Source organism: Acomys russatus, chromosome 22 (genome assembly GCF_903995435.1).
Source record: "Acomys russatus chromosome 22, mAcoRus1.1, whole genome shotgun sequence".
Classification (NCBI taxonomy): Eukaryota; Metazoa; Chordata; class Mammalia; order Rodentia; family Muridae; genus Acomys; species Acomys russatus.
In genome coordinates, this window is record NC_067158.1 from 41581425 (window position 1) to 41725603 (window position 144179).

The 144179-nt window shown below is 40.4% G+C and overlaps 1 protein-coding gene across 1 annotated transcript; it reads right to left on the minus strand.

Moving 5' to 3' along the window:
- Positions 1-9144: 9144 nt before the first annotated feature.
- On the minus strand, positions 9145-101339 carry Ppargc1a (PPARG coactivator 1 alpha). The gene is made up of 13 exons (XM_051165220.1): positions 101162-101339; positions 95416-95595; positions 46398-46592; positions 43601-43723; positions 42517-42721; positions 38679-38724; positions 38495-38568; positions 24419-25337; positions 23806-23910; positions 23512-23632; positions 15182-15303; positions 14685-14836; positions 9145-9920 (listed from the first exon to the last, which is right to left on the minus strand). Exons 1-13 carry the CDS (start codon positions 101207-101209, stop codon positions 9817-9819), a joined length of 2394 nt encoding a protein of 797 aa, XP_051021177.1. The 5' UTR covers positions 101210-101339; the 3' UTR covers positions 9145-9816.
- Between the last annotated feature and the right edge of the window lie 42840 nt (positions 101340-144179).

The window sequence follows — 144179 nt, forward strand, 5'->3', positions numbered from 1 at the left end:
TATAAAAATGCACAAGTTTGCATAGCTGAAAGAACTCTTAGGAAGGCAGCTCCAGTGAGCAGCTCTCATCAACATAATCACAGATGAGGAAACATCTGGTCAAAAGACGGCTTGGTGGTATGTCCACTCTTTGTCCAGAAGCTTTTAAAACTGCTTAAAAATCACAGAGAGCTGTGGCATATGAAATTTTTGTTATTTAATTCGTCAGCGGTAAAACAACAGCATCTTAAACCTCCAAATTCCCCTGGGCTTAGTTGTTGGATTAATAATGGCTATCACACAGACCTAGCGCCGATTTTTAATAAACCATTTAAAGTTTTAACTGAAAAAAAAGCATTGCAAATAGACATTGGTTCATGCAACTGTAACACCTCTACTGGAGGTTGTGTGCCATAACATCACAGCACAAGGTCCTTCCTCTCACAGAGCAGATCTGGCCTCATTCTTCATAAGCGTGGGTCATGCAGATAGTTCTGATTTACAATGTTCATTTTATTATGAGTTTCCTACACATGGACTTAAAATTACATTGTACATATTGATCTTCTCTTAGGTTGCTGTTGTTCAACACAGTGTAACCCTTGTGGCACGGGACCAGCAGGCCGACTGTAGTGATTCTTGAACTCAAGAGGGAGGTGACAGTGCTGTGTAGTTTCCCGTGCTCCTCAGCTATGAGGGCTCAGAGATTACATGTATCAGATGCTTTCTGATAAAATTACGTCTTCTACTTCTGTTATGTTTATTGGAGTATAATTTCCATTTCCCATTGCTGTACAACAACATACTTTTGAGAAAACATTGCAAGTAAGAAAATGTATGGCTACTCTTAGGAAATTTATATTTTCATATCTTTGCATTGGTAGCTAGATGTAGAGCGGGATTCCCATCTATTGCCTTCTGCTCCTCATATAGGCTGCAATCGTCTGCATGTTGGCACTTCATCAGTGTAGAATGGAAGGATATAAACTAGGAAGAGTTTGGATCCAACCAGATGGAAACAACAAAGCTACGCAAATCAAATGTTTAAAAATAGTCAATTGCCTCTGACAGATTTCTTTCCCTTTTAATCATCAATATATTATTCCTGGAGGCATTTTACATTGCATGATAGTTAGGGAACTAATTTTTTTTAGGGCAATTCAACTTTGCCCTGTTCTAGAATGTAATTGTCCCAAACCTCCATTTCCTCATCTATAAAATGGGAAGGGTTATGTTTCTCCCTTATGCTTTGGTTATAGAGACTGATTAAGAAAGTGCACTGTAATCAGCTAGGCAAAGTGACTGCCGAGATGGTAAATCCATAATAAATGCTGATACCATCGCTGTAATTTTCATTATCTTCATGTTCTCATAGCCCTCTTATCTGCTGGAGTTTCAACTTGAAGGTAGCTTTTTATGTGTGCCTTCTTTCAGTGAAATGTGTATCTTAGTTTGAAAGGAGGGTATTTAAGGAAAAGTTTCAGGTCCAGTCACACCATTAGGTGTGGTCAAATTTCTGGGAAATAGCAACAACCAGGAATATCTTATAATGGGCCCTAGGAAAAGAAGTCTCTTACATTCATCATGTTTCTAACTGAAATTTACAGAGCAAAGAGGACAAAATGCCTTTCAATATCCCCAATGCCACAAATTTGCACATACCCATGGTAACAGATATGCCTTTTAGAGGAGGTTACTGTTAGCCTCTAATGCTGAAACCCTGCCAACATCCCTTGTTGCAAACAGCTCCTCGGAGATGGCAAAAAAATAAATCATTCTGGAGAAAAAAAAAAGGAATCCTCCTGAAGCATAAATGAAATATGGACTACCCTTTGTGTTATATGTGGGGTGGACCTTATATTTTATAACTGCACAAAATCAATGCTTAAATGTTGTATCTAAAATCCTACCTATGTTCCCATCAATCTAACTACAAGGCAGTAAACAGGACTTCAGTCAGACGCTCTAAAGACGCAGTCAAGCCCATACAGGAAAGAACCTTACAATGTTCATTCTCTCCTTCATAGATCAGCTACCTACCTGTATTATCTCTTCTTTTGTTGATGTACTCTGAAGGAATGGGTAGACAAAAAAGGCAAATCAGATTCGTGGGATATATTTGTCTACCCTGCTTTGTACATAATGTTCAAAGGTGTTTGATTAACCTTCTATTTACTCCTTCTCTTTCCTTCAGATGACTTTTCCACTTAGTCTATGCAATGGTGTGATACACTGGCACAATGCGACAAAGAAACTCTTGTGATGTGTCTATGAATTACTTCATTCATTGGGTGCATGCACTTGTGTCTCCCTTTATGTGCTACAACGCACCTGCTATTTGAAGTGGGAAAGACCAGCACAGAGTAGGCACCTCCAAAACTGCAGACACTGAAGCCAAATATGGAGGAGTGAATTTGATGCTTTCCTTCCAGTGATTTTCCAATTGGAAGTCTACGTTGTATTACAGATTATTGACCCTGGGAATAGTCATGCAGTGTTAATACCAGGACGCTTTTACCATCTTAGTACATGGAAGAAAATTTGACCATATGTTGCATTTGGTCACAGAATTACACCAAAGAAAGGCAGCCATTTCACATGATATATGTGCAGATTACTCACTTCCCCTCTCTGCGTTGTAGAGTAACTAGTCATCATTCTGTGATAGTGGGCACACAGTCCTGCCCATGAATAGGGACAGGGTTCCAAAGGGTGGCTATCTGTAAGCAGTATGGAACATTTAATGAGAAGGTACCCTTATCAAAGGAAAACCTGCTAAGTGGTTAAGTGAGGCAGAAGAATGGTTTTACTTTCTAAGTATTAAGAAAGACTTTCAAGTGTTGTGTGATACCACTGTAAGAATGAGCAGGCTACCTCATTGGAAGCGAAGTGAGAAAGTGGTAATATGGATGAAGAGAGGACCAAGTCATCAGGTCAATCAAGGTGAAAACCCTGCAAATTTCCTTAGATGGCTTGCTGGAGGGTACTCTAAGGTACCCACATAACTATCGCGCATACTTCTCTCATCAATTAGGATCATTACAAAGAAAGTTGAGTATAGAGTGCCTAACAGCCACAAAAATAAATCTCTCCCAATTAAGTAGTCTAATAAACTATTTAGGATTTTACCACTTAACATTCTTTTCTTCCCATTTAATTTCAGCTTTCACTCAGATGTCATCTTGTTAAAAGCTATCCGAACTATGTATGTGAGTGTGAGGGATAATGTTCCTAAGTGCCTTGATGCTCAAAGCCCAGCCAAAGCGCAATAGCTTTTCTCAAGCACCCTAGGATTTTCACTAATAATTCAGTTTCTTCCTACTGTAAGTTAATGTATGAAAATATATGAAAATGGTCAGTATGCAAATTCAAGTATCACACGAGCTAGTTGCCTTCAGTAAGTGCTATATGCATAAATTTGAAACAATACAATATTTTAAGATTCCTGATTATAATAATGCCTTGCTGTGCATATGTGCATGTATAATTATGTTCATTTAATTTAATCATCATGAAAATATTATAGGATCATTTGATTTTTCTCCTCTGAAAGTTTTGTTGCTTCTTTTCAACTAATTAATTCCACTTTGACTCATCCATAAGTTTCCCAGTTCTATTCAAGGAATGTCAAGCTAACAGGGACATTGCTGTGTTACTATGGAACTGCGGACATAGAGAAGGCACTGGGAGGGTGGCAGCCTCTTGCCCTTAGTCAGGGTGCCCTGTTAGGCTTTTTAGTGGAGCCTGGTCTTGGAAATATTCTACTTTTATGTCCATTCCTTCCTGAAAGTTCTTGGTGTCCTTGAAGGCTGAGAATTTGCCCTGGGGTAATCACCTGATTACATGGAAGAGACCTGGAAATCAGCCCATGTGAGCCACACATTCCACACGCTTCACTGGAGTGCAGCTTTGGGGACGCTGTGAAGTTAGAGTCACATGGGATAGCTGAGAACAAGAGAAGAGAGGACTTTCCATTTTATGCAGTAGAAACACTGATGGTGTCCCCATAAGTAGGATGAAACAACAACCGTGAAAGAGATAGTGGCTGACCTGAAGGGGACTGAATGTTAGCTTCTCCTACCAAGGAATCTGTGTCCCTCCTCACAGAAAAGCTGCTTCTTCCCTCAGCATGTTACTAGAGACCAGTAGGGAAAAATAGGTTGTTCTGTTCCCATCGATGGAATCTATACAACATCTTTTCCTCGGGGATTAATTCAGCTTTTGATTAAATCTTTCTGAGATTTAAATCATGATGTTGCAAACCTCCACGGAACTTCTCTCTACGTTGTGACCTTCTTTATTACTCTCTGTTGTTTGATGAAGCACAAAGATTGGTTTGTAATAGTGTACAGTGTACTGAAAGGGAGCCAAGAAGAAATTGCACAATATGAGGTTAATAGAAAGTAAATACTTCAAAAAGTAGGCTTTGTTTTAAAAAATTCCATAATTAATTCTGAGTTCAAACTGTGTATCCCATACACTTGTGTCAAATGAATATAATAGTGTTACCAAGGCTACAAATTGCATACGGTGATTCACTAAATAACCCCGCAAATAAGAGAAAAGTGGTGATGTTGGAGGAGACTTTCAATTCAGTGTCACATTGTGTATAGTTTAGACGGTTTTAATTTGGAAGACTTTTTAAGTGAGACAAACTCTTCTAAATAAAATGTTCCTATCAAGTATTCACTTGCTTTCAGTTTTGACAATGCTTTTTGCCAATAGTGTCATCAAAGATGGATGTGGTTTAATATCATAAAGGTATGAACCAAGTCCTTTATCTCTCACCATGATGTTCCAGTAACGAGCCAACAGTTAAAACTGCTTAAAATCCTCTTTATCTCTCTGCTCACCCTCCTCAAAAGGTCTACTGGCATGAATAGCTAACCCCTTCAGAAGCTTTTGCACTATTTTAATATCCCGGCTGCACCTATCCAGACAGATACAACATGAGCGAGAATAGAAGGTGAGTCTGGGCCGGGTCTCAGAAAAACATAAGCGCTATACTTATAAGTATATGTAGTGTTTGCACAACTTAACATAACAGACTTTTTAAAATCTCACATGTTGACAAAGTAAATAAGGAGTTTTGTTATTAATATAGAATGGAAGTAGTGCCACAGTGCTTCATGTATTGTTTGGCAGATTTTCATGCACCCTACTGATCCTTCCATCCCTTTCAATATTCACAAGCATTCTTTTCCCTAGGAGATCTGGCGGGGTGGGAGAGAGAGGGTGTAGTTGGTGGTAAGTCTCTCAGTGCTGGATTTATACTGGTTTGGAAAAGCAAATACATGAATGCAGAGAAACACAGAAAGCCTAGTGAGGCTTCTGACATTAAGACCACCACCAGCAACCAGACAGGACAGATGACAGCCTGACAGCAAGCCACCTCTGCAGCTACCAGCCCATTCCATACACAACCTGGTAACATGCATAGGACAAAAATCATTTCTCCTGATGCAAACCATTTAAAAGTATCTGACCTGTCTCTAATAGAATCATTTTCCATTCTGAATATCTACCTGATAACCTTCTAGGCAATGACTTATCCTTAAGAGTACATATGTTCCAGGGCTACAATGCACAAATAGAGTCAAGCCATTTGATAAAGTCCCGTGTCACTTTTCACCTTTCAACCTTCACTATAGCAATCACCACACCTCCCTTTAACACTTTAAAAAAGACTAGGTGAAACCCGGGAAGTGCACATGTCCTCGGAGCTAAAGAGCATTCATTAATACAGAAAAGCCAGGGTAACAGGAGAGAGCTGAGAGGAAATCGAATAGTAAGCAGCGATGTGTACTGATCTGAGAAACATGCCAACAATTTGGTTCCGATAAATAAGAAAAGCAGAAGGAGATTTGAAACATTCGTTTCCCTTTATTAGCTCAGTGAGGCTGATGTGTACTGCACATTAAAAAAAAATCACAGGAATTTCCATACAATGAATAAACCACAACAATACATGTAGAATTGGCAGGTGGAAAAGAGCCAGCAAGGGCTCAAGCTAATCGCTCACTTTCCCTCTTCAGCATAGTTCAACCAACAGTATTACACTTTCACCTACAAATCTTAAAGTAGCTCCATCAAATCAGCAGTTTTCACATTATTGAAAATGTCTGTCACATAGGTACAAATTTAGAATCATCACATTATATTACATGGCTATTCTAGGTCATCTATAGATCAGATCTTAGACTACAGTGATTGAAGTTCTCGGTACAGCCATCAAAAAAGGACACATGATCATTACCTACTGTCAGTTCACATCTAAAGGCATGAAAAGGTTTCCTTTTTTCAACTGACCCAAACACTTTACCTCAATAGTGCCAAGTTCCCTCTCTTGCTGTTTTGAGTGTTGACAGCCCAACCATTGTTCTCAGAGTCCTTTACAAAAACTGATTTTGTTGCACTAAAAGAATTATTCTGCTACATTTCTTTTTTTTTTTTTTTTTTTAATAAAAACCCCACATTTCTAAAGCACCAGTTCGGGTACCAAAATTGTAGATGTAGTACTTACCACAGCATAAAGGCAGTGGCCCATGGTCATCTGAAAGTCTTATAGATCTATGCTGATATTTGTCTCCCATGATGGTGGGGTGCACATGTTTGTTGGAAATATTCTCTCCCAAAAGAAGTAAAAAAAGAAAAAGAAAAAGAAAAGAACACAGCTTACAGCTTATATTTTGATGGGCTACCCACAGTGTCTGCATAAGATACAAAAGCATCACTAATTTTAGATGCAATTTGAAGTCCATGGAGGAAACCTATCTTCGTGGTAACAAGATTTGTCAGGCCAGAGGGTGAGGGAGATCAATGAATCCTCAACATGAAATCTGTAGTGTTGTCTTTTGATACATAAGAAAAGAAACCACGTGTTTCAGTCATGTCCATGATCCAGGGCAAACGAGAGAACGTATTTAAAGTTGGATCACAAAAATTTAAAGGCAAAATAGAGAACGCATCTGGTCCTTAAACACATAACAGGATTTACTAAATATTGATTTCTTAAAAATAATTTATTGCTCTTAATAGTCTTTTTATTATTATTCTACAACAGAAGATACTCAAAATTCAGAAAGAAAGACTGTAAACTTTAGTTTGGCGTTCACAAAGAGTTAAAATACCTGCATTTAACCTACAGAACAAGAATTAGGCGGATTAAAGATGTGGTTACTGTTGTAACGCAGAACCTGTGAACACATTTCTTTTATTTCATAGTTATTTATTGCTTTCTATCTACTTAGAAATAATAAGCCAAACACTTGAGCAAGCATCCAACAGGACAGACAGTGGATTCACTCGGAACACAATATGCTGGTGATAAATGAATATGCAGCTGTCAAAATTAGCTGCATTGGCCTGGGGGTGAAACCCATTTGTAAGATCATGTTGGGTGAGAGAAAGGAAAAGAACGATTAAGTAGTATCACATCTTCCAGAAAAGTCATGTCAGCCAAACCGTAAACGCATCTCAATTTGGAAATCAAATACACCCTTGAAACTTTAGTGACTTCCAAGGCAGGGACTCCACACTCAGATGAAATCCTGATGCTCAAAATGGAGAGGTTTTTTTTTTCTGACATTTATTATTATTATTAAACTTAGCAGAAGCAATGTCACCAAGAACAACATCATGGTCATATCAGAGGCCATGCTAGCGAGAGAAGGAACACTGCTTCTGCACAAGCTGAGTTTCCCACAGAAAGAACTTAGACTCCAACCTGACAATCGCCATGCACCCTGGGTAGCAAGTCTCCACTGGCCTTATTATTTTCATCATCTCATAATTTATAATAAATAGGCTATCTGCAACTGATAAATATGTCTCTTTAGTAAACAAAGGAATGAAATATCAGTATTTATACAGGATGTATAACTGTAAAAAATACAGATTAAATACCATCATCGTACTCTGCCAAGGGAAAGAGATACTGGCTTCAAAGATAGTCTTCAGACACACATTAATTATTGTAAAAATCATACTGTAATTATTACCTCAGCATTTTGTATCAAATTAAAATCACAAAAATTAAAACAAAACAGCATTTTAAAAAGATTTTTTTTTGACCTCTAGTTTCAAAACTACTGTTGATAGAGAAAATAAAAACATTTCTTAATGGTTCCCCATTGAGAGACTTTACATAAAATCATGATATCGTCTAGAAAAATTTTTAGATGAGAAAATTTCATTCCCCTAACAAATCCAGTGTATAAAACTTCAAAGAAAAACAAGCAACAAGAAAATGTGGAAAAATATCGCAGAAGTGGTTAATACCTTGAGGGGCCTAGGATTTAGGATTTCTGTTGTTGTTGTTGACAAGATGCTTAGATCAAAGCTCACGTAAGAAGGGATGAATGTGTGTGAAGCGTCATTTTTGTTGTAGTTGCACTCGACACACACACACACACACACACACACTGTCTTTTGTTTTGTTTTGTTTTGTTGTTTTTTTTTTACAATCAAATATATATAAGCAGTAAGTTTAGCTTCTAAATATGTTAGTGTACAATAATTGTTTCACCTCATAATTACATTTGAATAGTCTTGATTAAGAAAAATTTAGCAGTTTTGAAAAGAAGGCTGCATTTACAGTGCATAGCTGTAACAAAAAAGAACAGAGTTGTAGAGTATGTACATAAAATAAAAATACTCCATTTAACATCTGTAAATACTTAACTACATCAGAGAATGTAGCAATTACACTATCTGAACACATCCAGAGAGTTGTACTCAACCCTCAGAAGTCATGGAACACCACCTCTGCTCCTCAGAAGGAACCGCTAAACACACTCCCCACTTGACCAATGACAAGGCTTTTCAAAATTTGCAGTGGAAGATCAACATTTTGGACATATACATAGGTGTCAGGACAAAGGACGAACTACAGAAACTTCAAAATGTTAGGAAAGTTTAGCATCTGGTGATTGAAGTATCCTCTCCCACCCAGATCCCATGGCAAAAGGAGAGAGGGATAAAGAGAGGACAGAGAGAGAGAGAGGAGAGGAGAGGAGAGGAGAGGAGAGGAGAGGACAGGAGAGGAGAGGACATTAGTTCTATGGAACCTGTAGTGTCTTCAGGATTGTCATGTAATCATTACATTGAAACAGAGAGAGAGAGAGAGAGAAAGAGAGAGAGAGAGAGAGAGAGAGAGAGGAGAGAGAGAGAGAGAGAGAGAGAGAGAGAGAGAGAGAGAGAGAGAGAGAGAGAGAGCTTGCTTCAAGTTGGCTGTGCACTTTCTGAAAAGACAGTACCGGAGGCTGACGGCAGACATCAGCAGTTTCATTTTAGGGCGGTTAGTGAGTTTTCTTTCCTTTGAATTTATATATATATTTATTTTTCTTTTGTATAGATTATGAACATTTTGAAGGTGTAGGTTTTAAGTGTGTCTTCATGGAAATGCTGCCATTTGAAGGGGTTTGCCCTTGTTCATTCTGGTAAGATGCCCCCAAGTCATCACATGTACACACGTGTACTTCCCATACGAGTACACACACACACACACACACACACACACACACACACACACACACACACACTGTCACCAAGAGCCTCCAGGGAAAGCAAAGCTGACACCCGTGAATAAACATATGCTTACTGGACTATCACTTCATCTCTCGCCTCTTCAGCAGCTGTGTTCATGTAAACCGTTGTTGTTGCTGTTCTTGTTCTGGTATGGTTGTTGTTGTTGTTGTTGCTGTTTTGCTTTATTTTTGTACAGAGAGTGTAAAGTAGGAGAGATTCCTAAGTATGACTTGCAAGAGTCTTGGGAAAGGACGCACCGTCCCGTGAGGTATTGACCAATCTCTCTGTCATCCTCAGTCAGGGAACTTGTTACCTGCGCAAGCTTCTCTGAGCTTCCTTTAGTAAACTATCAAAATCCAGAGAGTCATACTTGCTCTTGGTGGAAGCAGGATCAAAGTCATCTGAGTTTGAATCTGAAAGAAACCCAAACCAGGTTAGATGCATCATCCTTTGCAGCTGAAAGTTAATACAGTTCAAGATCTCTGGCTCAACTGCAGTGCAGCTAGTCAGTGTACTTAAAAACAATGCCTGAATTCTATTCAATGTGTACATGTAAACACAGAAAGGAATAGCTAGCTAACTTTCAAAACAAAAACCTATGGATTCACTGTATACCTAAAAACTCAAAGTACACAGAAAGAGTGGACCAATATTTCTTTAATGTTTAATATCTTATTAGTGACTTATTAGTTTCTCTTATTGGCATTTAAGTGATTTGCCAATAGTTCCCCAATAACTTAGATGCAAACGTACAGTTGAAGCTGGAAATAATTTTCCCATTCAATAAATTTAACTTTATTGAGCATAAAATTCAGCTGAATAGGAGAGACAAAGATCATTCTAGAAAGCCTTAAATTTTTCAGCTAGGTCAAATCAGATTTTATGGAAAATCCTGCATGTTACTTCAAATAACTCTTTTTAAATAGTTGTGTTTAGTAACGTGTGTAAAGTAAAATTCTTTTAAGCACATATAACTATTCTCTATTTATATCCACCAAAAAAGGGTAGATAGTTCATGCTGCTCTTACAAGTGAGAAAGAATTGCTTGAAAATATAACAAAAGCCTCCTGTGAATGAATTACTTTCTTGGAAAGTATTTATTTGAAGGGAAATAAAATGTGTTCCTTTCAGAAACACCCTTAACAATTCTACTGAGCCTAGAAGAATTTTACATTTTCCTAAGCTAAGCCTCAGTACAGAAACAGGAATGCAAGACTAGAGAATATGGAAACATACATCTCAACATGAAGACACACTTCGCTGAGGTTGGGAGTGTAGCTCTTGGCAACTCTGTAGGACATAACGCATTAGGGGACCAGGAAGGGCATTTTGCCTTTTGTAGAGAGGGAATTTAGAGAATTCAATTGCCTACTGTTGGACTATCCCAAGGGTAATCCAAAATTTAATGCTCTATACTTCTATTGATGACTATTCAGAATAATGTTAGACAATATTTATTAAGAGTTTCTGTACTGGGATGAACTTCAGTTAAATACACACATTGTGCCTCTTAACAGGCATCCAAAAGAGGCCCTGTCTGTTGGATGAGTCAGGCTATGTGGGAGACAACAGCAGGAACTCCACCATGCCCTCCACACTCTGTGTTGGAGCACAGTAAGATGTGGTGGAAAAAAAACGGAAATAAACTAAAAGCCATTCTCACTGCTTAAAAAAGAAATTGTTATAAATAATGATCCGATATTAATAGAATTTTTTTTTAAAAGACCACATTTGCTTTCTTAGTACCTGAAAACCTGTTGGCAGTGGGCAGGTACTCAAATTAATGTTGTTCAGTAGATGCATTAATCTCAGGAAGCACATACTATAAAAACAATAGCCCAAAACAAATATTCATATTGCAGTCTGGAAATTATTTACCAATAAATGGCAAGGAAGCAGATATTCAACATCTGATATTGTAATATACTGCTTTAGTAATTAAAGAAGTGATGATGAATGTAGTATTTCATTTTTATATGCCTGAAGATGATTTCTGTATATAACTAATATTTAATTAAAGCTATTGTATTCTTAATACAAATTCACCCTGTTCTAATCTCATATTTCATGTTTAACATTTAAAATAAACTTAGAATTTTTTACTTTATTTTACATGCATGAGTGTTTCTCCTGCAGATATGGCCTCATCCCGTAGAAGCCAGAAGAGGGTGTTAGATCCCCTTAAACTGGAGTCATAGATAGTTGTGAGCCACCATGCGAGTGTAGGCAGTCAGACCCAGGCCCTTTGAAAGAGCAATAAGTATTAGGAACTGCTGGTGTGTATCTCCAGCCCTGTTAAACATGTTTTATTGAAGGTATTTTGTTAGTAAGAGTCCTTTGATTGTATGACAGTAGACAGAGCCGATAGAGAGAAAGTCCTAGGTAAGAGACATCAAATCTTGGCTTCATCCTTACAGCCCAATCTAGTCATATTAAATTTTCACTCTCATTTATAAAACTGGCTAATAAATAGTAATTGGAATCACTATATTTTCCTCTGTTGGTGTTGTAGTCATCAATAACCAGTTTCTGTGGTAGACAAATAGGATGTCTGTGCTGGGATAACTTCATTTGGCAAAGCAAATAAAAGAGGGGAAAATGGTAGAATCTGTCTAAAATGATAGCACAGTTTCCAACCTCAGTAACAGTAATATGTATGGTGTTGGTTTTGTTTAATTTTAACATGAGCTTCCAATCTCTTTACATAAACAGTGCATTATTATGTTCCTTTTATTTAGGGATCACACATAGCTTGAAACATTTAATCTAAATTCTTAGCAGAAACAAAGATAAGACACTTTAAATTTTCACTGAGCTCCAAAGCTAGTCTCTAACATTAATTCTTCCACTTAAAAGCAATCCAAAATTTCTAATTTCTTATTGCTCACATTTTTAATTATAACCTACTTATATTATACCAGGCATTGGGATGTCAGCTCCCCCACAGACATTTAATATGCCCCCACACACATCATATGAGCTATTTTATATAGAAATGATCAGAACTTAATGGAGCTGAAACACTTATCCAAGATCAGCAATGATCCAGGTCTCCAGCACAGGGTGACAAGATTCTGGTGCTGGGGATCTTTTGGCTGCCGCAGGAATATATTCGGAACAACCGTACCTTGATAGCCTTGATATGCTTTAGGGAGCTTGAATACTCATGGTGTTGCAATGTGCATCAAGCATGATTTAAAAAAAAAAAAAAAAAAAAAAAAATATATATATATATATATATATATATATATATATATATATATATATATATATATATATATATATATATATATATACATGTAGTGAGTGAGCCTAGCAATGGCAATGTTTCCATGGCTGCTGGCTAGGCAGGGAGATAACGAGCCGAGAAGGAGCATTCTTCTTAGAAATATTGCAGGGAGGTGCCAGTTCAATTTGGAAATAGCATCTAGTGCTCCCTCTGCCATGATGAATCGTGATCTAAAGACCCCTCTAGGTAGCTTGTTTTAAGATCTAGATGTTGTGAGAGAGTGGAAACACCCTAGCCTTCATCACTAAAGAAAATAAGTCAAATCAACTCAAGGTTTCAATCTGTCTTGACTGTTTTTATCAGCCACCATTTGAACAAATGACTGGCTGGGTTTTGTATTCCCATCCCTAGGCCTCTATCTCTCTAGCAGTCAGCTGCCGCTCCCCTGGTTCCCTCTATCTACTTAGCTAGTGAAGTGAATTATAGCATATTACCCCTGAACAATGCATAGCACCTATATCAATTACTCCAAGAAGACACAACTGTGCTGGAAGGGAAAAAGAAATCCCAGTAGTTGGTAATCATTTTTTGTCTTTATACTTCACCAGAGCAATCGTGAATGGATAGCTAATAATGCTGAGGAATAGATGTGTATGCTAATTTTATCCTTATTATGCATTAATTTAAAATAATCATGATATGTACATTTGCCACTTTTCTTCATTCCTTCCTCAAAGAATTAAAAGGCATATAATGCACATGTTAGATAGGAAATGGCATGCAAAGCAACAAAATTAAAATTAGAAAGAAAATTAAGATGTCCATTGTAGCATTATTTATAATATCAAAAAATAAAAATTGAATGGAAATAGAGTTACAATGAATTATCCAGGATAATGATACTACCTGCTCAGCAAAATAGTAGGCAATCATTAAAATGCATACATGAGTTATTTTTAGTCCTGTGAATCACATTAGGGAACTAATATATGTACTATTGCTTTAAAAAATAGGTAGGACTTTAACTATATGTACAGGTATAAGCACACACATGCACGTACATAAAATGATCTCACCTACAGAAAAGGGGACACTCTAAGACGAAATTCTTAAGTCACTTGGCAATAGTGTCTCCTGATTGGAATTTTACTTTTCATCTAAAGTGCCTCCTTTGACCAGGAAAAAGTAAATAGTTATATTGATTTTATTTTAACCATATGTACAATGGGCACGGTGACAACCTATACCTTTTATTGTGAGTTTGCTTTCAAATTATAGGTGGTTGAAGAGATTCCTATGTGACATGTAGGATCTGCAAATGCTCCACAAATGTCTTTTTGTTGTTGTTGTTGTTGTTATATTTTATTCTCAAGAAAGAAAATATGTGGTCATGTAGCTAATGAACTTCAGTTTTCTCTTCTCTGGTATAATTAATAGATGAGAGTATTTCCAAGTGCTTGTGACATAATAAGGAAGGAAGAGCAGGTCCTTGGCATACCTTATTTAACAAAACAATGACAGTGCTTAAGTTTACAGGAAAGGATTGAGTGGGGGCATGGGGTGCAAACACAATCTACAACCACAGATGTGTGCAAAACTTGAATAAATGTAGATACAGATGTATAAAACACATTTATACTCAAGTAAGACAGTAACACACACATACACACACACAGACACACACATACACACACACCACAAATGGTGACAGTTTAGCATCTATACCAGCGTCAAGAACATCTGTCATTTATAGCTCAGACTTAAGCTCCTACCTTCTGAAATAGCCTACAGAAACACAACAACAACAACAACAAAAACTGCATTCAAATATTCCCTTCAGGAGAGGCAAGTACAGCCTAACCGAAGGGGTTCACGGAGCATGCTCACTTTCATTTTGACCTTTACGCTATGGATCCATCCTTCCATGTATAATAGTTCTATAACATACCTAGGTCTGCATAGTTAGACTTGAAAAATTGCTTCCGTCCACAAAAGTACAGCTCAAAGTCAGTTTCATTTGACCTGCGTAAGGTATATCCATTCTCAAGAGCCGCAAAAGCGTCACAGGTGTAACGGTAGGTGATGAAACCATAGCTGTCTCTGCGATGGGCAGGGAAGAGACATCGAGAGCCAGTTAGGCAGTGTCAGCACAGAGGACCTGCCACCCCTTCTACTTTGGGAGACATCAGTGGTGCCAGTGTCTCTGTCAACACATCCATTTATCAGTGGGATTGTCCTGTCAGGCAGCTAAATACTTATTCTGAGACAGGAAATCTCAACTAGAAAGATTAATAAATAGGGATGAAAGAAAATAAATAAGGTTCTGAACTCAACTTGTCATCTGTCAAAGCACTTACATTGGCAACTCCCATCCCAGTAATATTAGGGTCATAATTTTTTACATACGTCAGCTTCTAAACAAGAAATAATTTTGAAGATTCTCACCCATCATCCTGAAGATTTACTGTGCATTCCTCAATTTCACCAAAAACCTCAAAGCGGTCTCTCAGTTCTGTCCGCGTTGTGTCAGATCTGATTTTACCGACGTAAATCACACGGTGTTCTTCCTAAAGGCAAAAAGCAAGGACAGACTTTCTCTAGCTCTGGAGATAAAATGAAGATGTGGCACTAGATGCGTCCACGGACACATAATTGTGTGCAGGAACTCACACAGCAGTCTCATTAGTACTAAACAGACAACACATCTAAGGAAAAGCCACTTAGGAAGCAAGTTTGACTTCCCATGCCTTAAGGTTAGGAACTTGGTTCACACTTTCTTCTCCACAGATCTGTTTTCTGCTTCTTCTGCCCCACTCTTGTCTTTCTTCACATGGACTTGTCTGGATGGATTTTTTTTCCTACAACTCATCTTTTCCTCCACTCAAGTTTTTATGCTGCCCTTCCACAGGGCCCTAGCTACACCGCGTTCTTTCCGTCCCAAAGCCTTTGCACATGGTATTTCCCCATAATGTGGAATATATGCTCTAAACTGCACTCCAAGCCCCTCACATATACTCTCTCGAATTAAATTAAGCTCCACAGCTGTCTCATTGGAGACGTTAGGTGAAGTGCTATTAGCTGGCCTTATGAAATCTGTGTTTCCTCTGTAGCCCTCTGTTTACGTACAATTAAATCATTACCGCTTTATTCATTGCTCACTGCCTCTCTCCCCAGCCCAAGGAAGGATTCATGAAATTGGATGCCGTATCTTTCCTTTGTCCCACTTTATGGTAAGTATAAAAGAGAATCTCAATGAATATTAAAATCGATTAAAAATTTTATTTTATTTTTATATGCATGACTCTTTTGCCTGCATATATGTTGGTGTGCCACATTTGTGCCTGATACCCATGGAGTTCAGAAGAGGACATTGGATTCCCTGGAACTGGAGTTATAGGGGTTGTAGGCTACCATACAGTTGTTGCAAAGCAATCCTGTATCCTCCTCAAGAGCTAAACGTATTCTTAGTCCTAACCATTCTCTCCAGGCCTCAATTAATACTTTCTAACACTATCTCATGCGTGAGTGGTCTTTGTCCTCCTAGATGTTCCAACATGATGTTGGTATTCTGTGAGTGGGGTCCCCTATTAAGGGGAAAGGCCAACTAAGGCAGCTCAGCTGAGTGCCTTACAAGAGGAAGTTACAGGTTACAAGGCAAGAAGGATACAATAGATGCATGTTTGCAGGCTACTATATGAGCAGACTCACTTAAAAAGGAACTCTGGAAATCAGAGGGCAGACTCCACTCAAGCACTCGGTACATACAGTTCCTCTGACCACTGCTCTCATGCCTACTAACTGGCCCGATGAAGTAAAGCAAGCAGACACATGATTCGCTTCCATGTAGATTGTATGTCGCAGCTGAAGGCTGACACCGTATTTCCAGGGCACACAACACAGCTGGACAGTCAGTAGAGAGACATGGCTGGTGAGGCTGGGGCCTCAGCAAGGCTTCACACACATTATCAAGGGAATCATAACACGACATTCCATTCTATTTACGCACCCAGTTTTAGCCCAACAGCCAAATGTGATGGGGCTGTTATCTAAACTTAAACTTCCTGGCGCCTGCTTGCATGGTGTTATGGATTTTTTTTAATGAGCCTTTTAGGAAAGTTACTACTGTGTAAAGAAAGGAGATGGAACTGCAGAAGAGAAAGGAAGAAATTGAGCCATAGCACAGAAATTGCTCAGCTACCATTATGGGAATACGCACAGCCCATGTATTCAAGGAAATGTGAGGTTACAGCTAAAATCGACCATATGTGCAGACATATTGGGACACTTTCTGAATTGCAGCTTTATACAAAGCTGTATGCAACAACGATCTTCACAAAAAGACATAACTCAGAGGACCTTTTCTAGGACTGAGAGAGAGTCTGCAGTGAAAGACGACACAGCTCGAAAGAGTTGTTCCTCCATCACTCAAATTACATTTTAATCTAGCAGCTCTTTTTATGAAATGCAAGGACGGGCCAATGCCCTGCTTCCTTACAAAGACCAGAAGATTGAAGATGAGTTGAAAGGGTCTAAACAATGTTCAAGTCCCTTGTTTTCCACAAGCTAAACATGAAAGCAGAAGAAAGACACCTTAAGGTCTAAACGGCAAAGACAAAAAAATCTGTCCACCATGGGCCAAGATTTCCAGCAAAGAATCAGCCTTTTAGACAGCAGGTTACCAAGAAGAGACTTGATACCCTATGAGCATATACAGGGGGAGGTAATCCCCCTCAGTCACAGTCATAGGGGAGGGGAATAAGGGGAAAAGGGGAGGGAGGGAAGAATGGGAGGACACAAGGGATGGGATAACCATTGAGATGTAACAAGAATAAATTAATAATAAAAATTTTTAAAAAAGAATCAGCCTTTTAACACATTGAAGTTGAATTCGAAGGATGAATACAGTTCATATGTTAAAAAAAAATAACATTTGCATCCAATTTTTCAAGACATTAATTTCTAAACAGGAGATGAAAGGAGAAGAAATCAAAATGCTTAATAACATTTCCAACTTCTTTAGTGCTGGAAGGAGCTCAGAACCTTTGGAAAAAGCTGGTTGAAAAATTATTTTCAGACCAGTTTTCACTATTGAGGAGGATGGAACATTTATCAAATAACTTTTAGCTTCAATTTTCACAAAGGCTAGTTTGCTGATGGGGTGGGTAATAAAATTGGAGATTTATGTTGCATTAACCGCTGCAGTAAATTCTCATTACACTAAAATACAGGAGATAAATAATGAAAAAAGTATGATGGAATTAACTGACTTTCTATTACTAAAATCTTTATCAGGAAGAGCATAGAGCATGCTGGTTAGCTGAGAAAAGCAAACGATGGCAGCTTCTCATGAAGTAACGTTGAGTTTTGGGTGACTGTTCAGGCAGCAAACTGTCATTGTTTTCATTTTGGAAGATGCTAGCCTGTACTTCATGTTTACTCAAGTAATTAATTTTATTCCTTCTCAAGTCTCTGATTGGGTTGAAATCCAGATAGCTTAGTTTTACAATTAAGCTTAGTTGTTTAGGGGTTAAGATTTTTTAGGTCTAGATGCATGTTTTAAGTTCATAGAGATGAGATATGATAGATATTGACTTACATGCAGAATTTTAGACTCACCAAAATAGAAAATATGTTTTCTTCAAGGTTGGCAAATACAAATAGCCAAAACACTATGAATGTAACATTTATATAATTCCTGATTATTTTGTGGTTCTTCTTGCTGTATATAGTTTATTGTATATATGTGTAATAATATAAAAAGGTACGTAAAAAAAGAAAAAGCAATGAAAAGAAAAAATAAAGAAAAATGTAACAGAAAAAGAAAAGAAATAATGTGACTTTCAGTAAGTGGGGTTTGACTAAGGAGAGATAGGAAGCAGTGTGATTCGATGTTTTCTGAGAACTATATAGGCCAAGTGAAGTGTTAGATCTTTTTGAATGGATCAGCTCAGTAAATTGTCCTGTGTTCCTAGATACCTATGTGTTTAGTATAATTTCAATTTGGTTCCCAGTACTTGCTTGTATTCTGCATTTTTAATTCAGGGCAGCATAAAAATTGCTAACACTTCTTTCTCTGCAAAGGGTATTCCATTTTAACCACCAGAACATAAGAATGTTGTTTTCAATTCCAAAGCAGTTGCAAAGTAACTTCAGCACAAATTCTCTCAAGGTACTTCTGGAGAAATAGCTCAGGGGTAGGTCAGCATGCAATGTCCCAGTGCTTCAGACTCAGCACCCCCACACATCACATGGGTCTGGTGAATATTATGCATAACTGAACAGTCTAGTAAAATAATTTTATTTCTAAAAAAAATAAGGCAACAGTTGACAGCCAGCTAAATATACAGAAAGAAAGAAAGATCACCTAAAAAATGATTGAAAAAAAATTTGTTGTCCTTTCTCTTAATATTGAATACCCTTATATAGTGGAGAAGACATTTACTATGTTTCCTAGTAAAGGGTCTTTTGGGGACAGTGTTCAGATTTCCAGAATTAACTCTGGGAAAATACTAAAAAGAATCTCCCAGGTTTGAAACACAGGCTACCCTGTGTCAGTCCAGGAGCTGGCAATCAAGGCACAGGTGAGATGTACCCATCTCTAGAGACCAATAATAATGCCTTTAAATTTTTTTACTTGAATATCATGAGAATATAAAGGTCACACCATTCATTGTAAATATTTTGATGACACTGGGCATATACTTGCACTTGCCAAACCTTGACTATAATAAAGGCATTGCTTTCCTTGTGTTTCTGTGGTCTTTCCCCACACTCCATCGCTGTGTGTACTCATATGAGATGTAAATAGTCCTCTAGCATTTCTTTCTCTTACAAAACTGAAAATTTCCAAATAAAACATATATTTCCCTGTAATGAAAATTCCCTGAAACAGCTAAATACTCCAAGGCAATTTTTAAAAAATGCTTATATAGGAAACTGAACCCTTTTCTCTAAGAAGAAGAACTGACATTTCTACATTTGGAGAGAGAGACATTTGTAATCAGCATCACTAATGTATTGTTTGTGGTTCCTCACCTGTATAGATACCAATAGAGGAGAGATTTGTGAGAGCCTAGCCATTTCTCAGCATCTGGGTTTGGTTCTAAGCTCTGAGCCATATCATAATACTTAGATTTGTTCTTTAAATTAACACCCTATTATCATGTTTCTGGCAGAATCTGTACAGATTGCAAATGGAGTTGGAGTTGAATTTTAACCAAAACTTAAAACAGTGACAGCTCAGACACTAAGTCCTAAACTCCAATGTTCATAGCACCAGTGTTATCTCAATTATTTTAAACTTAGGGACAGAGAAAGGCAGAGAGTCACTTGGATTTTTGAGATCGGATTTGGATGGAAGTTACATGAAAGCACACCCTGATGTCACAGCAAGGTCCAGTCATGGTGGAGACTTCTGTATTTGTCATTTCTAATTGTTAGTGTTCTCTTAGCTTCATGAGGGTTTGCTCAAATTGGGTTCTACTAAGACTTGTAGAATCTTGACAAATTTATAGACCTCCTAGACCACTTTCCCTGAAAATTAAACATAAATGCAAGACCACATTTTAAGGCTTTTTACATTTTCTTTTGGAACCTCTGAGTTGCTGGTTCCCTAGACACATGATTGCTCTGTGTAGTAGTTAATGCAGCGTTGCATCCAAGACATGACAAATTGAAGTGGCCATGCATTCCATCACTTTAAGAGCACCTCAAATTCTGGATGGGAGTCGCCTATCTAGCTAACCTATCTTGGCTTTCATAGCTGCCTACTGAATGGAATTTAAAGCCAATGCGTAAAAGTCATTGTCGGCATGCTGTGCTCAAGTCCATAAAAGTAGTTGGTTTTTTTTTCTTTCAAATGCATGATGCCACCTAAAAGAAAACCTTTATGATGTGAAGAAGGGAATCAATTACAAAAATCTTCCAGTGGGTTAAACCATTATATAGTGCCATTGTGTTTCAAAACAGAGTTCAAAATCTTTAGCATGAGTTACAAGAGTCCAAACTCTGCCTGCTGCTGAGACCTCCTGGCAGATGTCCAATCCATCCTACCCCAGTGTTATACTAAAATCACTAAAGGTTCCCAGTATATTGAGCTGCTTTCCAGAGATGCTTCCTAGGCAGAGCTTCAACCTTGAATAGCAATGTTCAATAAAAGCATAGCACAATATAAGTTATGTAAGATTTTCTAAGAGCTGCATTAATATAGAAAAAAACAAAATAATGCTAATGATACACACTATTTATCACAAAATATCATGTGACTCATGATAGATACAAAAACAAACATTTAGAAAATTCCCACTATTCTTTGTACTAAGTCTTAAAAATCTATTCATATAGTTCATCTTGCCATATTGGACCTATTAGTTGTTTTAAAAAAACTTTATCCTCCTTAATTTTAAATTGTTGATCACTTTTAATATGCCCATGTTTGTTCTCACTCATCCACAAGTCTGGGTGACCACTTTTAGCCATGTATCTTAGACGAACCTACTATCATGACACTAATCACATTTATTTCCAGCTTGTACATCTTTAGTTGCAAGCCTATTTCAAATCTCTTTGGAATCAGGTACCAGGTCTTACCTAAATTTCTATCTTAATCACCTGGCCATTACTTGTCATGGTATTCTAAGACTTCATGTGTGCCGAACAGAAATAGCATATAACTTTCAAAGTGTGAATTTATTAAACAGAAAGTCTCAAACATGTATGAAGTACTTGCTACCCATATATCACTGTCTTGGTGAACAGTTTCTGTTACCTGTTTTGTTTTGCTTTTTCAAATGTTTTTCTAAATCTAAATAAATACAAATGCCAAACATCTCACTGGTGTCTAGTTAATGCATACTGTTTTCGTATATCCAAGTTGACATTTGGATTACTCCAATTCCTCATCCAAAGAGTACTGATAGAGACTGTCTTTGTCAGAGAATTTTGTCAACATTTGAGAGACGAATGGAAGAGAGGAAGAGCTTAAGAGTAATGGCAAATTACTAGATATTTTTAGAGCCAAGTTAAACCAGCAAAAAGCTTGTCACCCTCCCCATCTTTATTCTAATTAAGTATCTAGACCTAAATTATCTGGTAGGCATAAATTAAATACATGTCATTTATCTACATATTTTTTATTAAAATGTTCATCTTGCTTTGATTAGAACTGCAATGTATTTTGCCCAAGTGAGCAAATAATACCCCAAATTTAAGAAAAAATTAAGAACTTTATAAGATATGAATTTACAAATAGTAGATGCAATGAGTCAGCAAACACTACGTCAATGCATGTTCTCTCAATGTGATTCTCCTTTGTAATGAGTAACTGCTTTGTGTGCTGTGAAAAGGCTTTGTAAACTACACAACACTAATAATGTTAGTTATGATGTTTATTGAGTAGGCCACTAATTAAATACAGCAATATTAGAAAAGTTGAAATGTTCATTTTCATTAGTCTTCCTAAGTATGAACTAATGACATCCTGGCAAATCTTAACATCACAGCTTATTTGAAAGTTGAGGGGAAAAATGGGGTAAAGTGTTATAATTTTCAGAATGCCTTTGACTCGATCCGTAGCAGACCCAGAGTTAAATGGCAGCGAATACCCAGAACTTCAATATAACTATTCAATTATGTGTCATTTCTGTTTCTTTAAATGTCTGTGATCAACAGATTTCTCATTTAACCTTTCTACTCTAGCCAGTGACTGTCAATTAAGATGATTTCACCCCATCAGTGTGGTGTTTTATGCAGTGAGTTTTTCGGGGGGGGGTTGTTTGTTTTTATTTTTGGTGTGTGTGTGTGTGTGTGTGTGTGTGTGTGTGTGTGTGTGCTTTATCAACTTTTGCTATTATTTCCTGTGTTTTCTTGGAGGTACCACAGGAAACCAGCTTTAATAGTTAGAGTCTATTTCTTTAATGCTTAGTTAGCTTATATGCAAGCTATGTCAAGTGCTGCCTGGTACTGCAGTGACTTGGAGCGGCTAGCACAGACAGGCAGCAGGTGCAATGAACCAAAACAGTGCCATAGCTCATTGATTAGCCACAGTGTCCAGGAGCACTATGTTGGGAAAGACCCCAAGGCTCTGTGGGACCTCAGAGGGACAGAGCTCCGTGATTGATTAAGAATGTCTGTCATGGGTGTGTACTGGATTTTGACCACCTGAGTGCCACTTTTTTTTTTCCTTGCCATCCAAGGTCTATGATGGTTAGTAATAGCAGGAGAGAGCTGGGTCTAGAGTATGTGTTAGCAGCTAGTTAAGGACAGAATTGGATTTCAGAGAGCAAGCAAGGTTCAGCATAACCTATGCATCTTTACGCATCGGCTTTGCCCATATGAAAGTTGAAGGCATCAATTGCCAGCACCGTCAGATGCTGGCCCATCAGAGGAAGGAATGCTGACTTCCTTAGGCACACTCCCCCTGTGACTTTAAATGGAATGTGGACTCTCCTTACGCTCCACTCAGAGAAAGAGGCAAGGCAAAGATGACTGTAAAACACATGTTCTCCAATTCCTATCAAACCAAAGAAACCACCCCTTCCTCCATTTTTCGAAACAAATCTTAAGAAAACTGAATATGAGAAATATACTTGACACTGTTTTGTTTTCCCAGATAAGAGGGTCTTAAGACTCTGGTACTTTAAAGCCAAAAAGTTGAGTAGTCTCCATGTTAACAAAGCACTAACTTTTGATTGTTGTTTAATCTGCGGGGGGGGGGGGGGGAGTCACAGAGGAAAAGAAAAGAAAACAAATTGGCTCGAGGGGGGGGGGAGGCTTACAATTGCTTTCTGCTTCTGCCTCTCCCTCTGCTTGGCCCTCTCAGATTCCCGCTTCTCATACTCTTTACGGTGCTCGTCCCTCTTCAGCCTTTCATGCTGATATGCTTCGTAGCTGTCATACCTGAGAAACATAGCCTCATTATTAAGTCGACCACGTCCAGGTGCGTGGAAAAAAAAAAAAAAAAGAAACATTTGAAACATTTAGGGAGGGGTGGAGAAGAGTTTGGCGTGATTAGTCTTGCCGCCTAAAGGAGGGGTTGGGGGAGCTGAAGGAAGAAGAACAGGCCTCATTACCTGGGCCGACGGCTGTAGGGTGACCTTGAACGTGATCTCACATACAAGGGAGAATTTCGGTGTGTGCGGTGCCTGTAGTGGCTTGAGTCATAGTAGAAGCAGGATCTGGGAGAGAGGAGAAAACCAAAAGGACGTTTTCAACTGCCTCTTAGCACAAGTTTACTGGGACCGCTGAACACCTCTGGGTTGCCTTTTCTTTCCTAGCAAGATCATCCAGTGACAGCTTGCCATCAGCTAGTCAGCCTGGAGACCAAGGCGTGATAGATTCCTTCTCCGCGTGTCTGACTGATGTTGCTGTGGCTCAAGGGAAGGGTACGCTGTCAGGCTTATCTTACATGGATCTCAACTCTCCCGGCACAGGGCTGCATTTCGGGTAATGGAAAAAGTTACACAAGCAAGGTCCTTACAAATGGCTTTCTCTGTCCTGATTGGCCAAGGCAGAGTGCTCAGAGCTGGGCGTGTAAGAAAACAAGAAGAAAGGGGGCGGGGAAGAGTGATGTACAAAACTTGGTTCATTAGCTGATTGGCTCCGGAAGGGCAACCTTGAGGTTGGATATTTTCTATGACTTCCGGGGAAACACTTTAGCACTGGGTGGGTTTTGACATGCCGTACCTTGAAGAGGATCTACTGCCTGGGGACCTTGATCTTGACCTGGAATATGGTGATCGGGAACACGACCTGTGTCGGGAAAAGGATCTTGAACGAGAGTGCATCCTTTGGGGTCTTTGAGAAAATAAGGATTTGGGTGGTGACACTGAATCCCGACAAGGAGAGTTAAAAGAAGAGCAGGAAGGCGACACATCGAACAATGAATAGGACTGTGTGCCATCCCAAGGGTAGCTCAGTTTATCACTTTCATCTTCACTGTCATCGAATAGGCCATCCATGGCTAGTCCTGAATTTATAAACACAGGTAGTTTGGAGAATTGTTCATTACTGAAGTCGCCATCCTTTAGTTCACTGGTCTTGTCTGCTTCGACATCAAAAACAGCTTGACTGGGATGGCCGAAGTGCTTGTTGAGCTCAGCTCGGATTTCCTGGTCTTGGAGCTGTTTTCTGGTGCTGCAAGGAGAGACCTGCTTGCTGGCCTCCAAGGTCTCTCTCAGGTAGCACTGGCCTGAATCTACGGAAGAACAAAAGTGCCCCTGCCAGTCACAGGAGGCATCTTTGTAGTCTAGTTGTCTAGAGTCTTGGAGCTCCTGTGATATGTTAATGAGTATATCCGTTTTGGAATTGACAGACTGACAATAGTCATGGTCACCGAACAGCCGCAGACTGGGCCGTTTGGTCTTCCTTTCGTCGTGTCCCCGGCTGAGCACGGTGGACTTGCTGAGTTGGGCGTACAACTCGGATTGCTCTGGCCCTTTCTTGGTGGAGTGGCTGCCTTCGGTACCGGAACAATCGCTGTACCGGGCCCTCTTTGTTGGCGGTGGCACCCCCACGGTCTTGCAAGAGGGCTTCAGCTTTGGAGAAGCCTTGAAAGGATTATCTTGATTGGCCTTATGAGGAGGAGTCGTGGGTGGAGTTAGGCCTAGGACAAAAGAGAAACACAAAAGAAATGTGGGGGAATAAAGAGAGAAAGACAGAGATAATGGTCTTCAAGGGTAAACACTGTTCCCAACTTTTCTTAGACTTCAAACCAAGGTTGAAACAGAATGAGGAAAAAGGGAACTAAATTCACGGCAAGGTCTGAAAAAAACACTCTTCTAGGTCACTGTCACCCAACAAAGACTGATGGGCAGTGCCAGGCAGCAGGGAAGGCTGTGATATTTTGTATTTCAAACATCTATGCTTCCAGATCCTGCTGCCTAGAAAACAGGAATGTGTCACTGCCAGTTGCTTCAGAAGCAGGTGTCACCAACACTGGCATCTTCAAGGGTGTTGCTAGAGTCACTTAAAAGGAATCAATGTGTTGGGATCTGAGAATCATGGGACAGCCTTGGTGGCGTTTTTTTTTTTTCCCCTGCAAGGAATGCTGCAGGGAATAAAAAGTGGCCCAAGGCTCTTAAAACAATCAAGAGTCTGCCCACAGGGCAATATTTAAAAAAAAAAAAAAAGTGGCACGATAGCAAATTTTGTCCAGGGTGGGAATTAGGTTCATGGGCATGTCTGAAATAGCTTCAGCGAAATAGGATGGCCCTGCTGAACACAAGGTGCCAGGTCCCCTCCACGGCGTGACAGCAGTGAGCCCCCGTCTCCACAGTTCATTAACTTAGTAAACCATGGCTAATGTAGGTAAAATACATTCTTGTAAGCATAACTAATACATTCTGTCTAAAATACGATTCTGCAACAGAAAGCCAACTGCAAAGTGACTCTAACTATCGCCATGCCAGGCGACCATTTTTATTTAGAGCCCATTGTCACTGAGGGTGACAGGACAGAAGGACTGAAACAAATCCAAGCTTCAGCAGCTAATTCCATGAAGAACAAATGTAGGAAGATGGGTGCCTATGGGTCAGTGCTTCATCTGCCTTCCTACAAAGACTTCAAAAGCCAGGGTACCGGAGTCTGAGGTCTAGTAGTTACTGCTAAGTCTCACGGATGTGTAAAGTCTGTTGATTCCATGCTGCCCAGGAAGAAGCACTGTGAAGCTGCACTGCCCCGCCCCCCAGCGTGCCCCATCCTGCCCAGGAAGAATCACTGTGAAGCTCACCCTCCCCCCCCCCGCCCCCCCCCCCCGTGTCCCATCCTGCCCAGGAAGAATCACTGTGAAGCTGCACACACCCCCCTCCCCTCGTGTCCTATCCTGCCCAGGAAGAAGCACTGTGAAGCTACACCCCCTCCCCCAGGGAACTCTGGAGGAGGGCAGACTTCATGCAGTTCAAATAGCTTTATGCTTACACGGGAACATTTTAGCTTACAATAGACTTTCTACGTAGAAGGATGGGTGAATGCCATTCAGAGGGGCGGGGGGGGGGGGGGGGAAGGCTTCATATCAGTTAACAAGCCTGGGGTGAGACTCAAGGCACTGTGTATTTCAAGGAGGAAAATTCCTACCTTGCTGGGGGAAAAAATGTAAATATGTCAAGAATCAAGTAGGTCACAGAGAGGTACTTTGCAATTTTGATATAAACAGGATGGTGCAGTCTTGCTCTCCTACTCAATGATAAAGATGTGGAAGAAATTAATATTTTCTCTTTAAAAAAAGATTTTGTACCAATCTTTGGCAATTTTCAGTATGCTGAGCTAATTATCTCAGTGAAGAATATGAGGGAGGAACTACAGAGAGACAAACGCAGGCATGGGCACACTTCCTTTGGGCAGACCTGAGTTGTACATGAGTGGACTTTGTCCATGTGCCCACTCTTTGCTGCAGCAACAAAGCAGGTAACATTTTCCTGCATGAAACTTCTGTGCCATCAAGGCATGTGTTCCTTTTGTTCTCTCTGTTACAGATGAGCACAAGATGACTTGTTCTCATACTGAGAGGCTCCCATGCCATTTTTTCTTGTTTTGTTTATGCTTTGAATGGTTCTGTTCTTATGTAGAGGTTTCTACTACAGGTTATCCTCGGTGACCAACATAATACATTTTAAGGTACTCATGCTCAAAAAAAAAAAAAAAAAAATGAGATGTCAGGTTCTTGAGTGGTCCCCATCAAGGTCAAAGATACTCATAAACTGATGATGAGGGACTGGGAAGAGGACTCAGGCAGTGAGGCGCCTAGTACACAAACACGAGGACCTGTGTTGAAATCACCAGCACCCATGTGAAAAGCCTGGTGTGGCAGAAGGTACCAGTCACTCTAAGTGATGGGAGGCAGAATCCAGTGAAGCCTTGAAGCTCATTGGTTGGAGAGCCTAAGCCTAACCCATGAGCTTCAGGGTCAGTGAGAGATTTTGCCTCAAACACAATAAATAATGGTGAAGAGTGACTAACCGAAGCTGTATGATTCTGACCCCTGGCTTCCGCATGCACCTGCGTCAGTGTTTACCACACATGCACATGCCAACTCCAACACATATCTATCACACACACACACACACACACACACAAATTAATGATGAGTAAGCTGAGCGAGTGCTAACAAGTGCAGCCAAATAGAGAGAAAGAAAAAGTGACCCTTGTCCTAGAGAGAATGCCATTCAACAGGCAGAATCTACCTGTGTAAATCTCCTTATGCTCATCCCGTTTAAAGTAAATTTTACTTTTCTAATGACTCAAGCTGGGGTGGCTCATGCTGTGTGTGTGTTGCACCTTCCCTGAATCTCTGTCTTTTGCTGCTGCTGCTGTTGTTGTTGCTAACAAGACTCTCATCACTTTTGGCCACGGGGATCATGAGTGCATTGAAGGAAGCTGCCTGGACTTAACTGTCTACAATTTAGTTTGCTAATTTTATTTATTTATTTATTTATTTATTTATTTATTTATTTATTTTGCACTTTCTCTCTGAGTAGTTGATCTTACATGTCAGTGGCCTAAGAGTCACTTAGGAAGCTGATTACACATTTCTAATGAGATGGTTCCCAGGCCACATGCTGAGAGAAGTGAGGTCTTTGAACATCTGTGTAGCACACGGCCTTTACTCCAGATATCTGTGTTTTGACTGACAGTCCAGATGTATAAAAAGAAACCCTGAACTTCAGAAATGCCAAATTAGGCCACTATAAAAGAGAGACTAGCTCTAAAAATACCTTGACTATCTAGGGATTTTAAATATAGAAATATTTTACTCTTGAAAATTTGAAACCCTTGTCCTGGTATCTAAGCTCATTATTGTTAAAATAAATGGTTTTCTAGTTGTTCTTGGCTGTACTGATTCCTCGATGATCGTACTTCATTTAAGTTAAAGACAGAGCTTTTCATGGCCTTCCAATAGCAGAACCTCTTTGCATTGAATAGACACCCACAGCACACCTACTGTGTGCCAGATGCTACATGGCTGCCTAGTACTTTAAACACTCCACCCTCGGGGACATCACAGTTCCTTTTAATAAAGAGGCAATTCTTCCAATTTTGACATCATTACTTTTTTGTTGTGGGTATGCTTTAAATGGATGGAAATGCTTTGGGGGAAACCAAATGTGAGCTGTGAGTGAAAGCCTCAGGGCTGTGAATTTCTGCTCCCATCAACTGCTGCCTCAAATCCTACTTGGCATCAGATGGGAAACAGTTCACTAGGAGGGTAGGAGAAAGATTGGAAGTAATTCACTATTTTCTTTAGTTGTTTTTTTTTTAACCAAACCCCCATAATCAGAGAATATCTCTACACAAGACTGAGAAATTTCATGGATGACAGACTTTGTATCACCCAATGCTTAATTGAAAATCTATTTCTAGATATAGTGGAGACCTAAGGCAAAATAAGGGAAAACAAAATCAAGCACAAGGAACTTTTTTTCTTTTAGTGTTGTGGCAAACTTTTAAGCATTGCTGATGGGACAGGTTACCCCTTGTGGCCCTTGGATCAGCTATATTTCTCTAACCTGACTTGCTCTTCCCCTGTGGCTCAGGGGAGGTCAACACTCAATTCCTTAATGCTCAATTCCTTTGCTCATCTTTCCACTAATGGCTGGACTCTCAATTTCATGCCACAAGCCTAAATCAACAGCGCTAATGCCTCCCATAACCTCTGGCTCCTTTCCTGTGTGTTGATTTTTCTGGGGAATGTGTACATTTTGGTGTTGACAGTACAAGGTATATTCCATGCTCTCTCTTGAACTTAGCAGGTTTTGACAGATTTATGTGAGGACAGATGGCCATTACAGGCTGAAGGCTGACAAGAGGCAGTTCAGAGCATTGTTAAGACACTTGCACAAACTCTCAGCAGTGCAGCTCCGTGCAGAATGTAATTCAGACTATAGCTTTTTTATTGCTGCCTATTTTCTTTTGTCAAAAGAGCCCGCTGTGCAGAGCAACAAATGGCTGCTATTACCCAGAATGTAATGGGTGTCAGACAAATCACGTAACACAAACAATCAAGAGTATGTAGGTCATATTTCAACAGAGCACAACCTTAGCAATATTTATGATTACTGCATTGAAATGTGCTCTATAATAAACAAGTACCTCTACATCACTCACACTTCTGCACTTCTGCACAGTCGATCTGGGAGAAGTGGCACACACTCTACAAGTCATTGTTTTAAACAACCCTTTTATTTAAAGAAAAAAAAAGTCAAAGACAAGTTTGGTTTAGTTTTGTTTTGTTTAGTTTTGTTTTGTTTCTCGTTGTGTTCCATGAAGTGATTTTCTTTGAGGAGCTCTCTTCGGACTTTGCTTGTGTAATTGAATGAATCTAAAAAATGGTGACACCTCTGTCCTGTTTCTTGAGCCCCAGTGTCCACCGAAATTGTGTGGGACTTTTTTTTTTTACCTTTTTTGTGTGTGTCTGCATGTGCACAGTTTATAACCTGTCTCAGAATGTCCTGCTAACTCTGCAGTTTTCTTCAGAGTGAACTTAGCAAGATTTTGCTTGGATGGTGTGACAATTTAAGTTTGAAAGAAAGATAATAAGGGGTTAAGTTAGCATAGAAGTTAACCAAGTTAAGAAGGTAAGGCAAAGACAAGTATATCTTATCTTTCTTGTATATCCTAGAGCTTCATTATGTGGAGGGCATGTCACTAAAGTGGAGATACGGCCAAAACAGTGGAACAGTAGCTATTGCTACAACAGGTGCTGAAGTCATTGGCTGATCCTGGCTCCTCTGGTGTCCTCCATCCCTTGCACACTTCCAAGAGTCACTGAAGCACCACAAAGCCCAAGCACTAAAGTGTTAACACTTGGCACAGTAAGGCCTCCCATGCATTGCCCTGGGTCTCTCTGGCTAGCATCTGTCCACACTGAAAAGGAATCCCCTACCTGTCATCATGAATTATTTTGCATATCATGACTAATCATTGGGGATGAAACTGACTTTGCAGAAACGATTCAAGACTTTCCTACAAAAAGTACCTAATACCCAACTTCAAAGTAGAAGTTATTATTTATTGTCCCTTAGGTACTCTCCCACTGATCTGGGGCAGGGAACTTGGAAATGCAGTTATCTACCACCAAATCCCAAAGCTGATGTGAGGTTGAAAATTACTTTGTTATCCTTGGCTGAAATAGCCAATGGGATGCTATCATTTCCAAACAAGTAAACAGAGAAGAAAGAGTGAACATTACAGACATGGAGCGAAGATGAATGAGGCTGAAAATAGAAGAAAAAGGAGAATATTCATGACAGTCAGGGTGGCCAATGTTCGCTGGGTCTGCCTTTCATGGATTTTCCTAAATAGGAGTGGATTAAATAACCTATCAAAGTCAGTTTGCACTTTCCTTTTTAAAAATTACATTTATTTATTTTTAGTGCATGTGTGTGGTAACATGTAGGTGTGTGCATTTGAGGGCATGTATACATTGCATGCACGTATATGTGTATGAGTGCTTTAGAATATGAAAGTCAGAGAAAAACCCACAACATTTGGTTTTCTCCCTGCAAAATGGAAATCTGAGCAATCAAATTCTGGTTGTCAAGCTTAGCAATAAGTGCATTAGCCAGTGAACCATCTCACTGGCCCACTTCCCAATTTTCTATAGCTGTTTTTTTTTTTTTTTCATGTAAAACTACTGGCTACTCTTTAATGTTTGCATATCAAATACAGAAGAAATAGATACCAAAATGACTTGGTGCATGTAGACTGTCAATGCTTCCTTTAGAAAAATGAAGATCTTCTCTTAAATGAGAAATTCAAAATAGAAAAAAAAAAAGAAATTAATTGGTGAATGTATCTTTGTTTTAGTCACAAATTCACTAAAATGTACTCTGAGTGATTGGTTATTGAAATGAAGGGAAAATACTCAGTTAAAAATAAATGACATCACAAAATGCAGATGGAGGGCCCAGCCCCAAATAGGACACCTATGACAGAACAGCTACAGCTAAAATTAGGGATCATCACAGAAGTGGCACAAAGACTGTAAGAGCCTGAAGACCAGGATGACTGTCCCAGAATCGTATCTTCTGGATATTGCATAGATGAACCCATGAACTAAAAAACAATATGGCTGCCTACACAAGATGTGAATAGACAACACCCGTCAACGTGCCAACAGTAGCAGAGGAGTTTCACAGGTGTCACCAATAAAAAGAGAGCTAGAGGCACTGAATGGCTGCTGGGGAAGTAGGTGCAGTGGTTTTTGCTTTTCTTCTTCTTCTTTATTTTTCGGAATTGAGACCTTAATCCTAAGTGGTTAACCCTAAATAAGGGCAACACTAATTGCACTGTGTGTGTGTGTGTGTGTGTGTGTGTGTGTGTGTGTGTGTGTGTGTGTGTGCTATATGACAAAAGTAATTATAGAAGAAAAGGACATGAATTTGAGAGGGTTCTTGGGGGAGGAGTTGGGGGTGGAAATGATGCAAATATGAAATACTCAAACAAATCAAATAACAACAAATCAAATTAGCCACATGTCCACTCCATTTTAAAACAACGTAGCCAAAGATTGTAAATGGAGGGAAATGGGGACAACTCAGTGGTGCCAGAGTGAAAAGATAGCTGATTGTTTTGTTCTGCTCATTTTTTTTTTTTTTTATCAGTTATAAAACAGCTCTGTTGTTTTCACAACGTTTAAAGTGATAACCAAAACATGTATACATATACATAAAAGTTGGGGGCCAGCCACGTTGGTCCCTAACCAAGTTCCTTCATGTCTTGTGTTTCAAACCATCACCTGGTTAAGCTGACATTGCTTTGCCATTTCCATTCCAGACACAAAAACGTGTTGGTAGTGTCTGAAAAAAATCTCCATATGCAATAGATTTAAATGCCTTCTGCCACAAGAGCATTCTCTTTTCTCTCAGCTTGCTTTACTAACAACAGCTATTTTGAAATCAAATTAGTTTTTACACCTGTAAAAGAGAAGAGTTTTTCTTATCAGCCACAACGAGCTAGCTTAGGACAATCACAAGGAAGTCAGAGCAGCTGGCAATACCTAATAAAACAAACTCCCTATCTCATCCCTCCTGCCTCCCAAAGATGCTGCAGATGGGGCACACACATTATTCTGGAGGTCTTAGAATTCTGTTGAGTCTTTACATTTCCACTTAAACATTTGGGGAAATTCACTAAAAAAAAAAAAAAATTTGGAGTAAAGTAAAAGAAGACACTAGGATGGTGCATACCGCAACTTCATATACCTTCTCTGTCTCAACCAAACAGAATAAGCTTGGAGATCAAAGTTCAACAAATCAACTGTATGGATGTTGTTTCTACTCCATTCACCCCCTGCTGTACCTGCGGCAGACATCACTAATTGATCATGACATTCCCACTGAGTACAAACTTGGCCTTAGAATCTCTCCCAGCACAGTGCTTCTGGCAGCCAATACCAATCAATGGCACTTGGCAAGGGGAAAGAAAACTATTTAACATAACAGATGCCAACTCCTATCTTTAAAATTCAGAAGAAGAATCTACTGTAGCCGAACGAGAGGTACTTTGAACCCAGAGTTCACCAGGAAACTACTGTCAACATATAGCCGTTTTCTTAGATAATGGAATGGGCAGAGACTCAAAAAGATATTATGTTTAAAGTGCCAGTGAAGAGTCACCGGCAGTAGAAGTGCTTGTTGACAGAACCTGAGAGCTCTGTTGCTTGTACCTCCATATGTAGGTCCTACATCTGTACCAAAAGCATTACTTATTCAGTGCTCGCCAGAGTAGGAGTGTGTGCCACAAAACGAAATAGAAAGCATGATACGTGGATTTGCTAAAAAGGATGTCGCAGAGAGACCAGCAATGACAGAGACAGGTGAGACTTGAGAGCTTGAGAAGCGAGGTGAGTTGGCCTCAGTGGATGCGAAAAGAAACTGAATGCCTACACAATGTGCTGACCGTCACGTTCAGTCTCATTGAACACTCGCAGGAACACAGTCACTGAGTTGAACTTGAGGTTGTCTAACATTAAAGCCAGGTTCTGTGTGACTCCACTAACACAGGTTGCCTCTTCTATCCTAATAGTGTGCTTTTATTTTTATCTTTGTTCCTTATAAAGTGTTTAAACTCAAGGTGAGTTCTATGCACTTGCCTTTTTTTGTAGGACAAAAAAAAGTTAATATAGTTCTACTTATATTCTGTTGCTTTGAGCACAAAAGTATCTCATTTAGTAGTTCTGAATATTGCCTTAAAACCAATGGATGGCCAGGGGCACAGCACACTCTTAGCAATCAAAAGGTAAAGAGGAGGAAGTGTGTGTTCCTTCTGTGTGGTTTCCTGCTGATTTCAACTCAGTGATAAACTTGCACAGCCATCTGACCATCTTTGACTCTTTCCCTTTTTTACCTCTCTCCTTCTACCCTGTTTCAAACTCCAGTGTAAATATTTTTCTTCCTCGAGACTTGCCAAGTCTGCTGAGTCTACCGAAAGCCCAACTTCCTTCTGCCTTCTTCCGTGGATCACCTGTACTTGTCAGTGGTGTGATGGCACTGCTTTGACACACCTTTCAGCCTTTAACAGTCTGCAAAGTTCTAAATCTTCTGCGTGAACACTTCCTGGAACTGGGAGGGCGTGTCACAGGGGTTCTTTGATGACTCCTTTTCTCCTTTCCAGTCCCTGACGCACAGTGTTTGCCATGAAGCAATGTACTCTACTGACATCCACTGAGAGGATATTATGGGCATCACTTACTGCACAGAATTCTGTCCGTACCCAGGAAGAGTGGATGTCGATGTCACTGTGAGATCCTTCTGCCTACCCAATCTCCTCCTTTACACTAACTCCGAAACTTCACCCTCCATGTCTTTCAGCTCCTCCATGCGTCTTTCCATCCCAGTTCTCTCTACTGTATAATGCAATCTGGCTCCAACTTAGCTTCCCTGCATAGTTACTGACATCATGCTTAGCAAACAAAAAGTACCCTTTAGGCTCATCTTTCTTAAAGGTGCCAAAACATTACATATAATAAGATATTTTCTTTTTCTGCCACTTATCAGTGCACATTCTTTTCTCAGTAAGCTATTAGACCATACCTCAAACTTGAGAACCTCCCACGGCCAGGCCCTGTTCTCGGTACTAGACATGGAACTTTGGCTAAGCCACATACTGATTGTCTTCTCATCAAGACCCTCACACCCTGCCAACAATGAGCAGAGAGAAAACCTATCCTGGTAAATTGGTTTTCATTGTACCAAATAATCTTTCAATGATACAAAGAATGAAGGATTTTGTGTAATAATATGAATATAAAATTCCTGACAGAAACCAGTGTTCTAAATAAAATGTTGAGCAGGTCGAACATCCATAAACTAGTTTTCACCTCCCTTTCCATATAGAGTAAACTACTGAAGCCTCAAACTTGTAAGTAATTTAAAACTAATAGTTCCACAGCCTAGTAAGTCTAAGGACTTCCATTCCTTCCAAATATTACAAAAATAAATAAATAGGTATTGGAGAGATGACTTGGTAGTTAAGGGCACAGATTCTCCCGGAGGACCCAGGCACTATTCCTAGCACCCCACATGGTGGCTCACAATTGCTTGTAACTCCAGTCCCAGGGATCCAACACTCTCTTCTGGCCTCTACTGGCACTGCATGCATCGAATCCACAGACATACATGCAAGCAAAACATTCACCAATAAAAATAAATAAAATGTAAAAAACCTAGAAAATTAAAACAAAAATGAAAGACGAAAATAAAAATAAGCGTTCATAATATATCTCTAATGGAATGAGTACACATTGTGTGATGTGTTCATATTTATAAATTGGGAAGACACCTTGGCATAAAGACATCCAATATCAACCTAGAAGTAATGAGGCATGGATGTCCCCTTGGCACCAGTAGAGTTATAAATAGAAATATCCTTTTGCAAATCAATGTAGCAATGTAGGTGTCAGAATGTCCTAAGATAATTAAATGCTTATTTTTGGCATTAACAGCTATTACAAATCTGTTTTGATAAAATAAAATTTTAAAATGTATGCACAAAGATTTCTTCCATAGTGCTATTTCAAACCCTGAGTAGGAACAATATAAAACAACCTCAACATGTAAAAGTAAGCTTTTGAACAAAAAATATATTTACCTACTCAAATGAACATTATATATTACGGGTATATCCTAATAATAAACTTTGAGGTGGTACCAAAAAACCCCAGCTTTTGTTAGGTGAAAATTTAGGCTTAAAATGATTTAAGCATTCACTGACATACATGATGGTCACAATCACGTGCATATAATTATTGAAAACAATGCTATGAATTTTTTTTTAGAACTATGGAGAATTTTTCAATTGGCTTCTATCTGTGTCATTTCTAGTTACCTGACATTATTTATACTCATAATAAATATTTCTTTAATGGAAAGTCAGGCTTTTATGCATAACTAGGGAAGCTCTCTTGCCCCTTGCAGAAACAGAGAGACTAACTCCATAAGTCTAGACACTCCAACTAATAGATAACTTTCAGCTGAACATTTATTGAGGGGTCTAGTCATGTATCTTTGTAAGCCTGCTAATATCTGTTCGCCCAGTGACTGGGACTAACTATGATGACAATGTTTTATATAAGTGAATGGACTATGAACTCAAAAATTTGTTTCTATTAAAAGAAAGTTAACGTAAAGTTTTAGAACAGATACTGTCAAATTAGGTGTGTGTGTGTGTGTGTGTGTGTGTGTGTGTGTGTGTGTGTATGTGTGTGCGCGCGCGCAGGAACGAGGAATATCACAAAAATCCAGAAAAAAAAAATGCACTCAGATCATCATCCCTCAAAAGACATGAAGTAAGAAGCGGAGAACTTTATGCTATCGCTAGTGTGATCTGTGCAAGGAAAGATGAGTGGACACAGTGAGAACACTGAAGCTCACTCAACACCATTGTCTCTGTCACCTAACAAAAGTGTGATATTTGAATGGGTGTTTACAGGTTTGAAACAAATGTAAACTAAAGAACTGTGTATCAACTTTTCATACAAACTCACCAATTATTTGCCTTTGCTGGTCAACTAAGAAGGCCTCTCATAGAGATGCGTGCACGCAAAAGTTCTTTCTACTGATCTGCGTAAGTTACAATTTATTTAAGAAATCAAGATGCTAGCTAGAAGGATGGTTCAGCAGTTGAACACATGTAGGTCTCCTCCAGAACACCTGACATTCATTCCCAGCACCCAAGTCTGGCAGCTCAGAACAACCTATAAGTCCAGCTCCACATGGATCTAATGCTCTCTTCTGCACACCTTGTGTGCAAAGATCCACACTCATACACAAAAAAAACATAATTCGAAAAACTAAAATAAAATGTTATGAAAAGAAGCAAAGTTATGCACATGCTTACAAGTGAATGCATGCATGAATGAATATAAACCTGTGTGTATATGTGTGTGTGTGTGTGTGTGTGTGTGTGTGTGTGATCTACATACACACACTATTTATAGGCCATGAAATTAACTACTCTGCTGCTTGGCCAGACCATGCAATCATGCAGTAGACCTTTGATAAGAAGGTAATTTAGTAAACTCAAAGTGTGAAATTAAACTTAGCAACAATGACCGTGGTGTGTGTAGGCACCACAGTTCTGGTTGAAAGCATCTTGTCTAACGTAGCCTTCCTTTATCCTTATCAGCAATGGCCAGAGCCAAGGACTTTCTGATTTGGACACCCTAAGGCTCACTCTTAAAGCACCATTTACACTCAGAAGTTTGCTTGGAACTCTTTAGTTAGTCCAAGAATTTGTCATTAGCTACTTTGTCTCCCGTGATACAAAGACTAGATAGAGCAGTTCAAGATTGGGATACAAAGTCAATAAATAAATAAATTAGTTAATTAAAATCTTTACCTAACCTGGTTAAAAAAATTGTCTCAAATGATGGAGACAAGGACTCTTGTTGGAAAATATGCAAGAATATCTTGGCTTGCTGAAAGGCCATATTTAAATTTTTCTCTTTGCTGGAAAGATAAAAATAGTATATAAATAAATATTATATATATATTTATATACAAATATGTAGATGTATATGATAGATACACAGATAGATAGATAGATAGATAGATAGATAGATAGATAGATAGATAGATAGACATATATGATAGCATTATACTGCTAAGTATGACAAAGAGTGAGAAAATACTATACATGAAGTACTGGTAATTAATAAATCTGAATCCAAGCATCGCCTGGATTGTTTTCTATCTTGATATCATTTTACATATTATTTAATATCACTAACTCCTCTTCTCATCCCAAAATTGAAAAAATTATCCCTACCCTCATGATGTCAGTGTAGACTTGACTGAAACCATTTGGATGTCTACCACATACATTGGTTAGGATATTAAAGATGTCGAGTTCAAAACACATTGAATAAATTCTCAAAGAATTTCTTAAAATATTGTTAATTTAAAAAATAAGAATCTGGTAAAAAAAAAAAGTTCAGTTCTCCTTTTTCTAATGTTTGGGTGTCTTATCCTAACGTAATGTTCTTTGAGAAGCCGTAACAAAACCACGTATCAGAAGGACTGGGCTAGACTGTGAGCAAACAAACGCTGCCTCTGTAAAAGTTTTCAATTCAAGGATTCTTTTGGTGTTGGTTTGATTTTGGTTTTGGTTTTGGTTGTTTTGGTTTAATAGGCAGTTGAAGACACTTTGCAGGTAACTTCTTATTCAATTCCATGTGTCCTCTGTTTCTGTGATCTCACCCAAAATATAGCCTAGCATCGAGCACGTATTTCACACAGAGAAGTTCCAACTGAAATAAAAGCTTACCTGCAGTTCCAGAGAGTTCCACACTTAAGGTTCGCTCAATAGTCTTGTTCTCAAATGGGGAACCCTTGGGGTCACTGGAAGATATGGCACATTTATAAAAACAAACTGAAATGGAGTTGCTGTAGCCAAATGTGCTAGAACCCCCTTCCCTTTCTGAAAAATGCCTGCGTTTCTTAATACTTACTTTGGTGACTCTGGGGTCAGAGGAAGAGATAAAGTTGTTGGTTTGGCTAAAGGAAAGAAGAAGAAATGAATTAAAATACTGAGTCTTTTTCAGATTGACTTTCTGCTATACTCCAGTTGGAAACAACCAGACAAACGGGAGAATAAACTCAGGAAACCTCTGAACATTGGCTCAAATTCAGACTACAGTCCATTATGCTAAAACAAACTCCAAACAACATTTGAATCAGTACAATAGCATTAGAAAACACATACAAATACAGAATTTTCCAACAAATGTACCATCTCGTTAAGGACGCAAAAATTTGCATCATACCGTCAAAGAGAAATATTGCTTTCTGTTTTTAATTTGGAAACACTACACAGTTTGTTTAGACAAGGAAACAGCAGAGTAACTACAAGGTGACAGATCGTAATGAATATTCAGTTGATTTTACTCCTAAAATGTATGGTTTCATATCTAGCCCTGAGATTAGGAAATTTCTGTGAGATGACTGAGGCTCAAGCAATAACCATCCTATTCACTGAAAATTAGTTGAACGATGATGATAAAGTGTGGACATTGACCCAGAAGGCTTAAATGGAGTTTTTGCCTGCCAAATATGATAGACAATTAAAGACATCACATTTGTCAGTTAAAAGACGAATAGATAGTTTTCTAAAGCTCACTACTCCTTTCCCTCCTTGAGTGTGAGAGTCTTGCTTTCTTGGGTGTCTTTTCTCAACAAGAAATGCAGGAGTAAAAGTCTTCCTGCTCTCTATGTTAACTGCTTGTCCATGTCAATCTTGTACTCTGAGTGGGAAGAAAAGAGATGATAAGAAATATATTATGTATATATATGGAGATGTATGCATGTAAGCTTTTGTCCATTTTTTTTTTTTTTTTTTTTTTTTTGGTTAACTGCTTTCAGAAGGTAAAAGCGTAGTTACATTTGTAATAAAGATCATATACTTGAATCAAAAAGGGTCTCTGGGTTAGTTTCTTACTCTATGGTTGAATACTCTGAGGCACAATGGTGCTAGATGATGCCTACATGGCCATAACACTGATTCTTGCCATAGTTGGACACTATGATGTTTCCTTCCTCCTATTATCAAAAGGAATTGAATTTAATACACTTTGAAGTAAGTTAATCAACCCTAGTAATTAAGGTCTTTTGAAATGTAAAAATATTATTTATATCCAAATTAGTCTGGAATAAGGTACTTTACGTGAAAGATAGTATTTACATATTTAATTTGTAGATTGGGGCTTAGTTTTTAAACAATTGAATAGTAAGAATATCATCTATCCAATGTGCATCCAGAAATATGAAGCTCATGCTGTCTTCTACAAATTAGGTACATTGATTAATTGGCTTTTACATATATACAGAGAGATGAGCTGATTGTACATTAATTTTTGAGTATGCCTAATTTAATCAGCCTTTCAAAAAGAATGAATTTATGAACAGATTTTACTCACTTTTATGGTATTTCGCTAATAGCCAGGATAATTTACACAGGTTCTATAGAAAATACTACCCAATAAGAAACAGTGAGCTAAATCGCACAATAAGTGTACATGGAATATCAGAAACAAGGAGGTAAAAAAGTCACGGCTAATGCTCATATAAATGTCTCCAAAATTCAAATAGCAAGGTACAGGGAATCTGAAGAATAACAGGGGGAAACCTGGCCTCAGCCAGGCTCAGGGCCAGCAGAGGCAAGCAGGAAAGGAAAGGCCTGCAAACAGTGACATCCTCCAGCCACCCTCAGACTGGAACCCTGAGTAGATGTTGGCTCTCACGGTATCTCATGAGGACCCCTGGCTTCATGTACAGTCAGTTTCACTGGCACTATTCCAAGGACTGCCTGCTCACAGGCTGCTAGGACCCTCGCGTTACTCTTCACGTGAATGCTACTTTTGACTAAGTAGTATGTGAGTGAATGAAAGAATGAGACCCAGCACACACTATAAACCAGGCAATTAATCCTTAGGAACCAAAAAGTGCATGACACCACAACGTAACCTAGAAAAGACCAAAAGCCCAGTCAGAAACACACCAACACAGAAAGAAAGTCACCTTACTGTCCACTGCAAAGTGATCTCTGACTCTTCGTGTGATTTCTACTTAGCAATGTTGAACAACTTAACTAATCTTGGAGGGTAAGCACCTATTGGTTCTTCAGAGCAGGCCAAGCTTCTAATAACCATGAGATTTGTTTTTCTTTTGAATCAGCTGGCTTTGTTCTGGCATGAGCCTTTTAGCCCTTAGCACAGATCTATACTTTTAAAATTCTATATATAGCTGGAATCCATCTTCCAGGGACCTGTTTAATTGTTCAATGCCATGGTTTATAAACGTTTACAGGAATATTAAATGGTAAGTGAACTTTAAAAAAATCTCGAAATCCAAAAAGATACAAGAGAGAAAGGAAAGACAGAGACAGAGAGAGAGGGAAGAGGGGGGGGGGAGCTTTGATCTACATGCTAATTGACCAGGTTTCTGAATACCCTATTTCAAAGAACCTGAGACTCTTGACTGAGCTCAAGGAACTGAACGTCTGACCCGGAGTTGGTGAGGAGGAGCCCAGTGGATTCTTCACTGACTACATCACAAGTTCAGTGGGCTCCTTTTCCTAGGTCTCCAACATCATCAATTCCTCTGCTAAAACAAAACCAACACAACAATGCTAGAGCTTGTGGTTAGGGGCCAGTCCTGGCAGAGGCAGCTCTAAGGGCATCCAGCCCATTTAGTTACCTTCAGTTCCCCAAAGTGACACCTCCAGCAGAGAAACAATAAAACTAATGGAGAGCCAACTTAAAATACTAAAGGGATATTCCTAAAAGTTCTGTAAGGTAGGAAGGCAGAGGAATTACAAATCTGAAGAAAGACAGCCTTATTAAAATCAGCAGCAGCAGCAGCAGCAGCAGCAACAACAACAACAACAAACCTGTTTGAAATGCTCACGGTTCAAACCAGCCAGGGACTACCACCACCCAGTAGCTGTAACTTGGAGAACCAGAAAACACAAAGATGTTTCTAGTTACTACAGAACACGCCTGCTTCTATGAAAGGTTTCCAAGTAGGGAGCAGAAGCTGGCATGTTTAAAAGCAACAATTGCTTCCCGCAAACTCTCTTTCTGCTTCCTGAATTCAACATTTGGAAGGGGAAGGGGAGAGAGAGAAAACTGTATCTCTGCCAAGAGAGATTTTCCCCAAATCAACGAAGTTGCCTCGGAAGCATCAGCCTCCTGGTTACATGTGGGACTAATAAAGATCAACCCAGATGTTTTGTTTAATCTAGGTGATATTTTTTTCAAATACAAAGGGCAGAGGAAATCGAGACTCTCTAAACTCCTCCGTGCAAAGTAAGATCGGTGAGCGTAGCAGGTGGTCTCAGAAAGTAAAACAAGAATGCACTTAATCAGAAAGACTACATAAATGCTATTTACTGCTTCTCAAGGTAGAGAGGCGATCTCCAACGTCTCTTTTGTTTCCATGACTGGAAAGGGAAAAATCAAAGAGCCCCGTAAAGAATTGCCGAGCAATTGCGTGTAACAGTCAAAGATCTCAAAATCCAGCCCTGTATAAACCTCAAAGGTGTTGTAATCCCCCAAGGCCCCACTCCACCCAGCTAACATGCAGGTGTCTTTCCGGGCCTTATTTTTCATACTGCCAAGCAGTTGAATAGGATACATTCTATCTGTGTCCGTGGAAGACCCTCACCCGCCCCCCGCCCCTTGCCCGGGACAAACACAGATAAGGCAGAGGGCAGGGACCACGTGCTCGCACTTCATGGGTGCATACAGCGCCCCTGCTGGCTGCTCTCTGTCCCTGGCCTGGCTGGCCTACCTTGAGCATGTTGCGACTGCGACTGTGTATGGGACTTCTTTTTGGAAGCGCATTTGTCTCTGCTGCTGTTCCTGTTCTCTGTGGGTTTGGTGTGAGGAGGGTCATCGTTTGTGGTCAGATACTTGAGAAGCTCTGAGCAGGGACGTCTTTGTGGCTTTTGCTGTTGACAAATGCTCTTTGCTTTATTGCCCCATGAATTCTCGGTCTTAAAAACAAGGCATAGAGAAAGCTAAAATTAGTGAAGTGAACCTTATCAGAATGGATATAGGTTTCTGAAGAGATGAGATTTTCGGTGAAGTGCTCAGTCTAAGTGTACTGGATCTATGAACTGTGAATAATTGTTTGCAGAACAAGAAAGAAAATTACATTTAAAATTCCTAAATGCCATTTATGCAGCTTTTTATTTCATTTCTCCTACATCCTGATGTTCCTACTCAGCAACATGTAACTAACAAGACCCTACAGCGCCTTTACTGTGAGTAAAGAAAAAAAAAAAAACCGCTGCTTTAAACCTTAATTTACCGCTGATTGCTGAGGCCCAGTATTCACAACTCTCTTAAGTACCCCTTAACGCTCTGCTTTCGCTCACAGCGAATGGCAAGACAAACATTGTTTAATACAGCCCGCTAACTGAATTATGTCATTGCCAGCATTTTCTCCAATTAATGGCAGAGACGGATCTTTCACAGTGAATCCGAAACAATCTTTCTCAGGTTAAACAGCTGACAAAACAGCCATCCTGCATCTTAAAGTCATCCACTGACCGCAGCTACCAGCCTTCCAGTAAATCGTGGTGTAGTGCAGACTGCTGCATGTATTAGCTGAGTGGAAAAGGAATTACACGTTCTGATCATCAGAAAAAATGGTGCATAAGGGAATTCATCCTAGTTTTTCAACCCCCACCCTCAGTACAGTGTTTGGAGACCCACTGTTTCCACTCTAGAGGCAGCTGCTGAATCCTGGCTAGATTACTACATACAAACTTTATGTCTGTTGCACAGATTCATGCAATGTCACCCCCACCTCCATGCAGCCCTGCCCCTACCGCCCCTACCCGTAATAAAATGTTTGCATGCATGCAAACCTTAACAACTGCAGAGTTGGTTCTGATCCTGTGATTGTGGTTTGCATGGTTCTGAGTGCTAAGACCGCTGCATTCATTGTAGCTGAGCTGAGTGTTGGCCGGTGCCAGCAAGAGCTTCTTAAGCTAGACACCAGGAAAAGGGAAAGGGGAGAAAGTTATACATCTATGATCCAAATTAGTAACTGAATTTTGAATATATCTAACTTTAGCAAAAAGAATGGCAAAGGAAACGGTTTTATTTAAAAGGAAAGAGTTTACCATCACAGTGCTACCTAGGAAAATATTTCCTTTTCCTCTATTTGAATCTTGACGTTGTTGTGCACAATTTTAAAACGATTTTTATGTAGAATAATGATGCAACAATTCCTAAAAAGATTTCCAAAGCACTACCACCTTTGGTAAGGAAGGCTGCCTTGCCCACCAAAGCTGTCGAGGACACAGGTTATACCTCTCTATTCCCATGCAACTTACATGATAATCAATGAAAACACTTTCTGAACCATGTTTCATGACTAAATATATAAACCGATGAATTAAAAAATATGGGGATTAGAGTAGTGGTTATCACTGGAGGGAGAAAGGAAAGAAAGGATTTGTACACAGAATGCTGTTCAAAGGCCTAGGTGTGGGTTATAACACAAGCTGAGTATTTATTGGTTTTCTTTGTTTGTGTCTTTGCCTTTTGCCTTCTCACTCAGCCCTGACAAGACTCCAACTGGCCATCCTCCTCCCTCGGCCTCCAAAGCAACTGGATCATAGGTGTGCTCTCTAGTGCCCCACTTCAGCACTTACTGTTTTGCCGCCCCCCCCCCAGTTTCTTCCTTTGGATGGATGACTCTCCAGAGCCTCCCTGCTCTGACATGCCTGATGTCCTCGACTCAACAACACTTCCCATCTGAACAAACTGTACAAATGTAAATCCTTGTTAAGGAACTAGGATGCTAGACGACAGAGCCAGTGGCACAGGGAAAGCATGGTGAGTGAGGAATAATTTATATGTGTAATATTCTCCTCAAGAGCAGGAATCTTAGACTACAAGGAGGAAGCAAGCAGATCTCCATGTATTCACGTAGAGTTCCTTCAGCCTTAACGATCTGAGAGAATCAACCTCCAAATAGCATGCCAGAGTATTTTATAAATGTTAGAACAATAGCATTCCATAATTTACACAGCATTGCTCTTCCATGAGATTTATGGCAAATGATAAATGGCCATCATAGATGAGGAGGCAGACTGCACTCAGAACTGGGCAAGCATTTTGTTGAAAAGAAACGTCAGTCCTCATGGCCAACGAATTTACTCTCCATTGCCTACCACAACTTTCAGTAACTTGGGCTGCAAAAGAGCTCTTATTTTTCCATCTTCATAAGAAATGCTGATCTAAAGTCTTAAACAATAGTATAATGCCTGACTTTGCAATTCTATTTTTAAAATCCTATGCAAAGACAGGTAAACATTATTATACAATCTGTAGCAGCAAAAACGTGGGAAGAAAAAAAGTAAATATCTCACAATACTGGATTTCCTATTAAGTCATAACATCTCCATACCAAAACAAAAAACAAAAAACCCACTATGCAACCACCAAAAGTTCTGCATATGCTGAAACCATATACACAATAAAAACAGAGTAGGCATATTGTAGTTACAAATTTATACATACATTTATATATATATATATATATATATATATATATATATATATATATATATATATATATATGCATGTAACAATAATAATGGAAAAAATAGACTATTAACTTGAGAGTGGTGAACGTGGAAAGCTTAAGAGGGAGGTGCCTAAGAGAGGCTGGAGGAATAACAGAAAAAAAGGGAAGAGATAAAATTCTATTTTAACTTAAAATGCATAAAAATAAATAAATTTTTAAAAATCAAAATTTCAATGGCATACCCATCTTTAATCTTGAATTCAGAAAATTTCAATCATTTTGATATGATAAGATTTTAAAACTCACAGGTGAATTGTCATGGAAATTTTGGTTCATGACATGTAAAAATGTTTTTGTTTTAGTCCCAGGTATAGGATATGGGGGCTGCTCCAGTCAGTTTGTCTGCAGCTGATAACTGCCTGGTGAGAGGGTGTGTGATCATTGCCAGGCAGGAACTGCCCGGTGAAGGGGGCGGGATGGTCTTTCTCAGTGGGAATAGATGCCAGACTCATAGAGACTGGGGGCTCCAAGAAAGAAGAATCCTAGTGTTCCCCCTGCTGTTCCTGATTGCTGTTGATACAGTTTGATGAGAAGAAGTTGGGAATATCCTAAAATGAGGATGGGATGGGCCCCAAGGAGCCAAACATCCCCAACACCAGGACGTAGCTAAGGAAAACTAGGACCCCTTTCCCTACTAACCTTCTTTCTCTCCTACCTGCTCTTGTAGTGTTGGAAGAGATTGGGGTGGAGAAAGGAGAAACATATACAGGAAATCAAGATAAAAATACATTCTAAAAGTACGCCTGTAGTGAATGTTTAGTCCTTTCTTTCCAGAGCTCTAGTCTAAGCTTTTACCATGAACTGTAATAATTCTGGCACACAATCACATACATAAGAATAGTAAAAAGATAGTTTTTATAAATAACTTCCATTATACCATGTAAGAAACATAACAGTAACCCATTTAATAGAGAAGCACAGAACTGGCACATCAAGGCTGGCTTATGGATTCCTTTTCACTTTGGTCTGAATTAAAAACCCAAAGCTGATTGTTGCAGGGCAATAGTGATGCATTACGCAGCCAGAAGCAACTCTGACCACTGCTCAACAGTAGGAAGGGCTCTTACTAGAGACGGCTCTTCTGCCTCCTGAGGTGGAGGGGTGCCGTCAGGCATGGAGGAAGGACTGGCCTCGTTGTCGGTGGTCACGTCTCCATCTGTCAGTGCATCAAATGAGGGCAATCCATCTTCATCCACAGGGAGACTGTCCAGTGTCTCAGTGAGGACCGCTAACAGGTTTGCTTCATTCTCTTCATCTATCTTCTGCAGAAGCAGAAAAAAACAAAACAAAAAACAAAAAAGAAAAAAAAGAAGAAGACATGAGTGTGCTGACATGAAGAAGTTGGCATCATGGTTAATGAGCATAGGCTAAACCTATCTGGGCAAATGAGCAAACTGTATGAGAAACCTTCAGTGCCCACAACAAAGATTGTGTCTTCCTCAAACTCCTAACTCACTTTTAGTTTGAGTCATATGATTGCCAAACACATCTACTGATTTTAGAGCTGTCTGTTTTGGCAACCTGCTAGGTCAGTCCTTAATACTGCTGCATCCATAGTCATTCTCACATCTTTATGTCTTCTACCTCTGACTTAGGAAGTCTCAGGCCTTGAGAGAATTTCAAGCATCGTCTTATCTTCATACACAGTTCATTCTGAGACCTCTCACACAGTATGCCACCCCAAATATTTAGATAACTGTCCACTTAAGCACCATCAGAAACTTGAACTAAGGGAATCCGCACACTTTTGTGATTTCAATTATAACCTCCCCACTGCACAGTCCCAAATCATCTATTTCTCTCCCTGACATCTCTCCCAACTTAAGTCATAAATCTCCACCTACTGGATGCTTCTACCATATAATGGCTCTCTTGACTCCAAAAACCCAAACTTGGGATCTTTCATAGCAAAATTGCCCTTTCTCTTAACTTCTTTAGCTCTTCAGATCTGTGCTCTAAGATACCCAGGCTCTTTATTTTGAAGTCAGTTGCTAAGAAGGAACCTTCTTTTGCAATGTGTCTTGGCCAGACTCATCTTGTGTGCCAGAGGTATAACTCCAGTATGATATGATTTTTTAATAGGGGCTGTCCTTCTGCCTGAGCTCAGTCTCACTCACCCTAACACAAAGCTAATCCCCAATCGTGCCATCCACAGACAGTATTGAGGACAGTATTTGAGGACTAACGATAGAAAAATGAGAGTGAATCCTTCCCTCTCCTGGAAACGAAAACAGTCTATGAATACATTATATAACAGATGACACAAGTTTGGGGTCTCTGTACAAAACCTGGAATGTCTGTATGTTAATATGACAATGTGATCTTGCCTACGTATGTAATCAATCAGCTCCAGTGCTTGGCACATGGAATAGATGGTCATTGTTTGGTTAGAATTATTCACTGACGGCATCTATTGGCACCCAGAGAGACTGTGTACATCACTTCTTTACTTTCTTTTGGAATTCTACATTGTTTGTCCAATTTGACCTGTCTCTATTTTTTGTCAAGTTCTGTAAGCTATGACATGAACAATATGGCTAAATTATCCCACACAATTGTATTACAAAACGCACCTCAGTTGCTGACATCTAACGAAACTGGCAATGCTCACACTTCCTTTCTCACTAGCACTGAACTCCAGTTAATTGACCTGACAAAATTACAAGAATCAGAAAAAGACAGCTAATCAGAAAATCAAATTGTATTACTAGAGAAATTAGGCAGGGCCTTATCACATAGACATTCTATTTTCACATGGAAAAAAAAATGTTTTTCCTCATTACTGATCGCTCTCTATCTGGGAGTCAAACTATAGACTTTGTTTTCTTTTGAATTCAAGAGGCCAAGAAGAGCCATTTTCTTCTTGTGGATGCTAATAGAGCTGTTTTACATTTGCATGTGGCATTTCCCTACTGCCCCCTGATTTGAGACTATAGTCATGTACTTTGGGCACATTGCAGTGTGACAAATGGATTGAATCTCAAATTCTAATGAAGACAAGAAAGCCAACCAGAGGTTCACAGTCCTTTTCAAATGGCACATTTACTGCCATCAACTAAATCTCCATCAAAATCTGAACTCTACAACAGCAACAATAAATAAATAAATAAATAAATAAATAAATAAATAAATAAATAAAATAAAACTCTCAGTTTCCCCAGTTTTTCTGTTTCTCCCCATATACTCTCAATATTAAAAACAGTGAAATACTTTTCTTTTTCTGCTTTATATAATAATCTAGTATCCAAAAATTTTAATGAGTTCATTTTTAGTATCCCACAATTCTAACTACCACTACACGCCAAAGAAACAAAAGAAAATGCAAGGCATAAAACTTCTCTCAGTAAAATTATATTTAAATAAAATATACTACCATAAATTGTATCAAAATAATGAGATTTGCATTACTAAAAGTAACTAACTGTGTTTTCTAATAAAATAATAAATGACATCTCAAATACATATTCTTACCAGGTTACAGATGCACTTTAATTAAACTGAACATTTTTTCATGAATACCTAACCCTTTTCAAAAGGGTTCAGCTCACTGAAGTCAAAAAAGAACTCAAGAAAATTTGTTAAGAGTGTTTACCAACAACTGAGTGATTTTGTTTGCCCTGATTTAAATTTTGTGCTTGGCTTTCCAGTGAGACTGGGAGCTGCTGTTTGTTTTCAATCACAGAATACAACATCGCCTCGGCTCTATCCCTTGTGTAAACAAACTCTGATAACTCCAATCAAGTCAAAATGACAAAGAACACTTAAATTAACTAGTTTTCACCAATTCCTTTAATAAGCATGAGTGAATGTATACCACACAGTCGCGGAAATTGTGGCGCTTGATAATGCCGTAATTAATTTACAAGATCTGATTAAGCCAACTATTTTCATTCTCCTCTTTCCTGAAAGCACAATGGGAGGGGCGGGCTTGTGAAAGGGAGATTGTCACAGTAAATAGGTATATAGGGCTGAGATGCTTGGGTGTGAGGGCTACTACTCAACCAGTGCATACCACTTAGAGCAGCCATTTTTATACTGTGTCAATCAAAAATGAGTATTAGGTATGTTTATTATGCCTGTATCCTTCAAAACCATTTATTTTGGTAATGTTCATCCTGAAATTTGGAGGAATAAGTGCTATAACTTCAAACTTTTTTTTTCCTTAATTATGAGATCCTCTGTGTCAAAGATCAAAAAATATGCCTACATGTAAAGTTGAGTGGATGCTGTCTCTCATTGTGGCAATTTCAATTACTTTTTTTGTGACTTTCAATAGTCATCGTTGCAGAGAAGGCAATGGAAGCGACAAAGAGGACTCTGTTAAACAATTAGTGTCACTTTCCATGATTGCTCTGGTCCCAATTTACCAAGCAACTAAATCAAAGTCTCCGCAGATGAAGCACAGTGCCCTATGAACACAGACCTGTTCACAAGTGACAGGGAATGGAAGTGTATGAGTGAGCCAGGTGACACTGCATGTGTGACACTTTTTATAGGCCTTGGCCTTTGTGCTGCTTTCTAGTCCCTTGAAATTACAATTTTTTTTTTAATGGAGTACTTCTTGTCTCCATCTAAAAAGCAGATCTCAACCTGTGAGGCAAGACCCATTTGGATATGCTGCATATCAGATTTTACATTATGATTCCAAACAGTAGCAAAATTACAGTTGCATAGTAGCAAGGAAAGAATTTTATGCCTCGGGGATGTTTACCACAACACAAGGAGCTGTATTAAATGGTTGCAGCATTATGGAGGTTGGGAAGCACTGATCTAAAACAATGGAATGTAGGGAATGAAGGGGCAGATGGCCACCAGCTGTGTGGAGAGCACGAGCTCCATTGGATTCCTTGCAGCAGAAGAGACAGGAAAGCCCAGGTCAACAGGCAGCTCCATAGTTGCTCTGCAGCTACCAAGGGCATTTCCTGTGGGGGCCTTTCAACCTTGGCTTCTCCTTACACGGGTACAATTCTGTTCCTATTCTTCTGACCTAAATAAAGGACCGTGTGTCTGTAAAACTGTACTCTCCAAGGGCTCTCCAGGAAGAAAGAGGCACAGCAACAAAACCTCACTCCAGGTGTAAGGAATTTCCAGGGACAGATGATACGCTTGGCTTTTACACTGACAAGCCAAAATCTAGATCTGCAACAATTCCTACGCCATGCCTCATCATGAATAAATAATGGTTTTGAACAGTCAACAAGATTCAAAGGCTCATCGCCACTCTTTGAGACTTCAGTGTCCTGAAATGACTTGTGCACTGAGTTTGACATAATCCCAAAGGGCACCGCTGAAGAAGGCAGACCATGGTCCTCTGTGTCCTCCTGATCACCTGAAGATTTAAAATCCCAGACTCCAGGCCTGACCTGGGATGTCTGGCTTTGTGCACAGGAGCAAAAGGACCTTCCAACTTATAAAGAAGACATGTGGCTGGGCACAGGGTGCATTCACCTCAACCAGCCACATGCCCTAGTGAGCGAATAAATCCACCCAATCAACAAGAAGATGAAGGACTCAGTCGCTAATGGACACCTGGAGGGAGAAACACAAAGGAAAACTGCATGTGGCATCCCAAAGTTTTCTAAATGCTGCCTATTATGGAAGGACCATGCTCTGCTTATGATAGTAATTTTTTCTGCATCTTGTAGAATTGCAATTACACTCTGCATCCCCAGATTCTCACACTCGCTTGATCTCTGTTTGATAAAAATAGTTTAATAGTCATTTAATCACAGCTTCATTATCTTAGCTCTCTTAATGTGAATTAGGCCACGAGAATTCTAGCTTCCTCATTATTCAAATCATCAATAGGAAGGAAACGGGGGGGGGGGGGTCTTCTTATCACTCATTAATCAATTTCAGTTTCTTAGGAACTGTTGACTCAGAGATCAATCTGTGTGAGAGGTCACTTAACCTTACGGTGTCTCTAGTTCTCCTGTGCAAAATTTTCAGGTTTTCTGCCTCGTTCCTGTTATAGGAAACCTTTTTCTCCTTCTGAATTTATGATTAACAGGATAAAAAGTGTCAATGCATCTTGAGAATGCTTCAAGATGGTTTTCAGAAACATTTCCAGGGTACATGCCCATCGTCTTGATTACCCACAGTTGAATTGCCTTCTAGGTGCACAATCTACCAGTGACTTTCCACTCTGGGCCAGCTTCCCCCAAGTACCCAGCATGCCCTGGGCCTCTTTCTTGCCCTATCCTGCTGATTTGGAAACAGCTAATGAAGACGAAATTAACTTCTACTTTAAGTGAGGCCTAATTAGGGAGGGAAATCTGCTAGAGTAACATCTGGTAGTGTATTCCAAAGCCAAATATAAATGACATTTTTGGATTATCCACTATTTTGGATTGTTCATTTCACTACATCCTACCAAGAGTTCAAATAACTAAATAGAGAAGTGACTTTTATGATGGATTTGAAAGCTCAAATGAGGAATCCGATCGATCACCGGCACCCTCGTCTGGATCTCTCCCCATGAACAGAGTTCAAGTATGAATTGGCTGACAGCAATAACACCATTGTCTGCACATAGGAATTTTGGATTTGATGCATAGCATTCCAGGATTTGAAAGAAGCGTCATTTAAAGTAAAGGGGCAGGAGGTTTTGTTGTTGTTTGTTATAAAAATGAAATAAAAAAATAGCAATCTAGACTAGGCCCCTGAAATCAAGCTGAGTGCTTTTTGTTTTTTAATTTTAGTCCTGTCTTTGGATGATCATACTCAGGGCAGATGCCCCTTCTCTTTTTACTGCTTGTGTGAGCTCTGAGAGGCCACTTTGTGTAGAGGGGAGTGAGGTGTGTTGAATATCTTTAAACAACTCTTTCCCACCCTCTTTTCTCTTTCCCCACCTGTATTGTCACAATCCTCTGTGGTACTTCTTGCTTCTCCAAGCAGGGACACCAATCACTACTTTGCCTCCTCTCTCCCACAGTCAACAAGAAACAGGTAAGAGCTCCACATAGCCCACATAGAGAATCATAGACCTTTCCCTATGTTGTAAGCAGAGTCCCTAAACTATCCCACTAACTTTTGTTTACCATGTGGAATATAGGACCTGGAACAAGGCACTGATGCTTGAAGGCAGAAAGAAAATCATGACACAAAAACCCACAAGCTTATGTAAATAACAGACAGTGATCCAATAGACTGCCTTAGCTTACAGCATACATTATAAAACACTAGAGTGTGTTTTCATCTCGTTTTCTCTCTTTTTAAAAACTTGATTATTTTTATTTTATGTACACTGATGTTTTTGTCAGGTCCCCTTGAACTGGAGTTACAGACAGTTGTGAGCTGCCATGTGAGTGCTGGAATGGAACCCAAGTCCTCTGGAGGAGCAGCCTGGGCTCTTAACTGCTGAGCCATCCCAAGCCATGTTTTCATTTCTTACAGAGACCCCAAGGGTTTGATTTTTGCCATTTATCCTTAGAACCAACACCTTCTTCTGAATGCTAACAGTGCTAAAGTTTAGGGGCCAAGACAGAGAATATAAATTTTAAATTCATTATCTGGGTGCTTCATCATGGATATACAACCATTTGAACTATTACACATTTATAATATTCCTCTTACATATAAACATATATTATAAACACACATTTTTAAAACAGTATCTAGTCATATAAGATGATATACTGCATGTACATATATTTATATACATGTGTTTATATTTTTAACATATACATAAATACATGACTATATACTATTTATATTTATTTATATGTAATAAAATGTATATTGTTTATATTTATGCTATATATATTAGTCTCTAGTCTTTTGTTGCATAGTTCATTGTAGTTGGCTAGATAACAATATATAATCAAAACTCTATATTCTTTGTCTCAGTTATTCATTTCAACCAAGGAAAGCAATGATCAAGAACTAAGGTTAATTTTACAAAGATGAAATAAAATTCAAGTGGAAATAAAATACAGGCAAATCTGAAGAATTTTTTTTCTGCATGGGTATATTTAGATCTGTAGGAATCCATTTAATTCCCATGAATACATATGGCCCTATTTAAGCAGGCATAAAATTCATATTCACATCTGTACTGAGACTCCATTCTAACTTATTAACTTATATCACAATATTCATGAGTTAATAAGCACGTACAGAACATGTGGAATCCATTATTCTGAGGCTGTTGTAGGAACCAAAGTGTAAATACAGAAGTTCAATAGAATGGTTGGCATGGGCAAAATGTGCTAATTCAGGGGAGAAACAGAAAAAGTGATGTTTCATATCTATTTCTCACAGGAGGAAGAAGGCATTGAGTGGTAGCATCGAGCAGGAAGCTCAAAAGAGAAGAGGCAGCAAGGCTCTTCTTTTGACCTTGGATGTGAATGAAGAGAAGCATCTTCCTGAAAGTTCAAGGACAGCAGACAGCAGGCTAAGAGAACAGACGCTTCCATGCTCAGTGCTAGCAGCTACAGAGAGCCCAGTGAAGACATTCAAACCTGGCTGCTCGGCACGATCGAGAATGACTGTCCTCCATTGCTAACACCGAAGGGTAACTCTGATGAAAATTGGTCAAGTTTCTCACCCCTCTCCTTGTCAGTCCTCATCCATGGCCCTTCATATCTCCAAAAACAAAATCAAAAACCCAAAGGATTACATACTAGCTAGGTGGCTATCAGATGATTTATTATCCAAACCAGGTGACACAGGATTGGCCTACACTATCACAGGTTAAATGAGAAACGTGGTTGTCCCTTTCTAAGTCAACATTATCTTATCATCAATGCCACCATTTCCCTGCCTGAATTCTTGCCCACTGGTCCAGCAAGCACCAGGCATTTGCTCCTGAAGGCGTTGCATTTGATGTTTCCTATCCTGTCAGGTGGCCTCATATTTCACCCTTTTCCCCCTTCATTCACTAAAATATACCCTCTCAATGAAGTCTTCACAATGATTCTAGACACTGTCTCGACACCTTCCCTGGCCTATTACTCCTTTGACACCTATTTCACTAGGCCATTGTGTATCTTAGTCATTTTCCTTGTTCATATGTTATCTAAAACAACATCTCTGAAAGGCCTATTTGATACTTGGCATATAAATCTGGGAGTGCCGCTGAGTGGTAGCAAACTTGACTAGCATGTAGGAGGCTGCGGGGTTTAGCACAGGAAATAGAGACACTTGGCATATTGGCTATGGCTAATTTAAATGAATCAGAACTTTTCAGAACACCCAGGATATCTTGGGACATTTCATCTTTCTTTTGTTTTTGGTTTTCTCTGTAATTTCCACCTCCACCCACCCCCAGCATATTTATCGTCTTAATAATGTTTATCTTAGACTATGATTTAAAATTACTTTGCATTCATCTCACACATACCAGATGATAGCCCAGGCAAACAGCCAATATATTAGTGGTGGGAAAGAAGGAAATATGAATCATTAGCAATACAGAGGGCCTACTTCTGTAATTGCCCCCATGGACTCTGAATCCATAGGAATAAATGTAATACCTATGGATGATTTAAAAAAAAATCTGATGACCTCTTTAAATACAGCGATGACTCTATCCTAACTCTGTTTGGGAGTGGAACTTGGAACGCATCACCAAGCAGCCAATTTGCAAGCGTCTTAGAAGAAACCTAATGGTTTTATGAAATCTAAGTCACACAATATATGCTTATGATCTACCCATTTCAGAATCCTAGGTGACCAAAAGAGAAGAAACAACTGGTAAATTCTATCTGGATCAGAATCACCCATGTCACTGCATGACAAGGTCTTCTATAAGCAGTAGCCATAGATTCATCTTAGCAAGGGATTGTAAATTGGTGATCTGTGGAAGAGTGGATGCTATTACAGTCACTGTGAGTGTCAATACTGAACGTCAATTTGATGTATGTTTGGCACGTATGTCACTGGATTCAAATATGTGTTTTATAAAGCAACAACTCTGGTGAGTTACTTAATTTATAATGAACAGAAGAGACATTGCCACGGCAGGAACCATACAACTGAATCATGTTGGGTTTTTCACAGGATTAAAAACAGAAACATGAAAAGTGAAAGAGAGCAGTGTGAACCTGGAAACATAAACATCTAAGATTTAGCAATCCGCTTCTGTTAAACCAAAATACACACTAACCTGTTGCTAAAAGTAATTATAAGATATAGATCAATTGTCTTGAAGCTAACTTTTTTCCTGTTCATTTAGTATTGTAATTCTCTTAGATAGACACTATTTTAATTTAAAACATCAAGAATATACAGCTTATTTTTAAATACAGTATTTTTATTTATCCTTTTAGAATTTCACCTCTATATGCAAAATGTTTTCATCACACCCACACTCAACCTCTTTCCTATAACTGTTCTAACTCTCTCCTAAGTCTTTTTCCCAACTTCATGAGCTCTTCTTATTTATATTTTAATAACCCTCTTAGTCCAGTCAGTGCTCTCTGTATGTAAAGCCATACAATGGGGCATGGGCAACCTACCAAGTATCACACTCCAACAAAACCCCACTGTAGTCATCAACTGCCTATGGGTCCTCAGGTACTTCAGCATTGTGAGTCCCTCCACATCCATTCATCATTGCTGGCTGGCTTGGTCTAGTGTTGGTCTTGTGCTGGCAACTATAGCTATAGCAGCTGATTTTACTGAATTCGCTCTACCTGACTAATGCCAAGTTAACTAGCATATGTGCATTATTTCATTTAAATTATCCACTTAGCATTGTTACTAGTTTAAAATCATGTGCCTACTAAGAGGCAAAGTTGGATATCAAGCTAAATGTATTTGATAAAATATGGCTCTCACGTTCTTTATTGAAACTTTACAGGAGAGAATTTTTTATAGGAAAAGGGAGTAATTTGGGTTATTCTAATCTATCTCCATGTCAGATGGCGTATCTATACTTATCAACAAATAAAAACCAACATATCTACCAGTTAGATCCCAGGACACAGTGCAATCCTCCATGTGCAAAGAGAGGATCACTTTTAAAATTGCTTCTCACTGTCTTTGCTCATGTCACATCATAATCCAGCTTTACTCCTACTAAATTTGAGTGGTTCTTTTGCTCAAATGTCCCTTCCCTTTCCTTCATTTGTTCCTACTATGCCTATATCAAACCTGGCATTGAACATTCTCTCCTCTGTAATGTAGTTTTGCACAAACCTAGATTTTCTGGACCTCTCAAAGCTACTGGCTTCTTTGTTTGAATAACTGAGGCCTTGAGAAGAGAAGCATAGAGTTCTGAACCCTAGTGCGGATGACTAAATCCAAATCTCTAGATCAAGTTTTCCCAACTTGAGCAGTGTGACAGCATTGAAAATAATGAGTGGACAAAACCAATCTGGACAAGAATTCAATAATTAACAAAACAACAAAAGGAGAAATCAAGTAATTTAATCGGTCATCCCTTAATGGCTTCCATCATAGCAAGATGTAACAACACAGGCAACAGAGAGTAGACTATAGTGTCAGCTCGTGCAATGTTATTGAATAGGAAAAGTGTTGGGGGAAAAAACTTTTTCAAGATCAATTCCCAATTGATCTAAGTCTGCTGCATAAGAGTGAGAAAAGAGAAAGAGACAGGGAGTAAAAGAAAGAGAAAGAAGGAGGGAGGGAGGGAGGGAGAGAAAGAGAGCGAGAACAGTTGAAGCAAAATGCATTGATAAATTTATAAACCCTAAGATGAGAACTTCAGTGAATAAGAAATTAAGTTTATAAAGTTTGCATTTCAGTAGTCAAAAACTGTAACCAACCATCACCCATGAGCCCTAATTAGTCCGGACATCAGCACCAGATCTTCAGATAAGAAGTGGCTGGAAATAACTTACAACGTTTTATTGTGGCAAATTAGCAGACTCTATGAATCAAGGACAGAGACAGTACTTTTTTGGAGTGACGATGTAAGCAATCTTTATTCTATATATGATGGTACATTTTCTGCCTAAAAGAAATGCTTAGACAGCATCATCAAAAAGGTCAATGTTACTTGTTCACAAAGACTTAGCACCACGAGATATGTGTGAGATTATGCAGCTGCAGATCGCCGGCACCTGGATCTATGTGGCATTTCAGGTTGGGCACGCTAAGAAGCAGACGGTGTCAAATGATCTGATTACTGTGCTATCCCAGCAATAGCACAGAACGAGTGAAAATTGTCTCAGGGTAGCTGCAAGCTATTCAGAGGCAAGCCTGTCCTCTGTGGGGCCATCTAGGGTAAAGGAAATCAAAGTGTGCTTCCTGGTAATCCTCTGTGCTGTCCCTGGCCCTTCCCCAGGAGAGCAGAACCCATTAGAGCTGAGATTGGCTCTGAGACTCCTTGAGCAACTTTCCTATCCCTCTAAAGTGCTCTGCGCAGAGGAGTGGGGTTGTCGATAAATAGTTGCCAAATAAATACAATATGAGAGCTTCATTTTCTCAATGATTTCACATCTAACAACTCTACATGGGGTTTGCTTTCCAAAGCTTCTAAATAAGTTTGCAATCTCCCAGGATTTTGATATTGAGCTTCTTTTTAATGCCGCCCTGAGTGCACCTTTCATGAAGAATCTTTAAACACTTTTCCCTGAGTTAGTTCTAAATGCAGGCTCCTTGGTGGCTATTGGTGATTGAGATGCATATGCAGGGAGCATACATAATGAGGTAGCATGAGGCATGCTTTATTCGAGGTGGCCTATAACATCCATGACAGTTTTTAAAAGTGAGTTGGATATCAGGGCCTTAGAAAGAACACTCCCCAGTGGCAGCGTGGGAAATAACAAGAATGGGCCAGGCTGATCTGGATCTGAGAATTTAAGGGCTACCAAACAACAAAAGGAGAAACTGTGTCATTTAACCATTTATCCATTAGTCAACTCCATAATGCCAGGATTTAGCAACATGCAAGCAACAGAGAGTGAGTATGCAGAGCCAAATTGCCCAATACTAGTATTACCTAGGAAGTGAGAAGGAAGACTTTCAAAGTGTTAAACAAACTTCCTCAAAATCGACTCTCAACTGGCTCAAGTCTGCATTTGTTCTGATATAAGCTGGTGTGATCGTTACTTTTGCCACTGGACCCTGTTGCTTCCCATAAAAAATAAAAGAACAATATGATAGGCAGATTTGGGCCCAGGGGTCCCGCTCAAACTAAGGCACCAGCCAAGGACAATACAGGAGGTAAACTTTAAACCCCTTCCCTGATCTAGCCAATGGTCAGAATATTCTCCACAGTTGAGTGGAGAGTGTGATATGACTTTCTCATGTACTATGGTGCCTCACATTTGACCATGTCCCCTGGAGGGGGAGACCTGGTGGCACTCAGAGGAAGGACAGCAGGTAGCCAAGAAGAGATTTGATACCCTATGAGAATATAGAGGGGGAGGTAATCCCCCTCAGGAACAGTCATAGGGGAGGGGAATAATGGGAAAATGGGGGGGGGGGGAGGAATGGGAGGATACAAGGGATGGGATAAACATTGAGATGTAACAAGAATAAATTAATAAAAAAAATAATAAAAAAAAATAAAAGAAAATAACACTGAAGAACTATCTTTTTCTCATAATGCTATTTTCCTTCCTTAAGACTCAACATCATTTAAAATATCATAACTGGAGCATCTCAATATATTGACTTCCAAAGAAATAGTGGACAATAATCTCCAAGTTATTCATCTAAGTCTGTGTTTACCAATAGATAATATGCATGCTAGAATTCAGTATTATGATTTGCACATCGACATGGCTGTGCACAACATTAATAATTACTGATTGAGACTTCACTGTATACCAGGCATTCTTGATACTGGAAACATAGCAATGAACCAAATACATAAAATCCTTTCCCTCAGAGAGCTTATTTTGAACAAGACAGGAGACTGGTGACTGACAACATAAATTGCTATAAACCTGATAAACAACTGTGAAGAATAAAAGAATGGCTACAGCAATATGAACACTACTTGCGGTTTAAAAAAGTCAAACATATTTAAAAATCAGATTTAATTATAAAAGCAGAGCATGAATAGTTTTCTTAAGAAAGACTTCACACTGAGATAACTTAGAAGCACTTAAAGTTGAAAATATAATTGGTTCTACAAGAACTTGACTCACAGAACAGTTTGCTACTATCTTTTATATGAAATGAAAGGTAGCTGGAGAACAGTAATTCTCAAGCCTGGCTATTCAATAGAATCATATATGCACTTTAAAAATATTTATGCTTTAGCCTTTACTCCAGAGCAATTAAATCAGTACCTTTGCAAATGGGAGTTAGTATTTTTTCAAGCTTCCCAGGTGGGATTCTAATGGAAGCCAGGACTGAGAATCTCTCCTATAAAAGACTAAGTGGGAGAGCCTTTAAGAAAAGAGGAAAATGAGTGTTCCCATCATGAGCTCAAGCAAACAAAGCTTGCCAATGGATAAGGTCCACCTATACTGCTTCAGTATGCCCAGAATCATGTCCAAGGAATACAGAGACCACAACCTATCCTGGAGCCTGGATTAGTAGAGCTCAGTTGCCTGTCCCAATCTTATTTCAAGACTTACAACCCTTTTAAGTAGATCTCTAGTGTAGGACAGGGACACCCATCAACCAAGACCTATAGCTAATGTCAAATTAAATGGTGTGTTTAAAAAGAAAAATCAGGTCCCAGAGATCAGACAGCCTACTTAAGCCTGGGTATAAAGATAAAAGAACACCCGTGGGAATCCGTAAGAGAAGTTGTTTTACAACTACAAATGTGTTTCAGATTAAATCACTCAAAATATTTACTGAATTTGGATTATACTTACAGTTCAATTGAATTTATTTCTTGCTCATAAACCATTGCGACAGCAAGTGGAAAGTAACAGCCAGTATAAAAACAGTAATATAATGTGTATGAGAGTCTAGCAAAGGCCCAGCAGCAGCAGAATCCCCGCAGCGCCTGCGTCTAAACAGCTCTGACTCCTCAGTGGCCCAGCTGGTGGCAATAGGGATAGACAAACTTCCCAATATCCTTGGGATAGTGCCAGCCAGCAGCTGTAATCTGTTCACTCAGGGCTCAAAGATCTGATGCTATCAGCTAGAGTTGGCTGGCCCTGGAGTGGATCCTTTCACCTCCAGGCACTGTGTGAAAACATCAGGCTTTAGCAACTGATAGCAAAATAGTTAGATGCCACTAAAGCATCAATTGCTGCTCAATGTGTCCCTGAAAGAGCATTCAATACTCTCCAAACATTAACCCAAAGCCTCTCGTTTCACTGCTCTCCTCATCAATATCACGTCCACTGTGAATAATTACAAGACATGGATTGGGAATCTTATGGGATTTTTGCCTTATAAGAAGGAGATTAAGTTCTAATTTTATCACGTAGAGGCTTGTGCCGTTTGGGAAGTCATTTGGGGCCACTGAGCTCAGCACTGTCAACTGAAGACAGTCGCTTGGTAACAGCATGCGATGCTGCGCACAAAGCATGCCACAGACCCCCATAGAAATAGTTCCTACTCAGAAGTGTTACATCATCAACAAAGAACAAACATTCTAAAGAAACCACAGGAAGCTATGTAGCGTAAGGACTTAACCTATTACCGAAGATGAACCACCACCTACTCTTTACCAGTGTTTCTGAAAGCAGCACATAAAAGGCCCACAGACACTGCCTTCAGTTCAGAACACCCCACCTCAAGTAAAAGTATCATCTTTCAAACAAAGCAGGAACCAATGATTCATAGGAAATTTAACAGAAAAAAATATATATATATGGAAAATTGTTTTTGAGCATAATAGAGGATGATATAAACTAATTTGTCATATTTAAGTATATGACCGGAGGAAATATTCTTCAATAAATATAGTAGATATTTTATTTAAATTCTTTAACAAAAGGTCTATTTTATAGGCACAGCACACTGTCATACTTAACCCTTAAATATGTGTATATATTATGTCTCACTCCGAATAAAAGAGCCACAGTATGCAGCAAAGCTCTCCTGAGGCGAATACCGTGCTTTATCTGTCCTTATTCTTTTCTTTTCTCTTTTGTGCACTGAGCTGAGGAAATGCTTTTTTTGGAAGGCAGGTATCTCAAGCAAGTAGTAATGCAAAAGTAGATTTGGAAAGCAGTATCCCCAACTATACAACCAACAGTATCTTACCTAGCTTACTCATTAACTCACAAGCTAATGAATTTATTTGTTTAATTAAGGTGAAATAGGCTAAGTAATGATTGTATGGTGGAAAAGAAAAATGAAAATTAGAAGGGGAAACTGGGAGACTAGAAGGGCACCTGATACTATTCTGCCTTTCAGTTAGCAATGAAGTACTCTTCCCATAGTCTGCTGTTCTTTGGAGCTGTGGATTTTGGGAAATAATTCCCGCCTTTAAAATATAATTAAAGTTTTAACCACCACTCAGGACATTTTAACCGCACTTTATTCTTAACATTATCAAGATTTTCTTTGGTAGCAATAGTGATAATAAGGTATAAAAGGAACACACAGATTCAGCTTTGAGCTTCTGGTGCAGTTCATCGGAGTAAACTGCCATGGAAGTCAAGTAGCAACAATCACCATTTACAAGGAACCTGAGGGTAAACTCCTGACTTGCAGAAACAGCCCATATATACCATCAAGATACAACCCCCTTAAGTATGACAGATCATACACGGTCAACTGTGCTTATTAATAATACCTTAATCTTCAAAAATAAAGTCTAAGTTATCTCAAGATAGAGACAAAGAGCATGTGACATACGATTAGACGACTGTTATCTGCCCTGTGTCTACTCAATAATCGCTTTGATAATCACAATTTTGCTGTTGTCCAAATGGGACAGAGGCTCGAAGAGACTATGCCATCAACACAGGTGACAAAACAAGCACACGACAGAGTGGGAATTGGAACCCAGCCTCATTTTTGTGAATGAACTTAACCTTTTCAGATCATTCTTTCAGAGGAGGAATTTAAATCTCTGCCTGCTTCGAAGATTTTATATATATATATATATATATATATATATATATATATATATATATATATATACATACACACACATACACTTAATTGTTCATTTTATTTTCAAGATGTCTTTGGGGAAAAAAACAGCTCACTGAATATTCTAGAAAAAGAAAAGTCACATGTTTCATTGCTTCTAATGAGTTGTTGCAGTTCAGAAGTTTCATTACATTCTGACAATTAAGTTGCTAATAAACTGAGGAGCAACTAATTGACTTATCCATCTCACAAGCTCAAGATCCAGCAACCTAGAACACAGTTTCCATCATTGGGCCCCAAATCACTCAACATTCTGCAATCAACTTCGTGATTCGATTTGCTTTGGGTAATTTACACATAGTTCTTATACTTGCCATGAAGCCCTGATTGGGAACAGAAATGCCCATAGTCATATACCCATTAGTAACATGGTGTACTGCTGCAGACAGTGTCATCAGAAACAGTGACATGAGAGCGTTATGCTGGAACCCACACAATGGCTGTGGACCGAATATCAAAAAATTTATGGTAATTGAAACCAAAGAATCTTAGGGAATGCAGTCAATTTCACAGAGTACCAAAAGGTCACTCTATTCAATTTATACTAGAAGCTCAGCACAATATTGAGGAAAAAAAAAAAAAAACCACGAGAAAGCAAATGATATTATCAGCTGTCCAGGATTTAACAATTTACTGACTATATAAGGCAATTTACTCATTACCAAATGAATGTCTTGCCTGTGCATTGCTCATACTTAGCTCATAGGGTTCTCGTACAGAAGTTAGCAGTCTGGATGCTAAATACGTCACCATTACCATATTAACTGCCCTGCTCAGCTTGAGTGAGAGTAAACCTTTATGTTGCTGCTGTGCCTTGGTTCAACAGATGATGCTGAAGGCTCTTTGAAACCGTCTAACCAAAGTGTTGCTATCAGCATTGTCTACTGAGGCTGCTGGAGACGAAAACATGAAGCACACTGGAACTGGTGCTTCTCAAGCATTGATGTGCACACAAAACACCTAAAGACAGGGAAATGCAGTGTGTGTGTGTGTGTGTGTGTGTGTGTGTGTGTGTGTGTACAACATTTGTGCTTGCATGGCATACCTGTGGAGCTCAGGTAACAACCTGAGGGAGTCAGTTCCCTTCTTCTAATATGAGTTTGAGTTTGAGACGGAATTCAGCTCGTCCGGCTTGTCAGCAAGTACCTTAGTCTACCGAGCCATCTCTCTGGGCCCTCATTATGAGATTTTCACTCAGGTATATAATGTGCTTCAATTGCTCTCTACTTTCTTTCCTCAAGTCAGCACATACTTCTATTACTTTCCCGTATCTTACAGAACAGAAAACAAAAATGAGTTGGATTACACCTGAATCCCCTCGCGAGGCCCCTTGTCCCTCCTGTCTTGTGGAGGCATGCTACCCCAGTCTGAGTGAAAACGCAAATGTTTACGCCTTTTAATTCATGCCAGTTCATGTTCCAAAATGAAGGTTTCTCTCCACAGTAAGCCCAGTCACAGCTTCTACTTAGCTAAAAGGGTTTTGTTCACAACGGGTTTTTTAAACATTACTTGATTAGTTGATAACACTTGCTGGATTTAAATTTTCATCTGAAGGTTTTATATTTTAGAAATGGATCAGAAAACGGGAGTTGAAGACCACATCAGAAAGGAGATACTTTTATGTGGCCACCCTCCACCCTTACAGGCCTGACACTGACTTCTGTGGCCATCCCCGTGTCCACTTATCCCTCAACAATATTATCCCATACCCCGCCTATATGCCCAGTATGGAGCCACTCTGATTTCTCTTTGCCAATTATTTCCCACTTTCATATTTCCTTATTTTGGCATATCTCATGTCAAATATTTTTGCCCATTTTTCTTTCCTCATAGAAGCTGTATGTGTTTATCTCCTTGAGTTCTTCTGTCTCATGAAATATTGATGAAGATTACCAGCTTCATTCTGGAAAGTGGTTTGATACACCATGACAGGTTTCATACTTCTTGTGTGATGTCTACTTTTACCCAAGGCTCAAAAACCATCACAGAAGTGGGAGTAAGAAAGAAGGCAGGAGGCAGAAGATGAGAGGGAGAGCAGAGAAGTGCTGTCTTCTAGACATGGCATGGCTGATACTAAGAAGATCTCACAACAGGAAGGGGCTGCCAGCACAGCTCCACTGGGATTACTCTATGACCTACAACAAAAGTCTGCAGCGTGTTAAGCATCGGGGTCTGTTTTAAAAGGGTGTATTTAGGAGCTGCACAAGAATGGGCCCATTGATAAATTATCAGTGTAGAGCAGGGACCTCACCCTCCATTAAGAGTCAAACTGTTAATACTTTTGGGGGGAGGAAGAGCCATATTCTTCAGAATGCAGCGGCAGGCAAGTTGCCCCTGTCAAAGTAAGTAACATCCATTTATGGTCAAGCAAGAAACTATAATTTTATTCAAGGCTTTATAAAGAAGATGGAGAACTTGGAAGGAGGAAGAGGCCGATAAAAGACAATGGGGGAAAATATGATCAAATTTGTGTGGGGGTGAGGGTGTGTGGATATACGTATATGTGTGTGCACAATTATAAAAAGTAAATATATTTAAGCAAAAAAATGAAGTATTTAAGTTATAGTCATTATATTGTATATACTCTATTAGACACCACTACAATAAGCCTTCGGATTATTATTTATTAAACAGGTGAAAGAAATATTAAGTTATATTTACCATGTTGCTTCAGATAAATGAGGCATATTTCAGAGAACAGAAAATACATTCGATTAATCTCACATTCAGGGTTTAACAAGTTTGCATATCTGTTTCTAAGAAACCCTTAGCCTCAGGAAAAGGTTGATGGTTGATGGTTATGGTAAAAAGGAATCCCACATACACATCCTCCTTGTGCCTGAAATGCCTCCCCACATTATTTACATTCTCACTGAGATACTCAGACAACTGCCTTCCATGTCCTACCCAGAAGGGCAGTGAAAGACTTGATAAAATTTAGCATTTAGCATTTAGAAAATGACTTTACAAATCAACGGTTTAGTATTTTTGGAGCATCCTCAGGTGCAATTCAGCCTGTGGGTTACTGTGTAAGATCTCTAGCAGAGTTAGGCACTGATTGCCGAGGGCTTTGGGAACGGCAGTCAGATTGCTGGGCACGAGGCTCTACCACCAAGGAATGGCACCTCCGGGAACTACTAGACTCCTCTGGTATTCTATTTCCCACCCATAGTTAAGACAATGATTAAATAGCTAACACGTGCCTTGATGCAAGGACTGACTGAATTAAAACATGTTAAATGCTCAGAATGCTGGCAGACACGTACAGGCCGTCCATAAATTTTAACCATCATCAATGTTCATTTTATTATCCTCAAAGGCCTTATAGTCTAGTCAAGCAAGTGAGACAGGAATAGTAAAAATATAACTAACTCCACAAAGCTATGTGTACATGACAAGTGGCAGATAAGTCACTCAGATATGGAGTGTGTGTTCTGAGGAGAAACATTTTGAGTTTTAAATAATGTTGCCAAGAATCCAGGCAAGGAATTTCTTATCAGGTCACAGGACTTTTAGAATAGTTATGTTATTTTGGTCATGGAAATCTTTTCAACAACTTGTTCAGAACAGAATTCTCCGCCCATCTGGACAAAAGAGGCCATACTGCTTTTTCCACTGATGGGTGGGGGGGGGGGCGGGTAAAAGAGGGGGCAAGGAAGCAGCATCAGATAGCAAGACTACACTTCAAATAAGTCTCATTAGAGACCTAGTTGATCAGTGGACTCTGTACACATTTCAGATGTGCTGCTGTGTTTAGCCAGACCAAGAGGCCTCATAAGCAAACAGCTCTACGGGTTTAGCATAGCAACCTAGCTTGAGAAAAAGAAATTCAAAGTCTATAAACGAGACTGGCCTTGCCTTAGCAAGGTGAAATTTTACATGATGATAAACATTGTACTGAAATGTTTCACTCAAAGGCAGATAGATTAAACTTCTAAAAAATGTTTATCAATGTGCATTTCCTGGGGAGCATGTGCCATTTATCTTTGTATCCCAGGCATCTAATAAGATGGTGCAAGCCAGGAATGAATGACCCTCAGATGGATGGATGAGCAGATATGAAGGAAAAGCTGGGAAGGGGAAGACAGAAAGGTCTTTTTCAACAGAAAACAGGCTGCAACATTTTATCCACCCCTGTAAATCACCTTTCCATCCAGATCATTCTAAACCCAGATTGTCTTACAAATCTACATTTTATCACTAATGGCAAATATGTCAAATATTAGTTATATTTTTAAAAGTCTAATCTTTAGTTCTGAAAAACCTTAATAACCAGAAACAGGACTGATGTTCAAAAACCACATTTTAAATGAACAAGGACAGATGAGTTAACAAGAAGTTCCTTCCATTCAGCACAAGCCAAGGACGTAGGCAGTGTGGGGGCTTCCTGAAACATTTAATGCTATATACTTTGCCTAACATACTCCACGAATAATTTCAGGTTATTTAATTTCTTATTTTGTATTTTCAGTATAGATCTGAACTAGTGTTAACATAGTTAAATAATGGATGTGGGAGTGGAAGGAATGCCACAGCACAGATTCTCCTACCCAGTTAAATAGGAAGAAAGGACTATGAACAGAGATCTTGGGCAGAGGCTATAGGACACACAGGTACAGCAGACTGGCTATCTCAGGGTACCAGTGGATACTAGTAGTATAGGAAGGGAATACTGGTTGATAATAAAATTCAGTATATAAGAGTAATATAAAAGAGGCCTTACATCAGAATAAATCAGTGCGCTATACACCCAGAAAATATCTGGTCACCAGGTTTAGTATTCATTTCCCAGATATAAAATAAATGAATAATTGCACTCATGTTATATTATGAAAACCAGTTGACATTTATGAAAACCAGGCCCTCCTACCCTGAACCAAAATAAAATGTGGTACATAGGAATGTGTTACCACAGTTATAATATGAGACAAAACATTTATATCTCCATATCAAACTGGCAGAGCTGGCACTAGAAACATCAGAGCTTGCTGTGTTTCCAGAATGTGCCATCACAAACATAAAGCAAATCAAATGGCAGTTGTTGAAAATGCCAAATGCTAAATGTCTGTAGCCAACATTCTGAGCAAAGTTCTCTGTGTTGATATTTTCTGTCGTGTAGACCACAGCTTCCTGGTTTCTGCTTACGAGGACCCATTAGTCACTGCAAACATCTCTGACTCTGAAGTGTACTTTCATGTACAAAATATCTTTGCTTGCTGACCTTTGTTGGCCACATAAGAGTGAAGCTCAGAGTTTCAAGTCATTCAAGGAGTAACATTTGATTGTCTTCCATTCCTCCAAAGGTGACATTTTATGGCAAAGATTAAATAGACACTATATCCATCCTAGGATTTTTTTTTTTAACAATGATCCTTGTTACTCAAGCAAACAGCTTACTCATTTCTGTGTGAAGTTTCCCAGTTAGGCTGTTTCTCCAAACAATATTTTTTAAGTCATTTCTATGTTCTAGGAACTGTACTGTGTGTGAGGTTGAATGATACAAGTCAGAGCCCTGGAATTTGTCTTGGATACAAGCATACAATAGATCCATACTGGAGAGCCAGCAAGCAGAAGCCCCATTCTCATTAAAGGGCACTTTCAGAGGCCAGGGACAAGTAGTTGGATGCTTTCTCCCTTGATTGAATCGTCCCCAGAATTTTCATGCACTTTGTTCCCAAGGACATTTTTGGTTTTATAGAGCTATCCAAGAAATCCAGTCTATTGGATATTCTTGCTAATAGCCATTTATTGACTAAATGTTAAGAACAAATATCAAACTAGGCATTTTCCTAATGCTATTTCTACATATATTATTAGAAAACTTAAATAAATCTTAAAAATGGCCAGTGGGCTGGGTCAGCAGGTAGAGGTTCTTACCACCAACCCTGATGACTGGAGTTCAACCTCCAAAACCCACATAGGAAAAGGAGAGAACTGACTCCTTCAAGTTGTCCTGTGACCTCAAAATACGCCATGGCTACCCACAAACAAATTAAGAAAACAAACAAATAAAATCATGGCTGAAAAGTTTCTAGGCAGAATCACAGCCGATTTCTCAGTAACAGCAGATGATACCAAAGATCCCTGCCTACTTCCAAAGTTAGCACGATACTGAGCTCAAAACAGTGCTCACCACATATGCGCTGTACTCTTAAAGCTGTTATGACCATAAAAGAAGCTATAAGCATCGAATTCCAAGAAGCTTCAGAGATCGCAAGAAACAGGGAAGGAGCACTTATCTGTGATGAGGAATATGAGAAATAGAGTTATAGAAAACATGTTTAAGGTCCATATGTCTGTACACACATGTGTATGCCAATAAATAAGTATATAAGAAGCATGTTTAAAGGCAAAGAAAATAACTTGAACATGCACACACTTAATTTGTGGGATTTCAGGGGATAGCCACTTGGTGGTAGAATTCCTGCTGTTTCACTGGGAACAAGAACCCCTGTTCTTTCCCTAATGGCAAGCATTTTCTGCTTTTACAATCTCCTACCCATTTTAGATGGCCATCTAAAATCAACTAATTCATATCTAAGTATGCTACTATTTCCTTTTACGTAATAAGATTCCCCTGGACTCACATGGGGAGCCAGTGGTCAAATCCTTTACTCTTTACTTTCTCCTCTCCTCCCAGGGGCTGTCCCAAACCCAGGCCAAACCTACCGAAATAAGAATCTGATCAGAACTATGTGTTCCAGATAATAAAATTGCCAAGCCCAACTCAACACCCTCTCATCAATTCTGTCCACTACAGATGCCCTTCTGTGTGAGGATGCTGGAGTTGGTGATGATGATGATGATGATGATGATGATGGTGATGATGATGGTGATGGTGATGGTGGTGGTGGTGGTGGTGGTGATTTTGTTTGCAACTGAAGAACTATAAATTATAAGCCTTCTTTATTGTGACTAATTATTAATAGTTTCCAAGGAATTTGTTAATAATATCTTGGCTTTCCTTGTTGATGTATTCATGTATGAGTGGTAATTGCCATTACCTCCAGGTGTTCATGGACTTTGTATGCATTCTGTCAATAGCATTTTATTGTATGTCCTTGTGTTCAGGCCCAGAGAAGTGCCACTAACATAGCCTCTCACTCAACGTAGCCCAATCACCTACACAAGAAGCTCAAGGAAGGCAGGAAACCCTACTCATTTACTACAATGTCCCTAGACTCTCACATGTGACACCTTGGTTTGTAAATGTTCATTGAATGAATAAATAACTTTATAAAGCCACTAACAGTTTGAAAGAAAGAAATGAATTCATGGTCTCACTTGAAACAAATGACAGACCCAGGATAAGAAAAGCAGTTTTTTCTGACTCTACCTCTCTTCTTTCCCATCTTACAATAGTGCTTCAAAGTGGTGGAGTATAAAAAAGAAAGAGATGTCTGGTGGCCTCAAAAGTCTTGAGAATTCTGGGTGAATCCTTGGAAATGGAGACATGGTCACTCTGTGGCTTTTGCGCACATAAAATACTGTGTCAGTAAAAGAAGTCTCGGCACATATAAAATACTGCAACCCGGTATTAATTTCTTGAAACTTGGAATCTGTTTAATGTTCAGGAAGTTAGTTTAAGGTCAATGCTCATCTTTGTTATTCTTACTTTATAGACTGGCAGGGCTCTTAACTGAGACTTGGTTCCACAGCAAAACATTTGCCTTGTAGTTTAGTTTCATTAGAGAAACAAAGAGAATCTGTGGAATTTGTATGTGTTGTCTCTATGAAATGATTTATAAAGCTAAATTAAGGTATACAACTATATAGCTTGTGTTGTACAAGATAGATTAAATACTAACATAAATTAAGATACCATACAAGTTGAAGTTTATATCATGCAAGAGAACTTACTTATAAATATAAGTTAAAGTGGTAATTATAAATTATCTTTTGTATTAGGACACTCTAGTACACTGGTCAAGATGAATTATCAACTTTACAGACTCCCTAAGGAGTGATAGTCAAAGTCCACTTGAGCATCATCGCACAGACCATTCTTCCTTGGATTGTCCCTGTTAATTAAGGGAAGAAGGCATTGCTTACAATGCCAGTGTAAAGTCAAGCCAAGACAAGATTCTTAGGCCAGTGGTGCCAACACAATCAGACACTGAGGCCCCAGGGAGCCATTTCAAACATAGTTTTTGGCTTGCCCAGTTAGCCCTAGTCCACCTGAATACTAAATGTGTAAGAAAGGTACCTTCAGTATAGTCTAGCAGAAAGAAAAAAACAAAAAGAAAAAGGATGTTCATTCAAGAAAAAAAAAGTGCTAGATTATAAAGAACAGTCACAAAACTCAATTATTTATGTTAAATACCAGTAAAGACAACTTTTCACTACAACATGGCCAATGGGTAATATTCAAATACCACAGAAAATTCAGGAAAAGTGGGGACCTGACAAACGACTTTTGTTAAACAACGAAGAGAGTATTAGGAAGACTACAGGGGGTGGAAGAAATGAAAAGCATGTCAAAGGTTACAAACTTGCAATTGTGTAGGATAATAAGGTGTATTGTCCTACACTAGAGCTGAGTTTACAATATTGTAATGTATTCTGACATTTCCCTAAGAACAGAATTTAGAGGTTCTTACAGCAAAAGACGAAAGTATGTGAGGTGATTGTTACGGTACCTTGCTGGATGGTAGAAATCATTTCATCATGAATGTGCTTACCAGTATATCATGCTGTACAGCTTAAACATGTGCAACAGAAATAATGTCCAAAAAGACATTTGAGGACATCAGAAGAAGGACCATTACACCCAAGAGCAAAAGGATTATAGGCAACTGTAGTGCTTGCTCATCACCTTTCAAAAATCTCCTTAGAAAGCATTTAAAAGAAAAGAATGGGAAACAAGGGGAAAAAATCTAACAAGTCAAGAAAACAATAAAATAGTAAAGGTGAAAAGATGGATGTAGACAGGGGTAAGTGAGGAATTAGACAACATAAGTTTTTCCTCTTCTATAACCCAGTTTACAATGTGCACCTAGTGAACATTTCTACAAAACCTCTTAGGATGACCGAGCTCCCAGGAAAACACAATCATGTCAGGAAATACCAGTTGCATTCTTAGATATTTGTCTTTATCCAACTAGCAGTACAAATGTTACCATAACACCTGGATCAATAATTTGCTACCCAAACCAGAAGTGCAAAGACACACAACAACCCTTTCTTGGGTGCAGCAATGGGAGTAGTTGTGAGTACTCAAGTGTTTAGACAGCAATAAGACACTGTTTTGTCAACATAGCCAGAAATGCAGAATGGGTGCCACCTTATCTTACACAGCAAGGCCTAGGAAGGAACCTATGCTATTTGAAACAGAGAATGAACAAGCTGAAGCAGAATTACTGACCTATCTGCAGATTTTGATGCAGTCACCAGACCCGGCCCGGCAGCTATTCAACAGATCCAATTACTCAAGTAATTTTCCAAGTCCCCTAAAAACACTTCCAGAATGGTTTAGAAAATCATAAGTTAAATGTCATTTGTTCATTCATTGATTCACCAGCTAGCTACTTAGTACTGTTTATATACATAATTTTGAATCAGAAACCCAGAGAGCTAGGAGAACACAGGAACGAAAAGAAATTTTAAAAAAATTTTCTCTCTGCTTATAATATAGTTGATAAATGACACTACCTCTTATGGCATGTATCAATTGCAAGCTTTTCATGTAAGATAAAGATGAAAAGAAACAATTGCTCACCTTTACATCCTTAAAGAAGCCAAAATATTAAGAAAAATATGTAATCACTAGTACAAAATGATTTGGTGCTTATTAAAGAAAGGAAAATGAACAGATCTAAGTGCAGTTTAAAATAAATTGTTTATTTGGAGGAACATTTATATTTTGAATTGTTTGATATTGGAGTGAGGTAAGAGAAAAACTGGCTGTAGGTTTGTGTTTGGGTATTTTGGATGGCCACCATCACTTAATGAAAATAAGAGAATCGTATGAGGGGGAATTGTAGTTCCCACTCATCTTACCTTTCAGGAGAACTTACAATTTGCCTGAATATAACTTACAAAGACGTTTCCAAGGGTCCATTGAATGAATTTAGAGCCAAGTTTAGGATGGATTCTTAGTACTTCATAATTGCCTTCCTTTTCATGAAATGTAACAACAAGGATCGTAGTCAATCACTTAACACGTGCCACATTAGAGATGAAGAAGTAAGCCTCACAGGCTCATTGGGGTGGTAGCTCATGAAGAGAAAATGTGTGTTCTTATGCAGATAGAAGCATCCATAGCTCTTTGAGCTGAAGGACATGCCTGCTCATCTGCTGCGTGGTAGAGAAGGATGGGCTCCCATGCGGCTCCTTCCGTTACACACTAATATGAAAGGAGCCATGACTACACTGGCTCTTCAGGGGGAGGTAGAATTAAGCAGGCAGCAATTCCTGAACTTCAGAGTTTCCTGTGTTTTTTAAATTAGGATTGAAAATAAGGAGGCAGAAATAATCTTAGGTATTTGGAAAGTTTGAAAGAGGTTGGGAGTAAAGAGGATGAGAAAAACCCATTAACTGCAGGTAGAAGTGCTAATTAGGAGGCGGCATAGGGAACGGTTGAAAATCTAAGTTTTGTAGTTGTAGTTCAGAAATGCTTATCTATCCTGGTATCTGCTCTGAGACTTGACCCTGGACAACTATCTTACTCAATCTCAATTTCCAAACTGTAAAATAAGCAAAGACTTCCTATACATTTATGGCGATTATGAGAACTAACCGAGAGCAGTATTTTTAAGCAAGCAATTTGACAGAACGAAAGTTTTCTTTTTACATTAGAACATTGTTTGACTATGTGCAGCCTAAGCACCTGACGTACAGAAACATATACCCACTACCCCCCGTACCCCCCCACATGCTTCCCCCGCCCAACACATCAAATTTCTACTTCAGTTAAAAGAAATCTGGTCAATCAGTTGTGGACCTCAAAGCAAAAGTGCAACATCTCTGGTACACAGGACAAAGGAAAACCCCTTTATCTCTTGACACCAAGAGATCTACCAAATGATATTTCCTTGAGGACAAGCTTCTTCACACAGCCTTCCATGACTGCCCCACATTTTGTGAGCATTACTTCCAACAGCCACCAGAGTATACACCTGATAATATACTCAGGCTGTGTTCTGGATCCTTCTTCTTTGCGCCATCCTTGAGCCATACACTTCCCTTCACCACATAATTCTCATATTCTTATTAATGAATCACTAGTTCCTCAAATCACTCACCCTGTTTAACTCCTGTCAATTTAACTCCTGTAAGGCTCCAACATCAAACCTCTCATTTTCCGTAATGAGCATCTCCATCAAGAGTTTTTTCCCCAACATCTGCAACATCCATCCTTTCCATGTCCCCATCACCCTCCTAATTCCAACCATATGACTCAAGCTTCCTAACTGGACACCGCTCACCCCCTCTCAGCCACTTGCCTCCCAAATTATCTTCTGTATGGTCTGTAAGAAGCTATGATGACTTCATGCTACAAGCTACTTAACATTCTTGGACCCCAGTTTCCCCACTTGAAAAGAGCATACAAGACTCAATATGACCTGATAGCAACATTCAACAATTCAAAATTTCCATCTCATTGTAGCTACTGTCCCTTCCACCTAACTAGGTTAACTCCATCTCCTGCTCATCTCAGAGCTTCCTTCACCACAGCTTTCCTGCCATTGGCCTATTACTATTTAATTCTAACACATAATTTATATCCTTGCACACAGAAGGTACTAAATCTGTAGTAAAGGGATACTGCAATGAAAGTTGATGCCTGAAAAACCTACCTTCCATTCTACCAATGGAAACCCTTCCAATAGAGAAGATGTGTCCCCTGCATAGCTGCTTTCCTTTCTTTCCACACAAGTTTAAAGAATCTCCTCCCACTTCTAAGGATCGGAGTAGTCAGCTCATCCATTACCAATGACTACGGGCTCCTTTATGCAATGATTAGCTTCTCACGAGCCCTGAATGAAGGAGCTAGCTGATATATTTATACATTCCATATGAGGCCTAGGACAAGGCTCCAGCAAGCAATAATTTACCATGTAGCTATAGCTGTTGGTTGTGTCGTATGTGTAAATCTGGTATACTTCTCATGTTCCAAGGAAAAAAATACTTGAATCTCAGATCATTCTTTTTTATGTACTATAGTTTTTGGCCAAGTTCAAGGATCATAGCAGGAGCTGCAAAGTACAGCCTTTGGATTCATAGGAATATATGCATAGGATATTATCTGTTTAGGAGAAAGAGGGAACAGGGCTGAGTAAGCAGTGGGGGTGCAAGAACAGGCATGATAAGTTTAATACCAGCTAGAGAAGGTTCAAAGAGATAAAGATTGTGAACATTCATCAAAGAGCAGAAAGGAAGTCTTCAGCAGCAGACTTTGAATAGAATATGAAGGAGGTAGGAAGACAACAGTGTGAGAGTGAGAGAGCAATAGAGATCGAAGGCTTGAGATTTAGGGGAAACAACACTCTGGCTTCTGATCCCTAGGAACACACAAACAAGAAGTTAGGCAACCTTGTGTGCCCTGTGCTGCAGTGTCAGCCCTGTGCTAAAGATTAACAGCCAGACTCAAAGGGGACTAAAGATCAGGCAGGGCCAGCAAAGCACCACCAAACATCTCGTGTCAGCCTGCCCTGCAGGACCCTGACTGTCAGAAGATCCCAGGTCCCATCTGATCAGTTAACAGTCAAAAGACCACCTTGCTAAGGCAAGCACCCCCTTGGAGACAGCCATGTGGCTAGCCAGTGCTCCTAGATGTTATGAGAAAAAAATGACAATCTCACCTCACTGCCAGTGTAGAAAAGCAGTGGGAAGCAGGAATGGGCCCTGGTTAAATACTAACTTCTAAATTCCTAATCTGTGGGAAGACAGAAGCATGCATAACCAAGGGTAGTGCCTGGCCCTTACTAAGTCCCCATAAAACGTTTATGAGAAGACTGTTGTTTCAGGTAGTGTTGTACTCTGGAAGAGCATTGGAAAACGCAGGTATGGTGTCTCGGACACGGGGACATTTCTCGAAGTGTCCTCAGTCTCCTTGACTGATGTTCTACGGGCAAAGGCACATCAGTTTTGCAGCTGTGAAACATGACCCCTGGAAGACTGAGGCCCTGGGTTACAAATATGCCTTTCCCATTACACCTACCTAACGTGCTGTACAGTGCATGAGCTCAGAGAGCATCTGGGGACCGATGCCTCATGCTTAGCATCTGTAGCTGAGCTCAGCTTCATCCTGAAGTAGCTACTGCAGTCTTCCAACTCGGGTAGACCAGGCAACCTGGGATTAATCTGGAACTTGAATAATTGGAATCACTGTTTCTGATGAACTGAGCAGAAGCTAACATGTTGTGCAGTGCTGTGACCCACAGACGGGCTTCTGTCCAGAGGGCCTGCATCTATACACACGTGTGGACAAGCATCACCTTCCCTCTCATTGATGAAATTAGTGAATGCTAAGAGGTGATAAAGTTGTTGGAATACACTGTGTAGAGACAGACAGACAGACAGACAGATAGACAAGAGCTGGCAGAGCTAGAGTCTCACAAAAAGCTCTAGAATATGTAAGAAAGAGATACCAGGAACAGCCAGTCTACTGTTTTAAACTGCTTTCTGCTTTTAAATTACATACTGCAAAGTCACTGAGGAGAAAGCTTTAAGAAAACTTTCATTTGCTTTGGTACAGCTTGCCGGTCTTTCTTTGCCTAAAAAATAAAAAGAAATTAAATAAATAAATAAATAAAACCCTGGAAACGTTTCTTTCTCCTCATAGCCATTAATAATGATAGCTTGAACTGTAAAGATTTGCTTCTACTGAAGGTAATGGGGTAATGTTTATTTCCATTAGATTGGGCCTATAAAATCCTCTTTTCATAGCTGTGAGTCTACAATTTCCAAACAGCAAAGCTTGACATTTTGGTCCCTGACAGGCAACACTCAATAGTGGGATATTTTAAAAATCTATATGAAGGAAGCCGTTAATACAAGATAGGCTGAGCGTTCTCCCTGCAAATGGTTTGTTTTAGCCATTGCTCTTCCTCCTGGATGGACGAGGCAAAGCAGACAGCTTATTGGCTTAGTTTGTTGGGCCAGGTTAAAGAGATGCAGCTTGGAGAGGCTCTTAAGGGAGATTACCCTCGGGCTAAAAATAGCAGGCACTAGAGAATTATCTTAAATATGACCAAACTTGCTCTATACGGTGTATGCAGATAACTGTAATATGTTTCCATTTTTGGTCATTTCAGGGCTTTTTTTTTTTTTTTTTTTTTTTTTTCCTTCTTCTTAGTTTGGCTTGCTGTAGCTGACTATTTAATTCATTTCTGATTCTATTTGTCACATTTGCTCTCAGAGATATCGCCCAGGGGTGTTTGACGAAGGAACCCTTTTTATTTAGCTAGACTGCTTTTGTTACAATCTAATGAGCTATTGGATGGCCAAGCACAGTCACAGAGCAGACAGAACTGGTTAGAAGGTAAATTCATTAAAATATGCCATTAAAAACCTACTATGTGGGGCTGGGACTGTAGTTCAGCCCATAGAGATCTTGCTTAACATGCACAAAACCTTAGAGTTGATCCTCAGCACTGTGGGTAACATTTGCCTGGAAATCCCAGTGTTTGGGAGATGGAGGCAAGAGAATCCTAAGTGCAGGGCCATCCTAGGCCACATAGTGAATTCAAGGCCAGCCTGGCCTACAGGATACCCTGTCTCAAAAAAAAAAAAAAATCACAACTGTAACATTTCTTCTCTACTTTCTGGAAATGTAATTTATAGGCAAGTAAAAATTTGTGTTTCCTCTGATTGGTTCACATCTCAGGAGTAAATGTATGACACACCAGGAACCAATTTTCTGCTCGTTCCCTCTCAGCAGACGTTTGCAGTCTTTGCTAAAGTTTCCTTGATGCTCATTTCTCCTTTGGCTGCAGGATTCATCTTCTGTCTTTCAAGTCAGGACTGTGCTCAGTAGACAAGCAATGCCTGAGGGGAGTCCCTGTATCCTATGTCTCTCCTACACAGTGCATTGCAGTGGAATGAGCAGGGGGCCTCCTGCACACCAGATGCTCCTTAAATGGCTGATAACTCTATCCATTGACGAACGAGGGAGCTCAAGCCCGCACTAGGACATCCAAAATAGGGACAGGCTGCACGACAACACGTAAGTCACCCCCATGTCCTCAATTTGCACAGAGCACATCTACAGAAGGTTCATCACGGTCTTCACAAAAACAACCAAGGTGATCACAAGGCAGCTTCACAGGAGAAACCAGGAAAAGCCAGGGATCTGCCTTTGTCCCTTCTGCATCCTGGACTCCATCACAGCCCACAAAGGAAAACAAGAACAGGACCATTCACATCTGTCCGGAACCCATAGCCCTTGAGAACTAGCCATCCTCCTCCACTCCAGGTTTCCTTATTAGGTCCTGGGCTTGATTATTCCCAGAGTCCATATGGCACGGTGAACTATGTGGTCTTGCAATCACTTTTACACAAGAAGCAAAGTCTTTTTTTTCCCACTGTGTTGTTGACAAGAAAGCAAGAACAATGAAAAGATGTTTGCACAATATTGAAGCTTGCAGCTGCTCAGACAGTCAAAAGAGACCTGGAGAGAGGAAAACAGTGCTGGGAATGGTGTGTCAGAATACCACCGCAGAGATTTATTTTTATGAACCCAGGCAATTGTTAGCTAGTTTCTTACTCACAGAGGTACCCAGGTGATCATCAAGCCTAGAACAGTACCAGATCTTCAGCACTTCACTGAATATGGAAAATCCTCCCCAGCTTGTTCTTGGGCTATACAGGTGAAAAGTGAACGCCACGTGCTCTTAGCAGTGCATTGTGTACACACACGTGGCCCAATCCAGCTGCCTATCTCCTCACCAGCAGTAAAGTCTCCCTCATATCTTAATCTGAACAACAAATCTGCTCAATGAGGTAGAAGGCAAGTTCCCAGCCATGTTGGCAGGCATACAGCATGCCGCTGTCACTGTTGGCTCTGCGTATAAACCATCTCTTGGAGAGCATGTTCTCAGATCTTTGACATGTCTTATTTTTAGCCTGATTGGTCAGAATGGCTGGGAAGGTCATTTTATTCCCTCTCCCTTTCTGAATTCACCAGAAGCACTGTAAAGCCATCCGTTAAGAAGCACTGGAGATGGTCCCAATGTGCATGACATTGTCCTGGGTACTGAGGAGGCAATGAAGCAAACAGAGAGCCAGCTTTCTTTCACGGGACGCACGATATATTGAGACATGGAAGCACACAGCTGGACGACTGCGTCATAAACAACAAACGAACAAAAAAACTATAGAAAAAGAAAAAGACATTGTTTTTGCCTGTGTGACAACAACTCACTGTATGCCAAAGAGGGCCACAAACACCCTTCCTAAATTTGGGGGATGAAGAGTTCGTCCTGTGCCCGGTAAAGCCTCTAGCTAAAAAGAGACCAAACAGCTCATCTTTAAAATAGCACATTGTTGCAGGACCGTTTATGGCAACGATGGCCACGGAAAACTCTGAGATCCTCCCTCCTGAAGACTCACTTCCAGCGGCCCTTCCGTGGAGGGCTGATATGACTTCCGGCAGCCTGCAATGGCACACCTTCCTCCACCCCTGCTTCTGCAGTTCATTTGCATTGAAGCTGCCCTCACCACTGAGTGGTTCCTCAGGAGAGCACAGGGATGGCAGGGCAGCCTGCCTCCCACACAGCCTGGAATCGGCTTTTATGCCACTAGACAAAAAGGTCGGGTGGAAAGGGCTAGCATTGGCACAATTAATCTGGTCACTCAGGGACCATCTACTAGCTTAAGAATAGCTTGCAGGTGAGTGATGGACAGGGTCGTGGCTGCCTGACGGCATTAGGGGCCATTATGACAGCCATAAAGAGAAAGGGAAAAATTGGACAAGAGGAAGAATGGCTCCTGAAAGGGACATGAAGAACGACACAAATGCCTCTCTATAAAGAATAAACTCGAGAAGAGGCCGGGGATGGGGGGTGAGGGGCAGGGCCACTTACAGTGGTAGCGAAGACACCACTCTTTGATATTGCCAAAGTCTGAATATTAATAAGGGGGTCATGGCCTAACCAAGGCTGAGGGTCCACACAGGGGAAACCCAGGCTGTTCGCTTTTAGGTACAGGGTATGGGAGCTAATCTGAAAAATCTAGATGAAGATGCAGCTGGAGGAGAGTCCCTGGGTCTCTAAGTGCAAATTAGACTTAAAGAACTTTGTCTTATACATTAACTGGAATCCTTTGCCCAAAGCCAAGTAGAGAGTTTTAATAATTGCCTTGCAAGCCCTAAGTCCGGTGATTTACTTACAGGAGTCTCCAAGCAAAATGGGGGGGGGGTGTAGGGGGACATGAAAAGAGAGGGATTGTTGTCAGTGCTGATATTTTAACTGAACATGCTCTAGGTGAAACTATGTGGGAGACACGTGCTCATGGTGTGGCTGTGGGTTGTTGGGGTCTGTATAAATATCAAAGCAGTGAAAGGGGGCATTTCATTCTCATGTGAGGAATATCAGAGCAGTAAACAGGCTGAGTTGTATTTGCATTCAACAAAGACAAGCTTGTCTATATCCAAAGAATTTTATAATTAACAAATAAAATAACCAGAGGGGTCATTATTGTCGAAAATCTAAGTAGATGTGTTTATTAAATTGAGAAGTATTCCGACAAATGAATAGTAATAAGAATAGTCATGCAAAGTTTCAAAGAATGATCCAGAATTAACACAATAAGCCCCAGTGCGGTGAATCAAAGAACTTGACGTGTATAAACAACAAATTTTTTTTCAAATTAAGTTACTTACTTGGGAGTGGGTACACATGCACCTGCACATATCTGGAGGTTTTAAAAAATAAGTTACATATTTCATCCATGCTAAACATTACGAGAACTGAGTTTTGTAGCACCATTTGCTCTTTCAAAATGACAAAATGATGGTTGCCGTCATTCCCGGGACAGTAAGTGGCCCCCAGATAATTTTGTTCTAGGTGTTGAGTTTTGTAATGTTTAGTTTCATCTTTTAGTCAGCCTTTAAAAAAATCTCATTATGATATCCTTGCCTCCATCACCTCCTGTTTTTTTTAACACCGTTGCTATCCCCGTGCCTCATGTGCTCAGAACAACGAGGAACTAAGACTCATTTTGACTGCACATTCAACAGAAGAAAGCAAGTGTGGAGGGAGGACCGGAGAAGCTTATCGGGGAATAAAAACGTGTTAAATATGAGAAAATGTATCTGAATCTAGTTTGGCTTCTCAAAGACAACTCTACAAAATAGTGTGTGTTTCTCAGCTCTGTTTCAGACAATTAATCACATTAAGTTAATAATGGGCAGAGAAATGAGCTCTTCTAGTGCAAATTATAAAAATAGCCACTGTGATTGAGTTAGACATGCATCTTCTATATAAAACACAACCTCTCTTTCTGCCATAGGCTATGCAGCCAGGAATCCCAATGAGCCAGGCACTAGAGGTACAACATGAGACTAATATTTTGCTCCTCTACACCCTAAAGCAGCTGGGAGGTCACACAGTCCCGGTAGAAGGGATCATCACTTGTGCTGAGTCAGAGAAGAAACGCATTTGCCATTCAAAGACAAATTAAACAGGGCAGGGCACACGCTATATGCAGTCACAGGCTTGGTTATCTGCCAAGACCAGGCAACATTTAGTCACCTCCAAATACATCTAAACACAGAAAATTCTTCAGCACTGTGTGGACAGGATGTCTTTGTCAAAATTTGTCAGTTTGAACAAATATTGCCTAGCAGTCCAGGGTAGATGTATCCTAGGAGACATTGACACAGATTCCTCTAGGACGGGCACAGCCACATAACTGGGGTTGAGGGTGATACAATTAAAGGGGCTAGGCAGTAGCACTGTGACCTAATGGAACTCTCAAATCTGTGGCAGGCAGGGCCCTGGAATTGGGAACCAGCAGGAAAAAGAAGCCACTTATCTTCTGGAGAATCACCGTGTTCTGCGTCCCAGGCATTTGCCAGGTTGTCCTCCAATAAGAATTAAAGAGTGAGCCTACCATTAGACAGCACTAACACACACACACACACACACACACACACACACACACACACACACACACACATACACACACAGACACACATACACACAGAGCTAGGTGGAGACATATACAGATTAGAGGAGAGCAGGGTGTCCCTGCTAAGCATTGGCTGGCAAGACACAAGAGGATCCTGACATGAGAACCTCTCTGGCCAGAATCTGAGCTGGCTAGGTTCCTTGGACACCCAGGAGAACTATGTCTGGAATACAGAGGCTCCAAGTTCACATCTGAGCAGATGAGATGGCACCCAGGGAAGCTAATATCCTTAGGCAAAGAGGCCATGGAAAAATCAAGGGCATTCCTATAATAAAGGGGTTCCCCAACCTAGGAAAGAGCTGTTCAACAGGAGAAGGATCCTTCTCAAAGGGGACCAGGGAGAAGAGATTGAAGTCAGAGAATTATAGAAATCTGAATGGGATCTAATTGAATAAAGTTGTTGGAGACATGATGTTTTGTTCCTCCAGAGAGAAGAGCAGAGGAACTGAAGGACATTCTTTCTGTGGTGCCTCTCCAAAGGGGACAGGACAGTCCCTGGGTTGAACTACCAAAGGGGGCAATGGAACACCAGTTAGAGACAGGGGGCCAGAGACAGTTTGCTCAGAGAGAGCAACGCCACACATACAGGGTGTTTCTTACCAGCCAGAAGCATGTTAGCCTTTCCAATTGGATTGAAATATCATTCTCAGAGAGAAAGGTCACCAAGCCTAAAATGGTACAAAATGGTTCTGGTCCATGGAAGCCCCAATACACACTGCCAGAGAGACACCATTTGGGTCATGTCAGATGCGCACGCTGGTGTAACAGCTCTCTGTCTTCCTTTAGACTGACTTTTTTGGGGGGGTTTCCCTCAGTAAGCCCAGTGAGCGAGCTCTCATTTTACTCAATGAGTTTCCTGTAGCCAATCTCAAGTCTCCAAATTTCAGATTCTATCTCTGGGCCCCTAAATGAAAAGGGAAAGATCCTGTAGCTGGGGATAGCAGTCCCCAGAAAAACAACAACAAACTCTTCAAGGTGAAGGTATTTTTGAAAGAAGGGAGCAGAATTTATATATAAATTATATTAAATTTAATATAAACAATATAACTGGAACAATGTAATGAGGTGAAGGACACCCCTGCTGGGTTGCCTTTATCACAGTGCTTGCCTCCTTCAGCAATAGAGGCCTGTGTTCATCACCAACCCTGAGCTTCCTGGAGTTAGGGAACATGTCTCCTCTACGCTGTTGTGTTCCTAGAAATTGACAAGCAGCTAAACATGCTACTCTACGACAATAATTATTTTTCTGGCGAGTGGACATATAAATCAGTAAAAGAATGGATGAACTTTTAAACCCAAAAGCACAAAGAAATGCAAAAATGAGACAAAGAGCTTTGACCAGCAAATCGTTTCTCCTACTGCAGGATGCGACCATCCATCTCACAGGCGACCCCGGATGAAGAGAGCAGGGTTAGCCGTAAGCCTCGATAATATCTGCATAGTGTTTGATTTAAGGCAAGACAGTGTCCTGAGGTCTTCAAGTTAGCAACTTAACCGGCTAAGTCAAAATGATTGCAGACACGGGCTGCAATGCTTTCTTGTCTTCGGGCCATTTGAAGAAAGATGGGGGAGAATTGAACACATCTAAGAATTTCTCAGAAGCAGAAAAAGACTCTCTTGCTGGTTTCTCCTCAGGCCTCTGGTGCAGAAATTTTAACCACTGTGGAAATGGTTCTCTGAGTTGCTCCCTGGCTGCCAGCAAGTACATTTCATTCCTCTCTTTCTTTCTCTGTCTCTCTCTCTGTCTCTGTCTCTCTCTGTCTCTGTCTGTCTGTCTCTGTCTCTGTCTCTGTCTCTACCTCTCTCTCTCTCTCTCTCTCTCTCTCTCTCTCTCTCTCTCTCTCTCTCTCTCTGTCTCTCTCTCTCCTCCTTTCCGCAAGTTGCAAGTTTGGTACAATCATTTCTTTTCTGCCTCTCTCTATATATTTTCTGACTCAGAAGAGTTTGAACAAAGTGTCTTCCTGTGGCTATTTCCTACCGCTCTGATAATGAATTAAGAGTTAACTGGGGTGCAAAGGGAAGGAGGAAGCTTGACAGCATAGAGTTGGAGGATTTTTTTTTGTAACAATTAGCACTGATTTTTCACCCAAGAATAGAATTTTTCAAAATCTTCTTTTGAAGGAGAACCACAACCTGAAACAGCTACTCACACATGCGCAACCCAGTGAGACCCTCTAAGGTCTGGGCAGAAACAGGCTCACTGGCTGACAGAGAAAACCCATCCAATTAACCAATTAGCATAACCTCAAGAAAAGATAGCTTCTTGGGAGGGCAGGAGGGAGAACCAGGCAGGTACCAGCAAGAATTTCAGTCTTACAATAGCTACCCAAAGGAAGTACCACCACTTTTGCTTCTTTTCTTTTTTTCTTTTCTTTTTTTTAATTCTAATTTTAATTTTTATTGTGACCCTCTCGACAATTCTGGGGGAAATAATGTTAGTTCAACATTATCAGAAGCCAGAATACGACTCTATTTATGTGACAAGTTGACAACATACAATTTCATGCTTGTTGGACTGATAGCTGTTATATATTCAGTGCGACTATTATGAAGCCTCACCATTATAAATATGAAACAGTATACACTTATTCAAAATAACTCCAGCAGTGGCAATTTATAGCTCGCTTGTTTGTGCTCTTATGAAGTCCAAATGCCACCTTAAGAAGCTGTAGCTCGCAGAAACAGATGTGCAGTGTGACTGTGACCAAAATGGATTGACGATGACCTATGTGGAAGCAGGCTGTTATGCTTCAGTCAGTATAACAGCTGACACCGTTTGTATTTAGATATGTGAGTGTTGGGAACACTGTGTCCTTAAAGCTCTGTTTAAACATGGTCCAAGACATTTGTCTCCTGGGCTAATTATTTTACCACCCTTCAGTGGCAAAGAGCCCAACCCCCCCCCCCAACCCCCCACCGACACCCCTGGCCCAGTCTCATCTTTATAAAATAAGAGAATGCAAGTCTGTAGGTACCCATATCCAAAAGCAGAGTATCCCATCCTGTTTCATAAAGTTACCTCAAGGACTTTAAACCCTGGTCATGTCAGGTGAATGTTGGCAAGATTTCCAGAATGCCTGCATAACAGGATTGTACTACTTTCTTTCTTGATCAGGTGCCTGGGAACAGGGCAAGGCCACACACCATCAAATCATAAGCTGTCAACTGTTTTAAGACAGGTTTTTTTTCTTTCTTTCCCTCCCTTCTTCTCCTTGCTTTCTTTCTCTTAGGAAGCTTCGAGCAATTTGCAAGTGTTCACTTCCACAAGGACAAATTTGGAATAGCGAAGAACAACACAATTTATCCAAATGTGGAAGGAAATGAAGGAGCCAGGCACCTTGCTAAAGCTAGATATCAAAAATTTGCATAAGTAGTTTCCCAACAACAACGGCGGTGCTATTTGGAACAAAATAAATTACACAAACCGTGGCCAACTTTGTGATGGCTTCCCTGCCTGTACATCCCCCAAGTACACTTAGCTCTTGTACCTCAGAAGGTCGGGTTAGTAATCTCAGCAGTTAAACCCGAGCAGGTAATTGTCTGTAGACTCTGATGTCATCCTCGTCTTTAATGAGTGAGGAAACAAATTCAAAATACTTAAAATGTGAATTGAGTAATTCCTTGTGTCTCTTGTGATACCCTACCCTCTTTTTATGAGACCTACCAGGGGATCCTGACACTAGAATCCTGGGTCTCTCTTGAGCCATGTTTCTTCAAAACAAGGTATTTTAGAGTCATTTTTTAATATAAATTTTCATTACATATAATCCACTGCATTTGGTGTTGAATTGTAGAAGGACATGTCATACAAACAACAACTGATATTGTTTTAGTAATTTAAACCCATCCCAACAAAGTTTACTCTCCAAAATCTGTACTTCTCCCTACTGTTCCTGTGGGGCTAAAGTGAAGGTGCTGTCGGTCCATCTAGTAAATCCGAAGTGAGAGATAACATAATCACACACATTCATTTCTCAGGGACCTTGGCGGCTCTTATCTGCTGGCTTTTATGATCTCTCATGAACAGCTAGGAATAGCAATTTGCAGCCTGTTTGTAAAGCCATCTTAGTCCGAAGCTAGCCTTTTCCTCCTTTATCACACGGGGATGGTGATAGTTGGCAGCTAAGTCCCAGTCGCCAAAGCAAATGGGCTCTGAGCTCCATTTTAGAATAATGTAAGTATTCTCTGGGAGTGTGGAACATATCAGACATGGAACAGAGGGCAATTATCATTTCAATGAGACACTTTTTAATAGAAGATGTTTTGTGTGCTTTACCAAGATGTATCGATATGCTGCCCACTGTATATTGGAGCCTGAAGCTATTTTGGTTTTGCTCATAAACATCCCAAGCAAACATTTCTACCATGCACACAATGGTGCTCTTTCTAAAGCCTTTGCTCAACTTGATTTTACTATCATATCACCTAGAACATTAAACACCAGGCTCCGGTTGTGGTGTGTGGTGTTAAATCACAATTGTTTCTGGTTAAGTGTTCCAGGCTACCCATTTTTATTAACAGTTACTTTATTAAATCCTTAATAACACAGATAGAATAGTTAGTTAATTTGTGTGTTGAGCCATGGATGTTAATTTGTAAACATAATAACATACTGCAATCATTTGCATAATAGCATTTTAATCTTTTTAGTAAAAGCTGTAATTCCCTACAAAGTACACTGCAGTAGAAACTAAGCGACTATTGGTAATAATACAAAAGGCCTTAAAATTCTGATCCTATTATGGTGTTGGAACATACCCAAACTGCTTGCATAATCTCTGAAATGTTACTGTTCTCTGATTTAGGTGTCTGTGTCAAGAATAAAAATGAAGTGTAACTGGTATTGTAGACTATTTCCTACTTGTAATTTAGTATTCACCAAGCACCAGCACTTTTCAAATAGCTCGAAGGGTTTCCTGCGAAGTTCAGAGTTCCAGCTATACACACTGATCAAGGAACCCAACAGAACTCATCCCCAAGGCAGAGCAGAGGAGAGGAAACCAAGTATGCACACTTGGCATCAGGAAGGTCATTGGGTACCAAAGATTTGGTCACTGAACCTCCTGCCCCATCCCTGCCTTAACCACTTGTCTCTACTATGCTTCTTTGAACAGCTGCCCGTGAACAGAAGCTGAGAAGCAACAGGGAAGTGGAGGAGGCACTTAAGAGATCTCTGAGAGAAATTCTACAGAAGTTCAGGTTGCAAAAGCGATAACACCAATCACAAGACTCAAGGGAGAGGAAAAGAGAAAGCTGTGTATAAAAGGCCGGCCAAGATATTTTCCCCAAGATCTGGTAACTCATTAATCCATCTGGTCGTGAACCTTGAATGAATAATTTGCAGTAGCAATGAAGAAGGGCAGGTGCATGCAACGCTAAGCTTTAGGACACAAAACTGTGTGATTCCTCTAACATTTGGGGAGAGAAGAGGCATGGAAGGATCGCCTAACGTCATTTCAGGACATATGGTTTCATGCTTTGAAAAACTGTGCCCTTGCCTAGAGTAAGCCCTGTATATCTCATAGTGGCTTTTGCTCAGTTTTCCCCTTGTGTTCATCCTGGCTACTTATAACTTAGCATCTTTGACAGCAAAACGAGGGCTCCTGTTTTGCCTTCCCTCTGAACCTCACAGGGCACAATCTTAAAAGGAGGCTTGGGAGGTTAAGGAAGAAGATTAAAAAACCAAGCCTTCCAGAATTGTTTCATATCACGGGCAATTCATTATATTAAACCCACAATAAAAATTTTCATTGCTAAAAGAATAGGCACATAATTATAGGGACAAATTAACCTTGTTTAAAAAATGTGAAGTCTGGGACAAGGGACTGTGCAGGAACAATTTGACTCTAACAATGTGATAATGTTCATCTTTGTATCAGCGTTGTGGGCTCCTCTCATTCTGAGGTGAGCCATCTGCTGGGCTGTACTTCTATGACAGCACATGTAGCTAGACATCCATGGACAAATAAACACAGCCTATGTCTGAGGTTACCGCACGGCACCCAGGTGATGTACACAAAGACTGTTTGCCCAATGCAGAACCCAGAATACTGTTTGCTTTATCCTAGACGGACAGCTTTGAAGTAACCAAAGAGTCAGCTAGTTGTTCCTTTCCGGATTCAACTTAAGGATTTTCTTCCTGGGAAACTGGGTTTCTTTCTTTCTTTCTTTCTTTCTTTCTTTCTTTTCTTTCTTTCTTTCTTTCTTTTTAAAAAATCTCTAAACATATCCAAGCAAAAGCACATTTCTTTTTTAATAGTTCACTTGAGATTCTGGGAAACCAGAAACCACTAAGACAAACAAATGCCTCAGGCACATAGAGTGTCTGACATGAAATGTCTTCTAACCCCTCCCCAAATCACAAAATAACCACGGCACTCTCAAGTGAACTCTGGGGAGTGGAGCTCAGTGGGCAAAGTGTATGTGCTGCCTTGTGTGCAAGAAACCCTGCATTCAATCTCAAGCTCTGCCAAAGACAATGAGTAAATTTAAAAAAAAAAATCAGTGTGCCTAATTAAACATATAGATTCTTGATTTCTACACTACAAAGGCTAGCCACTGGATCAGCTCCCATGATGAAGAGAAGCCAACCTCATCCCTGGTAACTACCACTTCCATTAACAAGACCCACGACTGAGGAAGTATGTGCTAGTGACCCCTGGCCATGCAACTGCATCCTGTGACTTGCTATTTATTAGCAAGGGTGGATGCCAAAAGACACAGCCCTGTGGGGCAGAACTCCTAAGCCATATTTTTCCAGTGGTCAGCATAATGGCAAGGAGAAAATAGGGTGATAAACCAGATGTTCCCAAGATAAGCCAGATGTTATCAAGCCAAGAAGTCTAAAATAGTGTTTACCTAAGGTGCATAAATGGACACACACACACACAGGCACACACACACACACACACAGGCACACACACACACACACACACACACACACACACACACACACACACACTCAGGCACACACAAGCACAACCCCAGTTGGTCTCTCTGCATTATAAGCTGATGATAGTAGCTGCAAATGCAACAGCAACAGCACACAGACTGGATCACATTGTTGGTTTCTGATTTGTGAGTTCTCCAAGATGAACATCTAACTGATTTATGCTCAGAATTTGGAATTTTGTGGTAGACTACAAATGCAAAGATAAGTACAACATAAATTTTTAAAATACTCCATAAGTCTCCCTGAGCTTCAACATTCTTCAGTGTTCTTATGTTACAGCCAATTATCTACCCACTTAAATGGCTATTATTTTCTTACTTGAAGTCTATGCTCTCAGAATGTGTCATTACCAAGTGTGGCAAAAAATCTGGTTGTGGGTTGTAAATTTAATTTAAATGGCACACATTTATTGATTGCAAATTGGGAATCCTAGAATCTTTAAAAAGGGATTATTGAAAATGAATTCACTTTCTCTGCACAACAAAGGAGAATTTATTCTTTTGATGATTAAATAAGTGTAAGTATTTTTTAAAAACACACTTTATTTTCTTGCCTGTTTTGTTAAAATTCCAAAAGGTTTGCCATTCACAGAATAGTCTTCCTGGCCACTGGCAGCATCAGAGGCAGGAACTCATTACCATGGGAGGCTGCAAAATGTCTTCCAAGAAGACAAAAGAGGAAAAGCAGACATCATGTAAATTTGTGGATTCGAAATGCTTGAGGCCATAGAGAGATGAAACACTGTAAAATGGTTTACAAGCTGAAGGAAGTATTTCAGTTTGCAACACTGAGCAGTCATGTGACCAGGAAAAGTAGCCATGAAGACCTGATTCCCTTTGGAATGTATTTGCGTCAACATTACTAGTCACCTCCCTCTCTATATAACTCGTATTATCAGGGCTGATGGAATTTTCCTTCAAGGTTCTTTGAGTCTTTCCCTGGATCACTCTTCCCTCACCTGCCCTGGCACTACAGACATACTTTCTGGCTTCCCCTACTTCCTATTTGCCTCTACTTCAGATCTACTAGCATGACCTCTCTTGGTACCACCTCATCGCATTGGCCTCCTGTGGGAGTCTGTCCCACAAACTCACGAATACTTCCCAATACAAAGTGGCCTTGCCATAACAGTGTAACTGCTTTACATCTAAGCCCACACCACATTTTCCCATGAGTCTATATTTTCCATTGAGTGAGCCAAATTCTTCACCTCCAGGCATCCTTTCTGAAAACCTGTCTTTCATTCTCTCACCAGCCTTGGTGAATCTGCCCTACTGTTTGTTTCCTTACCTAGAAATACACACATACACGTGCACTTGTAAACATGATCATATAATGTTTGCTAGTTGGCAATGTATATAATTATATATATATATATATATATATATATATATATATATATATATGCCTATATGTGCTAGACAATCCTATTATGTACATATATGCATATACTTGGCTGTACAGTTCTGCATTATTTTTCATTTGTTATTATATGAAAGTATGCATACACTTGCACACATAAATGCACATATAGCCTTGCTTTGTTAGCTGATTGTTTTTACAATTCTACATTTCGCATCCCAAACTAGATTCAAAGTTCCCTGGGAAATGAAGACTGATCTCATTTGGAGCTGTGTAGGTGCTAACTTAACTTTGTTCTAAGCTGGGGAAGCTTCAGGGAAGACAAGCAGCAGATCCCTTTGTAATGTTATGGGTCTGCAGAGTTGGCCACGATTGGTTATTTTAACTGTTTTTAAAGTGTTTATTATATATACCCATTATATATTATGATGTTAGAATTTTCAATATTCTAACCACACACCTGAAATAAAGCCACAGGAAAAAAATAATAAAGCCACCTATACTCCTACAAGGATGATCAAGAGTTTTGAGAGCTTCCATCACCCACTTCCTAGGCAACACCCAGGAGAACACCTCCCGCACAGACAACAAGGAGCCGCCGCTCACCCTTCACCTACACAAGTCCAGAATCTCAAACCTCACTGTGAGTTGCAGTCATCACCAAACATGAGTGCTGGCTAAAACTAGTGAGTCTCCTTCCATTAGCATAGGCTATCCTCTATACACTTTGTAAGAAATGACCTCCAGACAATTAACTGCATTCCAACATACCAGCGTTCTAAGGAATCCCAAGTAGCTACATTCAGAAGTCCTAGAGGAATGAATGAAAGATGTCCATTGACTCTTATCATGGAAGCATTCAAGCAGGTGTTAAAATTAAAAAAAACAAAAAATAAAAAAGCACAGACAAGGTGGCTCACAGTGACCTAGAAAGGCCTGGTGCTATTTAAATGAACCCTGTGCCACCCATCTTTACACAATCCTGTGTGTAAAAGCACTCCTTTATTCCTCACCAAACAATGCACAAAGGCAACTGGGAAAGGAAGTCATGTTGCAATTTTCTAAAACATAAATCTTGCTACCAGTTTGTTCAGAGACAGCCTCCTGTTTTCCTTGCACATAGATCAGGCACTGCAGGAGGCTGTCCTTGTAGGTTCCATACCCTGTTCCTCAGTGGTTTGTGAATTATAGTCACTTACATTTACACATAAAAGTATAGGTATCACAAGCACAGGTTAAGCTGTGTCCAGTGAGTGACTCAACCTACTGCACGCTGGCTCAGCTTTGTCACACTTAGAATTTATTCTTTCGTAAACTGTGAGATTGAACTGAATGTGTGCAGAAATCTTTAAGTTTTTATAGGGGATTTATGTAGTGTGTGTGTGTGTGTGTGTGTGTGTGTGTGTGTGTGTGTGTGTGTGTGTGTGCAAGTGCCCATGCACACTAATATGGAAGCTAATATGACATTAGGATGTTGTGATATAAGGCATTGTCCTTAATCACTTTCTATCTCAGTTTTGTCCCAAGATCTCTCACCAAACCTGGAGCTGACCAGTTGACTACATTGACTGGCCAGAGGGATCCTCATCTCTCTGTGTACCAAGCACTGCTGAAGGCAAGTACTGCATGCTTGCCTTCGGATAAGGTGCTGAGGTTCCACACTCGTGTTCTCACACTTGTGCAGCTAGCACTTTATCTACTAAGCGATCTCCCCAGCCTGCCCACTCCTGTCTTTTGTTACCATTCCTTATTTTATGTTTGTGACATTGAGTAAAAACTAAACTTAAGATTTACCCCATGAATGTCTTCACTTATCAGGAAAGTGGGACAGAAGGGAGGACATCCTATTGGGACTCTAGGTGAAAGAAGCATGGGAGAATGGGGAAATAGAAGTATCCAGAGGGTCCTAGAAACCTACAAGAAAAACATTATGATGGGCAGATCTTGGCCCAGGGGTCCTGCTCAAACTATGGCACCAGTCAAGGACAATACATGCAGTAAACTTTGAACCCTTACCCAGATCTACCCAATGGACAGGTCATTCTTCACAGTTGAGTGGAGAGTGGGATCTGACTTTCACATGAACTCTGGTACCCCATATTTGACCACGTCCCCTGGATGGGGAGGCCTGGTGGCACTCAGAGGAAGAATAACAGGCTACCAAGAAGAGACTTGATACCCTATGAGCATATACAGGGGGAAGAGGTCCCCCTCAGTCACAGTCATAGGGGAAGGGAGTAAGGGGAAAATGGGAGGGAGAGGGGAATGGGAGGATACAAGGGATGGGATAAGAATTGAAATGTAATATGAATAAATTAATAAAATATATTAAAAATAAAGATTTACATGTATGCTAGAGACTGAAGGAAGCAGATACTCCATACCCAAACACTCAGCATCACATGATGGCTCTGCTTTACCCTCATGCCAGCCTAAATCTCACTCTCTGTTCTGATTATGATTCAGAACGCCATGGCCAGTTTCCAGCAATGTCATCAATGTGCAACTTGAGTCAGGGAAAAATGATTAACTCCTCAATAGCTTATTTTATCCTGGGAGGCAGAAGTACATAAGAATACTTATAATTGACAGATCACTGTGGGCAAAGCCGTGACTGTTTGGCTTGCTCAAGGCCAAGGCCTTCTCAAATGTGATGAGGCAGGGCTTTGAGGATCAGGAAAAGGGGAGCACGGGAGGAAAGTCCATGGGAGTGGGTGGCCCTGAGAAACAGCTCCTGTGAGAAGCTACGTTAGCAGAGGGCACACAAGGCTATGGCCAGGCAAAGACTGTGTCCCTGAATATAGAATGACTCGGTTTTAGACTTTCACTGATGCTCACTTTTGCTTCCTATCTTGGGAGAGATGTGTGTGAGTTTAACACTAAAGGGCAAAGAGTGAGGGAGTCAACACAATGTGAAAGAGCTAATGACGTTGTTACCAATGGTGACACTGTTGCCACATATGACCTTACCTTTTGCCTAAACAAAGAAAAACAGATCCTGTGACATCAGAGAGGACTGCTATGAGCTTTTGTCAAAACAGTCACTCTTGTCATCTGTTGCTAAGAGAATACCTAACACATGAATCCTGAGGCCCAAGCATGTCTATAAATGTATATGCAGTCTCATTCGTCACATATCCAACCCTGTACTACACACATCCCACTTCAGTAATAATAAAATAATAACAACAACAACAATAATAATAATGAATGAATAAATAAATAAAAACTAGGGCTTCTCAGGCTCAGAACCAGTCATTTTTAATCAAACAGCTCCTTTTTACAATGGGTTGCTCCATATATTGTAACGTTCATTCCTTGTCTCTGCCTACAAAATACCAGTAGTATCACCTTCTTACCTACTCTTAGCACTCAAACATACCTCCAGACACTGTCAAGTGTCCCCCGGGGGTGCAAAATTGCCTCTGGTTGAGAATCATTGGTTTAAAATGACCTAATGAGTGATTAAATTAAATGAACCATGTGTTTTAGAGCACTGAAAACAATTCTATCAGTGTAGGAAGTTATACAGGGAAACAAAAAGAGTGGCATAGCATAGATTAAGCATCTATATATAGATAACTGACTGGCTGCTGAGCCAAAACTCCTGAAGCTATAACTGAGAGGTACCCCACAATGATTCGACAATGTGAAATATGGGGACATAAGGTCATGGGGAAAGTTCTGGAACCAGCCTTCCTGGGAGGTAATGATTACCACATGACCTCCCCCCACTTTTCAGTAATCCCAGAACCGTCATCTGCAAACTGTGTGGCATTCACCCAGGATGGAGTAGCCATAGCTGATCATTAGATAAGAGGTCTATAGAGATGGACATGTTTTAAAAGAACTGTTTATTTAATGCTGCATGACTTAGAATGGGCCTGTAACCTGACAAGTGTACTGGATGAGGAATGTTCAATTTACCAGTTCTAACCAGCCACGTCCTCATGTGAACTTTCTCAGACACAGCAGAGAAGCCTGGGAAAGTAGAACCGACCACAAACCTTTGGTGTCTCCCCCACCTTGCTCACTCCCTAGCCCTAACTCCCCCACCTGAAGCATTCTCTTAAAGCCTGTGTAAAGTTCCAGGCATGCTACAGAACCTTAGCTATCCAGAGAACTGACAAACACTCAGCTCACAACTACCCAGTGCCTCCACACAGGCCAACACAGAAAGGAGACATTCTGTTCTATTTTTAAATATATTGAGCAAAGAAGCAGCTTGATACATCTTTGTAAAGGATGGCTGTCACCCAAGAATCACTGTCTCTCTATTTTTATCAATGATATAGACTTTGAAGTCAGATAAATTTAGAAATTCAATGTTAGGTCTTTATTTGTCAACTGTATGATTTTGGTGAAATCACTTCACTTTCTTTGAAACTCAGTGCCTGCATGTGTAAAATAGGCATACACACATACATACATATATATGTGTGTGTGTGTACATATATATTCCATATGTATATATATATATATATATATATATATATATATATATATATCAAATAATATATGAAAACAAAATGGGTGTGTGTGATGACCTACAGAAAGCAAGAGTGTTCCAAAATGGTAGCTACTGTTTTCACTAATTATTTCTTATCAGCACTATCGTTTTCATCATGCACCCATTAAACAATCACTTATTTATTCAGTGCCACCTATATACTGGGTAGTAGAAAAATTGAATTCCTATTTTCAGAAATTCTTTCTTGAAGAACAGAGAGTTTAATGAAGGAAGTGGGAAGATGGTTCAGTAATGTGCTGACTAGTGGCTAACAGAAGTTTTGTGTATAGCCTGGCACAGGGGGCCTCAGAAACCGTTAAATGATGGTGGTGCTGATGTTGATTTTGATGCCAAAAATGAGCCGATATGGCAATTTGCACCCAATTCACTTGTCATAGTACTCTCTGAATGCTTATCACTATAAGAAATGACTTATTTTCAAGTAAATGAGTCCCGATTTTGTGAAAGTGAACCTCATTTCTCTGAGTAACACTTTAATAGGAGTAGATTAACATTCTTTATTATAGGGTAGACTCATAATAGGCATCTAGAGCCTGGGAAGTAATTCTCACTACTGAAAGGTAAATGAATTTTGACTAATTTATAAGTACATACTAGATTTTTTTTTTTTGAGTTTAGAAATTTTGCATCATGTGAGAAAATTAGGGGTATGAAGCAATAATATAATAGCAATAATCAAAACTGTTCACCGACAAGGTAAAACAAGCAGTGACAGACATTAACCCCTTAGAGAGCAGAAATGTTTTCTTCTGTATTAATTCAAATCAGGCACCATTTGCTGCTAGGTCCCTTTCTGTGGGAACATAAGGGAATAAACAGCTTTACACATTTTTTCCTTCCTTGTCCCCAAAGCTTTCATAACCCCTTCTATTTCAACACAGTTTAGCATACTCTGTGATCCTTAGCTCTTTCTTTCTAAAAAGCTGTTTTCCAAACATTGTTTTTGCTGTTGTTGTTGTTGTTGTTTTCTTCCCCATAACAGAAACTCTTTAGCTGTGATGACAAGTTTCCTATTGGCAACAACGTAATGGCCCTTGTATTCTGGGGCCCAGCACCACATGGGTGTGGCCCAAGCCAAGGTCAGGGAGAAGTGAAAGTCTCCAGAGGAGATGCTTACCTCAAATATGTTCGCAGGCTCATTGTTGTACTGGTTGGATATGATTTCTGATTGGTCGCTGCACCACTTCAGTCCACCCAGAAAGCTGTCTGTGTCCAAGTCATTTACATCAAGTTCAGAAAGGTCAAGTTCAGGAAGATCTGGGCAAAGAGGCTGGTCCTCACCAACCAGAGCAGCACACTGCAGGAGTCAGCAAGGAAAACACACAGTTATTAACGGCAGGGATTCCTGAAACAGCAGTGGCATGTGATAGGAATTAAGTCTGGTTAATTCAATGACAGCACCAAAGCCGGCCTCTAGGGCTTTAATCACCAGGGGGAAACACCTTCCCTTCTTCTTTCCCTTGGCTCCCAATGGAGTATTTTGTTTAATTTCTTCTATCCAAATTCTAAACCCAGGTCCAAGCGAAGTACAGTGTTTCCACGAAGGCCTCCCAACAGGATTCATTCCTACCTCCAGGGTAGTTAACACTCAGTGAGTTTTAACCCTCTTAGAGCTAACTATGCACATGAGTGTGTTCAGGACCTGACTGAGAGAAGTTTGCAAGTGGATTTGTACCTTGGGATCACCATCAGCTGTAAGGGACATTGCTATGAGCAACTCTCACTGAGACAAGAAATCTCAAGAATCAGACGAGGAAAACTGCCTTCCCAGTCCCTTTAAGTATTATAATCCACAGCATTCATTTAGCAACTAATGATGCGAGTCCTCTGACTCATCTATGGTTCTCATGAATTGTTATTTAAAACGTTTACTCTCACTTGACTTTTTATGAGTTCCATGACTTCATCCTTAACAGGTCAAATGCAAGTTCCTTGAGTTAAAGAACAAAATTCATATTAGTTTTCTATGTGACCTTTAGAGCTTTCACTAAGAATATTTTGTGAGGTGTGTGCATGCTGTCGTTGGAATCACTTGTCACCTAAAAGGGAAAAAAAACCCAAACTATATTATGTTTTATTGAAGTATTTCAAACCACAGTTATGGTGAATTTTAAAATGGTTATATTGTATAGAGGTATAAAATGGTTTAAACCTATTGAAATGTGTAATACTTACCCTGGAAGGATATATATATATGTATATCCTAGGAAAAGGTTTGTATATATAAACACATATATAAGCATATATGTGTTCAGGTATAGACATATTTAAACATTTATATATGCATGCATATATATAGCCGTGTGTGTGTGTGTGTGTGTGTGTGTGTGTGTGTGTGTGTGTGTGTGTGTGCGTGCGTATAAATGTCTTTCTAGGGTTTAGATAGTCTTTCTATCCCCTGACCTGTTGCCTTCTGAGGATATTAGAACCCGGTATCAATAAGATGGTCTCCTGCAATTCAACTGGCTTCTTAGCTGTTGAGCTAAATCTGTATGCTCTTAAGAACCCCGACTTTCTTTACTGTGGGGCTTTGATGACAGTAGAGTCACCAGGACTCCTTCCTTTCAGCAGCCAGCTGCCTGAATTAAGGCACTCCTGCGCAGAGAACAGAGCCCTCATGCCTTTACTTCCCAAGGCTGGCAGAGAAGCCTTTCCTTCCTGCGCATTCAGGCAGCAGTGGGGCATAAAGCTGATGAACTTCCTTGGCATGCAGAGTCTGAACAAAGTGAGTTTTATGCAGATCTTTTTTTTCTGGGGCGCCCCTGTCATCCCTGGCAGGCTGTACTACACAGGTCATATGCATCAGTGTGACCTGAAGCCACATGCTGAGGAATGGGTACAGGGTACGGAGAGGGGCAACCGCGTCTGTTTATCACTGCAGTTTGTCTAGAAGGAGACCAGGCCCCAGGAGGTCCTCAAAGGCAGGCACCAGCCTAGCCAAGAAAGAGCTGCAGTCTCTACCAAAGTGCCTCCTTTCTCATCTTGTTGGCCTTTCCTTTGTATTGTCTGAGTCACCCCAACCAAAGTTATCAGTCAGAAGACCTTGCTAGGTGTGGAAGTGGAAGTCTGGGTACAAGCAGTAGGTCTTGTCCGGATGCAGTCAGTTAGTGTTTTGTTGTGGGTGCTCCTGTCTTACCCATGCTATGGATTCCCAGAGCACAGCCGCTTTTTATTAACTCTTCCTGAACATCACCGGCACAGAGACAAGGGGAGAACTTTGTCAACAGTGTCAAACAACACACAATGGGTCGTGGGCGGAGGGTTCCTTTAAAAACACAAAGCACCACCACCAAAGAGAGCACCAGACTGAAAACTAAGGCAGGAGACAGTCCGATCTACCCATGGCTGCTCCTCCTGTTCTGGAGCTCAGAAGTCACGCTTGGAAATGGTGAATGGCTGGGAGGTAACATCTTGCCATCTCTCTATACCCATCCTCTGTAAGCAAGACTAGTTTAAAGAATCTTTAACTTTCAAGAAAAAAAATATGTATCTAAATATAACTTTTGACAACTATTGAACAGTTAAGATCAATTTGGTTTAGTGTTCTCTCTTTTGCCTCTCTCTCTGTCTCTCTTTCTCTCTCTCCTCTCTCTTTCTTTTGCTTCTCTCTCTTTCTCTTCTCTCTCTTTTGCCTCTCTCTGTTTCTTTCTCCTCTGTGTTTCTTTCTCCTCTCTCTCTCCCCTCTCTCTCTTTCTTTTGCTTCTGTCTCTTTCTCTTCTCTCTCCTTTGCCTCTCTCTCTGTTTCTTTCTCTTCTCTCTCTGTGTTTCTTTCTCCTCTCTCTCTCCTCTCTCTCTTTCTTTTGCTTCTCTCTCTTTCTCTTCTCTCTCTTTTGCCTCTCTCTGTTTCTTTCTCTTCTCTCTGTGTGTTTCTTTCTCTTCTCTCTCTCTCCTCTCTCTCTCTTTCTTTTGCTTCTCTCTCTTTCTCTTTTCTCTCTTTTGCCTCTCTCTGTTTCTTTCTCCTCTCTCTGTGTTTCTTTCTCCTCTCTCTCTCTCTTTCTCTCTCTCTCCTCTCTCTCTCTTTCTTTTGCTTCTCTCTCTTTCTCTTCTCTCTCTTTTGCCTCTCTCTGTTTCTTTCTCTTCTCTCTCTGTGTTTCTTTCTCTTTTCTCTCTCTCTCTCTCTCTCTCTCTCTCTCTCTCTCTCTCTCTCTCTCTCTCTCTCTCTCCATGCTTATTCTTATACTACAGCTCAAAATAGCGTCTGTGCTTTGCCAGTGTTGAGATCCTGATCAAATCAATTCTTCTGAGTGTGGCGTTATCCCACTTATCTAAAACTCATTCATAGAAGCAATCGCCTCTGTTATTAATTCCTATTTGGACTCAGACAATGCCAGACTTAGCAGGCTGAGTCCAAAAACTATCCTGACCTGCTGATATTGATGGTTCCTCCATGCATCTGTAACAGGTGTGCCTTGCCACAATTACCCAGATATTCTACTGCCACTTTGCAACTTTGACAGCAATTTCACAAGCATAGTCTTAGTTTTACAGTAAGATTTAAAAGGCTAAAGCAGTCACTAAACACAAAAGGCTAATTATTGTACGTTATTTCACCCCAACAGGCTTTTCCCTTAGTTAAGGAGCAGACAATAAATTAGCTTAACTGCATGGATGATAATGATTCATTATAATTAAGTATAATTCTCCATTAACCTTTCAGAGGTTTTTGGTGCCACTGATAGTAAATTTTAAAGAGAGAGAGAGAGAGAGAGAGAGAGAGAGAGAGAGAGAGAGAGAGAGAGAGAGAGAGAGAGAGAGGACAGAGTGAGTGGACTCGGCAGGATTAATTATATTAATAATAAAAAGAATCTTAACTTCTGGTTAAAAAAAACAGTTGAGATGGGAGGAGGGATGGAGAGAGGGGCAGTGAAGAATGACAGTCTGGGTGAAGTGTGTCATGTGAAGGGTCTATCAATCTTAGTAACCATATTGTACATCACCTCCATTAAGCTGTGAAACACCAGGGACTCTGGGTAGCCCTAGTGATTTGGGGCTTGTATTAAGCAATGCACCGTCCCGTCATTGTGTGAGAAAGGGCATAATAGGTTTTAAGATGACAGCACACATTAATGATTCAAAAAATGAAAGCTGCCCACGCTACCTGCTGCTTGTAATATTTCGACAGGCAGGGGTGATTCCCAGAGCCACGGCCTCGAAGGCACGGGTTTCAAGCAGCCGACTCTATACTGCTACGCAGCAGCAGTGCCTGGCCAGTTAAAGCTGACCCAAGACTCAATAGAAACCTGCACACGGAGCCCTAATCCCCTCCTCCTCAAGAAAAACAAACAGCAAACAAACTTAAAGCCGTGGTTGTAAATGGCTGGGAAGCTTATTTGCAAACAACTGCAGGAATTTTGACTATTAAGGCAAATCTTCCCCCATCTCCTTTAGATCAGCTCTTCGATCTGTGAGCAGCATCAGGAATGCTACAAGACGCAAAAATGAAAGTGGATCGAGGAGACCTCCGGTGGCAGCCAGACAACCACCCACGGGTTACTCTGGCTACTCCGACAATTAGGACTTTGAAGCCACTTAGAACTCTGACTTCCAATAGCCACAGGACACATAAATTATCCATATCTATTCCACCTTGCCAAGAAATCACAACAAGATAAGAATAATTATAACTCGCAAATCCGATCTGCCAAAGCCTGGGGAAGGCAACCGGAGCCAACATCTGCAAACCCAGCAAAGAGTTAAGAATCCAGGGCACGCCTGGCTAGATAGGAAAAATGCATTCGCAGGCGGCCTCGCCAAATCATTTTCACTTTAGATGTGTATCGCTGCACCACACGGACATCTTATTTAATCAAATCACGTGTGGCACTTGACCCTCCCCCTTACCCTACGTGCCCCCGCTACCGGGAGGAAGCACCATTGTTAGTTAGCAGCTCCGATCCTCCGCGCAATTCAATTCGGGTCCATCTCACCAGAGTCCACAAAAGTTTCACTTGTTTTCCAACTTGCCCAAACTTTCCGAGAACATTCCATTGTACTGACTGCAAACACACCGAGGTCCTCTGTCCCCAGCTAGACTCCAGAGAGTACGAGGAAACTGCTTGTGTTTTTTCCTCCCCTGTATGAATTGTAGCCAGCAGAGACTGTGGAATTGATGTATTGCGGTCTATTTTTACACAAGCAGTGAGCAGCTCCACACACGGGCTGCATAAACTCTATTCTCCGCCAGCTTCAGGCAGCTCTCCGTGGTACACAGAGATTTAACCATTCGGTTTCTCGCCCGCTGAAGCAAACAGAAAGCCTTGCTCTCTTAAGGCTGGGATTTTTTTTTTTTTTTTTTTTTTTTAAACTCCCTTTCAGACACACAAGTGTTTTAAAGGAAACAGCACTGTCGTTTTGGGTTCTGTGGGAAAAGCAATCTAACTCAGCCCCAGCAGAGTTTAATGAACAGAGAGAGGAGGGCGGAAAATAAAAATCCCGAGGAGAGTCAAAACGGACTCTCTTTGAACACATCCATTTTAATGTTTATCTTCATTTTCTTATAAATAGAAATGGAATTTTTCCAAGCAGGCCACTGAACACTGGAAAGACTTCAGCTCCTGATTCATATCAATATCTTAGAGCATAAATATTGCATATGAGTAGAAACAGAGCCAACGGCACATGGAAAGAGTTTCTAACTGCTACAGCTACTGATGACAGCAGCTAAGCTTTGATTTGCTCAAGGCATCTCCGAGCCGCCTTAAAATAGCAAACTTATTGGAGTTAAGATAACATTGAGATTCCCCCTCCAAAAGCTCCCGCAGCGCTACTTTCTATCCCCCCTCCTGTACCCTAGCCCATCCCCCCTCCAGGAATCATTGCATCTGAGGGAAGCTCCGGTCTTGCAATGCCCAGCCCCAGCTCACCTCTATATCACTCCATACAGAGTCTTGGCTGCACATGTCCCAAGCCATCCAGCTCCTGAATGACGCCAGTCAAGCTTTTTCAACTCCAATCCACTCTGACACACAGCACACACTCATGCAGGCAACCAGCCCCTTACTGAGAGTGAACTGAGGGCACCTGTCTTACTACAGTCCCCAGTCACATGACAAAGCTATTAAAAAGTAGGCTGGGCTGTCACTCACCCAGCCTCCCTTCTCCTGTGCAGCTTGCTGCTCAAACTCCTGACGTCACTCTGAGGCAGCCCTCTGCCTCAGTGAAGTAACGCTTGGGGAGGAAAAAAAAATTGAAGAAAGAAAGGAAACACTTGGGTCTTTGGGAGGCTTCAAGCATCACACTGTGACTAACGCTAGTTTTGAATGCCACCAGCTCTAAACCGGAGCCCTGGTCATATAATAACTCAAATCTCCTGCAATCTTCTTTTTTAAATTTTATTTTTATGCAAAACAAGCAAGTAGCAAAGTTCCTACTACATTCTTGCCTAAAACGAGTGTCTTTAAGGAGTGGTTGCCCAGGGGACCCAGACTCAGCCTGGAACTACAGTAAAAGCTTCTCCATTATACGTTTTTATGAGATTCTCTCTCTCTCTCTTTTTTTTTTTTTTTTTTTCCTTTCCCATTGGGGGAGGGTTTGGAAGCAGCGAATCTCCTCCACCCCCCACCCCCCAACACACACTTTTTTTTTCTTGTTTGGTCAACAAAACGGCCTCATTTGTTTAGGTCTAAACAAACTTCTCCACCCCAAATCAGCTGTCTTCTTGGCAGTAGGGAACGTAGGCTCCAAAATTGTTACTGCAGTTTGCTTTGCTTTGCTCCGTATAAGGAGAGCAAGGCACAAAACCCTATCCTCTTAGGTTATCCTCATGATTCTTTCCACTGTTCTCATAGGCTCCCAGAAAACAAATGTTCGTAAATACAGCCCCTGCTGCCATGCCTAAAACAGCTTAGCTACTCAGCTGGCCCCCTCCCCCGCCCCCGCCCTTTTTTTTTTTCTTACATGTAGTATTTTCTTCTTTGCTGCCTCAGGGTGCCTTTTTGAATAAACATTGGATTCCAACCCTAGTGCCCTGGGTTGTACAGTTTGTTTTTTAAATCAAGAATGTCCAGGCAATGAAGGAAAAACACTGAAATGCTATCAGCAGAGATACACAGCTCTCAAGCTTTGCTCACTAGTATTTTTTGACCGTACCTTGAGACAATGAGGGCTAATGGCAGGTGTGACTGTTTCTACTATGACATTCCATTCTGAATACATAACAACTTCCCAGCACTAGAAAAAGAGGAAAAACACTTTCCATAGCACTTGGGCATTCAGACTTAACCCTTCCAGACACAGTGAGAAACACACGGGGTATCTTTGAAAACAGATACATTTTCATAACACCACAAACGCCAGACTTTCAAAAATCAGCTCATTTCCTTTGCTTGACAGTAATTTAGAGGGGAAAAAAAAGCCCCCATGCATCTAAATATAATTTATAAAACACCATTCATTTACGTTCCTATTCCACCGAGGTTAATTTAATGTGTTCCTTATTTTCTATCTCCTTAGAAGAAAAACAGTGCTGACTTCTATAAGTTTATATAGTCAGTTGCTCAAACAGGAAAGTGAAAGGAAGAAATACAGAACAAACAAAAGCCCTTGGGCCTGCTGCTTACTTCAGACCCTCCCCTATATAAGGGGGTCTGTTTGCTCTGATGTCCACAACTAGCTGCTAAGAAATAATGAGATGAAGTAGACAGTTTGTCAGCAGTGAACAGAAAACAATGGCCAACAGCTTTGCCATTCTAAATTAGGAGAATGCACTTCACTGCTACAACTATTTTCTTCCAGACAGCAGAAAAGTATTGTAGATTTCATTTTCTAACTCAAAAAAGAAAAAAAAAGAAAAAAAAGAAAAAGACAATCTTGGGAACACTTTCTACATGCAATTACTAGCATTACTCTGTACTCCCACAAAGAAACACTAATTTTCTTACCAATTAGATTTTTACTTAATGTAAAACTTCGGTAAACTATTAAAATTCAGAACAAAGGTCATTGGCTCTACCCTCCTCACAGTGGTCAACTGTGAAATAATATTTGCCACTTAGCTGCATGGAGTAGATGTTTATTAATTATTATCAAACCATGCCGGCATCCTGATGGTAACTGATACTTTGGTTTCTCTTTGTCGTCTGTCAGGCATCCATCATACTTTTTTTAAAAATCCCATTCACACTTTTTAGCCATGTTTTCTGCACTAGATCATTCTGTGTTGTTGGTCTGATACTTTAACTTGCCCACAATGAGTTGTGGCTGTTTTCTTTTCTTCTTCCTTTCTTCCTTTTCTTTTTTTGCCATCTAATTCTACCTTTAAAAAAATAATCAAATCATCATATCCATGAAGGTCAAGGTCTCTTGAAAACAGCTACTCTGTTTTCTACCTTCATAAGAAGACTATGTGAGGGTAAAGACATTACAGGACTGAAAAACACAAACACACCACACTCTTCCTCTTGTGTTTCTACTGCTATATAAGTCGATTTAAAGCTGATTTGTAGAGCAAGCAGAATACCTTCTACTAGCTCCTCAGGCCTCAAAATTACAACTCTATTGAGAAGGATATTTTAGAAGTCTTATCATTTGGTTAATTAACTCTTCTGAATACAAGTCCTCTTCTGTCCAGCTTTTTTTCTATCCTCAAGAGAATTTAAATTGTTAGTTGCTCACCAACCTTAGGTTTTTCTGGCTCCCTAGGCAGTTTCTATATTTAATTCTCTCTCTGCCTTGACTACTGTTGCTCTCTCTGTATCTTGCCTCTCACTCCTTCCCCAACTTTGCATTCAAGATTTCCAAATGTTTGCTCTCAATAAATAAAAAAGTCTATGGAAACCATACAATATGTATACCCACACATTGCAAGGGCTTCCAAAAAAAAGACATATCATGAGGGAGTAATACAAAGCAGTTTACAATTTGGGGAGAAGGCTAAGTCTTAAGGAAGGAGAAATATATATATATCACCCTCACTTTATTAAAAAATATTTTGTATTCTGTAAAACATGCCATGTTCAGGGTCAATGTGTTTAGGCTGCCAATCACAAGTCACCTGCAAATCATCCCACCTTTTCTCGAAACAATAGACAGAGATACTTATTAACACTTGGTGGCTGCTCATAGTGCTGTGTATCTACACAGCGTCGATTCCAGACCCAAAGAATCCCTTATTTAAGCAGTTCTGTTCATATTTGTTTTCCAAAATCCCACCATTTCTGAAGGCAGTAAAACCTAGCCTTTAAGTTGATAATATGAAGGGGTGGAAAGGGGAGAAGATATGGATCCTGGGAGATGGGGAAAGAGAATTCAATTTTCTATCAAGTATATTTAATGACGTGTTGTGTTTCCTGCACTACTCAATTCCCAACGTATAAGCTCTTTGTGTTCTTCATACTCTCTTTATTTTACATAATAGCCTATTTAAAAAAAAAAGTAACAACATTCACACAAGCCAAAATATTCAAACCCAAACACCACAGACAACAGCAAGACCAGGAGTTTCAATGTTAGTGTTATACTGTGAACAGAGAAAGAATCTCAGAAGTGAAGACCAGCAGCATAATTTCTTTGTCTATTTACTCTTAAAAGTTTGCAATAATATATACGAAAGTAAAGTGGAGGCCAACTTCTTTAAAGAGAAAAAGTAGAGAGGGGGAAATTATGGGTAGTCAAGCTCTTGTGAGTGAGGCAGTAAGGTCAGCATATCCTATCGGACATGCCATTCAATGTAGTCCTCAGAATGTCCCCTCAAAAGAAGCTATGTGCCCAATTTACAGGTGAGAAAGGTACACCAGCCAGAAAGGACAGGCAGATCTTGGAAATCCCTTCTCAGAAGAATTACAGTATCCATCCCCCAATCAAAGGTCTTGCAAAGACCCCTGAGGCCACCCCTGGAAAGACATGTACAAAGGAGAGGCAACCTTCCCAGGACTTCAATCTGCCTGGAGCGTTCTTCCAGACTGAGCAGGGACCTCTCAGGAATCACTAACATTTGTAGAGTTAATCATTGCTAAAAGGCATTCAATTGTTTGCCTTTAATTCCTAGAGGGCCCTTGATCCTGACAACCCCACATCACTTTCTGAGCATATACTGAGGGACTCTAGTTTGAAGCTCGGTCTGTACAAGGCTCCCGGGTTGCAAGCAGGCTTGGAAGTAACAGAGGTCTCTACTTGTAAATGCTCTTGAACTCAATCTGATCTTATTGCAACTGTGATAGTGGTGTCTTATGGGAGCAAAGATCCTTCTGTAAAACAAATGGAGAAGAGTGGGTGGACACCTTTGAATTCCTGGCAGCATTTGAGATTTTTCCTTTTTCAATAAGCAAGATTTGACCAACATGTTGAGCAAAAAAATATCCCGTCAACAATAGAACCTTCTGCAGAGCCCTATGGAACGCAGTCAGACTCAACTTTAACTTAGACCTCAAAATGTGCTTCTGGCACTTTTGTTTATATTACAATCAAAAATAACATGAAAACTAATCTGACTGGTAGTTTAGTATTGGACTAATCTAAGCATTAAGCAGATTTGTCCTTACTAGGAACACAAATAAGAGATAATAAAGCATTGATTAAAATATGATATTGTCCCAGGGTTAAATCAAATATATTTATGAAGTTATTTTCACAGATATTTTCAGTGAGTTTAATTATTTCAGGTGAATTATTCTATAGTGTTCAAATGATCACTCAGATAAGAAATGTTTAACAGGTTATTTATCAGTATTATACTCTGGAATAAAAAAATAAGGCAATTACATAGTTTAAAATGTGGAATGTATTAAAACTTAAAGTGTAACTGTACCCCAAAGTATGATATTTAATTTAGTAAAAATGATATTTTAACTTACTACCTGTGTTTGGTGAGGACTGAAGAAAATTTGGTATACAGATTGTTTAATGGAAAAAAAAATCAAGCTGTGTTCCTGTTCTTAGTTCTGGAGTTGACTCTTGCACCTCTCACTTAACCCCTCTTGACTGTATGGGAGAAAACTGTACTTTACAAATAGCCTCAAGAAAAAAATATATATATATATATATGAAGAAGAAAGAAGAAAAAGTACTGGTTTTCTTTTTGGATCACATCAGAGAATCTAGAAGATTTAGGGGGTATTTGTCATTGTCTATATTCTTATTTTTTCAGTACCTTGATGTTTTTATTTTATTCCAGCAAGCTGAACTATATATCTCTGAAATGTGGAGACCAATAAACAAATTCTGATCCTAACTAGCATACTAATAGGCTTGAAGGTCTAAGCTAAATTTCATACAACATATGAAATCTTACTTGATGTTAGCAAGTAAATGTTAATGAAATTTCCTGAGTAAAGAATGACAGATCTGGAATAGACCTTCATTTTTTACAACTAAAAATTTCCTTTTTACACTTTTTACATTTAAAGACATAGATACAATTGATAGGGTTACAAAAAGATACATTTTTCTTCTAGGAAGCAAATAGATAAAATAGCTCAAAAATATTCTTAATGGATATCCCCATAGTCCCAGAAATTTGAGTTCTACAATTATCCAAAGAAATAATAGAAGATTGCATACAAAAGATTTTCAATGTGAAAATAAATGATGCTATATCATTAGTATTGTTGAAAACTTGAATGCAATGTAAATGCCCAACCTTGGGTGGTCTAGTTAACAAATTATAAAGCAGTGTTTATACACATGACATCAATGCTACTGTGATAATCCTATAAAATACAGTTAGTGGCATAATTGGAACTTGTTTTGAATATATTGAAGTTTCTGGTTATATTTGAAGTAATAATAAACATGAAAACTCTAGTTAGAAATGTACACACACACACACACACACACACACACACACACAAAGGCATGATGGCAGGAAGAAATCGGGGTGGTGAAGAATACACATGATGATTACAGTGCCGAGGACACTAGAAACATATATTAATTTTCATTAGTGTGTATCTATAATTTCCATGTCTTAAAGTATCATATATATTCAGAAGAGAACTAACTATTCTTGTTTTTAGAAATAGAGAGATATAAAACTAGGGCCATAGCTTCTTAACAATCTTGAGATAGAATAAGCAGAAACAGCCCCTGGTATCCAGTGCCACCCTCAAATATTCCTCATCTGTTTAAGAGAAAGCCACTGTTACAAGGTCTAGCAAACTGCCCCTACCCCACCTCCCACAGGTTCTGGAGTCTGGCCAAACGCTGAGAGGAGTCGCTTTGTGGCCTTTCAGAAACCTTCTAAAACTTGAGTTTTAGAGGTCAGAGGTAGATCAAGTTTGTCCCAGACATCATCACATCTTCCCTTTATTTTATTACTGAAATTTTTATCATATTAGGCATACACTTTTTGAAAAATACAACTCTCCTTAGGAGGGCTAACATTTCAGCCTCTTACATAAGGCATCTGTTTGTTATTCCTGGTTTTCCTTCCCTTTTGGCATACAGGTCAGGAGTGTAAATCAAGAGAGAAAAAGAGAGGATAGTGTGTCAAGCATTATCTGATTTAAAGACTAAGAACATTTCTCAGGGGCGGAGTCTGTTGATTAGGGATTCGGGGTGGGATACACTTAGGAAGAATTGACCAACACTTGCTTCAGAAGGGACTTCTACCAAAGACACCTGGAATTGCCTTGATGGCAAAAACCCAGTTCCCATTTCAAACCAGTGACTTGCAAAGCAACCTTCTGAAATAACGAGTCTCCAAATGGGGAGTTGCCTACATAAAGGATCATGTGACACGGCCCCATTTTGGAGACGGAACTTTCAAGTGTCACATCCACCTTCCTTTCCCTGGAAAGGAAGATTCACTATGGATCAATTCAACGTAATATTCCTAGACATTGCTCTTCCTACATGTGGCTGGTGATTATTTTAACCCTAAGGAACATGAGAAGAAGACTAGCAAGATGAAACCCAAAGCTGGGAGGGTTCAGGTGATTCCTGTGGGGTCAAGTCTATCTGCTAAATAAGGCCACTTTGTGGTTCTTGACACCGCCCAAAGTGGACGGAGAAAGGAGCCTCAGGTCTCACTTGGTTTTGTCACTAGCCAGCAATCTGAGTGTGGGTAGTTCATTTACTAATGTTGGGCCTCGGTCTCTTTATCTTTCAAAAGAGATAGATTCAATTATGTCTAAGACCGTTCCCTGTCAGATCTTGACCTTAGGATTCAATCTTCTTTCAGTAACACTGCTTTCTTCTCTTTTAAAAACCAAATCACATGTTGGTATGTTATATCGTATCTCTATGCAGATGTAAGTAAACAGCCACTACCATGCCAGTTTTAGAAATAGAGAGATATAAAACTAAGAAGCCATAGCTTCTTAATGGTGTGACTACCTTGACAGATGTAAGCAAATCAGAAAAACCTTTGCACAAGGTGAACCCAAATATCTTAAGTCACAAGCCCTGGGGTCAGTGATAATAGGCAAATTCCCTACCAGTGTGTGGAAGAAAGCACAGCTTCATTACTTTCCTTCTTATGAGTATGTAATTACCAACTGCTCTAGGAAAAGAACACAAGAGAACCGATACCTATCACACTGTAAGCCACATGACATCAAGTCACATGTAAAACAGTGCCAGTGTTTGCACAGTAAGTCTAAAAACCACACAACAGGTACGGTAGTGGCTGTTTACTTACATCTGCATAGAGATAGGACATAACTTACCAACATGTGACTTGGTTTTTAAAAGACAAGTAAGCAGTGTTACTGAAAGAAGATTGAATCGTAAGGTCAAGATTTTGTAAAAATAAGTGAGTTTTATAGCATTTAATCAGAATTTTAAGTAACCCTCTTGTCTGTTAATATCATAGCCATGCTTTTCAATAAAAATCTTGTTGAACTGAATAAAAGAAATTTTCCATGTGAATTTTTGGGGAGAGGATCAGGTAAGACTTTTGTACAGTGCAAAGGAAGAAAAGGATATATGCCAATATATCAGCATCAATGTATTAGAATATGTATTAAATTGGAGCCATAGAGCAGGATGGATAGATGATGGATCCTAGGAGTTACAGTTTTCTTGTTTAGGTATGTTCCTTGTACAGTCAGTCCTTCTTAGCAAGTGGTACATGAGTTATATTTCAGTATCTTCTATCATCACCCATCTGAAAGGTTCCCTTCAGGTTGAATGATTAGCTATAAACAGTTTGAAATCTAGACCAAAAACTGTGGCATGGGAGTGCTGGTGACAGGAGGCAGGAAAGAGAACAGGCAACTGACAACCCTCAGTTAGGACAGGGCCTCGGTACGGCACCAGCCGTGCCCGAGCGTAGCACATCTGGTGCCATATTTGGCTGCAACCGATGAAACAGAATAGTAAAACAAGCAGCTTAGGGATGCCTAAGTTCAGTGTCTGCGAATCAGCCCATGAAGGGGCTCATTTTAGTAAAGTCTCCAGGTCGTGCTTTGTGGGAGTAGTTAGCCAGATGGGTTGCTTCTTCACCTCTCCTCTTACAAGAAAAGTCTCTACTCCCCAGACAGAGCTTTCTATCCTCCATATTCATAGACTTGTTTCCATGCAGAGCACCTAAAAATAGGACACACCTAACCTTTCCCACAGCCTCACAAAGCACCAAGCAGAAAGTCCAGCCTGGGGCTCCACTGTGCGTGTTTTCAGCCTGTATGCCCTTTGTTTCCTTTATCCTGTCACCCCTGGCCACATCACATGTAAAATCCATGAGCTTTCCCAGAGGTTTTTGGGGATGTGTCATGAATGGAAACCTCTTAAGAACCACACCTCAAGCCAGGCATGGTAGCGCACGCCTTGAATCCCAGCACTCGGGAAGCAGAGGCAGGCGGATCGCTGTGAGTTCAAGGCCAGCCTGGTCTACAAAGGGAGTCCAGGACAGCCAAGGCTACACAGAGGAACCCTGTCTCAAAAAAACAAAAATAAATAAATAAATAAATAAATAAATAAATAAATAAAAGGAACCTCACCTCAGCTATTATGTTACCTTTAAGCCTAATAAATCTCACTATGCTTTTTAAAATAATAATTAATGGTAAATAAACATTTTCCTTCTATACTGAATGTTATGATTATTAAGGCTCAAATTTTTAAAAATATTATAAATGAATAAACTTTATATGCCTGAAAATATTTCTTCTCCATGAACATAATATGAAGTAAAGACACCAAACACACACGACACGACAATCCCCATTATTCCATTTCAATAAGACATCAAAATGGACAACTAATCCATGGAGCTTGAGGGAAGGATTGGCTGCACTTGGTGGCAGCTAGAAGGGTGGTCACACAGCAAGGATGTACTGGGGGAACTCAACATGGTCTCTTTTCTGTCAGTTATGGCTACATGGGTGTTGCTTATCGGGGGAAATGAATTTATCTCAACCCTTTTTGATAGGAGTTAACTTTTGAGTGAGTTAACCCAGATCAGAAAGACTCACATGGTATATACTCACTTATAATTGAACACTAGCCCAAAAGGGATGTCCCATGAAAGTCTTCACTTAGCAGGAGACTGGGATAGATGCAGGGACCTCCTATTGGGACTCTAGGTGAGAAAAGTATAGGAGAATGGGAAAATAGATGGATCCAGAAAGTTCTAAAAACCTATAAGAAGATCATCATAACAGGTGGATCTGGATCCAGGAGGGTCTGCTCAAACTACTGCACCAACCAAGGATAATACATGAAGTAAACATTGAACCCTCACTCAGATCTAGCCAATGGACAAGTTATTCTCCACAGTTGTGTGGAAAGTGGGGACTGACTCTGACATGAACTCTGGTGCCCCATATTTAACCACTTCCTCATGGTGGGGAGGCCTGGTGGCACTCAGAGAAAGAATAGGCAGGCTACCAAGATGAGACTTGATAGGCTGTGACCTTATGGTGGGGGAGGAGGTCTCCTTCTGTCACAGACCTAGGGGAGGGGAATAGGATGAAAGAAGGAACAGGAGGAGACAAGCAAGGGGATAACAATAGAGGTGTAATCTGAATAAATTAATTAAAAAATAAAATAAAGAGGTGACTTTCATTGGTGACATTACAGTTCAGCAAAAGGATTTAAATACATGGAGAAGAAAAGCTAGTAATATTTATATACCATCATGTTTAAAGTTTCTTTACTTTCCATTAATAAAAAAAATTCAAATTTCAACTTACCATCTTAGGTCATTAAATCACTCAGAAAAATATGAGTAAGAGAGAAATCAAGAAAATGGAACCAAAGAGACTAATGTCTTGGGGTTGTTTGTTTGACCTACTTATTAACTAACAAAAAGAAGAATTTTCCAAATCAAGTATTTTAGTATGTTTATTTTTGGTTCAGAATCTATTGTTAAAGGGTGACATTTGAGTTGGTTTGAAACTATGATCTTCTCCAGAGAAATGGCCCAGAGAGTCATACTGTGTAGATCTGTGAAGTCTCACATGAAATACTAGCATCATCCTCAAAATGCCAATGAAGATACCTTCTTGACATGGTTGGTGCCAGGGTTAAATGAGGTGTCTATTAGTCCTGTGATTGGCATATGACTGTAATCAGTAAGTATACCTGCTATTTACAAGCGAGTACCTACAAATCATTTTAATATCAAGAAAAAGTAGTTTTATGTGTGCCTTATTTCCTCATCTAAATGAAAAATAGAATAAAAAAAGAAAGAAGGGATAGAGGGAAGGAAGGAGGGAGGGAGGAAGGAGGGAGGGAGAAATGCATAAAGCTGCAGAGGACAACCCAACCCAAGCTGCTGTTCATATCTTGTCTTTAACTGACTTTCTCTGAATAGCTCAGTCACCACAATTGATGGGCATGCCCAGTGCCTATTGAGTTCTTTGCTCAACTAAAGAAAAAGAAAACAAAGCAAAGCAACAACAACAACAACAACAAAGCAGACAAAGCAAGCAATCAAAAAAAAAAAAAAAAAAACCAGCTCTAGTACTTTTTATTTTTAACAAAAGGTAGAAGCACTAAAATATTTGGTTTGGAAACCTAACCTGGCTTTGCCTCTGAAGAGAACGTTTGTTTCCAATCAGCAAGCAGGCCAGAAAATTATTTGAGTCCAAAGTCTTTCAAGAAGTTTTATAGTAAGAAAGAACCATATGTTGCATAAAAACTGACAAGGCACCATGAGTCTGCCAGTTTGGGAGCCTCAAGAACCTTGAGGCATGGTTTAAACAATGGCAGGTGAAACACATACAGAAGGCAAGAAGGAAACCAAAGCCAGGGCAGTAAAACAATGCAATGGAAAGTCAATTTTATCCCCAGTAGGTTATCAACCTGACTGTCTCAGCATTCGTACAGGTGGGAAATCTCTGGTTAATCATCCAATTACTTTTGAAATTGATAAAGTGACACAAGAGGTATCTTACTGTACTTTGTTTTCCAGGTTGTGAGCTTAGGTTTTCAAAACTGAGATATTCCACAAAATGTGCCTATGATTTCCAACTCATTATGAAAAATGGAATGTGAAATATCTCCCCAATAATTTACATATTACATTTTGGTAAAATATTTTGTATGCACTGTGTTAAATGAAGGATCTTATTAAAATTAAACTTGCCCTGAAAGGCAGTTGCTAGAAACATCTAAACTACATGTGTGATGCACATAATAGTCCTCTTGAAGAGTGCAAATCCTTTCTTTCGTCTTCAGGTTATATCGAAGATGAAAAATAAAATCAGTGAATTATGGGAGCAGGCAATTGAGGAATCAAAAGGAGCAGCAGACCAAGGCCACAGCATCACTGCACAACTCCAGGGGGCGCCACATCCATCAGTCCAGGGAGAGTTTAACACTGCTCAGTGCTGGAATAGGCCTGTATCAAACGCTGCATAATCTATCCTTCCACCAAACCATTAGGAATCCCTTCAACACTATCCCTGGGGCAAGCCTATAAATCTTTTCAGCACCGCTCCACACCTTTTTTTTTTTTTCAAAATACATACATAATAATGAAATGCAAATGTGAAAATTTTACCCAGTATCCTGAAATTAGGTCTGTAGAAATATTATAAAGCTCTGACTCGTTGCAGAAGATGGCCAAAGCTCACAAAGCACACACAGTGCAGGATAGACACAGCATGCAATGCTCTCCAGAAGACAGCTTTTGCATTTTCACAGGGTATCTATCATTCTCTTTTACTTGTAAGATGCTCCTAGCCCTTTTCTTCCAAGAGGAAAAGAAACCTGTTGCTACATCCATAATATAGCTTTAGTTTTTGATGCCAAACATGATTCAGTAAAGAGAATTATGCTGTGGTCCACTCTTTCTTACTCAGTAGTCAAATTAATCCGTGAGCAGTGCTGGCATTAACTCAACTTGATGTCTGTACTTAGAATTTCACATAGGTGCCTTCACCCAATTCTTCTCAACTAATAAAGCCTTAATTCATGGAACTATACTTATTTCTAGTTGAGTTCGTGTTAAGGAGCGCAGTACTTTACAGAAAACTAATTAATATCAATCATGTATTATAACACTTTTAATGGTTCAGAGGGAAATTCTACACTAGAGGAAAGATGAGATGAACAGAGGGGTCGTGGTCCATCGTATTTACTCTATTTTTAGGACTTGAGCATAAGATGCCAAGCATCATTTCAGACATAAATTTAATTGAAATTATACATCATAGGAAGTCTGGGAATTAAGAAGCCTGGGACTGGTCCCCAAGACATTGATCTGACGTGGCCCAAGAATGGAATTCATACCATCAGACTTTTTCCTACCTCTTTTGTATAATAGCTGTATAATTTGCAAGTTGGTAAAGATATTCAAATTCAGATTCATGGCGCTATTAAAGTAATGAACTACTTCACTAATGGCAGGCCTTCTGCAATTGTGGGTAGCAATTCTACATTTATGCAATGTTTGAGTAATGATGATGGCATCCTATTTCCTGAGACTGTACAGACAGTCAGAAGGAGAGCTTCACTGTGAGTCTCTGGCTTGACATGAATGGTACCCCCCCCCCCCCGCCCGGAGTCATGCAATATAGTGGCCCTCACGTCTCTTTAAGAAGTTATATTTACTAATTCTTTCCAGCCACAAATAGCTGAAGTGCTGAGTTAAACATGTCTAAACCAAAAAATCCCTAAAGCCAAACAAAACAAAAAATGCATTCTATTGCCTTGCATCCACATTGATAATTTTCAGTCATTCTGTCTTAACAGATTGCATTTGCTCTGCAACAATTCCTTCATACTCATGCGAAGAACACTGTACTGCATTTTAATCTGTCTTTGCATCCTCAGTAAGAAACACACGTGGGCCGGGGCTATAGCCTGCTGGGAAAGTACTTGACTACCATGCACGATGCTTTAGGATCGTATCCTCTTGCTGCAAAATAGCAACGGCAACAATAATAACATGCACATAAAATCTCCTGATCTGGTATCACTTTTAAAAATCATCCTCCTCATTAGAAATGGGGCAAATCCCTACATACAAACAGCATAATGCCTTTAAGGTGAGGAGAGAATGCCTCCTGTTACTCACTTTCAAATGCGAATCCATGGATGACAACCCCAACATCCATGTCACTCACTCTGCTGCAGTGCAAACACTCCTACGGCCAGTGAAGAGAGGACTCAGAGCAGGGCCTTGCACGGGCTACTTTTTAACTCACACAAGCACAGTGACGTGGGAGGGCACCTGGGAGTCACTACTCAATGAATTCCACAATAGGATACAAAAAAAAAAAAATTGAAACCCGACCTCAGCCAGATATGGACGCAAGAGCAAATATGTACAGTATCATGTGCTTTCCAACAGCACCGAGTCTCGAGGGAGCTCTCTGACATCAGCAGTTGAGACAGGTGGTTCCCTTTCCAACTGTGGAAAATAAAACCCTAGTGCAGAGGCACTAGGTAAATATAGCAGTACTGTAATTTTTCCTTGGTGTGCTCTCCCTGTGACTCCTATCCTGTGGCGAGACTTCATCCAGTTCAATCCTAGGGCATCCAGAAAAACAGGGAACATTTGCAAAGAGGTTGATTGCGGTGTTTAAAGAGGCTGGGGAGAGCTCTGTTCAACTACCCTACTTGTTAGACGCGGAACTTTCCTCCTGTCTTTATTCAGAATACTTTGTCAAGTAGCCGCCCTAGCCTCTGTTTGACAAAGTCACCATTTGTTAGCTGTTATTAATACAAGCCAACAAAATAGCAGACAAGAGTCAGGGCATCTTAAAATCACGTGCAGGTCTCAGGTCAGTACCAATCACAGCCAGTTTGAGTCTGCAACCTTAGATCAGCTGAGATGTGCTAAGCCCTTTGTGGTCACAAGTATTTGCTTTTAAATTTAGGAATTACTAACACAAGGGTACCCTGTAACGTGTGTATAAAATTACTTAATTCAGCTTTTATTTCCCTTTCTCAGCATAGATACTTTTACACTCTGACAGCCCGCTGCCTCTTAAAGCATTCTCCTTCTTGCTGTATCTCCTTAGAAACACAAATCTTGCTCCCTGGCAGCAGCAGCGCTAAGTGCTATGCCACATGCCCAAACTAGTTCTCCCTTGCAGCTTTAATTCACAGTAAGTGGCATGAAAGGAGGTCAGCCCTTCTCAGAAAACACTCGGAGTTCTTTTCTGCTGCAGAATCTATTTCAGAAAGCCACGCTCCCTGGCATGTAAAGAGTGGCTTCCCATTTGGAAAGTCTGGCTATAACTATTGACAACCTTAAGGAACGGCCCACAAATGTAGCAATCACAGAGAAACAATACTCGTTTCAACTTCTGGTCCTAGGTTTCAGTGAAGTCAACTAAATGCAGGAGACAAGAAATTCAGAAGTTACGATCCACTCTTCTGCCCCCAAATAACCGTTTCATCTAAAAACTACTTGTGGAATGTAGCTGCCGTGGCTTTTCTTCCCAGAGGTGCTCATTGAATGCTGCATGCTGTAATGCCACCTTAATCCTAGCTGTTTCCATGGTAGCCTACAGCTGTAATAAGTCTAAGGAATGGAAAATGAGGCAAGGTCCCCCGGCTTCTCTGAACTCATCCTACGGCACTCCAACAACTGAGTCATCTTTGTTTCTTTGCCTTGTTCATAGTTCCCGATCTTTGCACTACAGTAAATTTAATAGTAACAAAGAAATAATGTTTGGCTTTTTGGGGAAGTGTGTACCAAACACTATGCTGAACAGTTGTGTGGATCTTTTTCCATTTGATCCTTGCACTAGCAATAGAAGTGAGCACTCTTGTTTTGCTGACTTGGAGGATAAGTCCACTGAAGTTTTAAGAAGTTTAAGAAATTTCCCTGAGAATAAGCAAATGGGATGTGCAAGGCCTGATTCTCTTGCCAAGCGTTGCTTCGCTCTTACTTGCTCATTTGAGCAGGCTATGCGGAAAAAGAACATTTTTGTTTCTGCCCAACAGTTGTATAAATTAGGTATCTAAAATTGCCTCATGAATCCAAAGGAATCCACAGCTTTGGGTCGAGGAAGGAAGTAAAGTCATCGCACACACGAACCCAAAATGCCAGGGAAATTGGGTAAATGCAGAATTCAAAGAACATAGCCTGGACATGGCACCCTGCTTTGATTAAAGGAAGTCTTACTGCAAGTGTCTACAAGTTTGATCTTGAATACCGCTTAAAGGAATGCACCTTTCTTTACAGATCAACCTCTTCTGTGAACTGAGGGGTGTTTGATCCAGCCCATTGAAGTGTACTCCCAAAAGGAAAGGTACTGGAATAATGTCCTTTGATGAAATGAAGACTCCTTTCATGGGTGGTGACTCCAAATGTTGGACAGACTAATACACACATCTAAACGACATAGCAAACCATCTCAAAGATGTTTTTCATGCTACGAATACGCTCTCCTGCAAGCCTGTTCAGTGAAGTGCCTTCAATATCTTCAATGATCTAGAAAAGGCCTTAACAATCAGACATCGCTGCTGCCTGTGGCCATCAATAACAGAATCAACTTCCAATATATATTTCATCTCTGTTTGGAAATGAAATCAAATATGGGAATTTCACAAAATTTAGGGCTACCCAAAATCCTTCATGTTAGTCTTTAAAATATGAGAAGCTGTAGGTGTGGTGGCGCACACCTTTAATCCCAGCACTCTGGAGGCAGAGGCAGATGGATTGCTGTGAGTTCGAGGCCAGCCTGGTCTACAAAGAAAGTCCAGGACAGAAAAACAAACAAGCAAACAAAACCATTAAACACACTTAGCCCCAAAAAAGCAGTTTGGGAGACTATGGCTTAAGCTTTACAGCATTTGCAGCTAAGACCCAAAGCACCTGGTATACATCACCCAGTGAGACCAAAGCAAATGTCCCAGAAAGGGAAAACATTAGATAGCCTCATGCCTTCTTTGCCTACATGAGCAAAGGCAAGATAAGATAACCTAGGTTATATACATGTGCCAGCTGGATCTGAAAACCCACGGTCACTATCACTACCACCCCTAACAGCCCCAGCTGCATGAACTGGAGTGTAACTTAGTAAAAAAGGAAGCAGTGTGTTTTCAGTTGTAGTATTTTGAGATCTGATGTGAAAGACACAACTTTTCAAAGAAGAAGCTTGGTTGCTTTGGGAGCGGTAAGCTAACTTCACACCCATCATTCTTTTCCATATATACAAATCATACTACTAAGAAGAAGCTCCTCAAACTGGTATCAGAATCAGATGAATATGAAATGGTTTGGCTGCACTGATCCCAACCACATACCTACCCAGAAGCACCAGAGACACAAAAGGAACACAGTTCCCCTCAGCCCATGCTACCTCAATGACAACCCTTGAACTAATCTCTAAGCCTCAAGTTTCTCATAAAATATGAGTAAATACCTACTGAGTCATAGAAACCATGTTCCGGGTTCTTGGCATGTAGTAGGCACTACATTGTGCTCATTTTCCTTCCTGGTTTGAGGTGTTTAGTTCAAACAAGTTCTGTTCCCCTCTTTACTTGGGGAGATTTATACTAAAATATATGTCCGTACTTCTTACTCCACATGGGATTGGTGCTGATAAAAATCAAACATGAATGGCAATGGCCGTGTTCTCCCCTGGCTACCTTTGCACAGAGAAAGGAGAAGGAGTGCTTGGAGCAAGAAGTCATCAACAGACACAGAAGAGAGGTGAGTTTTCAACACTAAAGATGTGCATGAAAAAAGATCTTGATGATTTTAAAATGGAAAATTAAAAACAAGGTTTGAATTCACTGCTGCCTAGCTGTGGCAGTTTTTGAAAACATATGAGCGGAGAGGCAGTGCAAATTTCCACTCACTGGAACTCTGAGGAAACCAGTGGTGATGTCACATTTTCGAGTGCCCCGTGTCCTTTTATGCATTCACAGGACAAATCATCCAAGATGAAACATTTTAAAAATTAAAAAATAAAACTTCCCCAAGCAGGTGAATTTCTTGTTCACAAAAGGTATGCACATGATTTATACACTAACTTTCCTAAGCATTCTCAAAGCCCACCAGCATTAGGAAGGGGGCCGGGGACAGAAAGGTAAATACCATCCTGCTTGGAAAAGTAGCCACAAGGAATCTGTCTCTTCAATCCATGTCTGCTGTCGTTATTTATAGCCTCAGACTGTAACTTTAGACGTGTCAAAGGCGGCAGAAGGAACTTCCTTCTCCCTCCCATGACCTCTGCCTACTACAGGATCAAACTCTCTTATCTGGAGTGCTGGAAGCCAAGAAGAATTCTGGCATTCAGAACATTGTTTTCATATTTTAGAATATTTGCATCTATATAGTGAGTGAGATGTACTGAGAATGGGACGTACATCAAAGGATCAAATCCATGGTGGTTCAAAAATACCTTATAAACCTTCAAAGTAACTTCATAGAATAGTTTCGGTACACTTGAGTTTTGAGGGTAGCTTGGCAAGAAGTCAGAAGTAAAGTGGGTTTTTTTTTGTTTTTTTTTTTTTTTTTTTCATGTATGGGTGTCATGTTGACACTCAAAAAACTGTTTTTCAGGCTTAGAGAATGGGAATTCTTAGCCTGTAAATATGAACTCTTTGGGTTACCTTGCCTGCAAGGGTAGATGAAATTTGCCCTAAAAAATTACAATGAAGGCAAACATTCTTAATAAAAGACTCCACTGCAATATCAAACACACACACACACACACACACACACACACACACACACGCACACGCACACGCACATACACACACAAACAAATTTCTTTTGTGTAGCCACATATGTGGCACTGTACTTACCTGCAAATGCTTAGGACACAATTCCAAACTAATGTGGTGATATGCCTCAAAAGATGGCCGAGCACCATGCCAGGTGCCAAGCTTGTGTAAGATTTTATGAGTGTCTTTTTGAAAGCTCCTATAGTCTTAGAGCTGGACACTCAGTCGGCCAGAATGCCCACACGTCAATACAACAATAGTGAATGTGATGCAGGAGCAAGGGTGGGGATCAGCTAAAGGCTCGAAAATAGATTTAATTAATCTCATAAAGATATCCAGCACCACAAAGATATTTATAGATATCTGAACCATGTGTAATTCAAAATATAAAGTAGGTTTATTCCTAAATCATGCATAGGTACAGATGTTCAGGGATGTTATCTCCATCGTAACAGCTGTATCAGTGGTTACTTTAAAAGATCAAATAGAACAAGTAGTATTTCAAAGCAAAAATGTTGACGCCCAATCACTTGATTAGTGTGCTATTGAGTAATCCCATGTGGATACCAACAAAGAAGTAAAGGAAAACAGCAGTGGCTTGCCACAGCCTGAGTCATCCATGCATGCCTCCTTTCCTACAAGGTCTAAAGATCCAGGGAAAAGGGGGCGGGGGTTGTAAAAGGCATGGTTGCCTAGAAAATGACATGGCTATCAGTGAGCTGATAGGAACAGAGCTCAGAAGGACCCAACAGAGGAAAGACAGATAATAGGGTAGCAGAGAAGACAGCTTTCCCTCTCATGTCAGGCAGAACTAGGCTGTGATGATCCCTAGCTCTGCATGGTTTGAGGCACTTAAATAGAGAAGATATCACTGTCCACATGAGTATGCAATGTAACAGACACTGGATTGGCACCGTGCAGACATTTGGTAAATGTTACTTCTCTTCAATACTGAGGGGGCTGAAAAATCAAATGTCCTGATGACAAATGACGACTTGCACAAGGTTGGGGGTTGCTATTAAGAGAAGTACAAAAAAATAGAAGAGGGAGGGGGAGGGGAGGGGAAGAGAGGGAGGGAGGGAGGGAGAGAGAGAGGGTGGGGTGGGGTGGGGGGGGAGAGGACTTTTGATTTTCAACCAGGAGGTGGTTATAGGCACTAATATGATCTCACTGTGGAAATCAATCTCTAACCCAGAAAATATTAGAAAATCATCAGACAAGCAGAGATACGGAACAGAGAGCCATTTGAAACAGAAATGCATATCTGTGTCTAACCTAACTCATAATGTCCATCATGGCTCCATTGCTGTTCTAAAGCCTTTGTAGATAGTGCTGGATGGGAGGAAACCCATTGTTGTCACTTCTTTGTCGGGTGGAGACAGATGCTGAAAGTGCTGGGTGGCCTCATTGCACAGTGTATGTCTCTGCCAGGCACTCAACCTCCAATGACTACCTCCCTCTACCACCTGTTGAAGGCCTGGATTTTTACTGCCCAAACTTCTGGGAAGCACTCAAGCTAGCAGTTGAGCAAGACCTAGCTCCTAGTCTCAGGGAACCCACAGTCTTAACAGGAACAATAGAATCTTTGATTCTGGAAGCACAGAGGAGTCAGAAAGCTACTGGGAGAGGAATGCAAACATTTGAGAAACCCAGGCTGCCTAGAGGAGATGGACGGTGAGATGCTATAATCAGAACAAATTCTTCCTCTTTCTCCTACTGTGAAATGATTCTAAATATTAGCATACTCAGTGAAATCAACTACTTTGCATGTTTGAATGACCCAGATATTGATATTGTCTACTAATCTTATTTATAAGTCTAAACAAAATGTAGTCTAGCCCATGAGGCATTTAGGATATTATGGAGATAGAAATCTAGAAACGAGCTTCAGTTTGACCCAGAATCCTAAGATGATGGACATGCTACACAAACATAGCCATGACATTATTAAATTATGCCACCTTCTCCTGGTTATCCGATGGTCATAACCAGCCAGAAGTCTCAAGACTCTCTGCTTTAATTATTGATGAATCAAAATGAGCCATAATACATAAAAAACAATAAATGTATCAAATTATGATCACAATATTTCACACATATTTATAAACTGCTTAATAACATATCAATTAGATGAAGAAAACTGCATTGATTGAGGGCTAGAATATTTACAGCAATGCCTGTGAATTTCACTAAAAATACATATCTAAGAGTGCATTACATTGTGGCTTTAAATATGAATTCAATTTCATTAATGTGGTGAGAACTTTTAATATGATATCTGTGTTGTTAATTCTTCATCATATGTCTAATACAAATCTTAAATATGGGCACAAAGTTATACAACACATTTAACAGAACATCTTCTCATGGCTAAAACTAAGAAGCAAGTATTCATATTATTTGGTGTGGAGGAGATAGAGCTACACCCTGTAGCCCAGGCTGAGATCACAGAATTGGCTACCATGTCTAGAGAAAAGAAGAGTAGTGCCTGTTGTAATGAAGTGTGGTCCTGAGAGCAATTCTGGATTTGCCTGTTGCGGGCAAACATGGCCGGTTACAACCTGAATAACCATAAAAATTGGAGAGAAATGTTCAGTCATAAAAAGTCACTAACTTAATTTGGAAATTTTTTAGAGAGACACTCATTATTAGAGACTTTCACAAAGATTGGCTACTTTTATTTTACGTGTCTTAAGTGTTTTGCCTGCACTAGTTGCATGCAGTGCTCATGGAGGCCAGAAGAGGGCGTCTGAAACCTGGAAGTAGGGATACAGATGGTTGATAGCTGCTGTGTGGGTGCTGGGAACTGAACCCCATCCTCTGAAAAAAAAAAAAAAAAGCACTTTCTCTTAACCACTAAGCCATCTCTCTAGACACAATAAACCAAATTTTAAATAAAAAAGTCTATTAGAAAAGATGACGCAGCCAGGTGTGGTGGCGCACACCTTTAATCCCAGCACTCAGGGGGCAGAGGCAGGTGGATCACTGTGAGTCCTAGGCCAGCCTGGTCTACAGAGCGAGTCCAGGACAGCCAAGGCTACACAGAGAAACCCTGTCTCGAAAAAACCAAACCAAACCAAAACAAAACAAAAAGATCAAGCAAAGGAGAGTTTGAGGTAAGAAGATCTTATTTTCAAAAGGAGCTTCTGCATCCTGGCTATGCAGCCTGATAGCGCAGAACTCCGGCCCTGATTTCTGATGTTGACCTCTGTCGCCACCACATGTGATAGGTTCTCTATGTGACAGTTTCCTTGCATCTAAAGTAGGAGTCGTTGTGTCTACTTCTTAGGGCTTTATGAAGAGTTCCTATGTAGACCAAGAGCTGGTACCACTGGTAGTTAATCTAATACATTAGTATCTCTAAGCTCATGGTGCCTTGTTTGATTAAACCAGCTTAGATGCTGCCGTGAAGGCATTCTACAGATGGAATTAGTATTTACCACCAGTTGTCAGAATGCCTCTAGTCATCTGAGGCTCCTGTGAGCAAAACTGACATTTCCTTGAGAAAGGGTCTTGTGAGACAGACATCCTTTGAGTTTCTAGCCTGAGCTGACCTGTGAAACCCCCAACAGATTTTTTTCCTATCTGGCTATTGGCCCTATACACTGTAGTCTTCCCAGCCCCAGCAAACATGCGCCACCTACACCCCACAATACTGAGTGTGCACAGGAGGCAACCATCATGGAGACCCTGTTCTCAGTAGATTAACTGGTGAAATGCCGAAAACCTCAGGAAAAGAAGTATTAATGTAATTTTTTTTTTCCAAAAGAAGATTTCAGAAACACGAGTGAACTGTAGCTTGAGACAAGAGAATCGCGTTAGCCACAGCTAGGTTCTTATATCATAAAAGCAGTGGCAAGTGAACAAGTGTTGGAAGGAATACAGTTTTCTAGCTATGAAAAGAGGAGAGACAGGCTTTCCTAGGGCCTATGTCCCAAGCTTCAGTGTTTCTCTCCTAAGGTAGTAACAAAAGGCATGCAGAAAAGACATGAGTCTGTCCATCTGTCCATTCCCCTGATGGGCATCTTACACCTTACACCCTCCTCAGATTGAACTGCCCTCCTTCTTGTGAGGGTGTGAATTAAATTCTCACCTCTGGAGCACTTGCAGGTTAGTATGTGGGCAGGTGGATAAGTGTATACACAATCATATCAGTAGAATGTACTGGAGTTAAGCCAGGCAACGAATTCTGGGAAGGACCAGGAAATAGATGCCTCACTTCTTCTAGCAAAGAAATCTTTACTCTTGTAGCGTTCATTTCTTAATGGAAGTCATTACAAAGCTCAACACTGGCCAACCACTATGTTCTGTTCTGGAAATAATCAAAAAATAAAGTACATTGTGGACTATTAATACTGGTTAGCTCTTAGCATTGCTTTGTTATTATACCAGGTATTTTCCTAAGCTCTGCATATTTGTTTGCTGGTTCTTCTTGTACACTAAAGAATTGGGTTGGCATTTTCATACCTTTTCCTCTAAGACCACCAGATAGATATAAACTCATGTATTTACCATTCAAACACTCACAGAGCTCCAACTGTCTACAAAACAACCTGTTTGGCACCTGGTGAAGCAGAAATTAATGCCTGTCCTTAAATCTAGAGGGGGAGGGCAAACAGATTGACAACCACTCACAATTTTGGACTGTCTGACCCCCATAATCTTACAAAAGCCTGTCCCTATATGCAGACAAAAGTACCAGACTTGACAAAAATCTTGAGAATGTAATTTCGAATACAACCAACTGGACTGAGTTTGGAGTGCCTTCTCTAAACCTGATACAAGGCAAATAACCAGGCACCGGCGTTGTTAAAATATAAGATACCTTCAGATTTATTTTTAAAATCTGGAATCTGTCCTTTGTGTGTACTCGAATAATGATGTTAACTGTTGTTCAGTTTGGCTGAATCCATTCTGAGCTACCAGAACGTCAGCCAACACCATCTTCCTTTATACCCCAGCCACTGTTGTAGTCTGAGACACTGCTTCTAGACTTCTCATTGCTAAAGAAAACAATTTTAGCTCTACAACAGGAGATGTGGGCAAAAATATCCTGCATTATTGATAGATGGTACGTATTTGCCATCAATTAGCAGCAAGTACATATTGCAGCAATTTTTAAATGAAGCCTTATAAATAACTGTAGTTTTAATTACTCTGGAAAACTACAACATCTATTAAGATTCATGACTCCTGCCAAGTATCATGTAAGTCCTAGAAAGTTTCACAGTTCTTCAAAAGGTCAAGGTAACTAAAGAACAAATGTTGTACTATCATAAGAAAAATCTTTGGCTGCAGGTATGCATAAATATGTGTGCATCTTTACATGTATCTGGGATATGTGTGCATATCGTGGAGGCCAAAAGTCAGCCTTGGGCACTGTTGTTCAGGAGATTGTCTACTATAGGTTGTGAGAAAGGGTCTCCACTAGGATCTGGAGATTGATGTTGACTGGTTGACCAGTAAGCTCCAGATATCTTCCTGAATCTTTCTCTCCATCCCTAGCATTGTAGAACATTTTTACAAGGATGCTAGAGACGCAATTTAGATATTCCTACTTGCATGGAAAGCACATTACTGACTGAACAACCACACCAAAGCCCAATATGTTAGTATCTTGAAGGGAAAACAAAGCATTTCAATTTTACAAAGCCAAATCTAAGCCTTCCTGGGAGTGAATATTAAGAAAGCGCACTTGTGTGTTAACCTGCGGATGTGGATAAATCAATCATGTCCTAAAGCATCAGTAAAAGGGGAGAAGAGACAATGTGAGTGAAAAAAATATGAGAATCCTTGGGACTGAAGAATAGGGTACCTTCTTTATTTTCTAACTTTACATAAATTCCATTTGTTTTTAGATTGTCTCGAGATGGTACCCTTATGCACTATGGAAAGAAGTCAGTGGTAGAACACTTGTACAGCATGAGGAAGGCCTCAGGTTCAATCCTCAGCACCATAAAAATAAGCAACATTATAGGCCCAGGGATATAGCTCAGTGGTAGAGCACTTGCCTAGCGTATATGTGGCCTTGGATACCATGACCTGTACCACACACAAAAGAGGAAAATAATGTTTTGTGACTGTCTATAAAAGTGGAAGTTGGGGTTTCATATAAACTTAAATATGAGAAACAAAAAAGTAAGCACACACACACACACACACACACACACCAAAAAACAGATGAATCTGCTTAAAATGAGAAAATATTTAATGTTGTACATACCCAGAATGCATTGGAACTTTATAACCAACTTCTGTGTATAGTTTTGAGTTTCACAGAAATTTAAATGAAAACTAAAATGTGTTGGGTTAAGTAAATACCTTTCTGTTGAGTACAACAGAAAGAAGTAGAAACTTCCTGTGCTCCTAAATTCATGCCATCCCTATTCTTGGTGCCTGGGCATTGGCATCTCTCTGTGTTCCTTCCATATTTTCTTAGCAGCATCCACCAGTGTATCTTTTGGTCATTTCCTTTTTATCCTTCTGAAACACAAAGTTAAAAGGGACACAGTTCTATACGTTTGTTTCTTCCTTTATTAAAAGGTCCTAGAATAGTTGCTTTAAAAAATACTAAGTGAGAAATAAAGAAAGAGCCAGAGTAGGGAGAGGGGGAGGGAAGGAGAGAGGAGGAAAGGAGGAAAGAGGAGGGAAGAGCTGAGGAAGCAAAAGAGTGAGAGTGTGGGCAGGGGAGGAGATGGGAGGAAGATTCAATTCTCAATTAGAATTCCATAAGAAATATATCATGAAGTTTTATTTCAAAAAGTTACTGCAGGCTGTGAGGTTACACTGGAGTGAGGAGATTATCGCCCAACAACCATGCTGGTCATCAAATAAAAATTACATGCACTGTACAATGAGTAACAGATAGAAACCCCAAAATCCAAAGTTACCACTTCCTCCTTCTACCAAGCACCATAATGGAGATGAAGCTTACAAACGCTGGAGTCCGTTATGCGAGAGCCACCTTAAAGTCCTAACTCTGCCACTTAGAAGCTTTGTGACCCTCTGAAATTTGACATAGCCTCTCTCTGTGCTTTGAACTTCCATCTGAGACTGTGGATAATGTTAGTACCTTCGTCAAAGTATGCCGTGAAAATTAAATGAATTTTATGTGCCAATCATCTAGAGCACTGACTGGGTGTGAGGAAAATGGTTACCAGTAAATCTGAATTCCTGGTCCGTCATCTGAGAAACATGAAGGATGACTCTCCACAGGTTAGTGTTAAGTATGAGGTGACCTTAAGTGGATAAAAGAAGCTGAAGTTTTCCATTGTCGGCTTTATCATTTTGTTTGCTTTTTATGTAAATAGAATATACTCGCCAAGGGGGTTTTTATAAAATTCAGAAATACAGACATAAGAAAAAAATCCCTCTGTACTCCAAAGATGAGATGTTATGAACTACGGATATTATTTTTTATAACTTACAGAATTCTTTCTATGTCACAAACATATGAATGTGTGCTTTTGTAAGAATGTCATCTCTGAATAGTTGGACACACATGATGCAGTACTATTCCACCTGTTTCCTTTCAAACTTACTGTGAGGGTTCTATTGACAAGTCAAGGCTGGCAAGCATTCTACAGAATGGCCGCTAGTTTCCCGTTGCATGAAATGCCTTGATTTACTTAGCCAGCATGCCATTCATACACAGCTGGGTTGCTTCCAGTTTGTGAAAGTGCTTTTTCAACTACAAAGTCATATGCAAATGGTAGTTGTCATCGCCCACACTTCTAGGGTAAACATCCAGATGATGTTGTTAACGTCTTGACCTTTCAAGACATGACCTCTTATACTATTTCAGTAATGTCCCCCGGATGGGATGCACCTATCTCAGTATACTCACAGCGTCATTTTAAAAACATGACACGTAGTGGTCTGCATCTGAGTTCAAAAACCTATAAACTTCTGAATCAGAATGAGAAGAAGGTACTGAGAACGATTTCCAGGAGCTGTTTCTTGATGCAAAGATGGTATTTTTGCTTTGCCCAGGCTACCTCACCCACCTTTGCTCACAGACTGTCATCGCTCACCAACTGCTGCCCTTTCCTATCGAGTCTATTATGGACTTAGAGTTCATTTTTTACAATGAACTTCAAGTAGCCATTTTAAAACTGGAATGGATGAGAGATAAAATGTGGTTTTGCTGACCCCAAATTGAAGATATAAAAAAAAAAAAATCAAAGATGCTGCCGACAAGGGCTCACTGAGTTAGTCCTAAGGAAGAGACGCGTGCTGTAAGTGGCAGGCATGGTAGCTGTATTGATCAGCTCCACAGTCTCTCTATAGCTAGAGACCCTTGAGACTGGGAATGACACCTCGTTCACTTCAATAAAATTCTACAGAAGCGAAGACACTTAAGAAACGTTCTTTTGTGCAGAAGAAGTTGAAATATAAGACCCAACCCCCAGATCACGTGTATTTTACAACGTCGTTGATTAACAACTGAAGTAAAAAGTACCAATCTCTTCCCTGTAAATAAATCCTGCCATACTATTCGAGGTAGATGAGAGCTGAGTGGGATATGGAAACACATGAAAATAAGTCAGTTAGATGGGCTAGTATTTTTAACAATAAATTTTCTCTATTAATTAATGCTACAACTTACAGCAAACACGCATGGCAGGAACCAGAAGACCCTGCTGATACCAATTTTACAGAAGAAGGGAGTTTATGCATGGAAAATCTATTGCAGATATATTACTCCCTGGCTCATGTCCCAGCATGAGCTGGACGGATTCAGCATATAAAACTCTGGCCTTTCACCTTTTCAAGGCTACAATTAACTTCTCTGTGAGTTTCACTCATTCAACAAATATTTACTGCATGACCAATATCTCTCAGGCACTGCAGTAAGTGCTGGATTTGGGGAAGTTCAACATGACAAAAAAAAAAAATAATTGAAATGCAAAGTAGACTATCCATAAATATCTCAGGCCTCTTAAGAGTGGATCACCATGACAAATATTGCTTATGAATATCAAAGATAGTTTATTACTTTTATCTCCTAATATGAAGCTAGGACTCCATCATTCTACCCAAGAAGGAATTTTTATTCCACTATGGACGTTAGTAGCAAATAATTTCATTGTCTCCTGGATGCTTTGTTTACTTCATAATGGCAAACAGAAAGTGTGTGTGTGTGTGTGTGTGTGTGTGTGTGTGTGTGTGTGTGTGTGTAAGAGTATCAGATATAGACAGTGAGAAACTGACTCCAAGAAAAATACTGAACTCGGTGAATAAGCTGTCAAGAAGAGATTGTGGGTAAAGTGTCTAATATCTGCTATTCCTGTCCCATTTATTTCATGCTGACCCTACTTCTCTGTCCTTTCCTGGTCATGCTACATAACTCCATTGTACTGGCTCCTCAGGACTTATTTTAGGCTCCATCTGTTATATAAATCACAGGCCAACATGGTGAATAATGGAGGCTTATCCTCTCCATTACACACCATCTCGCACCTGATTACATATCAAGCCTCGCCCTTCTCTACTTTCTCCATTTGCCAATGTCTTTAATTCACAGAAACAAACCATAAGTCTCCATCACAGTGTCAGCCTCACAAGCCATTCTTTCTAAAGTAGCATGTATAGCACCCAGCGTCCATAGCAACATGAAAGTCCCCCAACAAACACAATTCTTATGAACGGATGGGGAAGCCGACCTGCCTGCAACCCAAAACACTTAGTTACATATGATCGTTTTCTCTTTACCATGTGTATGGATGTTGATTTAAAAAAAAAAAAAAAGTCATGCAAATATATTGTGCTTGAATTTCCCTACCCGTGAAATAGAGATGTCTTGATAAAAAAATCTCTGAGGTCCAAACAGAACTACCATTCAATGACTCCTCATAGCTTGAAAAGCATGGTGTTTCAACAGACTCTTGGAGTTTGGGGAGGCTCTCTCTCTCTCTCTCTCTCTCTCTCTCTCTCTCTCTCTCTCTCTCTCTCTCTCTCTCTCTCTCTCTCTCTCTCTCTTTCTCTCTCTCTCTGCCTCTCTCTCTCTCTGTCTCTCTCTCTCTGTCTCTCTGTGTGTCTCAATCTCTCTCTCTCTCATGAAATGAGAGGTGTTTTCCTTTAAAATGAGGTGAATTGTAAATCCCCTTAAGAGGCAGCTCAGCTTTTGCTCACTCCCTATTCTAAACTCCCAATACATGAACACTGGTTCTTTCCTAGAGCTTCAAGCCATTAAGAAAAAAGGATTTGACTGATGGCCCTTACACCGATTGGTCGGGAGCCCTAAATAAAATATTTTTATTGACAGAACATTCTCCCCTTTCCATGCACTGATAAAGTATCTTAGCAGAACCTACACGGAGAGAATGGGAGAGAAAAAAAAGTACTCAAGATTTGGATTCAATGGGGGAGAATCCAGACAGTACTGCAAAGATTCAAGCTGATAAAAGAGCAAGGTATGATGCTGCAACGGAAGCCAGGATATTCATGCAGAGAAGGAAGAGGGAAGCAGGCTGAACCAGAGGACAGTGAAAGGCTAAGAAAAGAGCAAAGATTCAAAGGGCCAATGGGCTCTTTGACCTCGGAGGTCCAAGTAAGATCAAATGTAAACGAAATCACTTGAGGGACTGTAAGTTTTAATTCCTCAAGAAGAGTAGTATGCATAAAGAAATCCTATGCCAATCTGTCAAAAGAAAACCATTGATTTGAAAAGATAAAACATAAAATGTTCAAAGGAGCATCATAACCACAATGCTACGGGTTAAGATCAAGTTTAGAGAAGTTCTGTCCAGTGGGATGCAGTCTTCCGGGGCTGGTGATAGACTCACTCTGAGCCTGGTAAAGCCTATCCACGGATGGTGTCTCTGGCTACTATAACTTGATTGAAATTTTAAAAGGACAAAAATGGAACCAAGGCACATTGTATGTAGTAGTCCTCAGAATGGTAATCTACTTATGCTGTTGGTCAAAACTACTCCACTGCACACAACACAGCATGGCTGGCAGACTGGAAATGCAGCCTGGGAGCTGAACCTCAGGAGAGAGCAAGCCAAGCCTCCTGCCCCTGGGTGATTGGCCTCAAGCCCAGGCCCCAGACAAAGCAAAGCTGAATTTTTTTTCTCTGAAATCCTACTTTTTTTTTCTAGAAAGAACACTGAAATTATTCATCTTGCTTTTCTCTTTTCTTTCTCCACTTTCCTCAGTCTATCTCCCTAAAACCCAACCTTCCCCCAGAAAATAAAATTGTAAAGGGAAGTTTCACTGTAACTCTTTGATGTGGTCTTTCCTATCTCCCCACAGGGTTATCACTCAGCTCCCAGATGCCTCCTTCCTGCTTGCCCTGATATTGAAATGATTCAGGCTCCTGTTTGGAAGCAGAAAAGTTCCTCCTATTCTTCAAACCAGTTCAAGCTACAGGGAACCTGTCCTAACCAGCATTCCCTTCCTCTGAATTACCAACTACAGGCCCAACCAGGCCTGGCCCTCAGTAAAGAGCAAGTACCCAGCTGAAAGTGTGCACCTAGCCAAAGGGTGAGGCTCCAGTTCTTCCATAGAAAGGATAAGTAAGCCAGTCCCGCTGTCACTACACCCTAACCCACCACTTTCCTCAAAGAGAAAAGAGTGGGTTTCCACAATTTGAAAAAGGGAAAAGAGTGGGTTCCCACAACTGTGAGAAAGAGAGAAGCAGGGGGAGTTGGCTCCACAACTTGAGCACTGTAGAGTGAACCATTTCTATCTCCCACACTTGCACCATTCTTCTGAGGAATGAGGCTGACTTTGATTCTTCAGATTACATTCACAATTAAACTCTTCAAGACTTTGTACCCTGAGAAAATAGTAAACAACTCAGCACTTGTCCTCAGATAACCAAGTGTGTGTGTGTGTGTGTGTGTGTGTGTGTGTGTGTGTAGGTGGGGTGTGTGAAAAGGAATTCAAATGAATGAGAGAGATTCTTCACCACCCTTAAGAGTTTCCACAGAGAGAAGGCATGTGGGTGAAACACCTTGTAATTTCACATACTGCTTCTTCCTGGTTCTCCAGATCTCAGCCTGAGCCAGGCGTGGGATTTGAGTTGGCTGCCTTTACATGTGAAGGCACCAGGGTGCCAGGCAGCCCATCACGTGAGGCCCCCAGGCACACTGAATGCCACCTTGTTTGACATTTCACTGGCAACTGCAGAACGGTCTGAAAAGGCTCCCATACCACCAGGCAAGGCAGGTGTAGGGGTGGAGGGAAGGGCTCACAAGCCAAGCACTCTTCCTAAGAGGCTGTCGTACAATGGATTGGAAATGGCACAATGAGCAGACAGAGGGTAGCTGATGCTTGTCGGGCGCACACTCTGAGATTCAGTTGGTGGAGAAGAAATTATTTGGGGGTCAGTTTTCAAATTAAAAAAAAAAAAATGAAAAGAAAAGAAAGAGGTACAATATGAAAAGGAAAAAATAATTCTAGGGTTTAAAGCAAAATAAGGCATTCACCTAAATCAAATGTCATCGCTGGTTCCTAAATTATAGTAGTGCACTAAAAATGTCAGGAAACCCAGGAGTGAGGACTCTTATTATTCATTAGTGTTGCGTGTGCTTGTGGAACATGCACAGCACACATGAAACGTGCCCTTCTTTTGCCAGAGGGTGGGCAGAGCAAAGAAAGACACCTTGGTAATCAGAGATGGATTTTGACCTTATGGAATTTGCAGTCTGATAGGGGACATGGGATACACAGAGTACACAAGCGCCAAAGATCCTTCAGAGTGAGGTACAAATGCTAGGCTGGCTAGAATCAGTCCTTAAAGGAGTGGCTGTGGGGCACTCCATCTAAAATTGAGTTTGGCTGGGGAAAAGTCTATCTCTTTTCTTCGGTAGCTACAAGATGAGGGGGAGCCCTCGACATCCCATCACATTGACACAGGAACATCTCTTAAGCAACTCTACTTTCTTCCCAAAATATGCGGGTTCACACCTATGTGTGGCCTGAATTTCTATCACTATCGAGGGACCCTTACTCCTTTCCCCAGTAATAGCAGAGAAGTAGATGATCCCACATAATAGCTAAGCTTCTACTCTAATTTTTCTTTTCTGTGCTGTGTTTTAAAATGAGCAGTTTTATTATTCTGTGAGGACTTTTTGTTATTGATGCTTCTATAATGTCAGAAACCACAAGTTGGTTTTCAGTGGTCCACTGTAAGCCTCTGACCCTCTGAGGCTGAGGAAGGAGGCTTTTGCCAGCATTTCAGCTTTCTCAGTATTTGTTTGGTTTACTTCTGACAGATACAATGGAATGCTTCAGTGAAAACCTCCCAACTCATTTTCCGTCTATGAATGAACAGAAGGCATCCCGTGGCTAAGGAGGGACAAGTATTCCTCTCCCTCCCTTCCCGGGGGAAGGACTGCTTGCTACTGGGACTGCACCGTTACTGAGCCCAGTCTGGCCTCCACACGCAATTTACTAACGTTTGTGCTGTTTCATGGCAGGGTGATTTATCACTGACACCTCCTTGCCACTTCAACTGGGGGCCACTGCAGTGGGGCAAGGTTCAAGGAAGTTGGCTGAAACTGAAGCAGACATTTTATCAGCTAACTATTGCATTTTCTGGTTCTTGACTTTTTTCCCAGGAGCTTTGGGTTTTCATTTCACTCACTGCCTTTAACCCCTCTGGTGCTGTTCAGTGCAGGGGTATTTCCTCTGAAAATAGCAGTGCTTCCATGTACCACGGTTGGTTGGTTTGCTGGCTTTGTTTAAGAATATAAAGGCTCCTTAACGCTAACAACTGAGTCCATACCTGGTTTGGAGAGTAGCAGACTTCCCAATGAAGATATTGGTTGGGGGGGGAGGGGAGGGAGCGGCAGGAAACTAATGGGTGGCATTGAGTCAACCAGTTTTCTGTATGTAGAGGCCCAAAGAGAAAACTGGGATTCACCCATTCAAAAACATCCCTACTCTAGTATGTGAGGTGCCCAACTCTCCACTTGCTCATGAAAACATTGTGGGACACTAGTGATGAAAGCAAACCAGCAAATAAACACGGAAATACTTTTCAATGCCTCTCAATCCTTAGGGAATGTAGTTTGCTGGGAAAAAATATATATATATATATTAATATATATATTAAATAGGTGCTAGAAAAGAAGGCTTATCAAAGCACTGTCAAAAAAAATAAGAAGAGGGAAATAGGAAGAAAGTTAGAAATGGGTGAGGGCCCTGACCTGTATGTATTTTGAAAGAAATTCCAAGCATGCTCTTCATTACACTGAAATGAGATTTTGATTTGATTTACTGAAGTGGTAGAGAGCCATCGTTTTCTTTTCTTCAAGAGAAAACATGTCTCAAAAAAGTTCACTTTAAAAATGACCAGTCAGCCTCCTTTCCTTTCCTTTACTCCTACGTCCAATGGTTTCTTCATGTTTTGATTCGTCTTCCTGTTTGAAAAGACCACAGGGCAGAGTACGAAGAGCAGCCAGGCACACTCTTCCCACGGCTGGCCACACTCCCGTCTTTCACTAAGGAGAGGCCCTTTCTTTAGCCAGGAAGCCAGGGCAATTCCGTTTTCTTGCTGGCTCAGTCCTGGCCTCTCCTGGGCACAGGTAGAAATGATACCTAGGCATACAGAGTCACCTACCGCGGCTTTTGAGGAAGAGAATCTTTCACACAAGACTGAGTAGACCATCAAAGGTGCTTTATAACGCTACAAAACAGACTAGACACCACCAAGTCGAGGCAGTCTTAAACATCTCATCCTCACTCTCCATGTTGGCAGATTCTTCCTCTTCTGAGATGCCCCAAGATGTTTTCAGATACTGGGTTTGGAGAAAGGACAGTTTAATGACTGGTCATAGAGGGATCCACATAACCAAAGCCAAAAGTAAAGTCTGTGGCTTTCTGTTGTTTCTCAGAAAGGCCTCCACATCAGAGGCTCTGGGACAGTCCTTCGTATTCATAGACTTCTTTGCAGCACCAGAGCCAGGCAGGACCTATTTACTCATAGGATTGCTTGCTGAAATTCCTATCCTCCAAATCATCAGAGTTCACAAGGGACAGAGCTGCTCTACTGTCCACACACAGTTTTGGTCTAACACCCCTACCTTGTCCCCCTTCAAACGCCACGCAGAAAGAGGGCACTCTCTCCCTGCGTCTTATCTTTTAGAGAAGCGTGGATGTGTGCCTGGTGTATAAGATCAGAACATGCCAACTTCAAGCAAAGCACATTGTGTCTTTGACAGCACGAGCAACCTGAACAATGAAAGGGCTTAAAACACAAACCTTCAAGCGTCCTCAGCAGAAATATAAATGTGCCATTTTCTCCTACTAAAGCACAGAGCAAGAAAACTAAATATGAAAGCATTTTCTTCTTTTTTTTTTAATTAACTTTTCCTCAAAATCCTCTACATATGAGAGTGATCTCTTACTGACTCTTTGTCAACTGGAGGAAACACTTATTTTGGTCACTGAAAGAGCCACTTTTACCAATGAACTGTCATTATCAATCAGTCTAGATTTCCCTGAACTAAATACAAAAAAAAAAAAAAAAAAAAAAAAAAAAATGAGCAGGAGAGTAAATCGGTAAGTGAATAAATTGTCTGCACCAATCCCTGCAGGCCATGTGTTTATAAGTCAACAGCTTAAAATGAAAACATCTGATGAAGGCAATGCACCTGCTATAAGAGCATAAAACACCAAACCCAATGGTAAAATAGAAAGATTAGAAAACCTTTTAAAGGAGCCATCAAAGCAAACTATTAAATGAATACATCTGCTCAGTGCTAGACTCTGGTTTATAAGTGCCACTCAAAATGAAAGAGATTTAGGACAAACATTTCATAAAATGATATGAAAGGCCATGAAAAGAACATGTCTGGAGGATGATGAGAGAAAATGGAATGGATTCAGTTAAAAAGAAGAATTGACCTCAAGCTTCCAGCCCAGGGCTCGAATAGCAGGTTTTGTGGCTCTAGTTTTCATTGGAAGGGGTGAGAGGCAAGGAGAAAGGGCACAGTCATCTTTTATGTCCCACTTTTTATCTTGATTTTAGTCTACAGGCAAAGGGAGGAGGTGATCCGTTTAGTGCCAGGTAGTTTACCTGCAGTGAAATCCATTAGTTAAAAGAAAGAAGAAAGGAGATTTAAATTGGGAGATTGCAAAAGAACCTTTGAGTTAAAGGCAGCTCCCATTAAAAACTGACACCCACTCCACTCTGTGACCATAGAAGCATGGAGGAGGGGCTGGTGCTGACTGAGCATTTGTGTATGTCTACCTGACCTGCCTGAATTTGGCTTTCATCATTTGTTGTTTTCCTGTTTGTCCTTCCAGCCTCTTTCGATTACCAGTGTCTTGTCCCTTAATTGCCAGTGTCCCCCTGAAGTCCAATATTTTCCCCACTTCACTTGTTCTACTCTGTCTTCCTTGAAGAATCTCACGGCTATTCAAATCTTTCTTGGTATCTCTGCAGCCTTGGCTCCAACATCTACATCTTTAATGCAAACCACCCCATCACAGGCTTGGAGCCAGGTGCCTGCTGACCACCAACATCCTGAAGATCTGGGGCCACAAAACGCACCTTAATGGCTCTTTCTGTCCTCCCAGACACCAGCTGCTTCTTCATCCAATCTCTCTATATCAGTTGGAAAGAGGTAACACTATCCAGCCACACAAAAATGCCACTGCCTCTAATTCATCATTCTTAAATCTTTGCTGTCTTCCCTTTCCTATTATCTACATCTTCATCCAAGCTAAATGAGCTCCCTACATCACAACCCTGACCAGACAACACCTTGCCATACATTACGTTCATGGCTCCACATTGACCTAAAGACCTCCTAACCCTCCTGGTCTTGGGGCCTTCGTTGAGCTGGCCTCACCCTTTTTCTAATAGTCCGATCTCCTTCCACTCTGTCCCCAACTTTCTAAAGACGGCCCAACATCTCGATCTCTTTTCTAGGCCTTTTTCCTCAAGTTTCGCAGAAATCCTTTCTGGGCCACCTGTCCTTACCTATCACTCTTTTTCCTCTAGGAATCATCCAGGACAAAAAATTTTTTTTTCATGCGGTATCATTGAGCCCTGGAGGCCAAATTAGCTCCTGCCACTCAGAGTTCTTAGAGTAGATAATGCTTCAGTCTACTACTGCCCCTGTGTGCTAGAGGAACTGGTCTGTGCCTCTACCTCCCCGTTCACATGAACTCATCAACAGCAGAACTTCTCTCTGCTATTTATCTGGACACCTTCCACGCACATAATAAATACTCAGTGCCTGCTGTGTCTTTTAAAACAAATGCCACATACATCTTACACATAGGTATTTTGAAGATCTATGGTATCATGTCAGTAAAATAAAAACCTCCTGTTTACATGCTTTTTTCTAAGTCCATGGTTCCTTTGTTTATTCTTTCTGCTTTGTTTTGTTTTGCAGTAAGGGAAGAGGGTAATTGGATCTGTTTCACCTTTTCTTAAAACCAATCTAATTTGAGCTTGAATTTAACCCAACATTCTAATAATATACATAAGCAATCTTTCCTGAGCCTGTCATGTTGAAACACTGTCCTCATTGTTTTACATGTCTGAATTAATTTATCCTTACATCAGCCTCTGCTATTGCAAGGTCTAGGCATGACTACCCCCATCCATATAAATTAAAGACTCGAGACTATCATATCCAATACCACATAAGCCAGGAGATAAGGAATCAGGATCCAACCCAAGTCTTTCACGTCCCTCAACTGAAAAGCACATTATAAAGCTTTGGTCCCAACTTGGGGAACAGAATTACGTTCTCTCCACCAAACATGTGTAAAACTAACAACCACTACAGAAACAGACAACCAATCAAAGTGTGCCTAGGGACTACGCGATGACAATGATGAATCTCTTACTTCCTGGAACTTGGAGCAGCCCAAGGTGTTCCAAGAGTATCTGGCATGATGACAATATGAGCAGACACTCAGAAAGCCTCCCTAACAGCTATTTACTATCTAGTGTTCAGGTATTTTGACAACTGACCCTGCTGTAATGGTGAGGTTCAGCTGACCAGTAACTCCAATGTGGTTTATCTGATTTGGGGTACATGGATTGGCGCTCCTATATATACTTAATATCATTTCCTTAGAGGGGAAAAAACTTATTTCTGGTGGAGAAACTGAGACAGCAAAATTATTCTGTGCAGTCAACCAGTTTTACTAACTATATGAATGGAGACAACACCCAAATTGGATTCAATGCTGTCAAACAGGGAAATGCACAGAGTACCAGTGCATAAAACGATGCTAAGGTGTGGTGCCCACAGCATGAGACCATGAGCTGTGCGTGGCAGAAAGAATGCTTGGATAAGTTCTTCAAGATGGAAAGGTGGACTCCTCGGGTTGAGCTAACATCAGAGCACATGAACCTGAAACCACAATCTAAGGATGTAGGCTAAGTCAACCATAAGTCTTTGTGATAGAACCCCATGTGCAAGTTTGGAGGCAGAGCTGAATGTCCTGGGACAACAGGGCCAAGGCTAAGGCTATCCCTGGTCTACTGCTTCAAAGCTACTCCTGGTCCCCTACTCAGTCTTTGCTGGAAGTGATACTGTCCTACTATGTCAGCATGGAACCCAGCTAGATGCCACCAACAGGATCAGTAGAAGCTATTTGTAGATAGAAAATGATGCACTCAGTGTGTGTGGGGCTGGGGTGGGGTGGGCTTTGCCATCAATGGAAAAAGGTTGAGACAGCGCCAAGGTTGAATCCTCCAAGAAATGACATTTCAATCAAGTATTCAAGTTTTGCTGCCATCTTCTATGGAGCATTTTCCTAGAGATAATAACAATAACAAGAATAATGAGGACGCTAACACCTGACACCTTTTACTAAGCTCTCGTTTGCCCCAGACTAAGTCTTTACAAGGTTCTTCTCATTAAATCTTTTTAATAGCCCTATGAGGAAGGTATTAGTATTGTTCCACTTTATAGCAGAGTGTTAAAGCGGCCCTGAGCTCATCAAAGAATCATCCCTACCATGGCTGCAGACCACCTTTCACAAGTTTACCAGCCCCAGTGTCTGTCACTCCAGGGCACTTTATTTGTCTGTTAGCACCCTGCACAGCTTCCAAGGATAACATCTGAATTTTCACTGAGACACTCTGCTTTATTTATTTTCATGGCTCCAAACCAGATTTGAAGTTTCTTTTCACTCGGACGTAAAGACCATTTGTATCATTGCACCTGGCTTCAAACACAGCAAAAACCTCCTCAGCCCCGTGAGTGACAGCGAATGTGATTTTTGATGGCATAGTCTTTGCAGGGCTGCCTACCATTGTGCCTTTCCGGATGCACTCGGGGCACCATATAAATAATAAATAATAGCAATTCCTCTGTTTCCTTTGCACCATCTAAGATGCCAATCATATGGTAGGGAGTAACGCCCCTCTCAGCACTGACATTTAGGGACAAGGCTGAGGACTATTTCTTTGTCAAGGCCCGCCATTCACTTCCGTGGTCTCACAAAGATCAACCTAAACCACAACAAAGGCACAACAACATTTTATCAGTAAGAGGCAGAAGAAAAGAAAGCTTCTGAAAAATGAACAACCTTAACTACTTATTTTTTAAAAAATTAAATTTAAACTGTGGCCCAAAGGCCATTTAAATGGGAATAGTGGGACTCTTCAGGATTCAAGGAATTTTTCTGCTTCTCTTCTCTTTCTTCCCTACCTAGGCTCTCGGGGGGGGGGGGGGGGGGGCGGGGGGGGGAGGTCAATTTCCTATGGGGATTGTGCTCTGGGAAAGAATGGGTTAATGTAAACTACACAGTTCAGTCAGCGATGCCTTCAATAATCATCACATGGCCCTTATAATCTGTCCCATGCTGTCAGCACTGGGTTAGTCATAATAATATCAGATAAGAACTGTTCAAAGTGACACACTAACCAACATGAGAGTCGCATGACTTGCTGGCTTGGCTACTGCCCTTCAGCTGAACTCTGGCTTAGAACGCAAGGCTCCCAGAGGCAGCCGGCACATGCCACCGCGTGGAGTGTCCAGTGGCACAGTGGCATTTTCCGTTGCTAGGGCCTCTGTTGCACCACAGTCTGAGGAAAGGCCAACTGAGGCTGAATTACAGGGAGTCACCTGCACATCCACACCTCTCGGGCTAGCAAAGAGGGACTTAGAGCTGTGGTGGCTGCCACCTTTGGAGTGTTGGGACTCTGTGTCCCTTTCCACACTTGATTAGTTTTGCAAATGTGTGTGTAGCACGTTATGCCAAGTGCCACAGCAGGAAACCTCGGACCCCCAAAGGGAGTTTGTGCTGGAAGAGGTAGGGAAAGAATGTGACTCTTGGCCAAGAGGACACAAGGCAAGGGCAGGCAAGGGGGGTTGGTGTAGCGTGGGAAGAAAGCAGGCACTCTGGGTGGAAGGTTGTTCTACACTGGCTTTGGTAGAGTGGCCTTTCTGCATTCCCGCTCTACCACCACTTTTTTTTAAAAAATCCTACAATATGTTTTAGGGTTTTTTTTTTAATGTTATTTGTAGACTCAAGTATTTTTTAAGGAGAATACACAAAGCAAAGACTAGTAGGAAGAGAGGAAGGAAGGAAGGAAGGTGACCCATTCAACTCACTCACTGGTTCATTCACAAAGCAGAGAGCAGAAAGGAAGTGGAGGAGGTCATCTGACATTGGATTTGAGAACATTTATTGGCTGTGTGCCTCTGGCGTACTTACCTAACGCCTTTTTCTAAGCTTTATCCTCTGCAGTAAAATAGAAAAATAATACTTAATTCACAAGGCTGTTATGAAGATAAAAAGAGGGGATGCACGCCAAGCGTGAGGAAGTGATAGGTGTGGAAACGCTGGGGAGCTGTGATGATCTTTGCTGTCGGATATACCCAGGTCCAATGTCTGGCTGCACCACTTACTAGCGTGTGACTTCACCTTGCATAGTTCTGGTGTCCTAGCACAAAACTGGAGAAAAACCAGACACAACTGCCAGATTTCTTAAAAAGAAGTGACTGAGATCAAAGTCAGGCATGTTGTAGAAATAGATAAAATAATAACTAGTTATAATAGCACAGGCATAAGGGAAAGAACTAAAAAGAAGGCAGTCTATTCGTGTAATCAACAAATGGAAACCTCAAGTAGTACAATGCCATACAGATATATAAATAAAAGCTAGAGGCACTGATCAATACATCAAAAGATTTCCAAGAAAAATCTAAGTACAGGAGAAGACAAGTGAAGGCACAGGATAGCTCCACTGGGACCAAGGGCAGCTCATTTGATGGGAATGTCCCTGTTTACTCTCCTTCCTATGGGAGGTGACACCACTCCTCTCAGTTTAAGGACTAAAGCCTAGAAAGACAAGCAGTGACTTTCCTAACATCCAATAAGCACCAGAAAGAAAAATAAAACCAGGGTTTATTCTGCTAATACAAACCTTTAGGAAAGAGAGATGGTTTTATGAAGGAGGAGGAAGAGGAGGAAGAGAAGGAGGAGGAAGAAGAAGAAAAAACTCACAATATACATATGTATATAGGATTAGAAAACAGCAACTACACAAAAAGCAGTGGATGATGGAACATTTCTGTTTTCAGTGCAGGGAATGGAAAAAATGAAACTAGTTAATTTTAATGAAAAAGAATATTTTGACAAAATAATTTTAATGAGAAATAAAGTCCATATTCATTAGAGATATTTACCAGAGATAAGTTAAGGAGGCAGGGATATCCTGGGAAACTTAAGAAAGGAGAATTCCAGTGGGAGAGTAATGTCAAGGTTTCCATGATATTGTGTTCCATCAAGTCTGAGGCCCTGACAAAAGCCAAAACAAGTGGCTCTGAAGAGAATGTCTCCAGTACATGGGGCCTGGGGCCTGGAGTCAGTAGCTACAGGCTGCTAACATGAGACTGGAGCTTAAAGAAGAGAGATGATGCTCTTATGGCTAGGTTGGCAGACCCTTCCTCAGGCAGAGCCTCCAGAGGGATTAAAAATGAGGAAACCCCAAAGAGAAAGCAAGGCTCAGAGGGACATAATGGAGCCTCTGCCTGGAGTCTCTTCTCAATTACTCTGGTGCCAAAATGTCTGAAAGCTGTGTGCACATTTTGTCAAGTGGGGGCCATTCTCTTTCTAATCGACAAGCAGAATGCTAGAACAGGAAACAATTGTGGACAGGGATGGTGGATGCAGGGATATCCCTAAAATTCCTTGCCTCTGTCTCTGTTTATCTCCATTAAAAATGTTGGTTGAGAATTTGATGTATGTGTTCCATATCCTTAAGCTATGAAAATCATTCTTTTTACCTGGCTTTCAGGACTATCTGCAGATGCCTTTTCCCATTGTTTCATGTGTTGGGTCATATCCTGCACTCTGCAGGCTGGCTCAGAGCTCATGGAGCTGAGCCTAGAGAAACTAATGTGAAAATGAGTGAGAGAATGAAAGGCATGATGATTTAATATTACAGAAAGTAGCCTACCACCCCGGCATGCTGTGAGATGCTACAGAGCACAGTGTTTCAGACAGCTTATGATCGTCTGCATGTATGAGTGTTACCCTTTCCTTTCACCGCATGCATTAATCATCTCTGACCACTTAGTAGTTATCAGAACAGCTTACTTTATATGGAGTCTTTCTGTTTAGAAGGCATTGCCATATATACCAGTCATTCATGTGCCCCGGGGTATCAGTACTACTAACCACTCATACGCTGGGAGTGAGAGACACAAGTCTCAAGTTATGTGACTCTGAAGCCCACAGCACCAGTTCTATCAAAGAAAGAAGCAATGTATTCTATGTAGAGTGTCTCTCAATGCCTTCTGCTATGAAGTAATACCCACGGGTGGGGGGGAGATGAGCAGATTGGAAAATGTGTAAGAAGCCTCATGAAAAGAAAAGATGAAAGGTACCCCCTTGATGAGCAGGCATGCCAGAGCCCTGATATTAAGTGGAGAAGTCTCTACTAAGAAAGTTGCAAAAGAGGATTTGGAAGAAGGGTGGGACCATCAATGGCTGACAAGAGGAAGGCTGGGTGCTGCCTGTCTTCGCATAGTGATTTGGGAATATTAATGGTTATCAGAGAAAGGATAGCATCATGCCCAAGTAAAGTGACATCATTGGTTCTGTGTAGATGCTGTAGCCACACAGGCCTCACAAAGCCTGGAGCCAGCCTGTACCATGCTGTGCTGGAAAGGATCAGTGTTTGAGGTGACACTGCATGGTAATAGCTGAGGATGCGGTGATCATTCCTTGGCAGCAGGTCACATACTTCCAGTGGCTGGGAGATAGCTCAGTCAGTATCGCACTTGACGTGCAAGCATGAGGACCTGCTTCTGGCACATCTGCAGCTGCACAAAATGTCACACGGGGCAGCTTAAGTGCAAGCCCACTTCTAGGAAGGCAGAAAAACAGGAAAATCCCTGAGGCTTGCTAAATAGTTTCAGAAGGGGCTCTGTCTCAAAACATAGGTGGAGAGCAATGGTTGAAGACATCCAACATTGCCCTCTGACCTCCGTATGCACACACACACACACATACACACACACACACACACACACACACACATACACTCAAATTAAAACTCCGTGGAGCTTTCTTGTGAAAAATCAACCAGTTCTTACCTGAAACAACATTGAAATAACATTAACCCTGACCTGAGGACAGAGAGACTTCATGAAGACTTTAACTTCCTGCTAGCAGTGGTCCCAGAGACTCTGCTGATTAATTAAACTCCTAAGACTGAATGTGCAGTATCACTGGAGAAGTTGGTCATATTGCCTAGATTCATCACACACGGCAACTGAACAACACATCTTGGCTAGATACCACCACCCGGGCAGCCCAGTCATCAGGAGTTCCAACTGAAGAGACTGAAACACATCTAGGTAAAGTGGGTTGCCTAAGAATCGAACTCTAGGAAGTAGATAAACAGGCTCTTTCTAATGGAGAGGATTCTGGGTCAGCAGGAAACAGCTACCACTGCATTTCCTCCTTTGGACCAAGGTGGAAGATCTCACAAGACCCGCCAGAAGGGTCTCTGCATGTGAGCAGCTGCATTTCACAAAGGTTCCCTGTCTTTTCCACTCCCCTACATGTACTTGGGTGGAGACCAAGCTCGAGGCTCTGCTCACATGCTTGTGGTTTGGCTCCCAGCTGGGGATCACATTCTCTGCTCCACAGGCTAAGCCAAGGATCCTGCTTGCAAAATACTACTGGTGTCCTGGTTCCACCTCCTGAAAAAGCTGCCCACAATGCCCGCGTGCCTGGCAGGTGGGGTTGGCCAGATTGAGCCCTGGCAACCAGGACATCCAGCAAGAAGAGATTACGTCTACTCTTTCCCCTACTAAGTTTCCTAAGTCACAGGCCTGATGGTTGCATAATACAAGATGCATTCGGGAAAACCTTTCTGACACAAATTAATGAAATCAAAGAGGCACGAGATACAAGATAATATGCAATATAATCGTTTGGACTGTTTTGTTTCTGCTGATGTTCTTAGCAGAGAAAGAGCAAGTGGCCATGGTCTTCAGATCATAGGTCCCTTTCCTAGGTGGACCATCACAGTGCCACATTAGTAGCAGCCAGTATCTAGATCAGGACCATCTTCCACATGACTCCACTGGGATTACTGTAAATACTGTCCCTCCAATGTGGCTTTCTGAATAGGACATTTGCTTTCTTATGGGTGCCCAGATGGTCTGCACACAGCATCTCTTTGGATCATAAGGGTAAGCCATAAGGGGCATTAGTGTCTCTCCTTCACAGACAATAGAAGTGTTGAACAACAGGAATTTGTGATATTTGTAGACAGTGCTTCTGATAAAGCCCAGAAAAGATACCAAACTCAGCTGTGCCTAGTGACTCATACCTTTAATTCTAGTACTTAGGAGGCAGAGGCAGGGGCATCTCTGAGTTTGAGGTCAGTCTAGTCTATATAAGGAGTTCCAGGACAAG

Bases quoted from the DNA above. Each gene is read 5' to 3' on its own strand.
- Ppargc1a (XM_051165220.1), bottom strand. From the start codon at position 101,209: ATGGCTTGGGACATGTGCAGCCAAGACTCTGTATGGAGTGATATAGAG. The intron at 38,725-42,516 runs GTAGGCCAGCCA...TCTTTCCTTTAG, and splicing joins GCAGTCGCAACATGCTCAAG to CCAAACCAACAACTTTATCT. The intron at 15,304-23,511 runs GTAAGCCTCCCC...TTTTGCCTTTAG, and splicing joins GGCAGAAGCAGAAAGCAATT to GAAGAACACCGTGTGATTTA.